The 121,896-nt window shown below is 42.3% G+C and overlaps 3 protein-coding genes across 4 annotated transcripts; 1 reads left to right on the forward strand and 2 right to left on the reverse strand.

Moving 5' to 3' along the window:
• Positions 1 to 21,908: 21,908 nt before the first annotated feature.
• BAMBI (BMP and activin membrane bound inhibitor) lies at positions 21,909 to 26,642 on the reverse strand. The gene is made up of 3 exons (XM_069006565.1): positions 26,311 to 26,642; positions 23,155 to 23,445; positions 21,909 to 22,706 (listed from the first exon to the last, which is right to left on the reverse strand). The coding sequence occupies exons 1-3, from the start codon at positions 26,384 to 26,386 to the stop codon at positions 22,288 to 22,290; spliced, it is 786 nt and encodes a 261-aa protein (XP_068862666.1). The 5' UTR covers positions 26,387 to 26,642; the 3' UTR covers positions 21,909 to 22,287.
• Positions 26,643 to 56,591: 29,949 nt separating this feature from the next.
• Positions 56,592 to 114,934, reverse strand: WAC (WW domain containing adaptor with coiled-coil). Of its 2 annotated transcripts, none has more exons than XM_069006567.1 (14): positions 114,158 to 114,934; positions 113,959 to 113,995; positions 112,379 to 112,574; positions 94,066 to 94,172; positions 93,202 to 93,317; positions 92,560 to 92,672; positions 90,825 to 91,133; positions 74,855 to 75,100; positions 72,758 to 72,880; positions 71,632 to 71,780; positions 68,094 to 68,212; positions 63,196 to 63,382; positions 59,991 to 60,118; positions 56,592 to 57,660 (listed from the first exon to the last, which is right to left on the reverse strand). In XM_069006567.1, the coding sequence occupies exons 3-14, from the start codon at positions 112,515 to 112,517 to the stop codon at positions 57,591 to 57,593; spliced, it is 1,806 nt and encodes a 601-aa protein (XP_068862668.1). In that variant the 5' UTR covers positions 112,518 to 112,574; positions 113,959 to 113,995; positions 114,158 to 114,934; the 3' UTR covers positions 56,592 to 57,590. The 2 variants fall into 2 exon arrangements, with proteins under 2 accessions (XP_068862668.1, XP_068862667.1); XM_069006566.1 differs by having other exon boundaries at positions 114,120 to 114,934.
• Positions 114,935 to 115,976: 1,042 nt separating this feature from the next.
• On the forward strand, positions 115,977 to 116,321 carry LOC138106077 (microtubule nucleation factor SSNA1-like). Its single transcript, XM_069006086.1, has one exon. The coding sequence runs from the start codon at positions 115,977 to 115,979 to the stop codon at positions 116,319 to 116,321; it is 345 nt and encodes a 114-aa protein (XP_068862187.1).
• The last annotated feature ends 5,575 nt before the right edge of the window (positions 116,322 to 121,896 follow it).

Below are 121,896 nucleotides of genomic sequence, written 5' to 3' on the forward strand. Positions count from 1 at the left end.
AAAAGGTGCTCATAGAAGTTAGCTCGGTGCAATGAGGGCTATGGTGACTGAGATATTTCTTCAGAATCATGATAAGCTCTGAGATGTGATATGAGCAAGTTTCCTTTCCTTTTATTGCTTACCAAGGAAAGAACAGCCTCAACAGCAGAGCCATGGAAAGGCACCTCCAGCAGCCCTGGCAAGAAGGACCAGGGCTGCAGCCCTGTCCCACCAGGAAGCCATCAGACCCACCCCATCAGCAGCATTTCTGCACAATGACTTTTGGCATGTTGCCCTCCAAAAGCCTCTGATAAAAGGAATAAAAAGGCTCTTCTGTCCAATGTTCCCCGACAGCTCCAACTGCAGTTCAAGGGAAGGACCAAAACCTCACTAGCTATAAGGTCCTAAACCTGACCTAATCCTGCAAGATCTCACCAAACCTTATAAGAGAAGAATAAAAAAGGCAGCTGTCCTGACCGGCACTGGACTGCCAGCTTTTCCAGAAGCCTAAGATGGAAAAAACCCTTTCCTTTCTACAATGATTGCCCTGGGATCCACTAGCCAACAAGTCCAAATCATCACAATTGCTCCAGCTTTTGAAAACAAACGGTTGTTCAAACACAGGTATTTGTTAGGACTTGCTTCCTGATCCCACAGTTAGAGCAAGGGAATGAGCCATTTACCAGGCAAAAGCTCAAGTAAGCCTCTTAACACTGTGAGACCCCTGATGTTTTGGTACCAGCTGCTGGTCTGGCTCCAGGTGGCCAGGGTTTGCAGAGGGCTTTGCTGAAAATATAGGCAACCACCTCAGATCCAGAAAGTGCCTTTTCTTTGGGCCAGAGATGGGAAATTCAAGTGAGAATCCTGAAAGAGGCTCTGAGAACACATGAGGCTGTAAATCCTTCCTGCTTCCCCAGGCCTGCAGTGGGAGGAGCACAGACAGGCATCCTCTGAACTCCCGACTGGTCACCATGCTGCTTCTGTCAGAAACATTTATTGCTTCACATTTGACTTCTGTTTCTTGTTGTTTAAGGAACAATGTTTTTAAAATTCAAATGGTCCCTAACAAAAGGGCTCCTTGGCAGAGCACATGCCCTGTAGTCACAGGGCAGTTTGGCCCAGGGAGAGCGGGAAATGGCAGAAGTCACCAATGTTCCCAAGACAAAAAATCTCCAAATAGGCTTCAAAAACACCATGCCCACATCCAGACAAACTGTTCATGTGTCTCCAGTTTGATGGTATTCAATCTTTCCTCCCTACTACTCATTTTCCAGTTGTCTCTCTAAGCTTAAACAAAAAAGTGAAACTGATTCATTTCACTGTTTCTTTCAGAATATGATTGGTAAAATATATCTGCCAGTTCTTGTAAAAGTACCCTTTTGTGGTTTCTGTGCAGATATACCAAACATGCTCAGGTTAATCAGTGCACACAAGCAGACTGAAATGGGAGGTAGAGGCCAAGGCATGTGTTCTTTCAGAGTTCCCTAAGCAAGTGCTATTGAATTGCACACATACCAGCACCCAGCACTGCAGCAAGGTTTGAAAAAGTTGTGGTGTGGCTTGTATCTCTACATTTGGAGTGTTCTGAGTTCAAATCCCAACATGCAATGCAATAACTCATAGGTGCTTCTTCCTTTCCTTTTCACCCACTCCACAGCTCCACTGAAGCCAAAGGAAGGAGAAAGTACCTCTGTGCCTGGGAGGGATTCTTGGTCCTGCTGTCAGCAACAGAGGTGAAGGGCTGGGAAAGTCACAACAAGTGGATGTGACTGAGAACAGGAGCAGAGTGATGCAGCAGTTTGTTGTGAAATCCCTCTGGAGATACATGGCTGACCCAGCAGCCTAGGAACCTGGGACCACCCTCCGGACCCTCATCCCACAGGGTAGGAAAGATAGAACTGGACAAAACCCTGCAGAGGAGTAAGAGCTTCTCATGCACCCATTCAGACTGCAGAAGCACTGACAGGCCTTAAAGTATGTGGATTTTGTTCTGGATTTACTGACGACAAGCAACTGCCCAGAAAGCATTGCTCAGAACATGTCACTTGGCTCCTCAGCCAGGTTCTTCAAACAGAGGGTGGTCAAATGCTGGAACAGGCTCCCCAGGAAAATGGTCAGCACCAAGCCTGACAGCATTCAAGAAGCCTTTGGACAGTGCTCTCAGGCACATGGGGTGATTCTTGGGGTTGTACTGTGACGTGCCAGGAGCTGGACTTGGTGATCCTTGTGGGTCCCTTCCAACTCAGGATATTCATGGCTGATGGAGAAAGAAAAGTTGGGGGGTTTGAGGGGGTTTTGGGTTTTTTAGTACACTGCTATTGGATATTACATATCTTAGTCCTGAATTCCTTACCTCAGGCTTTCACTTTAAGTGGCTCTTTCAGGCACCCTCCCAGAAAAAGAAAGCTCATTTCTCAGATAAAATGCATGACACAATCCCACCAGCCTATACCATTTCATACCATAACCCCCTTAGTGCGAGACATTAAGGCAGGGACAGGCAATCCAGTCCAAGATTTATTCCGCTCTAATCAGCTCAGGCTTTGAGAATCTCCTTGTGGATTTGAGCCTTGTTCAGTTCAGTAGCTCTTGACTGCTGTTTTAATACTGAAGCCTTTCCAACCCAGCTGCAGTAATTACCCCCACGGAGAATGAGGAATCTCAGTTATAAACTAGCTGGCAATCTTGCAAGAATATGTCTCCTAGAGGACTTCAGGATATTTCTCTCTAAAGTTAACCCTGTTAAATCATTCCTAAGCTGTCTCCAAATAAAGAATGAACCTTCAGAATAACCCTTGCTTTGGTTTTAAATACTCTCTTTTCCTTTTGTAAGTCTTCGGAGCCTTCAAATCTATCAAAGCTATTTCAGTTAAATAATCCCTATTTCTCCTGAAATGGTGCAAACATTCAACAGGAAAGCTTAGGAGAGACATTAAGAGCTGTTAGACTCCAAGTCAAAGCTTAATACAGCTTGTCCACAGAATATGTCCAGTTATACTCACCAAGACAGGATACTTTCACTCCGTTTATATCAGAGGAGCTTTTTTGCAGAGCAAACATTACATCAAAGCCTTGGCCAGCAGATCCAAATTCAGGTCTTGGCAATCATGTTCAGCTAAGCTTGGTGCAGGTCTGACCAGAAATGACACTGAGCTGTGGAGTTTCTCTGCTTCACCTGCATAAGTCCAGTCTGGCTCAGAAGTGACTGTGACCCATTTGGTGGCACCCTCAAAGTTGCTACGGAAAAGTGTGATGCCTAAAGAGCAAGCAGCCAAGTGACTAAAGCCATGATAATGCTGAAGCTAATACCCTTCTTGTCCCTCAGAGGGAAAGAGAGATGGATAAGGAACACAAACCTGTGATAATCCAAGTCCTGCAGTCCTAGGGGCAACTCTGTTCAGGTAAGCACTGAAACCTTCCTGGCTAGCAGGAGGTGATGCCACCCAAGCCCATGTTGTGCTTTCTCTGCAGAAGCGGAGCTCCTGGAGGCAAACACTAGTCAGAAATGTTCACCTGGCCAACTTGCTGAGGAGATGCAGGTTGTAAAAGGCAGCTAGTGCAGGACTTCCTTCTGCAGTGCTATGTACTAATGACTTTTTAGAGCCTTTTTTGCTTTGAACAAGTAACTGAAAGTTAGTGTGTCACATAATCCCATTGCTGGGTCCTTTAGTGTATGAACTTGACTAGGCTGGGAAAGACCCCTAAGCATTCTGGCCAGCCTTCACCTGGAGACAGTGGGGGCTTCAGAGATACCTAAGGAGAGGGAGGCTACACAGCAGAGGGTTTCACTTCCACAGACCCCCACTAAGAAAAAGCAGGAGATAAAATGGCTTCTTACTACTCAGGCTGCTTTTAAATCCAGTCATGGTGAGTTTGGTCATTGATGTTTTCAGATTGCCATACAAAGAAATAGAAGCAATTTAAAATTGGACTTTTCATATTTCTCCAAGTGAAAAAAAAATCTGTATATTTCTAAACATACCATTTAGTACTACTAGGGCAGATTCACTATATCAAGGCCAGGTAATTTTACTTTGTAATGAGGAGGTAATGTTACTGTCTTTCCCAATACAGTTTCCCAAGCTCAGTCCCACAGCATCCTCCACAGCTGCCCTCTCTGCATTCAGGATGACTCTTGTATAAAGCTGTTTGTTTTTCCCACTTGTGGACTCCACAGGGAGCCAAGGATGGGATGAGCAAGCAACTGGGGCATTAGCACCATTTGTGGGGCAGCTGAGGGGTGAGGGGCCTCAGGGCCACCCATGCTTCTTATAGACCTGTCAGGAAGTCTGAAGACTTTTCCAAAGCAACAGAACTTATCAAACTGCAGAGAAGTGGTTGATAGAAAAACTTCCTGAAAGACAATTGAGCTCTAGCCTTGTGGGGTGTCCAGCAGCAGGTTATCAAAGCTCTGTAGCAGGCAGCGCTGCTGAGACTGAACTAGGGAGATAAGTCGTCAAATCAGCCTCTGTTAATTATCTTGGCCCTGCAGTCACTCCTTGCCAAAGTCAGGAAGATTTAATTCAACATGCCAAAAAAACATTTTTATGTCAAACAACATCTATCCTGACCCGAAGGGATGGTGGGAAGGGAAAGATATTTTTCAATTAAAAAATAATAATAATAAAGATTCATATACACAAAGCAAAATACTTTCTGTATTAATTGAGCAGTTCCTAAGAGACATCTTGGAGCAGCAAAGGAGCTGGGCAAACTTTAATAAGGGAATTCTTCAGAGACTAGAGCTTTGCTTTGGTTGCTGCCTGCCTCCTGGGGAGAGAAAACACTACGGAAATGAAATATGACCTTGCACTGTTGTGGCAGAGCATTTCCAGTTCTTTCCCTTGCCCATGTGAGTAACCCTTCCTTGTGTAAGGAGTTCAATTTAATGGTTACCTGCATGGCTTCACCACAGGTGACATTGCTGCACTCCTTTACCTGGCACACACCACCTGGAAGCTCTAACCAAGCTACTAATTTTTCCCTACAATTTGAAGGATGTAACTAACTTTCATCATTTGCTCATAGCATTAGAAATTTCATGTAAGTCTGAGTTTTGAGACAAGGCTCTGCACCCTCTCCCTGCTCACACGTGTACTTTGCAGGCTCTCCTGCATGGCATGTCCTTCCAGAGCCAGCATGCACCAGAAGGGTGTCACCCCAGCCAGCCCACGCCCATGCAGAGTTCACCCCATCACTGCAGCCTGTTCCTGCCCATCCCCTGCCAGGGCAACACTGGGACCAAAGTACCTGGCCGCAAGGAACAGCTTGGTGTGGATAGAAACCCCCACCACCCCACCTTCCTTCCTCCTGGTACAGCAATTTGGGTTTCCTATTCTCCAGCAATTTGCTTTTCTTTTTTAATCATCTTGTCTAAAATAATTAAAGGGGAAAAGCATTCCCAAATAAAAATATAAACATCCGAGTTTCCCTGCTTTAATCTGTACCCCTCTGACAGCTCAGACCCTCCTATTAGCACAGTGCCAGTGTATGATTTCATTACATGAGTAGCTGATTATAGAGTAATTACAACCTTCCCTGGGCTGATAATTTTTTCTGTTCGTTTCAATTTCAACTTCCACAAATGGTGGGAAGTCCCTTCTTTGTTCCTGCCTTACTCTACTGTGGTCTGTATGTTCCCAGTCCCAGATTTTTCCCCCCAGTGAAGGGAGGGCTGGATAACACTTAGGTGTAATTCCTGCCTCCATCACGTGTAATTCCGTACTGAATGAGGAAATGTTCCTGTAATTTCAGTGAGCAGCTGCCTCCCGTCTGGATGGCAGCACTGTGATACCGTTACCTGTTTATCTCCTGGAGGTAGAAGCACTGCTGGCAAGCCCCTGCCCATCGCTGTTTATGTGCAAGGAGTTAATACCCCAGCATTACAGTGCCCCTTGGTGAAACTATAATTAGGCAACGGTTTTATTTTACTGCCTGTGAACACTCCCTGACAGTACAGCCACTGGGTGCTTTCCAAACTGCTACAGTTTCAGGTCCCAACCTGAAATTCTCATTTAGAGGAGGACTTTTACCGCTGCTAATCCCTCAAGTACCTCTCAGAGGCTCTAAATTGCATGAGGGTGCTGGGGCATGAGGCTGGACAGGGCAGGGTTGGCAAACAGCACGGTGAGCCTCTCTGCTCTGCCCTGTGTGATGGCAGGACAAAGCACTGGAGGGACACGGTGATGCTGGTGGGTTGAACAGGCAGGGCAGGAGCTGCAGTGCCCCAGCAGCAGAGGGCTGAGCAGGCTGCTGGTCCTGGGAGCCAGGCTGCTCATGAGTGTTGGTATGGGCACAGCAGCTGGCGTCCAGCAGCACCAGTGCCCACAGGAGGAAAGGAGGAGCAGCTGAACAGCAATGCTCTTTTTGTCAGGGGAGCTATTTTAAACCATCTGCTTTGTGGGTAGCCCTTTTGGCTCCCAAGTCTGTCTGAGGCAGAGGTGTAGAACATATTGGAGGGCAGAACATCAGAGCAGCACTACAGGAGGACAAAGACAGTCTGTCTGCTGAAGCACAGGCTCACACAGGACCAAGAGGCACACACACGCTCATCTGGGACTAAGGGAACAAACATACCCAAGGCTTCCACAGTTACCTCAGAGCTACTGTTATTAAGGCATTTATTTGGGGTTTTTCTTCTCCTTCCAACACCAAACACCCCTCTTCTTCTACAATCTCCATGCAAACCATGGAAACATGCATTGCCCAGGAGGACACCAGCTCACAAAGACCTAATAAAACAACAACTTCTTCAAACCACTGCTTTTAGGACTACTCAGATGATAGGCAAAGGACCAGAGTATAAGCAGCTAGGGAGAAGATTTATTGGCAAGAAGAGTCACTAAATCTTTTGTCTACAGTGATAGAGAAGAGGAAAGGCAAGAACAAGGTGGGGACAGACCCTAGAACTGCAGGCAGCCCAGTAGTCGCAAGGGTTGCCTAGCCTTGTTGAAGCATCTCTGCCTCCTTAGTGGGACACATGTCACCAGCTGGGCACCTACCAGCCCCTGGCCAGGGCCAGGAAGTCTCTCGTGGCAGGGAACAAGGGCTGGGAAGCTTGAGGCGAAGAGCAGAAGTGCCCTTGAGCCCTTGAGTGCTGGATGGCTGCCATGCCACAGCACTGCCTGAGAAGCCCAGCACCCCTCTCCCAGGGGATGCCCACGCTGTGGGACATCTCTGCTTTCTCATGGCACACTGGGCACCGTAAGCCCTGGCACATATGGCAGGGGGTTTGGAACTAGATGATCCTTAAAGTCCCTCCAAACCATTGTACAATTCTGTGTTACAGTCCAGCTTCAGAAACATTAAGGAATTCGAGAGTGTCCAAAGGAGGGTGACAAGGACAGTGCAGGGCCTTGAGAGGAAGCTGTGTGAGGAGTGGCTGAAGTCACTTGGTTTGTTCAGTCTGGAGGAGACCGATGACTGATGACTGAGGGAGACCTCATTGCAGTTACAACTTCCTTGTAAGGGGAAGAGGAGGGGCAGGCACTGATCTCTGCTCTGTGGTGACCAGTGACAGGACCCAAGGGAATGGCCTGAAGTTTTGTCCAGGGAGGTTTAGGCTGGATATTAGAAAAAGGTCCTTTACTAATTAGAGGATGATTGGGCACTGGAACAGGCTCTCCAGGGAAATGGTCACAGCACCAAGCCTGACAGAGTTCAAGAAGATTTTGACAATGCTTTCAGGCACAGGTTGTGACTCATGGGCCTGTCCTGTGCAGGGCCAGGAGTTGGACTCGATGATCATTGTGAGTCCCTTCCAACTCAGTTTATTCTGTGACTCTGTGATTCTGTGACCTCACAGCAAGCCAATTCCTAGCTTTCAAAAGCCTGTCAGATTGTATTTCCTTCACACATTCACTCATAGCAGTGACTTACATTTCTGACATATGGGCAACATGCTTGGCTGTCCCAATAAAGTATGTCTATGCCTTCCCATCTTCAGCAGGGACTGCAGGCATTTCCAGTGCAAGGCAGAGCTGCAGCAACTTCTGCCTAAACTAACATTTCATTTCCTTGCTACAGCTCACTTCTATTGTCATCACTTTCATGCCTCTAATTAACTTGCATCTGTTTCGTGTTTGAAGTTTGTAACACTTGCCCACTTTGGCTACAGTAGTTTATAACCCAACACTAAACATATGTTTATGTTTATGGCACACTAACTCTGAATCCTTTGACTTAGCATTGTATCAGTTCATTATACCACTAATGGAGAACCTCGGAGACAGGGCTGAAGCTTAAGTGGCAATAAATTGGGGAATCATTTGGAGATGGTTGAAGAGAGATGGCCAGTGAGGACATGCCTGGCCTGACATCCAGAAATGTTGAGTACTTGCCACCCACCCTGTAACCACTGGGATTTTTAGCACCTCCAAACACGAAACCACAACAGCTTTCAGCAAAACTGTCATCTGGATCTTAAAGAAAATACTAAAATCCTTTGTCATCTTTGCTCCAGAGGCCTTCAGCACATCCCACCTATCTACAAACTAAGTACCCACTGACTTTGCAATAGGGCTAATGAGATCTTCAAAAATACTTTAGAAGGCCAGGAGGGAGAGGGGGCTGTATAATGTACCATATTACACATATAACATATAGCATATTGTTAGGTGATACTTAACACCTGCCCTAGCTGTCAGGTGACAGGCTGGTGTTCTGGCACCAGCTGAGGTGAATATTAAGGTCCAGTTGGCCATTCAGACCAGTTTTACATCCATTAGCATCAGTGAAGCTTCTTCTGTTTTCCACCAGACATGGTAATGATGCCAGCATCTGGGTGAAGTAAGCACACCACCTCTTCGTAGCCAGAGCCATTAAGGTGATGCCTAGATAAATGTGTTTATTTTTCATTCAGATAACAGGATGCTCCTTAGAGCTAATAAGTATTTACTTTCCCTTGCACTGCTATTATCTCTCTCATTGAGAACTGTAATTAACATCATTGATCATTTGTGTAGTTTGCCTTCTAATCTTTTGTGCTATGGTGGATTGAAACTGCAATGTGCATTATGTCAGCACAGGAAAAGTTATGTTTGATCTCTGCCTTTTCATTGGTCTGATCTACATGGGAGCTGTGCATAAGCCATTCCTGTTACACTCCACAATATTTTACACTGTCCCTTCAATTTAAAAGGGACAACCATATATTTTCCATGCAGCAAAAGTGCCCTTGCTCATAACACTATCACCAAACACTTGAATTAGCTGCTTCCACTTCACTCATTGTTTCTTGACGGAGATAGAGAGCCAAACCCTAAGGTTCTTGTTGGAGCAAGCTTCTATCACCAAACTATAGGGCAAGTGGCATGCAAATATTGCTGGGGACCCAGAGGTGAAAGGACCTTCCCCTCACTCTCTCTCTGCACAGGCATCGCTCTCAAGAGATATTTCAGACAGGACATTTTCTGCAAGAATGTGATCCCCACCTGACAACTGAAAATGTCAAGAGTCTTCCTGTTATTGACTGCATACAGTGGGGATTAAATAAAGCCACAGCCATGACGTATAAGGACATGCTCTCTCATGGAGCCTGAGATGCAGAAATCAGTGCTGTCTTGCTGGTCAATGCCACAAAGCTGGTTTGCAGCAACAGATATCTGACCAAGCATCTCCAGGGCTGCTGTTCTTCCTGTTCAGGAGAAAGCATCAGTTTACAGCCATCTACGGTCATTTGTTTTTTTCAGACAACAAGAGCTACACAAATAATAGATTTACAATAATAAAATTTGTCCAGTAAATTGGCCTGGAAAGTAAAAAAAAACCAAAACAAAAAAAAAAACAAAAAAAAAAAAAAAAACCAAACCAAACCAAAAAAAACCCCAACCCTCTGCACAGCTTTTATTTTTTTCCATCTTTCATATACCCACATAAGTGTGAGCACACACTGAGAGGAACCCTGTAAAGAGCCTCTGCTTTCCAAAGAGTCTCTGAGGAGAAAAGTCATCCCTGGCACGAGAGCCCATGCAGGACCTCAGCACCCTGGACGTGTGGCTGGAAGGGCCATCAGCTCCTTCAACACCCCCCTGCAGAAAGGGCCTTCATTAGAGTTCAGCCAAGCCTGTCAGAGCATCACCTTATCAAGGACAATCCATCCCAAAGCAACCAAGATTTGCTTCCCCTCTGTACCTGGCTGTATGTGCCTTACACCTGGGCTGCTTTCCAGTAAGAAGCAAGCTGGGAGAGAGTCACCCCAGTTTCTGTTATATCCACCTGCATTGTTTCCTAGCCTATTAGAAATCTGGAATGGGAACAACTTCTTATTGCTTTTGTTTTGATTTTCTCTCATCTTGTTGGATAGGAAATGCCCAGACTCCTCCCTAATTTGGCAAGAATTCAATGAACAAATACTCAAACCTTCAGAGCAGAGAAGAATCCATTAAGCTCATTTCCATTTGTTCTAGCAACAAATCAGTATATGGAGACATGAAGAAAATAATTTTGAGTTACTTTTTCCATTATCTGGTTCTCACTTCCTGCCATTTCCCGTTTGCCTGGCCTGGCTTCTTTATTCTCCTTGCATCTAGCCCATAGCAATTATCTCGATATCTAGGAAAAAGCATTAGGTTTTAAGATCTCAAGCTCCCTTTTGACAAAGGCTTTGCAATCCAGAGACACTAAGTGGAGAGGATTAAATTTCCATCTGTTTGCCTTGAGGGGGTAAAGCAGAGAAATCAGAGAGAGGTTTCACGAGATGCTTGTGTGATAACACTGCACACTCACTAGGCAGGAAAGTCTCAGGTAAGATGCATTTGCTTGGGAGTCATCCCAGTTGCCAACTGGAACAGGTTCATAAAAAACTTGCTTTATGCACAGCAGACTAGAAAGATTCGTTCAGGTCCCTTTCTCCAGTGTCTGCCTCTCTACGCCTGTGCCATCTGCAGCTGCAATTTTTCAGACAGCAATGAGGAAGTGGCTCGATCCTGCACTCTGCTGAAGCTGGAACAGAAACACCAGTGTGGCTACAACCAGAGGGAGCAGAGAGATCCCACAGAGCAGAAATCCTGTTCCTTTGTAGGGATGATCATCCCATGGCACACACAGGGCAGTAGGTGGTAGGAACAACACTTGGCACCTGCAGCACCCCAATCCTGGCGTCACTGTCCCTACGGAGAGGGGGTGAAGGAGCTGTTGCAGCCTGGCCCCTGCACCCTATGCTGGCACTGACCTTTCTGGGGACAGAGCTGAATGTGGCTGTGACTCAGCAGGCTCCTCTCCCTCACCAGTGGCTGGTGACTAATTGTATTTAGTCCCATTCTTCATGTTTTGGGGAGAACAAACATAAACAGACTTAGCAGTAATTGTTGCTATGTCTCTACTGTTTCCTCCTCTGTCCAAGTAGGGGTTTTCCCACTCACTCATAATTTTAGAGCAGCATTTTAAGTACTTTTTTTTCATTTTTAAGAAACAGTGTGAACATTTCTTGACTGGTGGGAAAAGAAGGAAGGAAACTTCAAAGAATTTCTGATTTGGTGCAGACTCTGGGGAAAAAGTTTCTCTAACCTGTCTACAGAAGAGGGCTGGTCTGCTCTGGGCAGGGAGCTTTGCCACAACACAAAGCAGATTGCTTACCAGCACCCTGGAGAAGTCCATATCAGCCCTGGAAATATCAGTTGTAAGGATGACTTCTCTAAGGGCATGGCCCAGGAACATGATGCCCCTGGAAACAGGTCTCCTGGGAGGAACATCGATGATCTCAAAGGCTGATCTGGAGAACTGGCTGCTGTCACACATCCTTGCCTGGGAAGTACATACCTATAGACATATGGCTCCTTGCACACACTTGTGCATATACAGGTATCACTGCACGTAGTGATCCCGTATTTGGGATCCCATTTCCACATCCCATATTTGGTGGGAATCTGTAGCTCATATCTGGAATGGACCTGAAAAGTTCTTGAGAGCTGAAGTCTTCCTCCTAGCTAGAGAACACATAGATTGGGCAGATGAAGCACGGAGAAGAGCAAAGAATGAGTGTGTGGTCAGCTGGACAGGGCACTCAATTCAGGTTCTATTGGATATGTTGTTAATTATACAAAAACATTTAAAAATTATAAAATTATTTATTTACTACTGATATAAAAATCAATTACATAATCCTCATCCTCAGCCAGAAGACTAAGATGAATTTATCTCTAAATTTTATAAACATGTATTTTAATGTATTTTAGAATATGTTTAACCCAAAGCTCACCAACTCAGATGCATATCCTGAGAGATAGGAGACCTTTGGTCTAGCTTTCACTTGTGCAATATCTAGAGGACTGTTTAGTGATAGCAATGGCAGTGACAGTGACTGCCCCTGCAAGGCAGCCTGACTCAGGCTGGCCCCAAGCAGTCTGCCAGCCTTTACAGCCTGCAGTTAGGTGTTAAATTCAAGGTATGAGCTTATCTCCGTGCTTTCTCTGCAAGCTGGCCTGAAAGCCAGAAGTCAAAATCTTGCTGCTGGACACCTGTCTGTGCTGTGCACCCAGCGGCTCCCACTGCTGTGCAGCCAACTCTGGTGAAGGATTTGCCCCTCTGTGGGAGTTGTGTGCTTCAGGGGTGATGTCTGGTGCAGTGCCCATGAAACACAGTGCCACAGGGCCCAAACTCACCTGTATTGCTGTGTAATACAGCATCAGCAAAGAGCTGTATGCAATTGAGTTCAACCCCATAAGCTTCCTCATGCTGGCTGCAGCCATCCCATCAGATCCCTGCCCAGTGCAGTCATCCACAGGCTGCAACAAAAGCCTTCACATGCCATGGGAGCACTGATGGCAAAAAGCCAACTTGTCCATGTTGTATTACAGTGCTAGGATAAGTTCATCTGTTTCTACTTCTGTTAATTTTGTATCGCATACATGGATATTTTCAGGGAAGAAAACAAGTTTTTGCATGCTCTGATCTTCCCTTTGAGCCAAATTCTTCCACCTTGGTCTGGGCAAAAACTCTCAGTGACATTCTTTGGCTGTACTCCACTGTCCTGTCCTGAAACCCCATGTTTCACTGCTGCCACTGCTGTTCAACTGTACCAGACTTTTAGAAAGCTGCTGGTCAAACACTAGTAAAAATCAAGGAAAAACAGATTTAGTATCTGTAAGTCCACGTGAGCAACTGAGGGAAATGTCTGGCTGTGGAAGAAACCAGTGAGATAAGATACTCAAGTGAAGACTGGAAAGTATCCCTGTACATTGTATTTCTGTTTCATTTTCACTCAGTAATATACATAGCAGATCCCTGTAATCTTGCTGTTGGATGTTTCTATCCACTGCGACAAAAAACCCCTGACAGCACCCCCAGCTGTGATTAAGTAGACACCAGGCCATCTGTCCTCAAGAGCAGACAACTCAGGAACCCCACTACTGGCAACTACATACTTACAAACTTGTCATAGGTAATGAAATACTCTGGAAACTATTTGTGAGCAAAGAGTTCCCAGGATATATCATTACTCATTATAAAGTTGCAAATTGCTCATGAATGATCAAATATTAATATGTAGATAGGGTGCAGTCCCAGAAGGGTTCCATGGCTTTGATAAGAGATTAGCCGTGTTCAGCCGCTGGGTACTCCTGCAGGCTCATCAATTGCCATTGTACAAAACAGGGAATGCCACTGAATGTTTGGCCATGTATTGAAGATCACTGGGGCACTATAAGCTGCTTGCTCAGACACTCGTAGGATAAAGTCGAGAGCTTCCCACGTGTGGAGACGCTCCGTACAAAGGGCTGCTGGAGCCCTCGGGGCGGCAGGGCGCTGGCTGCAGCACGTGTGCAGCCCCGAGGTGCAGCAGACTGTTTTCCTGATACCATGTACATAGCACTCCACCCAAGCCTCCCTGTGTAAATAAAAAATAAAGTCAAATTATGCCAGTAAAGAGTGGATTACACTGGTCACTGGGAGTGCTTGTGTATGTTCAGCCATAACCTATGATAAGGTGCTTGCCATAAAATTCCTCCTGGAGCCTGCAGCTCTCCTGAAAGCTGCAAGATGCCAGCAGAACCACCAGCGTTTTGCTTCACCCAGTGGGGGCAGCAAGGGGGGCACTGAGGAATGGGTCAGAGACACAGAAGGCTGCACAAGTCCCTGGGGCCATGGGGATCCCTCTCCCTTTCAGGAGAAAGACAGGAGTGCAGATTGCCACCAGATATAAGGAGACAAAGTTCAGTTCAAAGAGGTAAAGGGTGACAACCTTTCTACAGACAAAATTATCCCGCAGTCAGTAAAGCACAGCAGCAATCAGGACAGATAACAGAGTGAGTAATGAAGGCAGAGACTACAAAACTGCACAACCAATCCATCCCATAGCAAAAAGCTGCTGTAAAGCAATTTTAACCCAGCCTATACACAATTAGAATTGTTATGCTTTGGTACAGGAAGTTTTTTAAAACAAAAACACATGGCAAGTTTCATTTGCATTATGATAAATGTCTGAGCAGGTCCCACATTTGGTGCATTTTTTACAAACAACAACAAAAAAATTTTATTTCTGTCATCTGTTGATGCAGGGAAAAAAAGTGTTTCTAGCTTCCGATATTAAAGCTTCACCAAAAAATCACTTTCAAGAGAGTGTGTTTTATACTTTTCATTTATGAAGAGGAAGACCCCCACATTTGGACCTGTCCCATCCTGAGAGGAGACTGCTAGTCAGTGAAGGCTGGCAGAGGCTGACTCTGCTCACCCACCTGCAAGTCCATCATGAGGGAACCACTATCCTATCTGTTCTGCCACTACCAAACAGTCAGATGGAATTGGGTAGGAAGAAATGTAATTGTGGCTCTCCTCTACAGTCTCATGGGGGAAAAAAAATCAAATAAGGGAAAGGTTATTGTGGATTGATAACAGCTGGGGAGGCTGGGAACGGTACCTGTTACCAGGGAGAGTTTGCTCTAGTGCAGGCAGGGCACCCTGCACGTCCAGCCCTGGGAGAAGAGGTTGAAGAAAGGCATCCAGGCGAGGGAGAGCCAGAGCAAGGACGTGAGATGAAGAGCTGCAGAGAGATTGCAGCCAGCCAGACTGGGACACAGATGGCTGGAGGGGAGATTCAGTAAGGAGGTGTTGTGAAAAAAGCTTTGCATGTGTTCATGTAATTAAACCCCTGACCATCATGCACTCTGTGTGACAGAGGGGGATCATGGCTGAGAGCACAGCTTTGGGCACTGGGTAGACTTAGACAGCTGATCTTCTGCAGGCTTAGCAGTCATGTGATTTCTTGTGTGCAAAAGCATAAAAGGTTTTAGGTGATGGAAATCTTCTGCAGAGAGATGTGGAAAAGAACAATCCTGTCAGCAGCCAAACTGCTGCACAAGCATTTTTGTTTCTGCACTTGCTGCTTTGTGCTGCCCTTGCATGCACCATGAAGACAGTCCAGAGTGAGCCCAGGAGCAAGCCCAGGGTTCCTGCATGGAGGGATGGGAGGATGGAAATGCACCATCTCTTGGCTCTGGAAAACAGTCACGTAAAGCTGTGGCTTTGCCTGGGGCTCATGTGCCAGTGAGGTGCCTGTAAGCAAAGGGCTGGTGTGGATTTACCTGGGGGCATTGCTTTGGAAAGTTAAACTAGGCATAACTTCAGAACCTATAAACCATGCCTCCTTGATGCCTTTTCCTGGTCTTAAAATCAAGAGTCAAACACGGTTGGAAGGGGAAAAGGGATTTTACCTTGGTATTTATTTTAAGGATCCTTAGGTGCACACGTCCAGGTCGAATGCACCTCAATGCACACCACAATGTACACCCCCAAAAGATCTGGTATCACATTATAGGTTTTACTAATTAGCATATCTATCAAAGATTCCCCAGTGAGAGGCTCGAGTGAGCCCCCCTCCCCAAGGAACCTTCCCCTGGATGGTTCTATCTTAGTTTACAAAATCTGTTCTGGAGAGGACCTTGGGGTCTGGGGCACACTGATCCCTAACTACAAAGCTTCTAAAATGTTTAGTCTCCTAGCCTGACAAACAAGTCCAAGAATGTAGGGAAAAAGCACTAAGAATACAGAAATTGCAAAAAGGTATAAAAGAGGTATAAAAGAAAAGGCAAAAATCACCATGGCATCACCCTCCTGAGCACAGTCTCACCATGCAGCAGAGCCAGCACCCTGTGCAGGTGGAGCAGTCCTTCCCTTTGCACTGTCAGGGTGCTCCTCCCTATGCCGCCTGCAGAAAGGGCCAGCTGCGGCCTAGGATAGGGCTCTTGAGCCAGGTGAGATGCTGCCCTGACAAAAACATATCCACACTAATTTGGCCCCTGAGTTGTGTCCTGCATGGACTTTTGCTCCCCCATCACCAGCCACAGCCAGGGCAGCCGGGTCACTGCTCAAGGAAAAACACTGCCTCGGTGGCCACCAGTGCTGTGACTGTGACTGAAGGCTGGTGTTAACTCTCAGTTCCCCTCCACGATTTAGCAAAGCTCCCCCAGAGCCTGCTGCAGCTCCTCAACAATAGGCCCACTGCCGAGAGCAGGTATCCAGCATAGAGCTCAGCAAAGCCCTGCCAGCAGCAGGGACAAAACAGCCCCTGGGACCGGAATGAATTATGCACAACTTTAAGTATTTGCAGGATAGAGGCCTTAGTTCACTGGGTTAAAATACCAGAACAATATAAAACACCTCTACCTCTGGAACCCACTGCACTTCATAAAAATGCTTGGGACCCTGCTGGAGCTAAGCCATTGTCGATAGCCATAAAAAATTGGTTAATAAATCTTCTTCCGCTGATGAAATAGCTACTTCACAGCCAGAACTCAACAAATTGAGCATTTCAAAGCAACCTGCTTGAGACAAGCCCTTATTTGCACACCAATACAAGCATCCCCAGCCTGGGCAGGACCCTGAGCCTGCACTGTTCCTCCCTCCCCATTGTCACAGCCAAGTGCCAGGAGGAGATTTAGTGCACCGATATTTTCCTCCCAAGTGACAAGAAGGGGGTTTACATTTGCAGCCCGCAGGCCTTTGGAGTGAAATGATCCCAAAAGCAGAGATTAGCCTGGCACTCAGCCGCCACGCTGGCTACACCACTGGCAATGCCAGGGTGACAGCCCCCTGCCCCCCAGAGCCTCTCCCAGACAGATGCTAGAAGATCATTATAGTGCCGCTTCTAACTTTTTTTTTACTGGAACACATGTAAAAATTAATGTTAAGAGAAAGGCAAGTGCTCATCGCCTTGCTGCTCCACAGACACTATCCTGAAAGTTTAATCTAATAGGTAAAAAAGCAATTACGGGAGAGACTCCATTCTTAACAAGCTGTCACAAGTCAGTCTTTTTTAAATGCAGCCGATAGCCAAAGGGAGTGAAACAATACATTTCACTCACTCTTCCCAACTGCACGGCCGTTGATATATTTAAGTAGTGTGATAACTAGAAAGAGAAAAATACTCTTACATTTAAGTTTTAATAAAAAACTTCTTAAAAAATTGAGTCACCCTACTTTCATGCCAGTGTGGATTTTTATGAAGTCAGGGCTGACTTGGTCTCTTCCTTTCTGCCTACAGGGAAAAGAGCAGGGCTCGGCTGGGAGGCAGGACCTGCTTCCAGGCAGAAATATTTATTCAGCGAAAAGCTGCATTTAAATATTGATGTTTCAACAGAACTTACTATTTGCTTAACCAAATGTTATAGATTTGCCTAAAGAATCACAATGGGGAATAAAAAGGACATTTTTAGACCCTTTTAGCAACACTGAATGACTTAGAAACAGTGATGAGCAAATCCTAAATTTTTCAAATCCATGTGATTTGTGGCTCAGATTTCCTGATAAGTTGTTAGGATTTGGGTTTGGAAGACAGGTGTTTGGCATTTCTAACTCCCTGCTCCCTGTAGGAGACATCAAACCGAGCATTAAACTCCTGCGGTCTTGAAAGTTCAAGTCAAGGTGGCTTTTGTTTTGCTTTTCCCCCTGAAGGTCAGTTCAGGATTGAATCCTTTTGTCAAGGTTAGCTGGAGAGCAGAAGGCTCTGTTAATCTGCAGGCGCTGCAGCTCCCTCCTGGCTTCCTTCCCTTGCAGTTTGTTTTACTTCAGGATTCACCCCCTGGGATTGTAAAGACTGCAGATGAGGGTTAGAGGTGAAACAAAGAAAATGAGGTTGGGTGTTTGTTCAGAGGGAGCCAGAATTCATAATGTTGGAGACACTGGGCCCCTCCCAAGAGATAACCGTAATTTACCAGCACCTCTCCACCACTTGTTTTTCCCCAGAAATAAAACACAGTGACAGATCCAAAATACTACTTCCCCAAGTAACACCTAGAACCAAAACAAGGAGAGTTTCTTTCTGCAAAGTGACCAGACACTGGAACAATACAAATATGCTTCCAGTGATCTCCATGTGGGAAAGTATGTGAAAAAAGAAATAAAGCCAACTTTGCCTTCTTCAGAGACTTTCTTTTTTTATTCACTCAACCTGTGCCTTATGGTGTGGGGTTTTTTGACCGTAGATGTTTTTTCCTTGGTAGATAATCTTCTTATCCCATCCCTTTTCAATGAGAAGGCCAAATTTTGCTTTCAGTTATTCACTGTGGAACACCACTGACTGGTAGCTAACAGGCACACCCATCTCAGGCACCCTGGTGATATATTTTCTTCTTCATACCTTGTTTTAATAATCACAACAGCAGCAAGAGAAGGAGCAGATGCATCCATTACACCTAAGAAAAAACCTTGCTCTTTTCCCAGGCTTTTTTGGGTGTTTGGCCTCTAGGGCATCATCCATTTGCAATGAGATCCCTGGATTTACAACAGAGCAAGTGGTTGTACAACAAAAACTGGATTCCGGGGTCCTGATAAGAGAAGACAAGCGTCCTGCGACCAGAGCCTGACCAGTCACCCCACCGCTAATCTGGTTGAATCAGCTGACGTCAGTGGTTTTATGTTAAACACACACAGGGGTGAAAAATGAGAGTCGCGCTCAGCTCCGGCAGCCCAGCTCCAGCGCTCTGCTACCAGAAGTGGCTGCTTACTTTCAAGCTCTCCGCACAGCCTGTAATCACTCAATATTGAAACCAGATTTACAAGCTCTTTAGAGGAGAAGTTTGTGATTTCCAAAGCAGACGCATTTGGTATTTCAGAAAAAGGTCAAGCCCCCTGTGGAGTAAGGGGTTTTTAATAGAATCAGTTCAGCAGGAGTTAAGAGGAGGCATACCAACCCAGCGGCTCGCAAAGCCAAGAGAGGCAGAGACATAAGAAAAGCCTCAACCATTATTGTTTTGAGGCAAGAATCAGAGAAAGAGAGGGACACGGGGTATGCTAAATTAAATCTTGGACATTTGATTTCATTTATTCCAATCCGAGAGACTTTCTCAGTTGGAAATAGAGAGGGCTGCCCTTCTTACGCTCCCAGGCTTGCAGGGGTTTCAAAGAAAGGAGTGTTTGTTATTGTCTGCAGGGGAAACCTGAGAGTGCTTAGCACAATGGCAAATCCAGGCTCTTAACTCAAATGCATTTAAAAGGATAGCCTTCGATTACTGTCTCACCTCTTCAGCCTCCAGCCAGGCTCTTCAGCTATTAATATTTGTTGCCTGCCTCACTCGGCTGGGTGAGGTGGTTGTCTAGGACTGCCTTATTTCATGCTGGTACAGCACCCAGCAGCCGGGAAGCCCAGGGAACATCATTAATGACACTCCTTGTCACAGGAATACAAGTTTTCTAAATAGTGCTGAGGCCTGCAGGCTATATAAGCAGCCACTACAGAAATACTAGCAACGAAGCTGGCTACTGCTTACTCCAATGCCCTTTGGACTCTGCAGCCAGTAATTTCCGTGAAAAGAATTGGAGCTCATTCCGTAACTCACATAGCTGCTGCCAGACAGACACCAGAGCTCGTAACACAATTTCCTGAATATAAAGGCTTTAAAATAATTGGAAATCCAGATTTCATACTGTTTCGGTTTTGGCTGGCATAGAGTTAATTTTCTTCTTAGAAGAAAGCTTAGAAGACTCATAGCCCAGAAACTCCTAGGCCGTATCAGCTACCACACCTAAACTGTAAGTACCACACCAGGTAACAGAACAACCCCAGGAGATGGCAGCTGCTAACCCAAGTCCCAGCAGTCTGTGGCCCTGCTGCCATGACTGCAGGGGATGGCAAACAAGCTCTTTACTTCTTTAAAACATCTGCACAGCAAGGGGCCCATTAGAGCATCCTGGTCTTACTAGCCTTTTAATGGCAAGCGTAAATAGGCCCTTATGTATTCAAATCAGCGGCAAATGAGTGGTGAAGGTCACAGGATGCTTAAATGTGCAACGTGCTCCCTCTGATTGCTGGAGAATCAGATCTTTTAACTTGTCTAGTCATAGTAACTACTGCTGCAGCTACAGACGGTACTTCAGGTTTGTCTCTTCCAGCATCAAGTTCCCAGTCAGCCATTCCCAAAAATAATACACTTGGCAGAGTAGACAACTGCCCTAGATTTTCAGATCAGTGCAAAGGAAGGGCAGAGCTCTTATAGGAAAGCAGCACTTTGAAAGGTCAGCCAGGAGACCACAGGCCAGATTCCAAGAGAACTTGTGGCCACGTAATTTCTTAAACTTCAGCAGCAGAAAGAGGTAGAACTCAGAGGATATAATTTTCTGCATTAAAAGCAATTCTCCAGGCACTTTGAAGAAGTAAGAAGGGCCAGCAGCTTGAGGTATACAGATGAAACTAATCCTTCTAAACTGCACTTTAATATTGCAAACATGGGCACAGTGGGACCTTGGCATTCCCAAGGGTCTCACTGCACTTGGCTCATATGAGTATTTAACTGTAGGGGTAAGTTTCCAGTGTCAGTACCTCTGTTTGCCCAGCCAAGTGACCAACTTATCTCCAACAACAACCCTACCACATCGTTTAAGTGTACTTTCAGGAACACAAGCCTGTGACTGAGAGGGGCAGGTTTTCCTCTGCATTTCAGGCTTAACAACCCAAAGCAAACTACCACAGCAAACAGCAGACAGGACCAGAGCATTGCTGCAAGATTGTTGTAACCCTGTGTGCGCCATCCCCTTCTCACTGCTGGCACCTCACAGCCAGAACAGGAAGCAGACGCATTTGTAAAGCTTCTTAAAACATAGATGAAGTTTTATCTTCTGAAGCAGCATTTTGGATGCTTCTTTCACCATGATGTGGCATCAGCCTTTTAAGCAAGTATACTTTAATTACTGCACAGTCTAATAAAGCCAGAAAAATAAATACTATAAATTCCTTGAATAATCCAGACGTTGGTTGTTTTTAGCAACTAAGCATTGCATAAATGAAATTATCAAGTGAAGCCAACTAGCAGAAGGAGTAAGAAACAACTAAGTGCACAAATATTGGCCAGGAAGAAAAGCCACCTATGCAAGAATAGTATAAAGGAGGAGCCAGAGATTAAAGTATACTGCTGCTTCTTCAGTCCCACACAAAACTAGGAGCATATGATACTTAGTTACATGATAGAGCAAGGCAGATGCTTTCCACTGTGCCCAGAGGGGCTATAAACAGAAAAAAAACCCCAACCAAACCACAGCTGAATAGGCAGTGCGGTTTTGGGGTTTCCCTCTCCTCCCCCAAAAAATTTTGGGTGTAAAAGGTACAAAAGGAAAACAGATCATAGAAACAAGAATTGTGAGACAAGGGAGGAAAACCAACTCTAAAGAATTAGGAGTCACTTTCTGATACATTTTGCACAGAGGAAGTCTTTCTTCATTACGTGAGAGGAAGAAATAGTTATCTCAAAGAGCTTTGGAAGAATTCACTGAGGTTATGAACAAAATGCAACAGCCAAGAATTGAGGATGTGGGTTCACTGCTACTTGAAGTATAAAACAATAAAGCTGTCACCTTCATTCTCAAATAACCACCTAAATTCCTTTACAGAGTAGGAAAAGTCTTTCAGAATCTAATTGTTATGCATGGCATTACCATGCACACCTTGATTTGTTTTCCACTATCACCCACTAGAAAACACATTTTCCAAAACAAAAGTCACAAGCAAGTTTCAGACAAAATATATATATATTTTAAAAAATCTTTACAATAAGTCAGGAAACATAGGAGCTTGCATACAGTTTATTATAATAACTCAATTCTCAGCTCCCTACAGTTCAGATAACCCTGGTGACAGTGTTTACAACTTCTAATTTTTGCTTTCACAACTCTGAAGCAAACAATACATTTGAGTGTATTTTACTCTGTGCAAATAAGACAACTTTTGGAATCCTTCAGAAGAAATATCCAAGATTCTGTTTGCAGAGGTCCTTTGTTTCTCAAAGATGATTTATGAGAGTTTTTAAGATAAAGTGCTCCTGTCCAGCAGAACCCAAAGGCCTTCTAGAGTTCAGAGAGTAAGTTTAGCTCAGATTAAAAAATAATTGGTCATACAAATTCCAGCTTCCCATGTCCGCTGTACATTCCCCAGTGGACTAGTGAAAGAATTTTATCATTGCTGAGGTCTGAATGTCTCATTTTATCACAGGTCATGCAGCAGTTCTCGTGACCAGTCACAGGCACCATGCATTCCAAGTCCAATTTTGCCACCTGCCCTTTTTTCGAATGATGTCCATGAAAACTATAGTGCAAACGAGAGAGCATTTGCTGTCGCTGATCTTGCAGTCTCTTGTTTTCACTCCTGAGCATCCTCAAGGCCAGCATGATAAGGAGCACCAAGATTAGCCCACCAGCTATAGGAACAGCAATTACAGCTGCCCTGAACCATAACTCTTTCGAAGAAGTCAATTCCTGCACCTTGGTGATGAGATTCCTGCTGCTGTCATGTTGATATCTGCTCCCTTGTCCTGCAAAGGGGAAAGATGTGGAGCTTGTTTCAGGATTTACATATACACTGTTTCACAGGTAAGCAACTCCCTTAAATCCCACACTGACAAGTTTATGGAGCAACTGCTACACTCTGCAGTATATACAGAAAATACCCCCATAAAGAAAAAGAGTTTCTAAATCTGCTTGTAACACAGAATTTCTTACCCCACTAGCCAGTTTAACTAGGAACACCACTGCCACTGATTCTTAGAAGCCATGTCAAGATGGCAAGAGAGACTTCCAATACTAATGCACATAAAAAAAGCTAATTGGCTGAGATGTTCCCCTGCCTCCAGCCACCCTTTTCCCCCTCTGGTGTCTCTACTTACATTAACAAGTAAATCAGTAACAGCAGATGCACAAGGCTTTGACTGTTACTGGCCTGATGGCCAGAAGAGAGGTTTCACTGAAGCTTTATTGCCCTACCTGAAGTATCGCCTCTGGAAGGAGACAAAACATCATGTAGTCCTCTGTAATTGCACATATCTTCATGACAGCATTCCAGCGTGGACATGGTGGTGGTGCCAGAGTGGTTTTGTGCTTGTTTGGCTTGGCAGATCTCAGCTGTGCTTGCAATAGAGTCCAAGCAGCCATGAGTAAGTGGGGAATGTGTATTCTGAGGATCAAGCAATCTGGAGAAGCAGGCGCTAAGCTCAGATTTGCACATATAGCCCGTTGCAACACAGTGTGCAGCATCACAGTAGCATCTGATTTCACCTAAAAAACAAAAATTGCACAAGAAAGGTAAGAATTTGGTCTTCTAAGGACACGCCATCATACATCCTTATTAGCCACAAGCATCACACAACCAAACTCTGTGCCAGTTTTGTGGTACTTCTCTAGACTGTAGATCCACAAGAGCTGGGGTTGTTTCCTCCCCATCACTGTACAGTGCCTACCTCACTGTAGCCTTAATCTCTGTAAATGCCTTGGGGCACTTGCTTTAATGACTAGTACTGTAGTCCTTTGAATTAAAGCAAGAGCATTTCACTAAAACAGGGACTGAGGGAGGGAAGGTCACAGTGGCTTTTTTTCCCCCCAAGGTAAATAACTGGCTTTTTTTTTTCCCCAAGGTAAATAACTAACAAGACCATTTTATAGCTACTTCCACTCGAGGTCAGCAGTTGCATTTAGCCACATTTAAAGTGAAATACCAGTTCTAAAAGCAACACACACTTTCAGTCCTAGAAGAAAGTCACATCTATGTTTCAACCATTACTCCAGGAACAGCATTCTACTTTTATAAAAGTAACATTTCTTTTAACTGGGTATAAGCACACAACAAAAATATGTTTAAGTATTTATGTGACAAATGAAAAGAAAAAAAATCAGAACTGCTGAATTGTTTATTACCTCTCAGTACTGCACCAAAATTTAAAAGGTTTAACTAACACCTTATAAAGCTATTAGCTAGAACCATTACCATTTAAGTCTCTCAGTCAAGAAAGTTTTACTGTGTGAAACTGAGCAACTATTTGTAATTTCTCCAGAAAATCTTTAACTAGTTATTCATGAAAAAAGGCTTTTAAATCAGAATTATTAAACAAAAAAAATTCCAGTTTATAATTATTCTGTTCACCAGAGACAATGACTCTCAACTCAAATGTAAAGTTTTTTAATGGAGTGAAACTGCAAGGCTAAAGGCTCCCCCTTGCCTCTCCCCAGTTTCACATTCAATCCAACATGCAGCAGAAAAGAGGAAACACTTAGATTGAAAATCCTCTACCAGCTCTATGAAAAATCTCAGGAAACCTCAAAAATTTCTGAAGGAAGCGATAAAATAAGTTCCCTTCATAAAATTCTTCATTCTGGGCTCTCCAAACTGCCCTGGTATGAATTAAACATGTCCTGTGCTGTAGCGAAAACTTACTCTTTCTAGGCAAGTTGCAACTCAAACATAATTCAATCTGCCATGGAGCCAAGGTTTAAAAGGAAGCCAGATTTTGGAGAAAACCTTGGAAGAATGGACTTAAAACTACTTCTGGTGTGCCTACTGTACTTGCCACCATAGTAGCACCAAGGCTTTCAAAGTCGACCGAATAATCAGATGTCTTTTTTCTACAGTCTGCACTTCAAAAAAATCAATCTACAGGCTTCCCTGCTGCCACCCCTTATGATGTTAGCTACCACCTATACCTAAAAAAACCTGTTCTGTAAGATGTTAAAAATAATCCCAACCAAGTTAGCTTCCCCTCGTCAGGCTACCTTAATACTTTCCCCAAAATGCTACTGCAGGCTCCAGGCCTTGAAGTTCCCGCTGCTCTTTAATAACTCTGCTTAATAGAAGCCAAATGATGGAGTGTCTCACTGTCTCCAGTCCAATTCCCTTGGGCTTTCAGACCAAGTAACCTAATTTTTCATGAATTCACACTCACTATCATCCAGCACGTTACAGAAAAAAAGCCTCAATTGTTTTCTAAGCATTCTATATAAGGTCTCCCCTCACCCCCCTGAAAAAAATAGTTTTCATAATTCTTGCACTGTATGAGGGTTAAAAGTAAGATGCAAACATGGCACAGTACCAGAACTGACAGTTCTTTCATGAGTTTCAGCACAGTGCAGGAATAAAGTGAAACAACACACATACTTTCATTTTAACTGCTTATATAATCGCGTTCAAAAATCTACTTTTTATTGCCCTAAGACAATCTTATAAACAAAATCTGACAGGCTCGTCATCAGGTTAATTCAACTGCTTTTTAATTAAAGCCACGTTTCCAGCGAAACAGAATGGACTTTGTATTACTGTATTAAAACTGTATTTCTGTCAATTCATAAAGTTTCTTCCTGTGCTATGCAAAAGGCCAGAAAGGGTATTTAGTATTTTGAAACATTGAACAATGCCCTTCTGTTCCGTCCTCTTTCTTGTTACTGTATGTAGCTATTAAAGAAAAATGTCTGCTTTTAGTCAAGATGGCTACAGGAGAGACTGCAGGCTTCTCTTAAAGCTTTTGAAGTCAACAGCAGCCAGAAGTCTGTGATCCCCTAATTATATCATTATCAGGCACATAGTTTCAGTATCTGCGACTTCACATCACTCAGTCACTCCCTGTTCTGCCCGCTTTGATGGGGCCAGCAGGCTCTCCCCTGCACGCTGTAAGGCTGTTATTTAGGGTTAATTACAGCCTTCCTTCCAAAATAAATAAATACCGTCGCACATCACCACCACGCTAACTTATCCTTTATCCTCCTCCGCGGAGCACGACGATTACCGGCAGCCAGCGGGTCGCCTCTACCCCGGGAGGGCGCTCCCCGGGCGGCCACACCACAGACCACAGCCCCAGAGCCCCCAGCCCACTGCCCCCCGCGGGCGGGGACGGGGCCGGGCGCGGCCGCCCCGCCGGGACACCCGCGGGGCCGTGACTGCCCGGCACCGGCGGCCAGGTGGGAGGGGAGGGACGGGGGGCGGGAGGCACAGACCCGGCGGCTCCGCCGCCAACACCGCTCGGCGCGGGGTCCCGAGACAGCGCCGGGCCCGGCTGCCCTCGGGCGGCAGCCCCCGGGCACCCCGCTCCCTCCGGCGCGGCCCCCGCAGAACACGAACCCCGCAGGCGCCGCCGGTGCCCCGCCGCGGCCCCTCACCTCTGGTGAGCAGGACGGCCATGGCGCACAGCTCCAGTTGTAGCCAGATGAAGATGTAGCTGGAATGGCGATCCATTTACCCGGCGCCGCTCGCCACAGCCCGCAGCGCAGGCACGGCCGAGCCGCCGTCGCCCGCCCGCTCCCGCCCCGCCGGAGCGCCGCTCGCCTGCGCGCAGAGCCGTGGTGCGGCCACCGCTGCGGCGGCGGGCCGGAAAGACGGCCGCGGTTCTCCGCCTTTCCCTCGGTGCTCCGCCGCGGCCGCAGGAGCAGCACCAGGAGCGGCAGTGGCACGGCCCCGGTGCCCAGCAGAGACGGCCTCACTGACACGGCGGCGCCGCCGCCCGCCCCGTAAATACGGCCGGCGCCGGGCGCGGGCTGAGCCGCCCCGCCCCGCCCCCGCCCCGCCCCCGCCTCCCCATTGGCTGCGCCTGCGGCGGTGGGCGGAGACTCGGCCCCCCCGCCCGGCAGCGCGGCGCGGCCTCAGCTCCGCCCGCGGCGCCCCCGGGCGGCGGCGGCGGCGCCGGGCGGGCCCGGAACGCGCTGGGTGCAGCGGTGCGCTCCGAGCGCCGGGCCCCGGCCCAGGGAGCCCCGGAGTGCAGCTGGGAGAGAGGCCGGCACCGAGCGCCCTCGCTCGCCTCCTCAGGTCCGGGGCTCTGTGGAGGCGGGGGAACGGGCTCTGCCGGGTCCCCGAGATAATTCCCTGCGGAGGCAGCAGCGCGGGGTTCCCGAGATAATTCCCTGCGGAGGCAGCAGCGCGGGGTTCCACTAAAAAACATCGTGCTCTGACTGCGAGTTCGGCGGAGCCGGGATGGATGGATGGATGGATGGATGGATGGATGGATGGATGGATGGATGGATGGATGGATGGGCGGATGGGCAGCCCTCAGCCCCGGGTCGCGGTGCCGGGCAGCGCCGGAGCGGAACGAGGCGGCGGCCGAGCCCTCCCGCCCGCGCCCGCTGTCCCGGCGCTGCCGCCAGCGCGGCCCCCGCCTGGACGCTCCCGACCCGCAGGGCTGCCCGAGGCTGCATAAATGTTGCCCGAGCGAGAACAGCGGCGGTGTCAGTGCAGCCGGGGCTTTTTTCCCAAGGTTTTAGAAATTCTGCGCTTGGGCTTGGCGCAGCGCAGAGCCGACAGCCATCGGCTGGAACCACGGTGCAGCTGGCGTGTCCATCCCCGGCCCCACGCCACTGTCCCGGCCTGGGGTTCACCCTGCGGCTCGGGGGCTCCTGCACCTCGCACTCAGCCCCTCAGGGTCTTATCCGCTGCTGTCGCATCCACGCAGCAAGGGCAGGCCCGTGGGACAGAGCTATTAGCGAATATACCCTGCAGTAGTTATCCTCCTTCCAGTATTTCCTTTCCAAGAAGAGCTGTTGGGGATGGAAGCACGAGGTGGTGTTCTACCACTGAGCTCCGACACAGCTCCTGTGGGTCGTGCTTAGCTTGGACAGTTTTCCTTCACGTTGGTCCTGAAAAAAATGTGCCCCTTATTTAAAATTTCTTTGCTAACTTAGTTTTCTTCTTTCTTTGCTCATTACGTTTTATAAGACTTGATTTCTACAGCACAGACTGCTTCCCATTTATGGGCAAAGTGCTTTACATATTTGGGTCCACTACTACTATTAAATCTGTTGGATGATGTGTAGATAATAATAAAAAAATTACTTGAGAATTTTAATTAGAATTTTTTTGGTGAGTCTTTAAAGACATTTTCAATAGGGGACATAATACCTCGTGTTGGAGACATTCCTCCCTGAAAGAGAAAAGAGGAAATATGAAATCTGAGATTGAGATAACTCCAGTTTACTTTGGCAGAGAGGAACAGACTGGATCTCCGGCTAATTAGTGCTGATGCCATCACATGTTATAATGGTTTTACTGTGAGTCTTGCAATTTGCATATGTATAAGATAGATACACACGTGCTGCATCACAGTCTTTACACTTATGTTAGACATATTTGCACTCCACCACAAAGTAATTTTCTAATTCTTGTTTCTGTTTAGAAATTACAGAAACAGCAAAAACAGCCAAGCCATATGTCCCAGTCTGGCACCGGCTATCAGACACTCATTTGCAAACATACGAAAATATCGTTCATTATAACTTAGAATCATTACAGCAACATGTGCAATTCTGCTTCTCCTGTTCCTATCACCGGTGACAAGCGCATTTAACAGATCTCATTTGTTACAGGCAGCACCGACAGACTGGAAATGGCTTTTATTCATGGAGCCACATTACTGCACTAAGTAACATGAGAGACTCCCTGAGTATTATAAACATCCTGGCCAAGGGAGCACAGACAGACTAACCAGAGGGCAATATGCTTGAGATCAGTTTTGAGCAGCAAATTTCATTGACAGCTGTCAAGTTTGAATTGTGAGGTACAATTTACTGTAAAAAATGTGCTAATTCTGTATGCTACAAGTGTGCACGAAGTACCAAAGTGAGGGAGGAACAGCAGGGATCACTGCCCAGCCTTAGTGCCCCCCAAAGCAACTAAACACCTTTCAGAAACCTGTAGATCGAGTCAGAGTGTCAGGAGGGTTTGACCGACTTACTGTGTCTCTTCACTCTCTGATACACTGCTCAGAGAGACGTGCAAGGATTGTGTGGGGTCCTCTGACAGACTATAACATAAACAAGATAATTCAGCTTCTGCAGTGCTAATTTGCTTTTGTTTTAGAGACAAGAGCTAACAGGGCCAGATTGGCCTGTAAAAAAGGGACAGGAGACAGACCCAGCACAAAGCAATAATAACAACATGTTCTGCAACCAGAAGGAATGTGGGATAATGACTACAAGGAACCATCAAGGAAAGCGTCAGGAGCCTGAGGCCGCATTACGTGTCTCCAGCAGCCATGGGAGAGCAGCCTAAAGCCTCCATTTGAACGGACTGCACAGCCTGTAGTCAGAGCCTGCAGAGCACAGGGCTGCTCCCTCCCACCAGATACGGTGAAGGCCCTTGAAGCAAACATGAACAGAAGGACCTGGTTGCAAAATCATCCTCTGGGCACCTCAAAGAAAGGGACTGCTTTGGGCAGCATCTCACAGGAGCACGTTTCCCTCTGCATCAGCTCAAAGCTCTGTCACAGATGCAAAATTTTGTCTTTAAGAAGAAGAAATTGCCAACTAAAACAAAAGATCCATCCAACAAGTCTTTGCAGGCCACACAAATGCTGGTTTGATTCTTTTACTTTGTTTCAGAAGCCAATAGTTGCAGCACCAAGTTTCTGGCAGGAGGACTTTAGAAGTGATGAGTCCTTCTAAAAGACCAATTCAGACGAGCACCCAGTGTCCTGAACTATTACAGACCAGGATTTCTCCTATCAGTCAAGTAACTGCTCAGGACAGTAGCTGCTTTCCTCTACAATCACATTCCAGAAAGGGCTCACTATTTTCCACCAGGAGCATGTGAGCAGTGCAGCCATGCAAGAGTCTCCTTCCAAATGTCACGGTGAAATCCCTCCAGTGAAGTGCCAAATCACATCAAACACCTTCTCCAGAATCTCCATGTGCCTGAGAGTCCCAGCACAGGCATGAGAGGATGGCTGCCATGAGGGGTTTGGGCCTTCCGTATGTCAAGGAGGAAAATAAAACAAGCCAAGACAGAAGTCAACCTGGCAGCATTTTCTGAGTACAGAACTTTGAACAAGAGAAAAGCTCTTCTCTGGCTCTGGAAACCCAGCTTTAGAAAATTCAACTTCCTCCCATTGTTCTGCTTCTTTCATATATTCCCTTTCTCTTTATCACATGCCTTGGCATTAATGCTTGTCCCAGCTGCTACTGCCTACTGTTTATGTGCCACCACAGCAGTCTGTGTGCAAAACTAAGCTACAACTTCAGCCTGCAGGTGCCCCTGATTTAGGTAACTCACCCCAGAAAAACAGTTTTGAGTCACAAATAATTCTTTCTTCTGGCAGCTTTGAACACTACCATGAGTTCCTCATCCCTCTATAAGCTTGCATGGCATGCTGGCAGCTCACCACCATTTCCCCCAAAAGATTGGATGTAACTCTTCCGTGGATCTCATGCAAACAAAATAGTGTTTTCACAGTATTATTCACTTGTTTGAACCTTTCATCAATGAACCCCCCGCCCCCAAAAAAAAATTTTGGCAAAAATAAAAATGGATTAGAGCTGCAATTTGGAAATCCTTTCTACAATCACCTCTGTAGTCAAGGCATCACTGCAGCCCTGTCCTGGGGAGACCCACATTCCTCAGGGAGATGAGGATTTGCATACTGCTGGATCTGCATGTGCACACTGGCATTTGTCAGGACTGCTGCTTCAGATGCTCATTTCACTAGCAAGGAAAGGTTAGTACTGCTGCATTGGAGTCATTTCAAATTGGTGTCAAAGGCAATATTCGCACACCATATCCATTCCTTTTTGCACCTTTCAATTATGATTCAGATGGGAATTTCTCATTTGGAAATGATGTGAATTTAAAAGCATGGGGACTGTTTAAAGCATCTTTGGAGCAACATTAATCAGAGTAGTTTGGGGTTTTTTTGTTAACTGCTTAACACTAGCCAACAAACAACCAGCTTTTTTGGAGTTACTTTGCTAGCATTTGGGATATGATACACACAAGCTAACTCTACTGAATTGTATTTATTTATGCCTTTAAGAAAAAATTAAGGCTTAAGCTAGCATAGCTTGGCATAAAGCCCAGGGGGCAGGGAACATAATGTGACTCCGCAATTCTTCTGGCTTCCCACTTCTGGGTCTGTCCATGGACTTACTGAAGCAAGTAGCCATTTCAGGATCTAAGCCTATGTAGAGCCCAAAGGCTGGCTTCTCCAGCCGCTCCCCTGTGACAGACATGCTACTGAGCCGGTTCCCTCAATAACTCCCAAGGAGCTTTCCCCCTGTAACTGGGGCAGTTCAGGGAGGTGGATAGAGGCCTGCACATTATTCCCCGTTCATTTTCAGCAGCAATTAGCGTGTCCCCAGTGAAACTCGGTTACCTGCAAACCGGAGGAGGGGAGCTGCGTTCCAGAGATGATCGGTGATACATGTTCACCTAAAGTAAGTAGGAAACCAGACTAGTGTCTGTGTCGCAGGATCCACCTCTCCATGCACATGATATATTATCCAGATGGCACCAATCTGCATCCGCTTCAGACACAGGACATGATAAAGAGACAATACTTAAGAGGCCCAGAAAGTGAAGCATTTCCTGCCATGCTCATCACTTTACTTTTTTTTTTTTTTTCATTTAAAACTAATCCTCCCTCCCTCAAACGAGCTACACTCTTACTCCTCCCAATCAATAGGACGATTTGCATTTATCCTCCTGGAGGCATCGCTCCTAGAATCGGGGCCAGAGCGATCCAATCGATAGGAGAAAGCTGGAGCAAGGCTGGAAAAGAAGCAGCAGAGAGATTTCCCCCAGGGAGAAATGCAAAACACTGGAGAGAGGCAACAATTATTGTAATTGAAGGTAATGAGGCCGAGGCGCCAGCTCCAGCTCTGCTTAACATCATTCAATACAAAGTGAGACACACATGAAGGAGACGGCCCGAGCCCGGCCGGCCCCGCGGCGACCCAGCCCGGCTCCCGCAGCCCCGCGCCCAGCCCCGCAGCCGCCGCCCGGCCGGCAGCGCCACGGATGCTCCTGGGACGGGCCTGTCTCCTGTGCTGCTGCCTCTGGGAGAGTCACTCTGGATCTGACTGCTCCCAGGGTCTCAGAGTCCTCCTTTCCCTTTCCCTAGGAGACTCCCGTGTCTATAAAATTCTCGGGTGTGTTTATCGTCACTGTGCGCTGAAAGTCACGCGCTGAGCACCAAATCCCTCGGCCAGGGCCAGACGTCGTCCTGTCCCGTGGCAGGACAAACTCAGCCCCAACCCCTTAACCTTCAGCCCTTCCCTGCAGACACCCTCTCTGCCGCCGCAGCCTCTTCCTCGCAACTCCCCGGTGTCGGGGTGCGACTCCCCGGGAGGACAGAGCGGATGCTGGCGAGGAGCTCCACCTGCCCTGCGGCTCTGCCAGGGCACGGCGCAGGTAGTTCGGTATCTTTAACCCTGTGCCCGGCCGGCACGTTCGCCGGTCCCGGAGCAGAGCTCACGCGGGCTTGAGGCGAGGGATCTGCACTGGACACAGCTGCGCCTTCGCCTTGGATTCCTCAGGCACAGAGCCCCCTCGCAGCCCCGGCCGCCGGGGGATCAGGGAGCCACCAGCACCGGGGCGGACTTACTGAACTCTCCTTGAGATTAAGGCAGCCGGGGCCGGCACGGGGCGAGAGCCGCAGGGCCGGCAGGAGCCCCGGCGGGGCGAGCCAGCGGGCGGGCGGCGCTCCCGGCCGCGCTCCCCGGGCCGGCGGCGGCTCAGCGCGGGCACCTCTTGCCCTCTGCCGGCAGAGCCGGCCCTAGCAGGGACAGCCGAGGCCCCTCCCGCAGCGAGGAACCTGTCCCCTGCTAGGTCAGGGCGAAAGGGCGTTGGGTGGAAGTAGAAGAGGACGCGTCTGCTGCAGGCGTAGCGGCGAGTAATCCCATCGCCAGAAGAGTAAGAACAGTGTGCGTACACCGGGGCTCACATCAGCATCTACCCCCAGCCATATCCCGCACACAGGAGTTAACATCCAGTATTCAGCCATCACCTTCTGAAACATCCATGTAAAGGTGTTACATGTCAGAATTTATAAACGGTACCTAAAAAGTCAAGCACCACCCATCAGATCTGAGTTATCAGGTGTCTAGAGATAAGGTATGGCAAATATTAGGAATTTGCTTTGGATCCCAAGCATGAGAAACCATTAGTTACATCCTGTCAGAGCACAGTGTGCACATGGGGGAGGAGAGCAGACACTGGACATGGCCAAAAAACCCTGAAAATTGAGTATCATTTTAGCAGGATGGAACATACAGTTCAAGTAAAATTTCTAAAGAAAGCTGTAGTTTGGATATAGGACATGTAGCAAAACAGTCATGTCTGCTAGTGAAACAAGAGCCTCTTTCGAATGAGCCTGTTGCCTAAGCAAGAGTCTCGGGCTCATATGTGCACATGCAAGACAGAATGTCCACGAGTGTGAACACAAACACCAGTTCCTTGGAGGACTTATCCTAACCCTTGGAGGACTTACACCCAGCAGTCAAACCCTGGGTGCTCTGCAGGGCCTGAGTGCTGTGTGAGGCTGTTCTCCACTCTTGCAAATCTATTGTCAGCAGCCCCTTCACAACAGCAGCTCTAAAAGCTTTTGATGCAGATAAATAAACTCTCCAGAGATACATTACTTCATATTAGTCAATATTTATTGCTCAAACTCTATTTTCTGAGTCACATATTTCAGAGCCAAATGCCAGAGACGAGGCAGACAATGCAAGTCAGGAAAGCCTATACACATTGTAACAGACTGGAATCTCAGCTACTTAAATAGGCATCACTCTGCCAGATTACACCAAGCTCCAGTTCTGACAGACATTTGCAAATACAGTAGAAAAAACTGAAGGCGGAGCTAGATCTCAGAGCAAGGACCAGCAGTTTCAAGAAGATGGATATGTATCTTAATAAGATTTTAATAGTTCAGCCCAGAAAGGTGCCATTTGAAATAGAAGGCAGCAGGACACCTAAGCACAGATGTGCAATAAGAATAAAACCTTATTTCTCACTTTACCATGAAAAGGAGAAGGGACAAAAGTATTTGTGAGAGGGGACATGAAGAGCTAAGCCAATAAAGGCTGTAGACTTGCTTAAATTCTAGCAGCATGGGATGGTGTGCTTCAAAGGGAGAGTGTGGAGACTTCCCTGCCCTGGCTTTAGGGCAGGATCAGTAAGTACGTCAGAGACAGCTTGTAACTGTGATAACTGTGAGTCAGAATAATTGTAAAAAGGACAAATAACAGGAGGCAAGGGGAGCTGCAGTGAGCTTTTGCAAATATGTAAGAAGCTGGAGGCATTCAATATCTGGGATGCCAGGCAGAGCAGCATCTGAAGACAAAAAGTCCACCACCTCTGGTGGATTTAACCAGGGAGGGTGAAGGTAGTGATACCCTCAGCTTTCTACCAGCCCTCCTTGAGGGACTCCCACCCTTGTGACAGGGACTGCAGATGGGATCACACATCCCTATCATCTGCAGCCTAGCACTGAAGCACCGAAGGAACAGGTTTGAGCACCCTCTGACTGAGAGGATAATCTCAGACAGAGGAGGAGGATACACAGCTTGTTGCCAGTAACACCTCAAGAAGCCACAAGGGTTCATCTGTAGGAGCACTGTGAGATCAAAGGTAGATCAGGCAGAGGAAAGGATGGGTGGAGAGAACAGTGTTGGCAGAAAATGAGAGCAAGTGCAACATGAATTCAGATTCCTCACTGTCTAGCCCTCAGAGGCAGCGAGGGGGCAGAGGGGCTGAGTCCAGAGAGCTGAGAGTCCTGAAACAGGGAAGAAGTGCAGCCCTTATGTTTTCATAACCACGAGTGCAAGACATTAGAGTTACACAGGACTAAAACAAAATTGGGACACCTCAGACTGAGAAAGCAGTCCTGATTATTCTCAAAGCACCTTTTGTAACAAAGAGTATTATATAGCAGAGTGCGATATTAAACCGAGGTCTTCCCCACAGGTTGCAAGGCAGTAGTGAAACATGAGAGTTAAACAGACTGGAGGTGGGGAGCAGGAGGGTGCTGCCCAGAGCCCCAGAGCCAGAGTGGCTGGGCAGCCACCCCCAAGCCTTGCCCCCAGCCCCCAGATTCACATCTCTGCACTGCAGAACAAAACTGGTGCTGCCTCTGCCAGGCTGCCATCTTCTTCTTCTGCCATACCTCCAACATGCTACTCTTCTACATTTTTGTGTTCAATGCTGTTACATGTTTAGGGAGGAGTATTTTTTCTTCACTTTGGGAGAAAGAAGTTAAAAAAGGAGGTAGTGAGTGTTGCCATCTGAGACTCAAAGGGAGCTTCAGAGATGAAGTTCCAATATACCAACAGCAATGAAGAGACTAAATCATGGCCTTCAGCAAATATATCAGTCTGCCATAGACTGTGAACCGTCTGGCCAACTGCTTTGTCTTTGTTGCCTTTGATGCTCATGGCAGTGCAGTGCTGCCTGTGGGTGCTGCAGCCCTGTCTGGCACACGCCCCTCTCCCTGCAGCACATCTATGACCACCTCCTTTTTTAATAAATTAAATCATAACCTAGTTTTCACTTTTATCTTCACTAACAAGTCCTAATGAAGCAAAACTCTATCAATCTCTCTAAAGACACTTTCAGACTGATATTAAGTGGGTCTCTTTAAGTCTGCATGGAGAGCCTGGCAGGAAGATTGATAAAGCATAGGATGTCCCTTTCCCTCCTAAAGGCAGGTTTTAAACACATCTCGTTCTAACCATGGGGATAACACAAGAGCTGATATTAGGAGCCCAGTTAAGGGAAACTACTGCTGAACACTTAGCAACTGAATGGCTATTAGCATGATAGAAATCAGACACAGCAATCTACATTAACTAGTATCCCTGTTGTTAACCATAGATACATGCATTTCCAAATAAATACAGGTAATATTCGTCTGAATTGCATTCCCATGATAAAACTAGATTCGAGCTCTGTGCAAAAGGTAGGTACCTGCCCTTTGAGATGCTGTTTTCAGAGCAGGGCTGGCAGAGGGGGACATTGGCAGCACCTCTGCCCCTGTGCTACATCCAGCCAGGACCATTTCATTTAACCCAATCTCTTTGCCTTTCCCGAAACCCTCAAGTTAAAACAACATTGGCTAATTCATGACACAAATGCCAACTGAAACACTTTCATTTCCAGTAGCAGGAGGTAACACTTAATTCAGGTCTGAGGAGCCTGGTGCAGGATTTCTCTGCCTGTCCACTGGCAGCTCTGCCTGTCCAAATGGCGAGGAGCTGAGAGTAACTACCCACCAGTTTCATTGGGCTGCTGGGCACCTGTGTACACCTCTGCTCTTCATATATGGTCAGAACTAAAGTTGGTCAAGATCATCCCTACTAACATGCTCTTCAAGCCTCTCCCCAGAAACTGAACTTCCCTTTACCCCTGTCACTCACACATTTTTTTGCTGTATTTATGCATGAAGCTAGAAATCAGCAACAGCGAGAAGAACTGAGCTGTTGAACAAAGTGAAGTGGAGTGAAAGCTGGCCAAAATGGAGAGGAGTCCAAAAAGCTAGCAGGGAAGAAGGATGAGAAATGAGCCACCCGAGTGAAGAGCAGTGAGCGGATCTGAGCACAAACCCCACAGTGAGAAAAGTTGGTCCTGGCACTCTGCTGAGGGAACAAGGGGTGATGTGCCAGGAAAAAGAGATGTGGTAATGAAGGCCAAGGACATGCTGACTGACAGGCACTGGCACTGCCAAACACCCACGTGTGAAAAACTGTCCTCACTGTCCTCTCTACTGGTTTGCAGCTTGACAAGCCTAGAAGCCCAGCTGGTACTGAGGAGGTGCTTGGGAAAACTGGGGACAAGGAGTAGGTACAGGGAGAGCACAAAGATGAGGGGCACCTGAAATTCGAGGAGCAGATATTTGGCAGGAGGACAGAAGCCTTCAGGGACACTGTGTAGGCCAGCGCTGTCAGGATCCCTCTCTCAGCTGAGAGGGCCCCTCTACATCCATCTTGGCAAATCTGCAACAGCACTCATACTTTCATTCCTAAAATCTAGTACCTTGCTCCAGAAACAGATCATTATTTCCAGCATGCCAAGCTCAGATTTTTTCACTGTGCCCAGAAAACAGTTCTCCCCATAGCCTACTCCATCCCTGACTGTCCTGCAGGAACATTTGGGTGAGGAATATCTCACCATGGCTGACTGAGTTTTTCCTTTCTGATTTCAATGGCGTAATTAGGAAAGCACAAATGACGTGGTTTTTTGAGAAGGCATGCTCCTTCCCTCTTTGCTGGCACATCTGGAGCAGTCTTTCTCACTACATTTGTGTCAGAGATTTACTTCATTTGTGTTGATAGAAGGGGTTGTCAGAAATCTGAAAATGGAAACTGATCCAGAGTCCTACCTTAATCCTTAAAACTACACAGCTGCCTCAGACTCCCTCATACAGATTGCTTAAAAATGTGGTGGTATGCAATGACTTATCACCGTGAACCAGCAGGGACTGGCAGATAGTGTGTCAGGAGATACCTTCAGCTAATAAAACATGCTTCTTCCAGAAGATCCCTAAAGCCCAGTATTAAAAACACTCAGCAAAAATGATTAATTCTCATGATGTTTGATTAAAAGACCTGCATTCTCTCAACTGTGGTACAGGTGACGATCCTGAATAGAAATGCACATGCCAATTCTGAAGCAAGAGAAATAAATGTTAATTGATTCTCTATAAATTGGGAAACACACAATTCTGTCACCAGCCCCCATGGCTCTTATCACAACATTAAACTTCACTGGACCATTACCAAAAACAATCCTACAGCTGATTCAGAAAGCAGAATAACTCATTCACAAGCTTCTTATTTCCCCCAAACTCAATAATTAAGACTGGGATCCTTTAAGGGAATTTAATGGTACTAAGCTCTCATTTGCCAGAGGAACACTCGTATATTACCATAGAGTGATGGTTACAAACCAGGACTGAAAGTGGGGGACACCAGATGCAGAGCAAGTTGTCAGTAAAAGCTGTGCAGCACCTACAGCCAGAATGAGTCTGTGAATTTGCACACCCAGCAGTCAACACTCATTCAAAAAAATCACACTTACTTCGACACATGGTTTTCCCTCAGCAGAAGGCAGTGTCCTGTGGACAGTGCTCCACTGCAGGGGTCCAGTCGACCTCCACACAAAAGACCTTCTCTTTCCTGGCTTTCCCTTGAACAGTGCCCTACAGAAAAGTCTTTAGGAAATACTAGGCCTATCCCTGTAGAAATAATCAGAGACCATCCTGTTTGACCCTTTAAGAATAGATGAAAGGAATAGAACTTAACCGTATTTCTCAGTCAATCTTCAGAAGTATTCAATTATGCAAAGTGTTGCCCTACCCCATGGTAGACTCTTGCTCCAGTACATAAAATAACATGTGAGGCTTGTTCAGCATACAAAATTGAAGTTATCAACTTCTACAGATGTTGAAAGTTCATGTATAATTGTCCAGAAATGACAAGGAAAGAGCTGCAGGCAGCTATAAATTATCATGGCATACATAATCACTTCAGAACCAAAAAAAATTAAAAGAAACAGTTGACTAAAAAAACCCAACGTCGTGCAGTCAGAGTTGCTTGTTCCTTGTCCTACCTGCCAAGGACACAGAAAAACTTATGCTTCTAGCAACAGCCCTCTATGTATTTGAAGATATTGCATATCCCCTCTTTCACCCTTAGGCTCCCCCAGGCTAAGCTAACCCTGTTTTTTTCAGCCCTTTCTGTCACATCATGTTTTGGAGATCATTGTCCTCGTTCTCCTCCAGATTCTTTCCAAAGTGCAGTCTACAAATACAGACTCCACACTACACCTCAGACCCTCCTTGCCTGATTTTTCAGACTGGAACATAGCATATACCTCTGAAATTGCTGTTTTTCTGCAACAGCAACACACTGAGACATATCCTGAACTGATCTCCAAAAGGAAGACGTTAATCTCCCTGTTGCAAAATTTGAGGCTACTCCAGAGGACTAGCTAAGGCAGTCCAAATTTCAATGCAGGAGGTAACTGCTGGCTAGGAAGGGACTTTGGGAAAGCTGTAACTGGACAAGGTGTGTCTGACAGATACACTGCCAGTACCACTTTCAGCTTGTGAGACTCAGATGGACTCTCAGACACCTTCCAAAGGGTTGCTCCCCAGCAGCTGCTCCCCAGCCGTGTTCCCGCAGTGGGCTCTCCTCTGTGCACAGTTGTTCTTTTCGCCAAGGAGTTTCATCCCATGTTTTTTCAGAAAATATGCTTTTCACTTTCTGTACACTCCTACCTTGTGAAAGAAGCTATCACATTGTAGCCAGTGTCACCTCTTACTGCCTTGTCTTTTCTTGGTCCATGGTTGCTGGAACAACTTTTTTTTGCATTCTTGGGACTTGTATTTAAATTATTAAAGGACTTACCAGTTCTGCTTAACTCCCTTTTCCTTCAGGCTTCCTCCTTGAAATTACCTTCTAATTCTGATTTTACTCAAGACTTTTGTCTATAGTTTGCTCTTCTCTCGCTTTGTATTCCTGAACAGTAAATACATTACCTTTTATCTTCATAGTCAACCTGTTTCGTTTTACTGGTTAGACTCAAACCTAGAATTTACCTTTTTAAATTACTTTTTATATATATAAAGAAGGTGAAAAAAAAAATTTCCATCTTACTCATATAGGTAGGAATAGACACATACATTTAGGAAACTCCTTATGGCAACAAGTGCTGGAATTTCTCGCCAGTCTGCATCCCACTCATCCTTTCCCAGCAGATGTGCAGATGATTATAGCCCTGACCGCCTGTCATGCTCTGTGCTTTGGATGACATTGCTGGATGCTGAAAGGCTGCCTGGTCCACCTGATTTTCCTACTACAGAAGCCTGCAGGAGCATGTGCAGCCATAGTGCTCCTTCATTCCCTGTCATCATCACTGACAGAGCCAGTAACTCCTGGGAAAGCCTTCGCCTCTTCTTTAGTGCAACAGCCACAGATCATGCAGCAGCGGAGGCTTGTGGTGTTTCTTTCTGCACTGATGGTGTTCAGTCCCCACTTCGTGTTTGGGCAAGGATCTAGTCAATCTTTCCTACTAAGGAGCAAGTGACCAACTTCCCTTTGCACAACAGCATTCCCTCTCTCATTAGCAATGCTCCTGCAAACCTTCAGCTTCCCAGCTTTTGCATTTTCAGGCCTCTGCATCCACTCTATCTGAGCCTGTGGAATGATGATCCTTTCTCCACCTGACTTTTCCTCACCCAGCTCTTGCAGTCTGCTTCCGCAGAAGTTTCCCCAGAACTATTCTCCCCCCTGGTGGATGTTGTTCTCCTCACCCTCACCAGGAGAAAAATGTGGAGTTCAGTCCTTGGCAACCCAGCCCAGGATGCAGGCTGAAACATGGCATGTTTGTGGTGACCATGTGGGCCTGTCCCTCACAGGTCAAGGTATGTCTGGCTTCCATCAGCACTGTTCCATCGTTCCTGCCTCTCAGGCTGTGTCTCAGCCCAGCTGTTAGCCATGTGAAGTTCTCCCTTGTTACCCCCTATTCACTCACAGATGCTGGGGCTGGGGTTTCACAAGCTCTCTCCCAGCCCAGCTGCCTCCTGCTCTCTTATTAGGTTGCAAAAAGAGGGCAGAGATGCTGCTTCTCATTAAACAGATGTAGCTGGGGAAGCAGCAGCAGATGGCTCTGGCTGGAGGGATTATGTGGCTGTGCTGGGATTCCCTATAAATTCATCTCAGTCAGACCAGTTGTCTCATGATCTGGAAAGACTAAATGAGAAAGACTCGTAAAGCAGGTGAGGAGGAGGAGCGGCGTTAGAGTCACAACAAATCCCCTTCATTACCTTCTGAGCAAGGGCATTGCTTCTGGCTGCCAGTGCAGCTTGTCCCACTACAGAAATGGGGCTGGCTGCACCAATTCTAGACTCCAGCTCTTTTCACTACAAGACTGCCTTGTCAGAAGGAGAGCCAAGATTCACCTAGGTGAGCTGGTGTCTCCTCTAAGTAGGCACCTGCATTATGTAAGAGAAGCCCAACATCTGAGAGACCTGTTTTTTCCTCAGTGTGCATAGATACCATTGGCTTTGGTAGCTGTTAGTATGTGTGTTAGGCATCAAAAACCCTAATATTCAAAAGAAGTCAGGTAAAAGTTTTCAGCTGTGTTATTTAAGCTATTTTTCTTACCATTTATCTTCAATATCTCTGAAAACATAATGAGGTTGGTTCTCACTGTGTTGAATGCTATGAAAGAGATGGTAACAATGTCCCCCTATTTTTTACAATCTATGCTCCAGACAGCTTATGTTTTAACATACTACAGGCCACCAAGTTTCTCCAGTCTCAGAAGGGCTGGGTGAAGATCAAGGTTATACTTCCCTAGCCCAAATGTGGACAGGTGGCTACCAAAACAGGGCCATTTCCAAAGTTTATCAGTTGATGTCTTAAATTCTTTTCCAAAGAATCAGGAATAAATAACTCAAGTTTGTGTCTCTTCTCAACATTGAAAGAAGTGTTCCTATGTATGTAAGTCAAGAGATTTCTTCAAGCTTACATATTTTTTGACATCTCCGGATCTCCGGAAACACTTTGGTGTTTGCTTTTCTTTTTTTTTTTTTTTTTTTTTTTTTTGGTAACTTCTAACATTTTGCAGTGGGCATCTGCACCATGGTACCTCAACAGCAGGACCTGGGAAAGGCTGAGCCCTCAGAGGCAGGGATTGCTGGGGAGTGGGGGTGTGATAGGAAAGGGAAGCATTTGTAGAGTTGTCACTGATGGGTGACTTAGATAAAGCAGTGTAGGCGTGGGGGGATCAGCATGCCTAGGTCAGAAAATCTATCCCAAAATTCATGACTTAGATGCATGCAAATGACAGAGGGAATTTTAGACAAGCTAATTCACCTAATATAATAAATTGTTGCAGATAGAGATTCAAACTGATTAATAATCAAGCTAAGATACCTAGTTTCCTCTTTCTTTTCTCAGTACTTCTAGTGGCTGTCAGTGCATCTTGTTTTATAACATACTGGCTGTGAAGTGTGAGAGTTATTTCCTAGTTTCTGAAATGCTTCAAATACTTTTTGGAACTCAGAAACAATTATTTCCTATTCTCAACTAAGATTATGAGGGCCATTCCCGTAATTTCTCCCAAATCTAGGCAAGTTTTCCCTCAGCCTGAGCACGGATCAACTGTTGGCACAACCTAAACCCACAGAAGACATTGTGACCCTTTCAGCTGCAGGGCTACATTTGACCCATGAATGAGTAAGTAAGGAACAGGATCTCCACCCAGGTCACGCCCAGGGAAATGTATTCTTAATGTGAGATACGGGTTTGTGGTACAGAGGAGGTATTTTGGCAGAGAAACCAGCCTGTGTCCAAGCATATTTGGGAAGTCAAATATACAGGAGCCAAGTCTCAGTTCTCACATTAAAATCAATCAATTAGGTTCTTAATCATCTCATTGCAACGTTCTGTTTATGCTGCCAAGCTGGGCTGGTCAAGAGAATTTGTTTTCTCTCCAGTATACCCCAGGACTAGCATAACAGGCTAGAAAATCCCACATCTTGTGGGAGCTGCCAGGGCCTCTTCCTCTGTGAAGACAGAAAGATGACAAATCAGGGCAGAGAGCAGAGCAAAGAGAATGGGCAGTCACAGCATTCCCATTCTCTTGTCCAAATTGTCTGCCTCCCAAACTGCAAAGGCCAGAAATAAAATGAATTTATGCAACCCTATAAGAAGCAAGGGACACTTAGGCAGAAATGCAGAGGAGAGCTGGTGTCATGGAGCAACAAGCTGTGCTAAATGAGAAGATGCATCCAGGGAAACAAAGCTGACTGGCAAGGTCCAAGGGGACTATCTTGCTTTATACCCAGTATTTACCAAAAACACTTTCAAAAGCACATATTAACCTTCCTTCAAGAAACAAGGAATCCCCACATAACTGCTCTCCCCCATGAATAGAAGCACCTTGTGAAAATGTCTCTGGGATTCACAGCCTGCAGTCCCCCTCTCTCACCAGCTTTGCAGTGGGAATGCACCTCCAGCAAGTGCCAGCAGGAGCCAGGGCCTCCCCAGCAGAGGCTGAGCACTGCCACACTCTGCTTCCAAGTTCTAAGTTCTAAGCACCCAAGAATTCAAGTTCTCAATGCACAGAATGTTTTTGGCACAGGCCTTTTGCCACTGTGAAATGCATTATTGTGTGAATCATCACTGTAAGAATCAATTTTAAAAAAATTAAATGAACCTGATTGCAAAATTATGCCAAAGGAAAGAGAGATTTTCTTTCTTAGGTGGTGTTGCTACGAGTAGAGCTCTTACTGAAAAAAAACCACTTGGAAGAAAGTAACTTTGGAGCCTGACCCTGGAAGGTCCAAACTAGCATCACCTCTCCTCAAAGCTGAGCAATAAGCCATAGCCTTAGTAAATGGCACTTTGATCAAAAGCTATTGCTGTGTCTCTAGATACCCTCAACCCCACGGTATATTCTCTCATGGTCAGAAATGATTAGCTTCATATCACTCTTTTTTGGCATGGCACCTCTGTAAAGGAACAGGTTGCAGCTGTACCCAAACATTTGGCTTAGCTCAGCACAGCAGGAGATGCTGGAAGCAGGGGGTTAACATGTCGGAGTAACCACAGCCCTTCGACTTCCCCTTGCAGCCAAACTCAGAACCTGCCAAGTGCTTCGTTCCAATAAAACGCAACTCACACAATCTGTAAGTGCAATAAAATAGCTGTTAACAATTCTGTAACTCTCTCTCTTTTAGCTTGTAAAAGCCTGAAGGTCAGCTGGAAGTCAAGCTGCATTTCTTTGGAAAGAGGGCAGGCCAATCCCGGGTGACCGGTTCCTGTCCTTTTGCCTCCTCCTCTGGCGTTTCTGAAGGGCAAACACTGTGCCTGGAGGGGGTCTTCTGCCTTATTCCCTCTACAGGGGAGCAAGCTGAGCAGAAGGGTGTGGCCAAAGGGGAGCAAGTACCCAAGGACCTTGCCATTCCAGGGCAGCTCAGCTCTGCCTTTCATCAGCAGTGACGCTGAGTGAACATCTCCGTTTGGTCGATTGGGGGAAACAAGCTGATGTTTCCCCTTCTCTGGACTTGACACTACAGACTCAGGGCCATGGAGTAAAAAGAGAAGCAATTTCAAATCCTGTCTGTCTAGGAAGGAGCAAGTCTTAAAATCACCTGGTGACCTCCAGGCTGCTGAGGTTTGGGGCTAGGTATGCAAACCCAAACACAGTGCTCCTGCACTCATATATGTTGAAATTTAGGGTCACCGATCAAGGGACTGAAGCAGCTCTGCCACGTATGAGAGTGGGGAAGTGGGATGGGTGCAGAGGAAGAACAATGGTAAGGGAGGCAGAAAAAATCATCATCACTCCCTCATCACAAGACACTTCATTTCTAGTTTGGCAAATCAAGTGAATTCACTTGTCATCTCCAGGGTCAAAAGCCTTCTCATTTAATCACTGAGATTTGGAGGGACAGAATGTGCCAACACTTAGAGTAAAAACAACCAATAAAAAAACAGTGTTTTCCCCAGTAATTTTCCAGTTGTGTCCCCAAGTCTATAAAACTCTTTAAAGAAAGAACATCAGACAGGCCAGGCAGAGGGCTGAGCCACACCGCCAGAGCAGCACTGGTGAAAGCTGCAGTCATTGCAAAATGGCATAATCCACTTCAGTTAATTACCAGTTGTGAGAGCAAAGCCTTCATGGCTGGATCCTTTTGTTGTTTTAGCAAATACTATGTTATATTTATATCATATTTTACATTAAAACTCTGATTATTTCAGCTAAGAAAGGAGGGACTCAAAGGGGAAAAACAAAGAAGTGCACTAACCTGTGAAACCAGTTCAAACACAGGCTTTAAGATCAAGCATTTTTTCCAGGATGACATAGGAATACTCAAATCCCTGCTCTTCCTAACAGGCTTTTGCTTGCCATTACTTTGTAGTAGCTGAGGCCAGGGTCTTCAGGGGCAGATTTGATTGAGCACTGTGAGGGAGGAGGAAAGGTGAGGCTGAACACCATCAGCAGGTTGAGTATTGCCCTCCCCTCCAAGTGCTGCGAGCCCGTGTGCACAGAGGAGATCCTGAGGTACAGACATATCTGCAACACTCACACAGACCGAGTGCCGACCTTTAAATTTTTTTTTTAATTCCTGTAGAAATTCTATTCACGAAAGTACCTTTGGCAACAGGATACAACAGCAGCTTAGGTAACAGTAAGATGCACCAAAATAATGATGAAACACATTCAGTTTTTCACACAGCCTGGTGTCTCGTGTCCAGATTTAATCGGGGAAAAATCTGGGTCCCTTGGGGATTTGATTATAGGAAACCAGCTGTAGCGCTGGAAGAAGACAGAGCTTTTCCAGAGGGAGCTGGTGGGGTTTGTGCCTGGTGAGGAACTACAAAAGTTCAAATTGGCCTCGAAACGATCTCTGTTCTGCACTCTAGTCTGGGAGACAGCATGGAGACACGGTTAAGGTGTGGGTGGTCAAGAGCTGGGGAAACAGCACATGAATCCAGAAAACAGCCCCCGGGATGTGCCACGCAAGGCTGGCATCCCATCACCTTCACCCGCCAGTGTGTGCCTCTCCCCGCGCTGCTGCTGCCTCCTCTGTGGGGAAAAGCGCCGGATGAGGTGAATTTTGTCCCGAGCCCGGCGGGATCCCCGCAGCCCGGTCTCGCCGTGCTGGGGCAATGGGGGGCGGAGGGAGGCGGGGGCGGCGGGGGCGAGGGAGGCGGAGGGAAGCAATGGGAACGATGGAAGCGGCGGAGGCGATGGAGGCGGTGGCGATGGGGGCGATGGACGCGATGGAGGCGGTGGCGATGGGGGCGGTGGGGGCGGTGGCGATGGAGGCAGTGGCGATGGAGGCGGTGGCGATGGAGGCAGTGGCGATGGAGGCGGTGGCGATGGGGGCGACGGAGGCGATGGGGGCGATGGAGGCGGTGGGGGCGGTGGCGATGGGGGCGATGGGGGCGGTGGGGGCGGTGGCGATGGGGGCGATGGGGGCGGTGGAGGCGGTGGAGGCCATGGGGGCCATGGGGGCGATGGGGGCGGTGGGGGCCATGGGGGCCATGGGGGCCATGGGGGCGGTGGGGGCCATGGGGGCGGTGGGGGCGGTGGAGGCCATGGGGGCCATGGGGGCGGTGGGGGCGGTGGAGGCCATGGGGGCGATGGGGGCGGTGGGGGCCATGGGGGCCATGGGGGCCATGGGGGCGATGGGGGCGGTGGGGGCCATGGGGGCCATGGGGGCCATGGGGGCCGTGGGGGCGATGGGGGCGGTGGGGGCGGTGGAGGCCATGGGGGCCGTGGGGGCGGTGGGGGCCGTGGGGGCGATGGGGGCGGTGGGGGCCGTGGGGGCGGTGGGGGCCATGGGGGCCATGGGGGCGGTGGGGGCCATGGGGGCGGTGGGGGCCATGGGGGCGATGGGGGCCATGGGGGCCATGGGGGCGGTGGGGGCGGTGGAGGCCATGGGGGCGGTGGGGGCCGTGGGGGCGGTGGGGGCCATGGGGGCCATGGGGGCGGTGGGGGCCATGGGGGCCATGGGGGCCGTGGGGGCCATGGGGGCCATGGGGGCCATGGGGGCCGTGGGGGCCATGGGGGCCATGGGGGCGGTGGGGGCCATGGGGGCCATGGGGGCCATGGGGGCCATGGGGGCCATGGGGGCCGTGGGGGCCATGGGGGCCGTGGGGGCCATGGGGGCCATGGGGGCCATGGGGGCGGTGGAGCCGCCGCTGTCCCGGGCGGGCGCGGACAGAGCCCGTGCCCGCAGCGCCGCCAAGCGGCGCCCGGCGGCTCCCGCAGAACGAGGCGGTCCCAGCGGGAGCGCAGCCGCTAAGGTGGAAGATAAGGGTGGGGAGCAGAATGAAGCTCTCATAATCCGAGAGGAAATGGCCAGCGACCTGTTGCACTGTTTGGCCATGAAGGCCAGTGGCAGTCTGGCTTGTATCAGCAACACTGTGGCCAGCAGGACCAGGGCAGTGATTGTCCCCCTGCACTCGGCACTGCCGAGGCTGCACCTCAAGTACTGGGCTCAGTTTTGGGCTCATCAGCAAAAAAAGGGCGGTGCTGGAGCATGTCAGGAGAAGGGCAATGAAGCTGAGGAAGGGTCCAGAGCGTAAGTCTGATGAGAAATGGCTGAAGGAGCTGGGGGTGTTTAGCCTGGAGAAACAGAGGCTCAGGGGAGACCTTAGCACTCTCGACAACTGCCTGACAGGAGGCTGTAGCAAGGTGGGGGTCAGTCTCTTCGCACACATAGTAAGTGGCAGGATGAGAGAAAATCATCTCAGGTTGCACCAGGAGAGGTTTAGATTGGATATTTCTTCATGAAAAGGGTGGTCAAGCACTGGAACAGTCTGCCCAGTGAAATCACCATCCTGGAAGTGTTCAAAAGATGTGTAGATGGGGCACTTGGGGACATGGCTTAACAGTGAACATGGCAGTGCTGAGTTAACAGTTGGATGCGGTGATCTTGGAGGTCTTTTCCCTTATGATTCTGTATTTCTACATGTGCTGTCCACTGAGAATTCCGTGGGAGTGATAAGGGAATTGCCCTTTAACAGCAGCAGGAGACTGACGAAAGAAGGTGAAGAACAGCAGGAAAACAAAAGTAGGCAGAGGAAGATGAGGCCATGATAGTCAAAACTTCAGCATCAAGACCATAAAAATGCAATGGAGGATAAAATCCTACCTGGAAAAAGAGAAATTGCATGGCTGAAATATCCCAGCAAGACACTTTGGTGCAGGCATGAAGAGGGGACAGTCCCTGACCAAAGATTAAGATCACTATGACAGGATGTAGCAAGGAATTTAGGAGACATAAAAGTGTGCTGAGAAGGGAAAATAGCCTCAAATAATTAAAAGGAAGAGTAACATTTCAAATAAAATGGCTCCAATGGCTCAAAATGGAAAAAATAATCGGGATGATTTCTCAGTTCAGGGAAGTCTCTAAAGTCACTATAGCCTACTTCTGCATTGATTAAAATGCATTAGTAATCTCTGAGTTTTAGATTAATACTGAAAAGTAGATTCAGTTAAAAGTATTTCCCATAGTTCACTAATGCCCTGTCACTCATCCCAGGAAATTCCGCAAAATGTAAAAGCACATAGAAAAGACTGCATTTATTGATATTGAATACAACTTCACTGAAAATTTCAAATCTGTGCAGAACTCAAGTGTATAACAAAATGAACAAGCAAATCTTATTATTTAACTTTCTCCTCCCCACAGCAAACTATTAGATTCTCACGGCTTTTTTTGAATTCAGGGGTTTTAAGGTACCCTGTTTATGACAATACTTCTCATTTATGTACACTTTGCTTGAAAAAACAGAAGATTAAAGCATTAAAAAAGCACATCAAAAGCATCACAACTATGCTAGATTCCCAGGTAGAAATTCTGTCACTTGAATAACTCTGTATAAGTGAATTAATCACTCCAGCTCTAAAGAGAAAATCCTATAAACTCTACTATTAAGAGGTACAATTATGAGGTTATTTCAATATTTGTACTTGTCAGTCTGGGATGCCATTGCTGAAAAAATGTGATTAACAAAATTTCCCTTGTGAAAACCCTTGTAATAATCCAAATGCCACCAGAGTTGAACAAGGCAGTAAAAAGAATAGAACATCCTTAGAAATGAGATTTTTTTTCTAAACAACTGTGTAAGAAGTTAATGGCAGGTTTCTTTTAGGTGGTCCCCATCTAAAACTCTATATCACCATAAAAGCCTGAGGCATCTCAATGTTTTCAGACTAGATCTTCCGAAATCTAGTGCCCATGGGTGGGCACACTGGATATGAGCAGAAGTTAATGTTGTGATATGAGTAGCTTACCTAAAAATAGTAGCAGCTATTTGGGTCAATGCATGATAATGAAAACTTGTTTTCAGACTACTAAATGCTGAACAGTCAATCTATAACATACTTGAAGTGTCTTACTAAGTACTCTCCAGGGATGATGTGTATCAATCCCACTCCCGACTGCAAAAGGAAGATTCTTGTGAAGCTCAGACCACGATTAAGAGCAGTCATGTGAAACTGCAAAAGCATGGAACAAACTCCCATGAACCACCTACCAAAATGTTGCCTTCTGATCAATAAACTTCTAAATTGAACCTCTAATCTTGAGTAGCTTGAAACAATTGCTGACATTTCAGATTAAAATACGTCAGTCACAAAACTACATGTAACATATAAACTCCACTTAATCTTACATTGATCAAAAACAATCAGTACTGATTCTGGGTACTAGGGAATTAAACAAGGTCAAATATACTAACAATTAAGAGAGAAAGCCACAAATTATATCTAGGAGAAAAATACAGAGATTTAGGGGCTTATACCAATGATTATTCTAGGTGGGGTATCAGAGCCCCAAACATGGTAGCATTGATTTTTAAGCAAAAGGAAGCCAGTTTCCAGAGGAGCAGGGGTCTGGCCTAGAATGACCAAAATTAGTTCTGAGTTGGCCATAATAGCAGTGCTCGATGCAGTTCAGGTGAGCACTGACACCTTGATGTAGTTTTCTGAACCCTCATTTTGGTGGTTCTCTTCCTCTGACGCTCCAGAGCTGGATGCTTTGCGTGTGCCAGAGAGATTCCCACAGTTTGGAGTTTCCTCAGCTACTACTGCACTAAAAACTCCAATTAGGTAAAGAAGTGCCAGCTGAAGCAGACGTTTTTATCAGGCCATGCACTAGTTTGTCTCTGCTGAGCCAGGGGCAGCACTGGACCACCTCAGATACATATTCTGCACACCCCCTCACACACCAACCAGGCACCAAACAGTTTCAGCTGCCACAGAAGTGAGGCAGATTGTCTGGAGAGTGAGAGAACACGCATGCAGAGACAGAGCCTGTGTCTCTCCATGTACCAGCACAAGGGCAGAGGTGTGCCAAGCACCCGAGCCAGCCCAGGAACCGTGGCAGATCGCCAGCCTGGCTGGCTGCTCAGCACCCGCAGTCAGGGCACGTGCTTGCTCACAAGGCTCCCGCAGGGGAGTCTGCAAGATCCTCACACAACTAAGGAGTTCAGGAAATGCTCCAAACCCATCAGATGGCAGATGAGGACAGCCAAGCAGATCTCTCTCTTGAGAAGAATAGAAGTTCAGTGTTAGTTTAACAGGGAGTAGTAGTTGAAGAGGAATAGCATTTCCTTGGAGATACTGCTTCCTTTATATACCAAACCTATTAAAGATGCACTGTTTACTTTGGGATGGGTGCTTTGTTTAAAATATATTAAGAACATGTGTGGTAGTTAGACCTCGATTTATGCTTACCTGAAAGCTCATGTTGTAGTTGATAGGGCAGTTTGATTTTTAGAGTTGTGTTCAGACACCCAGCAGGTACAAATTCACAGAGTTGAAATTTTGAAATGAAAGCATACATGCATCTAAACCCCAGAAAAACATGCCTAACTTGGCATAGTCTCCATGTTCCAAGTCCCTATTCTCTGCACATGTAGCTCAGAGTTTTAAGAGCATTTGCCATCTGAGCTTACAGCTGACCCAAGAGTTACTCTGACCTGCCCTTCAATGCCAGAAGGTGCCAGCCCTGCCCTTGAACGGCTCCTTGGTGTGAGCCCTGTCAGCCTCTGAGGTCAGTGACACATTTACCAGGCAGGTTTATGCTGGGGCTTTACTCCCTAGACCACTTCAGGGCTGGCAAAAAGGTCTCAGCAGGAGGTGAGGGAAGCAGTAAGCAAGGGTCAGCTCTTTCTGCGGGGAGCTGGGTGTCAGATAAGCTGTGTGAAGCCCCACCCTCACTGAGCAATTCTTCCAGTGAAATGACCTGTGAGGCAAACAAGAGTCCTGGAAGATCTTGTCCTATCAAGATGACACATATATTCCACTCTACACACACCCACACCCCTGTCTCTAATTGTTCAGGTGAAGAGGTGCCAGGGGACATAAGAATACACAACAAACTAATTCTCTTTTTTTTTAATTACGTGAAATTCAGACACCACCCTAGGTCAAAGGGAACTCTGGGAATTTTTACCCTAAAACCAGGGCAGTACTGAGAGGTTCAGTTATCCATGTTTCCACTGGCAATGTTACTGCAAGCAGAAAGGGGGTTTTATTTAGCAAATGAAGACAGGGACATGCTGTCAGTGGTTTGATAGCTTTTCCATTTAAAAAAATATAGAAGACTTACTGTGAAATTGAATGTCCAACATGAAGTTTAATAAACCTTTCAAAATGCGGAAGAAAGGAAAAGTCTTTACTCCGAGGATGCAGAGCAGCAGCTCGAGAAACCTGGGTGGAACTGATGAACATCAGAGCTCCTTGGCACCATCACATAGTCCAGACTTGCTGATAACACATTTACCTTCTGTAGCACCATCTGCCATTGGCTTTGGTCATTTTACCAAGTAACTCTTCCCAGGACAAGTTTTTTGCTGCTAACGAGGATGCATCCAGCAGAACAGGAACCTCCAACAAATTCTGACAGCATCCCAATTACACTGAAAAAAGATCCAATCACGGATTTTTGCCCAGAGAGGTATGTAAGACATTGTCAGCAAATCTGCCTGGCCAGGCAGGAGAAGAAAGCTGTCCAGGCTGTTCAGAACTCTGAGGCAGCACACTAAGTGATGTCCATGTACCAACTTTAGAAATATGGGAGAATGATAAGGATTTATTTTAGTGACACAATTCTACAATTACACAATTCTAGCTGCTGATACAGATGACTATGATGGCATTTCTCATGAATCATTTTCTTGTAATATAGAGTGAAAGGGAGATGAGCCTAATTACACATTTTGAGCATCACTATATAGATAGATTATAGATAGATATATATAGATATAGATATAGATATAGATAGATATGTCTATAGATATATAGATTTCAAACTGGAGCACAGGGATTAGTCTTTGAGCATGGCACTGCATGCAGGAGTAGATGGCATCCCTTTGCAAATGCTCTCTGGCATGTGTGACTAACAGAAGGTGACAAAATACTGTCACACATACTGAGTAACTGCTGGAAAGATCAGGTTGTTCAAGCCGTGTTTGCAAACCTGCTGTGCTAAGTCTGGTATATGGAGCTGTGTAGTACAGCTGCATATGGCCCATCAGATCCAGGTAGGGCCCATCCAGGATGCAACAAGATTTCCCAGGATGTTCCTAGTTCCCATGGGAGCCAAACTTGACAGTTCATTCTATAGAAAGTCCTAGATCAGGTGGGTTAGTGTCTTTATTAGGGAGGAGAAAGTGCTTTTTGACTTCCAGATTCTCAGTTAGCTGGAGCCCTGAGTGGTAGAGAGTCTGCATCAGTCCTTTCCTTCAGACAGGCTTCCCAAACAAAGAGCCATAGTTAGAAAATACAGAAATCTGTATTAAGGAGCATCTAGGAAACAATTCCAGATGGGGTAGTACAGCAGCAGCAACACAGGCATCCATGAAGGTTAGAAGGATAAAGCTGATGCCTACAGCTACGAAAGACTGAATCTTTTTGAGCATCTGTTGTAGACCAGAGATAGAAGATAGAGAAACTTAACAGACACCTAAAATGACTGATGTGTAACTGGAATCCAAAATTTTAATATTACTGAAAAATTATTTTGCAGAATTCAACATCTACATGGATCTCAGTTGCAAATAAAAGCTTTTGCTCGACTGACTACAGGAAAACAACAAATAAAGTAAAAATGGGAAATCCTCGGATCAGTCATGTCGTTTTATAATCATATTAAGCTGCTTCTGCTGTAGTCCTTGAGCATGCCATGACATCTGATAAAATACTACCCCAGTGGCACTGCTTGCAATATGACTGTAGTAGCTCAGACAATCTCCTCAGGAGTTCTGAAGGCTTTTTCTCTATTATACTGAATAGTTGCTTAGCAAACACGTAACAAGGACATCAAGAGCAACATATGCAACAACAGTTCTTTCCCCAGTTTCTCATCACTTTTCCTTGACCACCTCTATTAAGTAATTAATACAGAAAACACATCCCACAGCTCCAATCAACACCTTGTGAACACCTGCCTAGGAAGAATACAAGGCTTGATCCAGGGGAATTTCACTTGCTTTGACTTACAGGGGCAGAGCAATTCAATAAAGCCCCTTTAATTATCCAGTGTGAAAGATAGCATTAATTTCAGGATGGATAATTAATGAAAAGCTGGTAATCTTGTAACAGGACTCAGTGCCCCTGGCTCAGTTCTTTATTGTCCTGCTTTAGATAGAAGTATTTGATAGGGAGGATAAAAATTGTTTTATCCCCCCGCTCAAGGAATCTAGAGAGTGACAGCTTCTGTACACCACTACAGAAAGCAAAGAGGGCTGCCAGAACACAGAGTAAGGCCAGGATTGCATTTGCATGTTAGTGAAGCCGTTTTCAAGGACCTTAACCCAGAGCCTTCTCCTTGGTTAGTGTAAAGCAGTACCTGCAATCCTCTTCTCCAACTTGTCTAATACTAGTCACTTTGGCAGACTGTCCCTCCTCAGCTAACAACAGCTCCAGAGCTTGGAGGGGTGTGGAGGATGGGGAGGAAAGCTATTGCATGGTGAGCAAATACAGAACCCAATAAGGTGTGGACATGTCATCAGATACTGACAAAGCAGCCGCCTTTACTGCATGAGTTGGGGAGGGCAGCACCTGAAGAGAGTCCATGTCCCTCTGTGATGGGCATTTATGCAGGCGGTTTTAGGGGGTTCAAGTGGCACATTAATCCTTGTGACTCCCAAATTATCTGTGACCATTCCTACTTTATGGAAGTTTTCAAGTGATAAACACACTAGCACTTTTTAAGCTGGAAAGGATACTCTTCTGTAAAACTGCAAGGTCAACAGGCAGCAGTTAAGAAAATTAATTCAAAACAGAGATTTAAAAAAAACAATCCAAAGTAATTTTCTACAAATAAAACTAACTTGTGAAGCTCATTGATACAGGATGTTATAGAGGGCAATGTAACAATCAAAAGGAAACAAAGTAAGCTTGTAGAAAAAAGACCCAGCATATCTATTAAGATAGAAGCCACCTTTGTCTCAGCAAATAACTAAACAGCAAAATGTCTGAACTGCTGAGAGATCCTGATGCAGGTACATACTGGTATTGGTTGACATCTTCAGTGAATGGCCTCAAGCTTACCCATTGCACTAACACAGCCAAAGAGGTGGTGAAAGTTTTGCTTAATCCTATAACACCAAGGTTTAGGGTTCCTTTGGGTGTGTCCTCAGACAGGGGACCACATTTTGTTGCAAATGTGATTCAGAAGTTAGCCGGATTTTGGGAATTGCTTGGGATCTGCACAGACCTTGCAGACCCCAAGCAAGTGGAATGCATGAATGGGACCTTAAGGCACAAATTAGCAAAATTTGTCAAGAGACATCCATGACCTGGGTCCAGGCCTTGCCTACAGCTTTACTGAGGATCCACATACAACCAAGGCAGAGGGATAACATCAGTTATTGCATGGCAGGCCATATCAAATTCCACATGTTCCAGGTGAAATTCTCATGAGGGGAAAACTTGATTTACAGAGATACCTAATGGCTTTAGGTTCTACTTTGCAGAAGCTCTAGAATTACATCATGTTATCCAGACCCATAGGACTGGGCACTCCTGCACATCCCTTCCAGCCTGGAGACTGGGTCTATGTCAAGTGGTAGGACAGTGATCCTCTACAGGACAAGTGGAGAGGACCATTCCAGATTTTGCTGACCACCCTCACCGCAGTCAAAGTCGCTGGCAAAAGACCCTGGATTCACTACTCCAGTTGAGAAGGCTTCTGCTCCTGAAACAGTAACTGAGAAAACAGAGACTGATACAAACAAAGATGATGTAGATAAATGATTTTTTCCTGTGCTTATCTACACGGCTGGTAACCCTGACTCAGGTTTGGAACCACATTTTGCACATGATTCTAGTCCAAAGTGTATCCAAAGAGATTCATCTGGATACAAAACTAATAATTGACATGTAAACTGAAAAGATCTACAAAATTTGTTTACAATTTGAGAACTAACTTAGATCTTACACTGGATAACATTAAAAGTTGATTGTATCTTCCACACCCTGGTTTCATGGTTACCAAACTGACCCTGGATTAAAGATTATTTATAATGATTGCAATTGTAATTCTTGTTTATAGATATATACTGCTGTTAGACACATTATTAGTAGATATTTAGAATATTTAGAATAGAGTCTCGACAAGGTAGAGACCTTGTCAAGCCTCTGAAGGGGGGAAATGATGCCTTAGGTTTTAACTTTTATGTTTTTAAAATCCTGTAGTGCTTAGAGTGTAACTGAAGTTTCTTGCAGACTGTTAACTTCTGCTTTCCCATGCTAGGTAGACATAACAAAGCCTCTCCAGGCTCTTCACGGACACCTAGACTGTCCTAGGCCCAAAAAGTATAAACCAAAAAGCCTCTAAGTGGGGGGTAAGCTGAGGGGAATTATATCATTAAACTGAAGCTTTAATTGGAGAATTAACCCTGATATGCAAATGAGCCAAACCTATAAAAGAGTGAAGAACTCCTGACCTGTTGTCCATCTTGGGAATAGCCTCTGGCTCCCAGGGTGTACCTTTGAAGGCCTTTCAAATAAATACCTACTTTTATTGCCTTACTCCTGTCTAGTCTCTTGTTTCTAGAAGGCCTCTTAAGGCATCAATCCCTTGTACATCCATGCATTTCACATGCTATTTCCCCTACACTTGGCAACTTCCAAACACAGGATGCAAGGTAAATATTAAAGTCTCAGGAAGAATTTTGTCACTCAGCCTTGGGTTTCTAAAAATGCAGAAACAATGTGTTCCAATTAATTAATTTAAGATTACTCTCATTTTCTGAGAAAAATCAAACATTTGCATGATATGAAACACACCAGAACACACTGGGTTAAAAAGTGAGGAAAATTACAAGTTCATCCATCCAAATTTCCCATTGTTGTTGTTTGTTAGGTATTTCAACTTGCTCCATTTGCAATGGTTTGTTAGGTCAGAGCATTCATTCAGCTTCCACCGATGAAAACTTGCTTTTAAAAATCAGTCCAAGCTCACGCAACACAAAAACCAAGTACTGTTTCTGGTGCTGAAAGTATTTTTTAGGAACAAAACACAAAGCATCACATGTTCACATGTCAACACCTTTATCCTTCTTTTGTTTTTTCTCAATCCATCCCCTACAATCTTCCCTATTTAACAGACTGCTGTGACATATACACCTCTACAAATATTAAACTAGTACTGCCATCACGATTTCTGTAATTTTTAAGCAAAGAAGAAGTCACGTTTATTTTGTAGTAGCAATAGTTTCTTTTTTATTTTTAATATACTTTAGGAAACAATATACAAAGCTGAGCTTTTCCACCATTTTCAAACGGTGAGTTGCTCCAATTACACAAATTCAGCGTTTTGTGATGGTTAAGAACAGCAGTCAGCACCAGACTTAAACAGTTAGCTACAACACAAACATCCTTCGAAATGAAATGTCATAATATCAAGACAGGTAAACCAGGAGTTAACATATGACAACTGTTGGGGAAGGTGTCTTAAATCATTCCTGTTGAATTTTATATTTCCTTAAATATTTTATACATATTTTCCTGTTTACAAGTTTTAAACAAAACCTCCCTTGAGGAATTATTTAAGTACAAAAATGTTCAACAAGAACAGTTCTAATAAAGAATCCCCAAAAAGACCAAATTTTAATGTGTTGACCAAAGGAAATGAAAACCAGTGTTTCTTTGCTTTAACATGTTTATTACAACAGATACAATTCACATCTGACTAGCTTTTTTTTCCTCTTTCCCCTCCCACAACCATGTTAACATGTTCATTGGGCTATTTCCTTATATTTGAGCAAGTAATGTACTTTCAGCACACATGCCCAGCAGTACTATAAGTCCATTCTTACAGGGTGCAAATGGAAATACGTTTCAATAATTTATACAAACAAGTGGGTTATGCTCAATCACTGCAATTTTAAGCTACTGTACACAGGAATGAAAAGATTATAGAAAAAGTGCCATAGCAACAGTGCCTTAAGAAAAGAGAAAATTAGAAGCATTAAAAAGCTGATAAAATCAGATTTAGGATTTCATGGGGAAATGGAACACAGAAGATGAAAAACATTTCTCTGTAAAACAGAAATGGAGAAGCACTGCTCTCGACTCGGTGCAAGTGTGGAAACAGTTGTTTCATGGTATTTTGTACATTGCCCAAACTGTTGCAGCCTTAGACACAGATCGCCTGGCGCTTGCATTGAATTTTAGGAAATGAAAAATTTCTGACTGATAAATTAACTAAAAAAAACCAACCAAAAAAAAAACCAAAAAAACAACCAAAAACAAAATAAAAAGAAAGAAAAAAAAAAAAAAGAAAGCTAATTTTGCAGACAGGTTTACATGTAAGAGGCTAGGTATTTAGCCACCTCAGCATTGATTAGTTTTGGATGTCTAAGCTCTGATACACATGGCTTCCCATGGCTTCACTCTACAAAATATATTTACAACGTGAAGAATACATCTACAAGAAATCTACATTTCAAGGGTTTTACAAATCATTCTTGTATCTTTCCCCTGAATTTGACTCCCTCCTGTCCCCTTCCCCATGTCAACTTTTTTTTTCTGCCCAGCTCAACGGTCCAAAGTCTACTCAAATGCAGCTCAAAAGTGTTAAGACTGGGCATCAGTTTAATAGTTCCTGTACTCAAAACCATGTGCAATTGTTTACAACTTTTCACACCATGAAGGAATTCTGATTCTTTAGCTTTTCAAGTTCTTTAATTTGTTGCCTCAAAAATAGTATCCTGCAAGAGAAAATAAATAAATTAGTATAATAATTTTCATTATACAGATGTATTAAATAAGCCTCTACACAAGTACTTCTACAATTTCAGTGAAAGATACCAAGTTCCTTAGCTCCATTAAAAAATTCAGATATTAAGTTAATTCCCAATCTGTTCAACAACCTACAACCATATGCAGATACACAAAGGCTTGGTGTGTTTGACACTTTAGTTCAAAAAACTAAGTTGCTCTATTTCTATTATGACTGTTACGCAGTTATATTTAGGTCTGCTCTTCACTTGAATGTAGCTCCCAGAAAAAGCAGGACACTGGCAAGTAAGCCAAGTAACTGAATAATCTGGAGAACAGCATTATGCCTGTGTCATGCAGTTTTCCAGACTGTAAAACAACCTGAAGTGCTCAATTGTTTTTAAATGAGTGAGTTTCCTTCTAGGCAACGCTGTTTTTAGTATTTGGTTCTGTGGCTAGTGGTAGTCTCTAGTTATGGAAAGCTCCAATATCAAAAATATTTGAGGCACCATTAAAGGGCATCTAAGAAAAAAAAGTTGTAACTACACCTTGCTTAGAAATAAATGATAATGCTTACAACTTTTTATACATTTTTTCTTCTTCTACTGAACTGACATAAGCAATTACTGCAACTAACAAACATTTGGTTTACAGGCCCGTTTCCCAAAATTTTTAATGAACACTTCTCAACGACTTTTCATGATGCTGAACGTAATGCAAATATGTCAGAGAAGTAAGAAAATACTCAGGGAGAGTTTAGGTTTTATATAAATATTCTGTGAAATCTGAAGGAACTTTAATCAATGCAGAGAAAGCATCAATTCAGCAGACTTCTGTGGAACACTTAAAAAATATGTGCCCAGTTCATTAAAAATGAATTTTTTACTGAAAAGTAGGTGAAAAATTATTAAGATACACTGAAAAGATAACATTTAACTTCAAGGCATGGGCATATAAAATGTATCAGTCAGTGAAAAGTGCCTTTTCACATGCTGTCAGTTATGATTCAAACAATGTATGTGCTTTGTCTAGAGATGAAGTTCCTTCTTAGAAGAAATTTAAGTAGTACTCTTCTGTGCAAAAGTACAGAAATAGCATAATCATTTAAATGTATTGATTTTGATAATCCCATCCTTTGCGAAAGCCTCCCCCATCAACTTGGTTACTTATGCCTTGTATTCCACATCTTTGGGATTGCAGCAGAAATAAAAGATACATGTTACTATAGGCTCAAAATCATAATAATAATTATCCATTGACAGTTTAAGGATACAAAGTGTACAAGAAACAAGGTGCTATTTAATGAGCTGAACAATGATATTTCACATTTTATTTCAGATCAAATGTGAACTCAGAGACAAAAGACACCTTAGGAAATAAAAACTGTATGAAACCAAGTAGTTCATTAAATATACTACAGAAATCATTCATGTAGTGAAGTTACAAAATAAAGCTTCAGAAAAAATGTGTATTTTCAATTCTTGATCAGGAAAGGTTTACAAATATATTATAGCCTACTTCTAAAGGATTGTTTCACGAACTGCCAAAATGCAAAAGCTTCTAGAATAAATGCAGCTATTTTAACAGCATGCAACGCCATTAAGGTGGCTTCAAACAGTAAATCAGAAGCACTGTACTCAAACTGTAGTGTGACTTATAGTTGGGATAACATCATGGAAAACAGAAACTGAGTATGAAAGTAGATTCAGGACCATGACTACTGGTGAAAATTTTGAGCATGTATTTTAAGATTACAGTTTCCAATCTTGCACAAAAGTATTCAGAAGTGTGGCTGTGTATTGCTTCAGGGATACACAAGACACCGGCTATCACTGACTTAAGAAGCAAAGTCTACTTTGCTATTAGCAAACATTAATTTTTCCTTAGCTTGTGATGTTAATTACACCTGTTCATACTTGCTCTGGCTTTAGACCTATTGAATCTCTCATACAAACTGTAGTGTTTCAGATCAGGAAAAACTCTGCAGATGTGTACCTAACGTGATCCATGCACTATGTATGCACAGATTCTCTAGAAGCATGCTGAAATCCTGTGAGTTTATAAGTTTCTTGTAATGCACTAATGTATTTGCAAGTGTATTTCTTTTCTATCCAATTAAAAATACAGAAATTGCTATCTGGCTCTATTTAGTGGAGGGAAACAGGTAGAATGTACACAGGGAAGAAAGGCAGCTTGCAAACATGGCAAGTACTGGTGTACTTACAAAGTCATCACTGAACAGAACTCATGCAAAATAATGCCAGAATGAAGTTCTAGTAACACCTTGAAAACTCAAGATATGCACAGAGCACACACTTACCTTTGCTCACGCAAAGTTGCTTGAATTTCACATACTCGAACTAAAGACCTTAAATTCTTTAATTCAGTACAAATTTCTGACATATGCACACTTCCCATGTTATGGGCTTCTTCACGTAATCTTGATGCCTGCAGTGGTTACACATAAAGGTTAGGTTTTTGAATGCATTGGAAACAACTCGCAGTAGCCAGAGAATTGCTGGAGGTATCTTGAAATAGCAAAGCACTCTAATTTCAGAAGGGAGTATTCAATCAGAAACACATTAAGTTCTCTACAAAGCCCATTTCACATCAGAAATAACACTGCTGCCCAGAAGCTGCCCAACTGAGGTCTAAGCTAAGGCAGGGATAGTTTAGACTTTCTTGATCCTAACAAATGTCTACCCGACCATCTTGAAAGACAGTAGATGACAGGGCTCCGAGTTTCCAAGTAATTTGTTCAAGTAGTTCAAAGTCTCCATCATATTTCAATGGCAGACTTAAATTTCCCAACTAATCAGGCCTTAGTGAGAAAAATTACTGAATGCCATCTTCTTTCCAGCTACCTTGTACATGACAAAAAAACCTTTGCAACCCTCTTCAGGTGTTCTCTTCCAGACAAACTCCATTACTTTAATGCCCCCACTTAGTCAGCCAGAGACAAGCAGAAGCGTAAATTTAACGGGCATGACCTATCCAATTCCCAATCTGTGCATTTCTCAAAGTCTCATCACTGAACTGGATATGACTCCAGAGAACTCCTCAACAGCACCAAGGAGAACAGTATAATTACTGAGGCCCTGTGCATTACACTGCAATAAGGAACAGGACTTCTTGCAAATGGCACATGGAAAAATTGTTTCAAATACAGCCTTCCCTGCAGCATTACTGTTTAGCAATGTTATCCTCTGCTACACTGGGTCTGGCTGGGGTGGAATAAATTCTCTTCATAGCAGTCCACATGGTGCCATGTTCTGAATCTATGACCAAGCCAGTGCTTGACAACACAATAGTGTTTTAGCTATTCCTAAGCAGAGCCTACACAGCATCAAGGGTTTCTCCCTTTCTCTCTCTAAACCCCCTCTCCACCGCGCAAACACGCTATGGGTGGACAACAGGTGGGGAGGGAACAAAAATGGGACAGCTGACCCAAACTGACCTCAGGGATATTCCAGTCCACACAATGTGTCATGCGCAGCAGTAAACCTGGGGGGCACTTTTCCAGTGGTTGCCATGGCTTGGCTTGGCATTGGCTGGCTGGTAGTGACTGGTTTTGCATCACTTTCCCCCACCCTCTTTTACTCTTTAACCTGCCTACACCTCAACTCATGAGTTTTCTCACTTTTTCCTAATTGCTTCCCCTATCCTGCTGGGGCAGAGCAAGCAAGTGGCTGTGTGGTGCTTAGCTGCCTACTGGGATTCATCCACATCTGCTTAGGTACTCGTATGCTTAATTTTTCATTCCCAAAAATAATGTTATTTAGCACAAATCTTCATCAACCTCTGGCATTTCTCCAGTTCAAAGCAACATTTTGTGTTCTAATTTCCTATATTAGAAGAGTTTTTCTCTGGAGTTTGTGAACATCCAGGAGTACCCTGGTCTCCAGTAGGATATAATTTCCCATGTCTTCCCTGCACAACTCCAGTTACTGAATTGTTTTTCAGTTTCCCATGTTAAGTGCTTTTTATGAGTTCTGTGATGTAACTGCTGTAGTTCAAGAATGTTTTAGCTATACTACTGCACAGAATATTTCTTCAAGTCTGACTGCTTTAGCACATACCTGTCCTGGCTCTTCTAATTTATTTACTTATTTATTTTTCAGTTTACTCTGGCATGTGCTCTTCTGCCCTAATTTCAAGTTACACTGACAGCTATCTGAAGAAACCAAGACACTGCATTTTTAGTCTCTCCACTTTGATCTATCTTATCTTCTTCACTATGTACTGCACCCGTACTTTCATTCACTTTTTCTTTTATATCAAATATCTCACTTAAGTGCCTCAAGTGCTAGTATTCAAAATTGGTCTATAAACAACACTATCACGTGAAATCATCTGAAATAGCAGACAGGACGACACAGCATGTAGCACAAAGTACCCAACTGAGTAAATGACTGCCTAGCATTAGCTGAGTTTTTTGATCTCTTTATTATCAACAAAGGAAAAAATCCCCAAAACCTATGCACTGCATAAATCTGTTTTCTATATTAAGATGACTTGTGATCACTTGTCAATTCAGTACACAGTGAAAATAATACTTTCAAAACTATGGGCCAGTGCCATAGATAACTGCCTGTACTGCATCATTTTCTTAAAGACACTCCACAACAACGGCTCAGTGTTTGGCTCAGTACAGGTTGGTAATGTCTTAAACCTGATTTTAAAAATTTAATGAAAAGAAGCAAGAATCCTAACAGAGTCTCAGTCTTGCAAGTTACTACCCAGAAGTCTCCAGTGTAGGTTTGTGCCAGCATACAACCACTCTTCAAAAGACCAAAGTAAATAGGCTAGGTAAGATTACTATCCCAAACAGACTGCAACAGATAGGGCTGCCTGTGAAAAGAACTGAACTAGATTCAATAACCAATACAGTTCCTTTGAGTAATACATTCCAAGCAGCTGACATGCATCCAGTTTCCTTGTATTACTACAACACAACAGGTTTCATGCAACTAGCTATAATTTATGGATGGCAGTTCTACTGGATGTCCCATTATGTAAAAATAGCCCAGATTCAGTCCGAGTACTCTAAATCAATTTACAAACAAGGTAGAGTCTCTTTTTCACTTTTTTTAGAACTAACAAGTCAGTAACTAAAACTGTGGAGTAATCTCAGTTGAACTCTGTACCGAATTTATAACATTTTACACATTAACAAAAATATCATTATTTAAAAATATGTTGAAATCTATGTTCTTTGCAAATTTCAACAGAACTTCGGCAGTAAGAAAATAGTTATGAGGATAGCCACTCATCTGAGGGAATTTCAAAAACACTGAGACTTCCAAATGAGACTGAAAATCCCCAGCTGCTGAAAGGCAAACACACGTAAAACCTGCAGGTCTGGCCTAATCTCTCTTTCCTCTCTTCTGGCTAAGGACAAGCATCAGGGTTTGGGGCTTTTAAAAATACTTCTGATTCCTAGAAAAAGCAACCTGAGTAAGAAACCCAAATTTTAAGCTACACGTTATGCATTCTCACAGGGAACAGAGCAAAGGAGTACTCACCTGCTTTTCTGCGTGATCTGCAGGCCAGCCTTGAACGTGCTTTATAAGGTTTTCATTGAAGTGTGCTGCTAGCGTAGGTGTTAATGAACATGTGGGTCGTACAGATGTATTCTGTGGTGCAGGTGTTGAGTTTGATGCACTGCTGCTAGAGGTATGATTTGGACCTGGTGACGGACTTCTTTGACTACTAGAAGAAAGAATTAAAAAAAGCAAGTCAGCATTTAAAAACGTATCTGAACCTATAGAAAAATGAACACTAAAAATCCATTGCTTCCAGGCACAAAAATAACATAAAGTGTTCAAACCACAAGTAAATACTTCTGGTAGACCAAACCTCTGCCACTTTTCTACAAGCTTCTAACTTTTATTGCAATGTTTGTGTGCTACAATGTAACAGGGGTTTTTTTTGTTGTTTAATTGGGTTTTGTGTTTGTCTGGTTTTTAATTCTGAGAGCTGTTCAAGAGATGTACACAGTACCTAGATGGTGTTGGATAGAGAATATACATGTATGTTCTTCCTTCAAACAGCTGCAAACCGAAGATTTTCAGTAATGAGGTATCAGATGGGAGTCAAACAGGTTTATTCAACAGAGGTTTGCCACAATAATCATTAAAAACAATGCCTGATGTCCTGATCTGAAACTAGAGCCATATGGGATTTGAGGAGTTTACTACTCATGTCAAAACACAACCTAGGAGGTTTTGTCATATTGTATGTCTTCACTTAATGTACTCAGAAGAACAGAAATATCAGAGGAGAAGTGTGTTTCCACTTGGTGTGTAGCCACCAAACTTGACTGCTTTACTGGGACATACTCAGCATAACAGTGATGGTACATCACATTTATGATTTTCTTTGGCACTACACATACTGAGAAATAGTAGCACTAATTGTGTAAATACCTAACAACTCTCCCACTGGCAGAAGCTTTTCAACATAGGCCATAATTTCAGTCTATTTCTTAAAACTTTGTATCACTTGCAGGCAAGAAGAAAGTATTAGGAAGGAGAATCAAATTTTAAAAGACTCTTGATTCATCACCTAACCTAATCTGTTGGTCCCCTTGAAGACTGAAAACATCCTTACAAGATGCTACTATCTCTCTAGTCCAATGCCCAAACATTTATCCTAATCAACTCACACTTGCAAAGAATTACAGTAGTAAGAATCACAGCCAACAAACTGGATGTTTGACATGGACCTGCTGAAACGAAGCCAGATGAGAGCCACCAAGTCGAGGAGAGGGCTGAAGCACTTCCCCTATAAAAAAAGCAATTCCTGCCCTCTCTTCAGAGCTTGAGAGAGTCACAGTATCTGGAGCACTGCATAGTGGGAAGCCTAAAACTGGACAAGAATTAAACTGCTATAGCAAAGGAATGTGGCAGAGGACTACAAAGATGACTAAGAGGCTGAAGCACATGCTGTATCAGGAGAAGCTAAAAGTTTATTCAGTCTGGAAAAGAGAAGGCTGAGGGGAAAGGGATTGAGGGATCTTTTTACAGATTTTTACTACTTTTGGGGAGAACAGACAGACTCTTTTCAGAGATGCACAGCAATTGCACAAGGTGCAAAGACCAGTTGCAACAAGGAAAATTCTAATTAGACATGGAAAAAAAATCACCATAAAGGTAATCAAACATTAGAAGAAGATATTCTGAGATATTAAAAAGAACCACCTATATAATGCCCTTAGCAATTCAAACTTGCCAGTCGTACTCTAAGTTGGGACCTAAGTAGATCATAACTACAATTCCCTTCCAAACTACATTATTCTAAGTTTCAATGTATTCATTTAGCATCAGCATAGTGATGGTGTAGAGAAAGCCTACTTTTATTAACTAAGTAGAATTCAGGCATAACCTTATTTACTCATTAGTTCTACTAGAATTAAGGCTCCCCCTATGATTTGCTTCCTCTTCATTTATCAGCCTGTCTTCTACTCCTACTTCATCAGTAAAAATCACTCTAACACATCAGAAATGTTTCAAGAAAATAAATAAATAAAATCTGTGGGCTTCTCAAAAATAAAAGTTGTATCTTAATTATGACTAAAACATACCGTCACAAAATATCCTAGGCACTGCTGTGTTAGCAGCAGGGGGAGCTACGAATGCAGCAATGACGGTTCCAAACTACCACAGTATTTTTAAATGCTTCACTAAAGGCAAATACCTGCCTCAGCTGAGTTAAAGACTGACTATGCCACAAGTAACAGAATGCCCCCAGAGAGGCAAAAATATCTGTAACAAGGGTATGAGAACAGGATGGTTCTGAAATACACTACTACAAACAAAAAAAACCTTACAACCTATAAAAAATTGAATGAAATACCTCTCTTCCCAGCTCTTCTCCAAGGTAAAGGAAAAATGTTCCTAGTCCTTTCTGAAAACAAAAAGAAACTACCAACCCGATGAAACTAATAACTATGGAAGCACTCATTAAGTTTCATTTTTAAAGCAGCCATAATTGGAATAATCTCTAACAGACAGACTCACTGTATGTCCACATTGTGTTAATTTCCCAACTTAAATGGCTAAAATGTTCACTCCTTTAAAGCCAGCAATAGCTACTCAGTTTTTCGTACACAGCGTTTCCACCTCAACAAGTCAAAAATAATTTTACCTCCATTTACTTAAAACTTCTAATGAGCCAAGGAAATGTAGATGTGACTAACTTCTGCTCAATTAATCTGTATTTAAGCTGGAGAAAAATGAAACCTTAATTCACAGAGTCCAAAAGATTTTGGACCATCTGTCCATAGTTCAGGTTGCTAAGTTGTTTTTCACTCCTATAAAAGTAAAGGACATTAGCTCCCAAGAGCAATTCCCAATCCAACCAACTGCTTTCACCTACAAAGGAATAATCTGTTCCACATCAATTCAGACATACTGCCTGGACACAGCAAATCTTTTGCAGGTAAGTAAATCAATATCTGAGCTGGCCCACTTTCATTCAACCCCACTGCACTCAGGAGAAGAGAATAACAGTCACACAGGTTTTACAAGTCACCTATTCCTTAATCTTCCACTTTTTGCGCGTAAGACACTTCCAAAGCAAACTGAATCACATGAACTCATGATGCACAATACACCAGAGCTGCAAACATATATTAATTTGAGAGATACAGGATACTGAACAATACTAACATTGTCTCAGGATCTTTCATCCTGGCCTGCACACTGCCACCTGCACTGCCTCCCCCTCAGCCACGGGACTGTGCTGACTGCACAACACACCTGCTTCAGTAGTGCTGGGGCAAACTCAGCTTCCTCCACCAAAACACTAATGCCAAATGGAGCAATAGTTTGCAGAGGGACAGCAGATCTCTAAATTTGCTGTAGGTAAGGGTCATGCCAGAGAAAAAAAGTAATGTAACACAAGGGAGGGTGAGGTATGAACTAGTAGGCCAAATGCCCACCAGTATCGACTCACACAGACTCCAAGCCATGGTAAATGTTTCCAAGAATGACTATCTTTCTCAGAAAGATTTCCTGTGGGGAAAGGGTGATGAGCAAAGATCAAAAGGGCATGTGACTGAGAGCGGTCCCCCAAAACCTCACCACTCCTCATAAAAAGCCTGGCTTGGTGCAGAGTGTAATTTTATCTCTGGTACAGTAATTCAGAAAGATTTAAATAGCACCATCCATAATTACTAGAGAGGAGAGCTGGACACTTTGCCTTTATTCTCCTCAGAGATAAATGAGTTATAGGTTTGTAATCTGACAAAGATAACAAATGTTTGTAGAAATCAAGTGTCTGTAAAATAGCCTACATTAAAAACTCAAAACTCCTGACTTGCTTCTCTTTGTACCCTCAAACTGGTCAATACTGCAGGGTCTCCAGTAAAGCCAGCTTCTCGGACAGGACTAACAAGCACACAACAGATAACCCAGTCCCCGCAAAAAACTCAGAACACAAAGTATCTCCTTTCTCCCCATAAAAACAGCCAAAACCAACAAAGAAAACAAAGGTCCCCTTTGTTATTAGTCCCAGAAGGACAGATAAAAGGACCTCATTATTTTATGATCTGGAAGGCACTACCATGTAGCTTCAGGTATGCTGACAATGAAAGAGTACTGGGGTTTGGTTTTTTGGTTGCTTTTTTAATACCATACCACACACCTTATTCAACCACTCTAAAAATCCAGCTATTAAGAATTGTAGATTTACAGAACTTCTAAAAAAGTCAACCTGCAACCTCTTCCTGCCACAGTTCTATACCAGGACTCCATCACAAAAGGATCTCACGACACATACTTGGTTACAGCCCCTGGAACCAGTATGACAAAATGCAGAGCATCCGACACTATGAAGAGTCCACCTTCCTGAAAGAAAAATTTCAAACAAGATACAGATTCTAAACCCACCTTGTAAATCAATGGTTAAATGTTCGCATCATGCAACATCTGAATAAGTTGCAATGTTGACAAAAAAGTCTGACCAAGGGAAGGTATTTGTGAAGCTTACTTAATTTTTTATGTTTTTCTTTAGAGCAGCAAAATCACCTGACAGACCAAAAAAATCACACTAATTTAGAAATCAAATTACACAACAGCAAGACACTACAAATATCTAACTTAGCAAATCACAGATTCCATAACTGCACAGAGACAGCAACTCCAAACTCTGAAATCAGAATACAAGGAATCACTTGTAAAATTGTCACCAGGGTGACAGAGCACAACTATGAGTTCCATTTTGCTTCTGTGAGAATGAAGTCTAATGGTTATCCCAAAAACGGGGAATCTACCACATTAGCTGCATCATCTCAGTAGCAGCAGTTAAATCGTATGTTCAAAAAACAGGCCGAAGAAGAGTCCACTAACTGCAGCATATACAACACACACTGAATCCAGATAAAAAGCTAAGGACAGAACAGAGAAGCATTTCAATATACCTTGAACGCTGAAGACTTCGTGGAGAGGCAGGTTCATGACCCGCCTGCTTGTCAGCTATTACTGGCTGCTGAGGTGCTGCCTGGGAAGCTGGTCCTTGTTTAACACCTGGAGTAGCAACCTGGAAAGTTCAAAATTTCATTAGATTTCCTCCACAGTAAAGAATAAGTGTAAGAACCAGTGAAAACCAAGGAAATTACAATTTCAACACCTGTGGGGTTTTTTTTGATACAAGGTATTTTGTTGACACAAGTTTTATTCTTTTCACAAGGTGTTTAAAAAAAAACCAAAAACTCTAGTTCCACAGCTGTGACAGAAAGGATTTTTTTACTAAAATGGAGTACTTAACAGACATAACAGAAGCAAATTTAGATCCATGTGACTTGTCAAAATATTGCAAGCTTAGTAGGCAAAACAGTTCAACTCAATATTATTTGACTGTATCTTCCATCTGAGCACTGAGCTCATTTTCAACCTCAGAAGAGTTGTTCACTACCCAAACAAAATCTTCACGTACAAATTTAAGAGTTCCCTACTTGAAAATACACTACACAGTGTTAAGAACATAATTATATCACAAGCATATTAAAACATCTCTATCAGAAATGGAAAATAAAATCTAAAGCATATTTATCAGTTTGCTGCTCCCTTTTCTCTAAGTTCTAAACTCACAAGTGACTAAAAAAATAGTCCCCAGTAGCTTCTTGCTTTTCCTTTGTAGTATACATTCAACACAAGGTATTAAGACACCAGCAGTAAGATACAGTCTTTTCTGTGAATTTCTGAGGTATGACAGGATGAGAAGTTTGGGAACACAGCAATGTCTAAGTTACAGAAAATACTGCATATACTTCGTCTTGCCCAATACATTGTGTACCTCAGTTAATTTAAAGTATGTACAAGAGAGGTTCAGCTTCAAAATTTATCTCCCACTCTACAAAATCAAATTAATAATTTTAAGAGAAAAGGGAGGGAGCGAAGAAAAAATGGCTTCTAGGGATCCATAAAGACAAAAAACCCAAATCATCCAGCCTGCCTGCATTTGCTGACTTCAAATTAGTGTAGATTACTAACTGTCACCTGAACATCCAGAAATTCTCTATTTCAGAAACAGACTTCTGTGAAACAAGCCATAAATGGCAAGTCAGACACTATCTGCTAATGTAAACCCAATACATAACTTGATTCATTTAAATACACAGGGTATCTTAATGCAAATTCAAACTCTTATATGTCTAAGAGGAAAACTCACCTTTTAAAATTACCATCAAAATGAAAATGTGTTCTGGTTTTTAGATTAATAGACATATACTAAGAAAGTCTGAGTAGCACATGAAAAGCCCATGGTACAAAAAAGATAAAGCAAGATCACTCTAAGATCCCTCTGCTGTTGAAATAAACAGAATTATATAGTTGAGGGGGGTGAAACAGTAGCAGTTCATAAAACTGATTTATGAGAACACACTACATGAGTACCTTTATGATATGTATGACATGAAGAACTTTGCTATTAATGCCTGCATTTTGCTCAGCCTGTGAGCAGACATTAACCATCAAGGCTGTTCAAACAGAAGGAACAATTTCAAAAGCAAAGTCCATCAGCAATAATGGAATCACGCTGCAGAGTCAAACTGGAAAAGTAACCAGCTCCTTGGCTGGTAAAAAAAAAAAAAAGAACCATGAAGAAAAAGTGGGATTTGTGAGATAAATGAATCACAAAGCCTCTCAACTACTCCATGTTTTCCAAGTGTTTCAAAGACTGTAAATACATATATCAGAAACAGAAAAATAATAAGGGCTAAATAAATTAAAAGAACAAACCAACCAACCAACAGCAACATTCTCACTGCGCTTGACAGGTCTGTGTGAAGTGCTTTACACAGCAATTTTGCAGAAATTCAGAAGAGTTTCTGATCACACAATACAGGCACAGCTAAAAGGCAAAACGTGACACCCAGGCTCCTGGAGTCTGGGACCCCCAAGCTGCTACATGCACACAGCACACCTGCAGGCAGACACATCAGTTCAAGTCTGAAAGCAGTACTGACATACTCAAGTGGTCCTAACCAACAGCACTGTGCCAATGGCACTACACTAGTCCCACAGCCAGCCCAAATATCTGTGCATCTGGCACTGAGCTCTGCTTGCACAGGGCTAGTTCAGCTTTGTCTTCCCTAAGCCCATGGGCCTGTGCTCTAAAACCAAGTGCGTCCTGGCACAGCACCACATCTTGATTAGGCATCATTTCCCTCAAACTCTACAACTGGACAGGCTTGCCTGAGTGACATATCTGATGGGCTACTAAACAGACATGCTCACACTGGAGCTATTACCACCTAAGTTCCCATCTCACGGAACTGAGTTACACAAATATGAGAACTATCAAGACAGTTCTTTCCCTACTGAACTGGCAAAGTATCTGCTGCTGGACCAAAATTTGTTACTCTGGAACTAACTAACAATCTCTGGGTTGTAGAGACCATAACAGATCGACTTCCAGTTACTGACAGTAAACAACTTAAGAAGAGTCTTTTTCATATCTCAGGATTTGGAAGTGCCAAATATCTGAACACTGCTGTTTGATAATTTCATTACTTATCACCTAGCTATGGGATGTGAACACACAGATTCAGGATGTAATCCAGGGGCAGAAACCAAGGTACCAACCAGTACTGGTACACACATGAAGCTTTTGCAATTCATTGTATCGTTGTCCATCACAAGTAACTGGGAGAATCACTTGGTTTTCTTTGTACCCATGGAAACAGATGAAAACAAATGAGGCATTTTGACTATGATGACAAATGCAATATGTTCTCCTGAAGATAAAAGTATTCCTCAAAGAACTTCAAGGCATAAGAGGTTCACTTGTGAGCAGAAAATTGAGAAAAAGACATTTTAGCTAAGCAGGGGTAGTGACAGAGAACACAGATTTGAGAAAGGTGGGGGTGTCTCACCCCGAAGTCTAGAGTCATGCTTCTTAGGAAGAACCTTAGGAGTTTATAGGTTAGCTTCAATTTACATTTCCTAGTCACTGATCCAGTGAAGGAATTCTGAATCAACAGAGGTCGGGGGGCAGGAAGGGAAAGGGACATTATGGTATTGATCTGTAAACACCTAGCACACTTCCAAACCAAATCTGAAACTACATCCAGTTAATTGCCCCAAGAAGTTCTCTCCTATTCTAAACATCTTTTACTGGGTAAGCCTAGAGAATTGTATCAGCTGTTGCCTTTGAAGTATGTTTTTGTTTCTATTTCAATACGCTAAAATACTGATGCCTTGGTAATATCTCCAGACAGCATCTGAAGCCAGCATAAGAATTTCTTCAAGAAAAGTAAACTAGATTTCATGCTGGAGCTGCACTGCCAAAATACAGTCAAGTAGCTGTTTCCAGTTGTTTGTTTCTATTGGGAAAGATAACATATATATTTTATCATCCTATATATAACTGCTAGCACATGGATATATAGGAGCAATACTTAATTTTATGTATAATGGTTTCTTACTACAATATGGCACAAATCAAAAGGAGCTTACCTTCTGCTGGGATGATACTGGTGGCGTAGTCATCAAAGGTTTAAGTGGAACAGTGTTAGTCTGCGGCGTGCTTATCCTTGGAGACACATATGATCTTGGCGATGAGGCATCAGATGTTAAAGACATTGGAGACTGATTAGATGGCTGAGCTGTAAAGGAAAAAAAATTGCTTTTAATAAAACAATGTCCTATCTTAAATGTGAATTACTTTCTTTTGGTACTTTGGAGTATGCTATGTTAGATGATATACAAACATGTTCACTGTGAACAACTAGAACAATCAAAAGTTCAACAACAATGCTAGTTAAGGAATTGTATCTTCCCCAAACTCCCCAGTTCTAAAACTTCAGGGGAGGGAGAAAGAGAAGAAGCTATTAGGAAATGCTTTTAACACACGAAGAGACTGAATCATTTCTGACTCCTATTTTAGAGCACTCAACTTGATTTAACCAAAAGAATATCTGAATAGTTTATTTAGAAAGCTATTCACCCATTCTAGGTGTATACCAACAGTTCCCTACCCATGGTTAAAAATTAGAATTAGTACTGCTTACCTACTCAGTAAGATGACTGCATTTACTGTTTTGGTTTAAGTTTCTAAACTTAAGTTTCAAAGTTTTTTTATTAAGTTATAAGCCAGAACATACTGAAAACACCTGAAAGAATATCTTGCCTGGAAGATGAAAAAAAAAAATCCCCCACCAGACAGAGCAAACTTTCTTTTAAGAATTTAAAGCCTCCCCCAAGAGCCACAGTAACACAGTACTACAAGATGGGTGTTAAAGCAAGGAAGAGCTGTGTTTTATACTGAACATTAAGTAACACCTATTCAGGTCCAGAATAAATTGAGAGGGTCTCACAGAAGTTTCACGTTACTCATAGAGAATTAGCTAACATACAAAGAAAATCCCAAAAGGTGAGACAGAGAAGCATATTTACTTAGTTGTGTGTCAGGTGCCTGCTCCTCAGTAACAATTTTTTATCCTATGTTCAGAAAAAAGTCATTCAACACTCCACACTGCGTGGCCAAAGACACGACAAGAGAGATTCTACAACTTTCAACTGTATCAGCCTTTTTAAAACACTGCTAACAAATTGATGTAAGTGAAAAAAAGACTCTGAATACCTTGCGTAGACAGTTGTGCAGCTTGAGAAATTAGGGAGGTGATATTGAAAGCAGATGGTCCAGCAGTAAGAATTTTATGGAGTATAGACTGCAGAGAGGCTTGTGTCACAGCTGCTGTTAGAACTGAAAACAAACATTCCATTTTACTGACAATTCTAGAACACCACTTTAAACTGTTCCAACTGGATGATTACATTTAAGCTACATTTTCTCTCAGATTTATTTCCCATATCTACCGTGACCGATGATTCACCTGAACTGTTTTTCAGTTACTTGATTTCAAGATGACTTGGAATGTCTAGCAAGTCCTTTATTTAGTAGTTTTAACTTTGCGACATACACTTAGAAAAAATTATTTTAAAAAATAACTTTAACTCTTCAGCTTGACCTTATGAATCAGAAATAATTCTTCTAAACATCAACAGAAAATTTGTTCAATTTGCTACTGTACTAAGTAGAATGTGTGTGAAGTTTTTTTACACTACAATATTTTTTAAAAAAAGCAAAAAGCAGAATCACTTTAACTCACTAAAAGAGATGGGAGGCAGACTTCCTGATCAAGACAAAAAAAAATATCTTTCAAGTTAAAAATCTGCATTTCTTCTTCCTAATAAAAAAACTCATATCTGTTCTGGGCTTAACTGTCCCATGTCATCCCCCCCAGTAAAAAAAAGAAAATCAATCACTTTTAACCATTTTAAAACTGCACAATACAGGAAGAGTATCTTTTAAGTATGAGATGATGAGACCCTGAACTATGAGCTTCTGAACCAACCTTTCCAAAAAGGTCTGCAGGCTCTGTGGGATACTTCCTGAACATACATGCCACCCATGCACACTCCTGAAAAAAGTGACTCACCAGCACAAGCACAGAGTAACTCTGAATCACATGCACAGTAAGGGCAGCCCTGCTGTGCAAGGTGAAGTCACTCTGCCCATGGGGACACAGCCAGGGAGGCCCTCATGCCATCAGACAATTCTGAACACTCTTGCTCCAAGACATACACATCTGCTGCTCAGATATGGCAACAGAAAACTACTAGAAATTTCACTGGGTAGCTTTTTAATAAAATACAATTGGAGTTGACTGGACCTTTCATATTTCAACACAACCAACCATTACACTCCTTTCTTCAGCCCAGCCTAGTGCACTACAGTGTTAAAGGCTTCTCCCTGCACAGGAAAAAGAAACCAGTGACCTACTCACCTATTAGTACTGAATGAAGATAGAATATTTGCTGATTAAAAGGAAGCAATTGACAGCTTTTTCTGATAAATAATTGCAAGGTACAGAGTACAGAGTATTTTGTACATATTTTCACTTACTTGATTAGCACTTTCAAAAAGTTGAAGATAATTAAGTCTCAGCACTACATGTAAATGTTTTACTTCCTATTGAAGTCAGTGATCTGTGCACAAGAAGCAAACAAAAACTCCTACACCACTTCATCGATAACCTGCCACGTGCAGACACATTAGATAAAACTGCATTCAAAATGCATCAACTCTACCCGTTCTTGCAGCAAAAGGCACTATAGGTAAGTGATAAACTCACTTCTAACAAACTAAGCCTATGTGACAAAAACAAAAAAAGGGACACACTGATTACATGTACAAAATTTAACTGGCTAGCAAAGTTACTGACATGCCACCTTTATTCAGAGAGGATAACTTGTTACGCTAAAGAAAAAAGTTGTTAGGCAACAAGATTTAAGAATCCCTAGAAGTTTCAGTATTTGCAACACACGTTAATAGAACAGCAGCACAAACTACAGAAAACAAAGAACAGTGCACGAAACAAAAGAACAAAGAGCTCTAACAAAATTTTGTGCAACAGACAAATGCTGATACAGCGATTAAGTCACCAGTCTCAAACAGATTGCTCGTGTACATCAACATTTATTAATTTTAAAACTTTAAATGTTGAGAAGGTTTAACAGAAAAAAAAAAAAAACAACACAAAAATCCCCACATTACCTAGGGATTCATTTATTCACTTCTCATTTAAAATAAGGCTTTCATTTAGTACAGCCTGGTATCCAATAATATACTAACGTATGTAAACGCCAGATTACATGAACTTGAAAGAATCCTTACCTTCATTGATTTTGGATATATCTACGCTAGAATTATTAAGCTGCAAGGTGGCTTGCAGAGCAGGCAGCAGCTGTCGAAGGAGATTTGGGTCCTGAAGTAATGGAGGAATTGGTGATTGTGGGACAGGTGAAACAGGAACTGTAGGAGCAGATGAAGCAGGCGCAGAAGTTGGATTCAGTCCAGAAGCAGAAGATGTAGAAGGAGTTGTGCAAGAATGGGATACAGACTTGTCCACAGATGCAGACTCTGAACAGAAGACAGAAAGTGTTTTTCATTTCCCCCAATATAACCTGACAACTCACTACTACAATACTCATATTAAATTCAGAAGATCAAATGCCTAACTATCATTTTTAAGAAAAAAACACACATTAATAGAACAAAAATTGAAGATAGCTGATTTCTAATGCAATTTACGCTATTGAACCTAATATTTATTAGGACCACACACACGCAACTATTCCACTTCAAGATACTGGATTAAAAGCAGCCAGTATTAAAAATGGGACATTTTTTTCCTTAGCTTTTACAACAAATGTGGGCCAAAAATTCCTTACTGATCTTTTCTTTTACTGTGCCTGTACTCATATTCTGTATTTTTACTTATGATTCCAATCTTTCTTTGGAAAATATACTAGGAACAAAGACCTTATATCCCATGGATTTCACATATCGGCTACTGTATCAAATTTGAGGGGAGGGTAAAAGCCATGCTTCATTTATGAAGAGACCAATACAAGAAGCCACAAAATTTAAGTCTATCATACAAAATCCAGCTACATTGCTGAGGATTTAGAAAGGATAATGAGCTGTACTAGAAATGTAAAAACAGTCCTATTAACATCCCCACAGCAGAGTGGAAAAACATCTAAAAATTTATCTGCCCATAAATGATTTTTAACTTGTCAACTTCTCCTGAAGCATTAAGACCCATATCCTTTATTTTATTAATACCATTTTAGGAAATATTACCATTTCTTATCCACAGAAATACACAGTACTTAAATTCAGTTACACTGTATGGCAATTTGTTCTGATTAATATAAGTTATTTAATTAATTTTAAATTTGACTTTCACTTAACAGAAAGTTGCTCCTCCATTCCAATACTGTGAGAAATCTCTGAAATGAAAGTATTCCAACTTACTACACGTGTACCATCAGTCACTTAAAATATCCTTCCTTTAAGAAACCTGGACCATTACATTTCAATCGTAGCTCCCCCTTCTCTCATCCTCATTAAACCCTCAAGAGACCCCTGCCCCCAAATTCAGTCAAGATTAACACCTCTATAGCACCAAAGAAGTTGGATGCAGAGCATAAAGCTATGGATCCAAGATCTCATGCAGGATGTTTGCCCATAGTAATGAAGACCTGGATTTTAAACCCACCTCAAACCAGGCAGAGGTCAACCTGAGTATTCTACATTTCAGGCAAAAATCTAAATGAATTGGGAAAACAGGCTGGGAAGGTCTTTTACTTTAAGGGTGTGCTTTGTTTTTTTCTTTGGAGAGATGGTCAGTAAGATGATGCTGACTTTATTAGTAAAGAAGTGAAAAGGTCTTATTTTGTTTTACTACGTAAGAATAAAATGTTACAGAATTTCTAACAGCTTTTGTATTCCAATAACCTTAATTGCAATTTCCAAGACTAATTTGGAGAAGAACCCTAAAAAATAAAAATAAAAAATTATGGAAGTGAGTAACGATGTGTAAATCTTTTCACTGAGGTTTCTAATCTTACTGGGAAAAGGATTTCTGCTTCCCTGCTGCTACAGTATAAATAGCTTATAAAGGTCACAAGCACTCCAGAAAACTTTTTCCAGACAAGTAGCAGAGAAATCTGAACCAGAAAAAAAGTGCTGAAGAATCCAAATTTGAAAGTTTGCCAGAATGCAAAGACATATTTCGGTGTTTCAGGTGAACTTCTGAAAAAGATGTGGCCTTATCTAGTTACAGTCTCCTCAGGGTTGGTTGCAATGTATCTGTGAAGGGACATGGTCATTTGGCTAGGAGTTTTCCTAAGAACAACTTAAAAAGGGACAAACAGGGTTACAAAGATTGAAGATAGAGAAAAAAAGAAAAACCAGTTACAAAATTTCTGCATGGTTTTCAGTAACATGTGAACTAGGACAGCTGATTAGGTATTAGCTCCTATTAAAACAGTAAGTCATTAGTAGAAGTTTTTATTATAAAATACTGCATAAAAAATCATATGTTATTGTGTTCAAAGTAAACATTAAGACAACGGTAGGTCAAGACACATCTAACAAACAAGAATCTTAACCATACTAAACAAAAAACATGTGAAGTTTAAATTGAATTTGGATCTGTCATAGTCCAAATAAGATCAAGATACACTGGCAGACAAAAGCAAGAGAAATAAGCACAATGGGACACGTTAGTGCTCATGTGTACAAGCCTGCTACCCCCTACAGTTTTGAGAACCTTACCAGAAAAACAACCATTAAAAAACCCCCAAACAACAAAACACCCTTATTTCAAAAAAAAAAAAAAAAAAAAATACTGAGCAACTGCCAGCACTAATTTCAAAACATATTTAATGTATCCAGACTTGGATACAGTTAAATATGAAGTTATTTTAAGTAAAGAAGCAACTCACTAGTGTATTATTTATTCATGTAAGCAAATACGTGACCCTCAAACCACACCACTATACCAAACAGCTGGAAGTGCTTTTCACCCATGCTGCAGTTCTGAACAGAAAACACTGAATCAAAGGCAAACTCAAGCTAACAATGCAGTTAAAATAAACCTTATACCCACCCAGTCCTGGGTATTCACTTATTTCTTTTATAACAGAACTCAAAACATGGCACTCAAAACCACTGAATTCCATGAGGTCTGTAAAACTACTTTAGTTTGAGTTTTTATGCTACAAAAATGTACGCTGAATTACACTGACACAATACAGTTTAGTTACTTCTTTCAGACAGTATGGAGACACTATTTCATAGCTGTATTATTGCAGGTATTTAAGTGTGTGTTAAAATGTATCTGTGAAAGGTATGTTTGTACAATCACCCAATTAAACCTAGAGAAAGGATACAAAGCAAGGATAGTGCCTAATGCTAACACTCCAATCTTCTGAGATGTGTAACTCAAAAACAAAACACTCAATGTTACAAAAGAATACATCTCTATGACCATGACTACCTACAGGTACCTCACATTAGAACTCTTACTTAACATCATAGAGGATGCAGAGTAAAATGACTGTTCAGAGCATCACTGCATTACACAAATTATCTAATTTATTATTACTGAAATACAAACTATAAACCTGTTTCTGCCCCAAAAACCGCCTGTAAAAATATTGGTAGAAATTCCAGTATTTCTTGTTCATATTAAGTAGCTGTGCTGGTTCTGACCAGGATAGGGTTGATTTTTGGAGTAGCCAGAAGGGTTGGTTATTCTATACCACTGCACTTCACTGCCAGGGGCACAGGGAAGGGAGCTGTTTTTCAGTCAGAGTAGCATGGTACTGGTTCACATACTGCAGGTTCCCACATGGTGAGCTTTTTTTGTGTGTGTGAATTGTCTGTCTAGTACACCCTTTTATTAATATTGTTGCTGCTACTGTTGATTTCTCATTTCATTGCTGTTTCCAGTAAATTTTTCTTATCTCTACCTATAATCTTTTCCTTTTGTGCCTCCAATTCTCCTCTCCAGCCTGTCACAGGGGAGAGGGAGGGAGCAGTGAATGAACAGTGCGTGGTTTGGAGTGTTTCAGCAGGAACACTAAACTGGGGAACACCGATCATAAACCTCAAAAGCCTTATATGGCGCCCAATGAGGTACAAAGGGTTGAGATAACCAGATCTGACCAGAGCGGTCTGAAACCAATTTAAGCATTTGCCGTACTAGGCAGGGAGTTGCTTGGTCTGTTCACAGGGTTGTGGCACCTAACCCTGTATATATATTCCTGTGTATGCCCTGTGTGCCCACCACGGTGTTCTTTTTCAGAGCAGGGAAAGAGGGATCAGGATTGCTGCGTTGATGTACTGTGGGAGACCAGTTTATGACATGATAACACGAAGGGCAATGAGGGTAATTTGGAATGTGTGTTCAGTAATGCTCTTTTACCCTTCCCTTGGGGTCTACCTTTGGGAGCCCATTAAATCGTACCTAGTCTGTGGGGCAACAGGGACAGATGATTTTCCCCAGCTCTTTATGCCCTTTGCCTCTTTCAGGCCTGTTAAAATAGCTTTTGAGAATTTCGGATTTCCTTTGGTTGTTAAGAAAAGCATGGTCTCGTTGCTCGGTCTCCTCAGTACAGTCTATACCATGTTTACAGTCAGCGTGGCCCACACCACATTTAGAGTCAGGAGAGAGATTTCTAGGAAGGTCTGTCCTGTGGGTCAATTGTCATGAGTTGCATGAAATGTGGGAGAAAATGGGCAAGTTTGGGAGGAAATTTTCTGCTTCAATGGTTTGGAAGTTCACCCCTGAACAACTACAGGATTTTGATAAAGAACAGAGTATTTTCCAAGGAGAATGCTGTTGCAACTCCAGAGAGGAGCAGATTATTGCAGTGTTGGGCTCTGGCTACTGTTTACCAGGCATAGTTCAATAGTAGACAGTCCCTCAGGGAGAAGAGGAAGAATACAGACCAACAGGCACTGAGACCACTCAAACAGCAGCTGAACCAGTGGAAGAACCCAAGCCAGTAGCAGTCACCCCTATACAGAAGAAGAAATCCAAGATCAAATCAGTTCACTTAGCGAGGGGTGAAGAGGAAGTAGAACCCTCACAACAGCAGGGAGAGGAAGGGCCAAAGATAATCACCCAGTCCCTATCCCTGAGTGAGCTGTGAGATACGCAGAAAGATTTCAGCTGCCAGTGGAATGAGACTCTGGTGACCTAGCTACTCCAGTGCTGGAGTATCATGGCCCATGATATGAAACCAGATGGTAGTGAAGCCAAGCAACTGGGATCCCTGTCCTGGGACATGGGCATTGACAAGGGGTTTGGGAAGAAGACAAACTGTCAGCCTCTGGAGATGACTCCTGTCATGCAGGAGGGAAGATACTCTCTCAAGGACAATCTAGTAGTGCACCCCAGTAAGTAGAATGCCATGGAAAAAAGGTATCCAGTACCTGAATCAGATGTGCTGGAAGCAATCTACAGAGATTCAAATAACAAGCAGTCTCCTGTAGATTCAGATCAGGCCCAGTGTACACAATCCACGTAGCAGAAATTTGTACAGAGCATGCCACTGTCATATGCCAACTCACTGGCATTGATGTTAATGAAAGGAAGAGAACAAACAGTGCTTCGTGTGACTACCCAGCTCCAGCACTATGAAGACCATCTTGACCCACACCTCGGCTGTAGAGGTTGTCCAAGACTGTGGACAGACTTGAAAAAGTCAGTGAGGAAATGTCCCACACCCCACCAGTGTGGACCAGTCTCTGCTACTGGGAGCAAGCAACCCCCTGCTCAAGAGAGAAGATACACACAACAAAGTAACCTGTGTTTTTCCTGTGAGCAAAAGAGAGAACATGAGGAAGTGGGGCGAAAACTCCACCTCTGCCCTAGCAGTACAGGTATGTGAGCTGAACAGAACAACTGTCACAGGAACTTCTTCAAGGACAAATGCCACTCCAGTTTTCAGTGGGCAAGTCCTCAGATAGAAGAGCTGATGTTACTTCTAATCCTCTAGAAGGGACCTCCAGTTCATATTTACAAGGAGTGAGCAATGAGACCAGCACTAAAGGGGCCCTGCCCCCAACCAGACGGGGGAAAGGGACAATCAGATCTATTGGACTCTGTGGATCCAATGGTCTGGCACATCAGACCCACAAGAGTATAAGGCTTTAGCTGACACCAGCACACAAGGTACCCTGATGCCATCAAGGTATGTAGGGGCAGAATCCATCTGTATTTCTGGGGTGACAGGAGGATCCCAAAAGCTGACTGTACTGGAAGCTGAAGTGAATGAGCTGGAATCTGGAATAAATGGCAAAACTACCCCACTGTCACTGACCCAGAAGCACCATGCATCCTTGGCACAGATGACTTCTGCAGAGGGTATTTCAAGGACGCAAAAGGACATTGTTGGGCGTTTGGGATAGGTGCTTTAGAGACAGAGGAAATTAGACAGCTGAATACCTTGCCTGGTCTGTCAGAGGACTGTTCTGTTCTGGGATTGCTGAGAGCTGAAGAACAACAGGTACCAATTGCTACCACAACAGTCACTGTTGACAATACCACACCAGCTGGGACTCTGTGACCCCCATCCATGATGTGATCTGTGAACTGGAGAGCCAGGGAATGTCAGCAAGACAACACTTTAATAGCCCATACAGCCAGTGTTTAAGTCCAGTGCAGAGTGGAGATTGAGAGGGGACTGTTGTGGCCTGAATGAAGTCACGCCATCACTGAGTGCTGCTGTGCCAGACATACTTGAACTTCAGTGTGAACTGGAGTCCAAGGCAGGGAAGTGGTGCCACCACTGACACTGCCAATACATTTTCTTCCATTCCTTTGGCAGGAGAATGCAGACCACAGTCTGCTTTTACCTGAGGAGTGTGCAGTATACTTGGAACCGACTGTCCCAAGGGAGCAAACACAGCTCCACTGTTTGCCATGGACTGATCCAGAATGCACCGGAAAAGGGTGAGGCTCCAGAACTCCTGCAGTATATTGTTGACATCATTGTATGGGGGAACACAGCAGAGGAAGTTTTTGAGAAAAGGGAGAAGATAATCCAAATCATCCAGAAAGCAAATTTTGCCATAAAGCAAAGTAAGGTCAAGGGACCTGTCCAGGAAATTCAGTTTTTAGGAGTAAAATGGCAAGACGGACATGATCAAAGTCCAATGGTTGTGGTCAACAAAATAGCAACTATGTCCCCACCAGTGAGCAAAGAGGAAGCACAAGCTTTTCCAGGTGTTGTGGGTTTTTGGAGAATGCATATTCCAGATTACAGTCAGACTGTCAGGCCACTCTATCATGTAACATGGAAGAACAACTTGAAGCAGGATTCCGAACAACAAGCTTTTGAACAAAATAAAACAGGATCATGCAGTAGCCCTTGGGCCAGTCAACATAGAACAAGATGTGAAAAACATGCTCCACACTGCAGTCAGGGAGAATGGTCCTTCCTGAAGTCTCTGGTAAGAAGTACCTGGGGAGACTCAAGGACAACCCCTGGAGTTCTGGAGTAGGGATACAAAAGATCCAAGGCCTGCTACATCCCAACCAAAAAAAAAAGATACTGGCAACTTATGAAGGGCTTCAAGCTGCTTCAGAAGTGACTGGCACCAAAGTACAGCTACTCCTGGCATCCTGACTGCCACTGCTGGGCTGGATGTGCAAGGGGGAAGCCCCTTCCACACATGATGCCAGTGATGGTATGTGGAGCAAGTGGGTCATGTTGGTAACACAGCAAATTAAAACAGGAAACCCCAATCGCCCTTGGATCTTGAAATTCATCACAAACTGGCCCAAAGGTGAAAATTTTGAACTATCATCATCAGAAGAGCAAGAAATGGTGACATGTATTGAGAAGACCACACCATATAATCAGCTACAAGAAAATGAAAAGTGATAGTCTCTTCACTGATGGTTCCTGCTGTATTGAAGGGACACATCAAATATGGAAAGCTGTTGTATTGAGTCCCATGAGGCAAGCCACAAAAGCTATTGAGGGATAAGGTGGATCAAGTCAGGTTGTACAGATGAAAGCCTGGCTGATTGATTATAGCACACTTCCAGCTGGCTTTAGATATCACTGAATGAGACAAAATGGCCAACACTTTACTTCTACAATGAGTCATGGATGGTAGCAAATGCTCTGTGGCGGTGGCTGGACAGATGGAAAAAGACCAATTGGCAGTGCAGAGGGAAAACCATCTGGGCTGCTGTATTATGGCAAGATATCACTACCAGTGTAGAGAAGTTGACTGCTAAAGTCTGTCATGCAGATGCTCTCTGTACCCAAGAGTTGGGCTACCGAAGCATGAATTATTTCTGGCTCAGTGGGCTCACGATGCCTCACATCATCAGGAAAGAGATGCAACATACTGAGGGGCTCACGACTGAGGGGTGGATTTAACCCCAGACAGCATCTTACAGGTTACTCACAACTGTGAAACATGCACTGCAACCACATAGACCAAGCAGGTAAAGCCCCTGTTGTACAGTGGATGATGGTCAAAAGTAAGTATGGGAAAGCCTTGCTGATTCATTATAGCACACTTCCACAAACCTGCCATGGGCAAGCTCTACATGCTTACAATGACGGGAACAACCACTGGATGCCTGGAGACAGCCTGTGCCTCACGCCACTGCCCAGAACACCACCTTGGGACGTGGCACTCCGAAAGAATTGAATCAGACAATAGGACTTATTTCAAAAACAGCCTCATAGACACCTGGGCCACAGTACTGAGTGGGTGTATCATACTCCCTTGTCATGCACCAGCCGCTGGGAAAACTGAACTGTAACAACAGACTGCTAAAAACCACACTGAAAGCAATGAGTGGTAGGACCATCAAACATTGGGAAATGCATTTAGCAAAGGCCACTTAGTTAGCTAACACCAGAGGCTCTACCAAGTGAGCTGGTCCTGTCCAAACAGAACCTCCATATACCACAGAAGGGGATTAATTCCCCGTGGTACATATGAAGAATGTGTTAGGGAAGACAGTTTGGATTAGTCCTTCCTCAAGCAAAGGCAAAAGCCATCCACAGGGTAGGCAAACCCATCCATGTTTTCGCTCAAGGACCTGGGCGCACTTGGTCAGTAATGCAGAGGGATGGGGAAACACTGTGTGTGTCTCAATGGGATTTGATTTTTATGTGAGAGCAGTCTGTAATACCGAATTTTAAAACACTGGCTGTTGAATGACACTGTCACTGTATGCTGTAACTACCATGGACAATGAGTATGGACTGCTTCAGACACACCAATCATGAGCTCCTGATACAGCTTGCAATTAGGCGGGAGCACACCAGTTGGAAGGTGTAGGATCTGGGCATGATGTAAGATGGTACAGAATAAAGGGTGGGTAACATCCTGGTTCTGCTCAGACAGGGTTAATTTCTGCAGCAGCCAGGAGAAGCAGTTATTTTGTACCACCTCACTTCACTGCCAGGGTTGGGGAAGGGAGTCTTTTCTCCAGTGGGGGAAGATGGCAGTAGTTCCCATAATGTGGTCCCCCCATGTCGTGAGCTTTTGTTTGCATGTGAATTGTTCCTCTCTCCTTCACACCCTTCTAATAATATTGTTGCTTTTACTGTTCAATTTCTTATTTCACTGCTGTTTCCAATAAATTGTTCTTATCTCAGCCTATAATCTTTACCTCTTCTCCACAGAGGGAAACTCCTTTGTGATGGAAACACACATGCTAAAAATACAAATTAGTTGTATATAATCACAACCTTCTTTACCTTAATTTAAACCCATCTATCTTACTTCATGGCTCACAGACAGGATATTAAATCCTAGAAATACTGCCAATAAAACAAAGCCTCCAAACATCTCTTTTTGTATAATGTAATTACAAAGGTTAAAACCTGGTTTACTTTATGATGCTATACAGAGCCTGCAAGTTTTGCCTTTTGAAGTTAATATAACCAGTCAGAACTCCTCATGATGAAATATTTGTCTGACAAAAACCCTCAGATATCCCTCACTGGGATGTGTGCATTTCCCCTGCTTTTTCCACAAATAGAAGCAGAAACTCCTCACTCCCTTCTTTTCCTCCCTAATTCCCTTTCTCTGATCTGCTTTGGGAGACTGTTACACTGTTTATGTTGCCACAGAATTAAGTTTACTTTCCAACATCTAAACACGATTTTCTAGTTTACTAGAGTTTTAAAAAATGCTTATTAATAATACAATCCTGTAGTTCTTAAGTGCACTTGAAGCCCTCAAACATCATGAAACACAGTCAAGATGAACACAGCATGCTGAGAAAAGTTAAATCTCAACAAATTTAAATTCTGTAGTTTTACAGCTCTGATCCACTGGTCAACATGTGTCAACATCAATTCATGTTCCTTAACAAGCAACCTACACTATTATTGCAAAAGAAGGATTTGGATTACATGGCAGTCATTCATAAACCTAATCTGAATCATTAAGCATCAGACTAATTTTGATATGACAACTGGAATTTTACCAACAGAAAATAAAATTAGTTCATGTCTTATAAAATAATTTTTGTAACAGCTTAAGACTTTTCCAGGCCTTGCAGCATAGACTGTGGCTGAAGAAGTGCAACATGACAAGTCTGCAGCCTCTTCACTGTCAACATCAATGTCGAAACAAATACTATGCAAATGACTCTAACCTCACCTAAAACTTCAGCTTTTATCATGAAAGTCCCAAGGAAAGCTTTTTAAATTAAAAAAAATTAAATAAAAAACAAAGCTAGAACACAGCATGCTGCAATCTCTCCAAGTTTTAAGAACTTCATTAAATAAAATTTGTTTTATCTCTTCCTCCAAATAACTAAAAAAAGAAGAAAATAATTCTTAAAATTACTTTTTGTGATTTTAAAAATATGACCTTGCACCAATTTTTCCATTATAAGCTATGCACAATAAAGTCTTAATATATGGAGCTTCTAAAATGCTTCTAAAAAGATCCATTCACTTTGTTGCAATAACGTGAAAATACAGTATGCTTTCTGATAATTATGCAAACTAGTTTATTAGATGCAACCTACATATAAAACCATATTATAGAACAACTACAAAACAACTTTCTGGACCATCAACTTTAATCACGTGGAAAAAAAAAGACCAAGAAACAAAGCCATCCAAAACAAAAAAAAAGGAGGAAAACAAAGTAATCTGATGGCAAAAAGAAACACCATTAGATGTGGAGATTAACTTAATGGGAAGAACTATTAATTGGTTTAACATTAAAATGGAGCAGGAAAAAACCTTTTTATAATGAAAATAATTTTTGAAGACCATAATGATTAGGGAAGAGCTTTCTATTCATAACCTTCTCTGCTGGAGTGTGACCCACAAGCACATTTTTTGGACAAAAAGGAAAGAAATCCAAGTTGTCAGTCAGGATTTCACATTACAAGGTGCACATTTGTTCTAAGTTTTGCTAAGAGGTTTGTTAAGTTTTTGCAGAAGTAGAAACGCCAGGTCAAGTCAAAATGGAAACCTTCTGGTGTGATGCCTCCAAGCAGTGGGAATTTTTTAATAACATGGCCAAATAATCCTTCCAGAAAAAAAATAACAGATCATTTTCAGCAGTCATGCCATCATGTTCTTCAGTTTTTTCTAAGCACCCTTAGCTTCTCAGTTTGAGTCAGTACATAAACATGGTACCGAACCTTGCCATCACCAATCTCTGCCCCTCATGACAAGAACCCTTGCTCCTAAGCAAACAGCTGATGGACATTCTAAAAGGCAACCCTGAGCCTACAAGCTTGAAGGCAAGGGGGTGGAAATCAAAGCCTTCTGACTGTTCTTCTCTTCTGACTGTTCTGACTCTGCTTCAATGAAGAGGTTTGATACTGACAGTCCCACACCTCTGCTGTGCCTCTGCCACCCCACTCTGCCTGCTGGAATCCTGCAAGCACCTGTAACTTGCTTACTCTCCTCCTAACCAGGGTGAGCTGAGCTCATCAGGCATACCAGTGTGACAGAGAACTGGGTGGGAAAAAAGAACAGAACTGGGAAACTGAACTGCTTTCTTTGTGAAGGAAGGTCTTTCCTCCACAGTCCTCTTTTTGACAGCTAACATACAAGTTAGTCCCTGCATGACTAGCTTTAAATTAATGCTACATATAAGCTTGCTCTTATTCTGATTTATTTTAACACAGATTTATTTTTAATGACATGCAAATTACCCACTACTGCTGACTTGATGATTCCTAAATTATTAAAATGACCCTTTGAGTGTTCCAATAGCTTTTACTACTGATGTAATTTTTATTCCATTTAAAACAAAACAAATGCATTCAAAGTCCTTTGGATCCAAAACTACAATATTACCCTACCACTCTATTGTGAGCTTGAGCTGTTATCTTTGCACTGCTAGCAACTATTAGGCACGTGTGCTCTCACACTGTGCTCTCTGTGGAAGGAAAACTGCATTACAAAATTTTCTGAAATTCGTATCCTACTGCCCTATAAACCTCATCTCTGCTTCACTGATTAAAAAACTACTACCCAGAACAGCTAAGAGAATTGCTTTATTTTCTGCTGATGATTAAAATCATAACACATTTTCTGTCCTGAAGCACCTGGAGTGTACAGTTCACCAACTAAGTTCTCTGAGCACTGGTAGTCACATTTATCTGTTTTACATAGTTCAGTTCTAATCTACTAAGGACCTTAAGCCACAACAAAAATACATAAATATTTAAAAGCAATGCATCTGTAAAGACATTTGACCAAATGAAACTATAGTAACAATAGCAACTAGGTTCTCAAAAACACTCAAATTATCTAAAATACAAAAAATTCCGTATTTCTCACATTTGGATTATTCCAATCTTACAACTGAATTTTTTGGTTTTTACCTCTGCTGTCAAAATAAATGTAACAGCAACATTCACCAAACAAGTACAAAGTATTGGAAGAAACTTCTAACATTCTCACATTGTAACTTTTTCTAACCAACATATGAATTGAGTAATATACTTGAAACTGCAAAACTCAGCCAAAGAAGATGCAACAACACCAGAAGCAATGTTAATAACTGACCACTAAAGACTAGTGAGTGTTACAAGAAAACCACAGGGGTGAGAAAAGGAAAAGAAGCACCAGAGTCACAACCCACCCAGCATTGCACTGGCCAGCTTGCTGTGTTCTCATAAAAATTTTAGAGTACTGCTGCACTAGAAACAGAAGTGCTGCCTGATGGGACTTGGAGGAAAGGTGTGAGAAGCAGTATCCTACAGACAGACACACTGTTAAGATATGGACAACACAACATTTCATTCTGAATTAGAAATAGGAAAATGTGATGTGCCCTACAGATAAAGCAGCCAGAAAGTAGGAAAAGCAACCCCACACTTTACCTGCATAAAGCACTCACAGTGAGCACAAACAGAAGCAGCAGATTCTGACTGGAACATTCAAACCAAAGGGTAGAGGTCAAATAGTTCCCCAGGAACTCTCCACTACTGCCAGCCATTGAGGGCAGAGGACTACTGCTAACAGCTGAGCTATAGTTCAGCCAGGGATTTTATTCAATCTCCTTGTGGGACTACAACATACCCCTGCAGCAAAAGAGATTGAGCTGAAAAAAGCATTTTTGTTGGGTTTTGTGGTTTTTTTTGTTGTTCTGCTGTTCAAAACTACTACTGCATTAAAAAATACACACTGAAATCACAACTATTAAAACAGTGGTACATATATGCTGGCATAAGGCAACCAGCAACACATTCACAAGAAGCAAGAATTCATTTAAGGAAGGACTACTGCACATAATATTCAGTCATTTGGACCAACCTATTTTTATAAGCAAAAAAATACAGCTTTACCTCTTTTTAGAAAGAGAGAGGGATGGCATAGTCACTGAACAGAAAAAAAAAGATCAAAGGCTATTTACTTTACTAGTATAAACATAAACCTCTCAAACTATTTTTCAGTTTTGCAAAGACACTTTTAGAAGATTGTCTGAACCGAGTGTCTCAGGATTATTATTGTATTTTCAATTCATAGAACAGCTACAAAAAATACTTTATGATTTTATAAACAGCATACCTCTAGTACTGCAGGTTCACAGTCACCTCTGAGAGAATGAGTAACAGTAAATCATCCAAAACACTGCTTCTTCCCTTCTTTTAAATTTAAATATGCAAAATGCTACAAAAAATTTACTGGTTCAATTTCCTTAAAAAGACAGTCTGACATTCCCCAAAAAAAGAAAAAGGAAAGTCAACTGAATGTACTCTTTGATGATCTTTTATCATGACAGAACCTGCACTGAATTCTTCTGTTTCTGTACAAGAGGTAAAGCAACATCTAAGAAGTCACATTTTCTAGAGTAAGAATTTCAAGCCTAACATTCATCTGTTCTTATTCTTCAGTTATTTACTAACCTTCTGTAATCCACCCTTTTCTGAAGCTCAGTAAGTACAATATCTGCTCACAATCAAGCACCATGAAACAGACCAGTGAGGCATGATTATTACAGAGATTCTATCCATTTAACCCACATAAAATTAAAAAAAATACCTATCTAAGAATACAGAAATTCAGTGAATTAATTAATATGAAACCATCCATGGTAATATGGATTCTGAAGTAAGATTTACAGTGTCAAGACTGCCCTGTGTGCTTGTTTTCATCATTATACCCAGCTGTATGTTCTCAAATTAATGTTGTATGCAAGAAATATTAGAACTCTGCCAACATTTGTAGCAGTTGTCAGAATGGGAAGTTCCTTCAATTGCTGTTAAGAGTCAGTTGCTCAATTGAAAAAGATGTGCAATAAAGCAGTGAAAGAATATCCAGTATGAAATCTGATCACACACCAAACAGGAATCAAGAACATGCCAGAATTGAATAATACTAAGAGGGTTTTCAAGTGTATTTTAAATATAGAAATAGAAATAGAGTAGATACTCTAAAGGAAAGAACACTTGACATGGATGTTTTCCACTGTAATGTGTACAAGTGGGTCAAACTGCAATCAGAAAATAGAGGCTTAACTGAAGCAGGTAACTACTGCACTCAGAACAAGAACCATGCATGAACTAGTACACCTTACTTCATGTTTAACTGTGTTGAAAGGAAGAGGCTTGCTGAAAGTAACCTGTTCCTCTGTAGTTTACAGTCAGTATCCATGACCCAGGTTATGTAAAAATCGCACAAAGTGTCAAGAAAAAACATAGAATTTCTTTACATGCCCAATTATCTTGCACTGCAGTTTTTATCAACATATGACATTGTTTGAATATTTTGAGTGGCCAGGTGTACTTAAATCTGTGTAAAAGCTGGACCTCTTTAATACACGGAAATGGAAGACTTGAAAACAAACACAGAGTACGAGACCAGTGTCAAACCAGAGTCTGTTAGGTCTTCTTTTTAAAACACTATTTAACTAGACCAACTTGCAAGTATGAACAGGGCAGCAAGCCATCTTCCAAAAAATAATTCAATTACATACTAATTATGCAATATTTTAAATTAAACCCAACATGATTATCAAAAATTACTTTTCCCCCTCCCAAAGCCCCCAAAATAGTATTTTCTTACACAATACCATACCACTCTCTAAAACTTGACTAAACCAAAGTAACACACTATCACTAATGACACACATCTCATTCTCTCAATCTTCTTGAACTCTTCTTCCCTAAAACAATGAAGTAAACCTAACTAAAAGACTTTTGAAAGGTCACAAACAATGCACAGTGAAGTCCTGATCTTCACTTGACTCAAACTGTATCTAACAGGTATTATCAGATAACAGAAACACAAACTATCAGCAGATTTAGAACTGAAGATCCAGCATTTCTCAAGATCAAAACAGATTAGTTCTTACAAACATGTAGAAAACTCTCACTTTCTGTAAGAATTGTGCTTGTGTTGATTGAAAGGTTTGACACTGACACTCCAAACAGTAACAGCAGTTCATACACATAATGGTCCAAAATGACTTTCAAATTGTGTAACTGCATAACAACTCAAATAAATGGCAAAGATCCAGAACAACAAGAGAGAACACAAAAATTAAAATATGTTCTACTAAAATACACATTTCAAATTATCATTTGAAATGTTAATTTGCAGAATAAGCCAGTAAATAGCAAGTATCACAGTGTCAATTTGAAGTTGTATAAGATATAGCAAATGTGGTTTAGGGGAAAATAAACACATCAAAACAGTAATCGGGTTCTAAGCACATACAACCAAACAGGAAAAATATCCTTGAACTCTAGTACTAACGTACTTTGAACAAGCCATGTAATGCAATGCATAATCTTTAATACTAGAGGGAATTTCAGTAGACATACCTTTTCTCTCTGTTTTCTGTGCAGGGATGGAAGATGTGGATGTAGACAGTTTTGATAAAGTAGATGCTCCATTAGCATCAAAGGATTTCTTTGGCTGGTGATCAGATTGTAGAGAAAATGGACTAGGAGGAACAGTGCTTGGGGCAGCAGTTGGATGAACCACTGGTTTGATGGGATGCTGTACTGGAGTAGAACTACTGTGAGTCTCTGCTCTTGGCAGTCTGTAGTCTCTGTCATTGTGCCTGCTTGTTTGAGATAAAATATTCTGTGGGAGCATACTGCTGGTGTCACTGGAATGCTTGTCTTCCACTTTTTTTCAGGATTCCCCAAGGAACGTTGCAATAAGAAAAAAAAGATTAAATTAGAAACAAGTCTAAGATTGCAGTCACTGATTAATACAGCTGCACACCAACAACTAGAGCTGATTGAACTTCTTATGATTAAAAAAAGCCTCAAGTAGATCAGCATCAAAAAAGGCAAAATTTAATTCTACTCACTGACAAAATGCATTTTCTCTGACCTTTGCTTGATTTAGAGTTCCGGTTAAACACTGTGTTTTGATGAAAGGCTGCTTTATAACGAGTGTTACAGTCAAGTTAATTTTTGAAGTCTCCTAAAAAAATCTAAATCAAGATCTATTATTTCCATCTTGTATTTAGTGTGAAGAGATAATTTGTGCCATTTTTCTTTTGTTCATCAAAAACCCCAAACATCAAGTATAATTTAATAGTTTCACATTCTAGCCTTCAAAGAATTCCTTTTCATGTCACTTGAGTACTACTACAACAAATTTACTTACTGTTAATTCAAGACATTTATATGTATTTAATGAGCGACTAATCTGCATTGGTCACACAATCATAGACTTTAAAATATGCTAAGTGAACATACCAAGCAAATACAGAGTAGTTCTTTTCATAGATTCTTACATTTTCACCTGTCATATATCAAATACTCACTGCATTATGCATGTCTGCTATCTTTTTGTAGCATCCAGTATATTTTAGCATATGCAGTAAGTTTCAGTGTACACAGAAAAACAGCCCTTTATACATCTTTACCTTGCCAAATCCCAAGAGCGTGGGTGAAGAATAATACTTTGGCTTCTACTTTTAAACTACTATGAGAACTATGCTACAAATTTACCCAAACTACATGAGCATACAGACAGAATCTTACAGTACAACTATTTTCCAGAAAAAAAATTGAAAAGATTAAAGCTAGGTATCAAGACAAAAATCTCCAAGTTACAGAAATTTCTAGTCCAGGGAATATTTCACTCAGAGTAATGATGAGGTAAAAATACGCTCTCAGTAACACATCCAAGCCTCTGAAAACCCTGATATTAAAATCCATTAAATGAGGTTATTATTTATAGATGTGAAATCTTTACTTTTAAGCTCAGAATATGACATTAGCAGTGATCATGACAGTCCAACTAAACTACAGATTATGCAAGTTGTTTAAGTAACTACGCATGAAGATAATTAAATTCGGCAGTAAAAGCCACAAAAAGGAGAAGCACCATGAAAAGCATTAAGCAAGTATTGCACTAGTAAAATTATTGAAAGAAACAACATTTGGGAGAGTTAACTGTGCTTTCCACTTTGGCTTTTATATATAAAAAGGTGAGGAAAAACAGCTAGGAAAGGGATTTTTAACTTTTTTCAAGTTTGGAAAAGAAAACAGTAATGCAAACAAGGCAAGAATATATTGCTGTAAAAAAACCACATACTTCCACTGGCAAACCCACTGGCAGCTGTCGCCTGCATCACCTCTCTTCTGTAATCCCTATCTTTTGGAAAACTGTTAACTGACATTTTGCTTGCTTCTTTTTGCCTCTGCTCTCTGAAGAAAAGAAAACAAAAGTTAGCTAAGAACTTACATTATCTAATAATATAAGAATTTCTGTAAGTTACATGAGATGAATTAAACTGTTGAGAGCTTGCTGCTACAGGTAGGGTTTGCAAACTCTAGCCACTGCTTCCTTACATCTGGGCTGATTGAAGCCCACAATTATACCAGTTTAGCTCACCAATCTTGTCAAAAAAAAAAAACCAAACAAAAAACCTCACCCCAAAACAAAACAAGAAACAAAAAAAACCCCAACAACAACAAAAAAATGAACAAACAAACAACAACAAAAACCCCCAATCAATCAAAAAGCCATCCCCACACAAACCAACCATACTCCCCTCTCAAGGCTCTGGACTGTCGAATGATAAAAGAGGTGCCAGAGGTCATGGTAAGGGTAGGAACACAGCAGACTTAGACCACAGTCTTTTATAGCAGTAATCTATTAGATAAGCTCAACTGCTCTGAAATGTGCTTAAGAATATTTGTTCTTTATACAATTAAAATAAACACAAACATATACCTTTCCAGCCACTCTTTTGGTTTTTCCCATTGTGAAACTTCTGTTCGGCAGTTGTAGTAGTACTTTTTGCCTGAAGAGCTGATGTGTTCAGACCAATCATCCGCAGAATCATAAGCCTTTAAAATACAAACAGCATTGGATGAAAGACAATTTTTTCTAATATACAAATTTAACAGCTTTCACTGTTTTCACAACTACATTACATCCTTATATGTACCCATATCACTGCATTCCACCATTTCTAAATGCCCGTTTCACTGATAGCTTGAAGACATGACCACTACACTCCTGTTGCATTCTGCAGTAGTTTCCCATCAGTCCCCTTAACAAAATTTAATAGTACGTTTAGTGGGATACAGTAATGTCAATACTGATAATATTAGTCTCCTTCGCCTTACAACATCCTCAAAATTATTATCTTTCCAAAATTTTTCTACAGATCACAAATTGACCAATTTTGTTTTATAGCAATTTTTAACAAATACCACTCGAACTACTAAAACTTTGATACTGAAGTGACTAAAATTCACAATATGTAATGTATTGCAAATAAGTAAAATCATACTGTCTGCTCTAGATTTACTACAAAGTTCATGAAAAATATTTCTGTATCTATATCATTTAAATAATCTAGTATTTTAAAATTAATGACAGGTAACTCAAAGCTCTAATGATTACCAGTTAGAATAGTTTTACAACATACTACAACTGCAGGTTGGGTTTACAGAGTGGTTACAAAACAAAGACTGATGTTGGAAAACTCAAGCACATAATGTACATGCTGCCTGTCATAGACAAAATTATGAAAATATGGTGTGTATAAACGGGACAACACATGGATGAAAATCAATCACAAATACTCACTGCATCAGAAGTTTTGCTTGGATTATTGCTGGGATTAGAAGAATGTGAATTTGAACTATGAAGAGCACTGTGGTTGTGTGAATTTTCTTGTGGAGAGTAACTGGTCCCTGAAAGAAAAGGGAAAGACTTCACCATGTATGCTTTCAGAGAAATCAACCACCTGCATTCTAAAGAGGAGGAAGGGGAAAGAAGAGGCAAGGAGAGAAGGCAAGTTGTCCATAGCCTGGACCACAGCATAGTTCAGATGCAGTAGTACTTCAAGAGACCACATGCACATTTCTTTTTCACATAGCATAAAACATACTTTGATTTTCTAACTACAGTAACACAGTATGCCCCTTCACTGGTCTCACTCTCAAACTTTATTCCATTACTAGCAAACAAATAGCCTTTATCATTTTGATGCTTTGAAGAGTCCTAACATGCCACTTCAGAAATTAAAAGGCATTTTCTCCTCAACATTAGATCAGAAAATTTAAATAGGCTTATCAATAGCCTGCATGGTTAGATGCATAAAATCAGGTTTTAAGTTTACTGAAGCAATGCTGTTTCCTTAAAACTGCTGTTTTGAGACTACTTGTATTTAGCTCTAGGTAACTACTTCTGTTTATGCATACAGACCAGACTAAATTTTCCAGCACCTCACTCTCTGCAATAAAAGTACTGACATCTAGAATACCAAAAGTAACATTTCCCAAACTGCCACCTGCTTCTGGCCTCCCTACCAACTACTCTTCAAGGCAACCTGGTTTTCTTTAATGTGAAAACACCTGAACAGCTGAAATGAGAAAGGAGATAATTCTCAACACCTTTTAGATCTGTATTCGTGCCTAAGCTCAAGCCACCTGAACAGTTCCATTTACAGTTAAACAAGGACATCCATTCAACTCTGCAAACTTCTTTTAAATTTCCTGATCTCTAAAATTTCTAAGCAAGTAAAAACTCGTTCATTGTTCTTTATGCAATTTTTTCCCTAAGTTTTAAATGTTCACATAAATCACACCAAACTAAGAAACATCATTTCTTACACATTTCAGGGAAACCCTAGATATTCTAAATGTAACACTCTCCCAGCCTTTGTTTTCCCTCTCCCTACTGAGAAATTTCTAAATACCCAGGGGTACTACATCAAGTACCATTTGCTTCACAAGTTGTATACCAATCTAAATATGAAGCCAAAGTGATTTGAAAATAGCAAAGACTTTGTCTTATGGGAAATTACAGTAAAGAACAGTAAAGGACTGATAGGTAGGAGTGAATGGAGTCATTAAAAAAAAAATTGTTCTAAAGTCTTCTGAGAGCTACACACAGAGAACATTACTAAATGACACAGTATGGTGCAGAATGAGTCGTTCTAACACAAATTCTGTCTTCTGAGCCTTCTAACTATACAAGCACTGACAAAATTACTATTTTAAACTTCTTTCTCCCCACCTTTAACCATGCAGGTGAGAAAAACAGTCCATCACAAAAGCAAAGAGGTATACCATCACCAAACTGTTCAGTGCCCTACAAAGGTTAAAGATCAATTTGCACACACATGAGTTACTGCAACCTGAACCAGCACTATCTCAAAACTTTTCCCTGTACCATTTTGGCTAAAATTGTATGTTATTCTCATAATATTGTCATAACGATATGAGGGGGAAAAACAAACAAAAAAAAAAAGGAAAACAGAGTAAGTCTCATACTCAAACACAGTCTTTCAAAAGCTAGACCATAGTCCTACACCAAAAGTACCTTGCATGCTCAGAGCCAGGCAGAATGACAGCACGGGGCAAGTTAGGCTTGTCAAAGCAGTATTTACAACCATCACACACTTGTGATGCACATGCCTAACAACAAAAATACATTTACAGAACCATTTGATTTCCTAGATATAAGTAGTATATCATAATTACAAGGCTGTACTCCTCAGTTACACTAACAGTCTCAATTTTTTTTTAGACACTGACCACAGAGTGAAATAGCTGTTTAATATTTTTGTATTAGCTGTTCTTTTAGTCTTTTTTTATTTACTATAGCCTTCTACTGAGATAAAAATCATTAAAATTTCTTAATGTATTTTTGTAGGTTGTTCAATACAGACGTATTTTAATTAATTTCTGCTATGAGGTAAAATCATCTCCCTTCTTCAAGGAAAAAATGAGATGAAATTTTACCAGATGGCTTTGTTTGAACAGTCCCTTCAAAACATCAGAAAGGACCAATGCGTTTAATTTACTGTAATCCTGTACTATGGATGCAGTAACACTGTATTTTGTTCAGCATGCTCAACATGTACACAGTGATTTTTAAATACTGTAGTGGCCTAAATACACCGCCACAGTGAATGTAATCTAACTGGCACTTTCCAAACATGAGAAAGAGCCAACAACATACCTATTACATCAATAAAATACTGTAAAGCCAATTCTACCCAACCCATAAACAAACCCCTCAAATTCACTGTGCAGGCTTTCAAATCCCACATGGTCTATCAGCTCAGCAGCATGCCCCTAATTTCACACTGTGCCCAGCCCCAGTAATGAATCACCAAGCGCAGTGCAGGAGTATCTGAGCAGCTGCAGCAAGTCACACATACCTCCAGCTGGTCCCGATAGAGAAACACCTACTATGCAGCAGTTTCTTCAGAGGGGGCCCCGGGGGCCTCCCAGACTGCCCACCCACAGGCTCCATCCCTCAGGAATCCTGTCCTAACTGAGCTAGCCTCAGCTGCATAAAATCTGATCATGGCTGCTCCAGCAATGCAGACTGCCTCGGGCCACCAGGACAAGCGATGTGGGCATTTACAGGGCCAGCCATAAACACGTTCCAACCGTGCCTGGGACAGTTACACGGGGTAATCACAGGTGCGGGTTCACCACCCAGACCTCAATTCTATTTTACACATAATACCACTTTATGTTTGGATCTCTACCCAAGCTTCAGGAATGAGCATACAACAGGACTGCTAAACTGCTATTTGCTGTTGGAAAGCTTCCAAGACCAAAGCAGATTATACTCAGGAGAACGAGAATTTTAGGCACTTCATCCAAGTTAAGGGCTTAAAGACTGTATGTAAACATGACAACCATATTACCAAATTACCTTTTCACACTGAGGCAGCAAGGTTTCAGTATGTGGTTAAATCCATTCACAGCCATCATCTAGGAATCTGACAACCCAGCCAAGCAAGCGGTGCCAGCTCAGGTTGACTGAGAAAGTTGCTGAAGATGTTTAACAGGCCAGAAAGCAACCCACAAGCAGAAGTCTACCTCTAAAAACAATGGGGGTTCCCCTCACCTGAATGCTAGGCTTCACCATTAGCAAAGCCTAACTCCAAGCCATTTTAAGGTGGCTGTGACTTTGCAAACAGCTCTGCATCTCCCAGCTGCACGTCTGGCAAAGCAGATCATGAGAACAGGATCACTAAGACTAGTCCATACCCCAGAAACAGGCCTGGTAAGGTAGATAGCATACTACTGTCCCTTGAGACAGTTCCCCATGGCACTTCTTACATTTTCCTTTTACAGTTAGACCTTCTTTACTAGTTCCACTTTCTTCAGGAAAGAGGAACAAAGACTTGTTTTTACACTCCTTAATTAGAGTATTTTCAGATTTAGCAATTGCTAATATATCTTTGACATGCCATAGGAAAATTCATATTGTGTTATAAATACTCCAGTTTCAGAACTCCCCATGGAAATGTTTAGTGCACAATCACGGTGAGTTTCCTCAGTTTAATCATTATTTTGAAAGCAGTTAAAGCTGGAAAGAGCTACTCCTAACTGGAAGATGGCCAACAAGGGCATCAGCACTACAGTTATATAAAACTGTAGTAGTGCAACCATGTGAGCAAGTCTTCCCTAGTGATGAACAAGTCATAGGGCAGGTCAGAGTCAAGGTTAAAATATCACAGCTATCTCTGAGTCTTTCCAACAAAAATCACATCCTCCTTACTAATGCATGAAGATCACCAGAAAGCACAAAGAGCAAAGGTCTGGGAACCAATGCAAAACTGACTTAATGCCTACTACAGATCTGAGATTCTGTCACACTAAGACTCATTTTAATGTTTTTGTAAGTTGTTTCCATATCCCAACTGCTGAATCCAAGACACTTTGAACTGCAACACGGGCTCAAAACTATGCCAGACTTGAAAAACAGATTTAACATAGGATAAAATAAGAATACTCCATTTTGCAGTACAGTCAACTTTCTCTAGCAATTATCACATTTAATTAACATTTCCATTAACCACACTTAATTAGCCATCTCCATTAACACCACTTCACTTCTGAAATTATAAAAAGTTCAAATTCTGAGTTAACTAAGGATCAGACTGCTCTAATGAAGCACCTGGTTTCCCTTCTCCCCTGCCATTCTTCAAGACCAAGCCGAAACTCTTTCCTTTCCAAAACCTATACATCTATACTGGCAATTACATCTACCTGCAACCACCTAAAATAAATTTTCTTGCCACTTGATTAGAATAATCAAATACATAACTGTGCATTCCCCTCCATCCTCTGGCATCCAAGTATCTTAGCCTAATTTACTCTTTTTGGTTCATGGCATTGTACAGTATCATAATCATAAGATCTCCAACTGAAATGCACAACTTGGAACAGAGAGACATTCGAGTTGCAGTATATATACTGTTGTACCACATGACAGTTAACTTGATACAGTTCACAACTGATAGAGCATTTATGTTTTCTTTTCAGCCAGAAAAATACCTTGTTAATATCCTCTCATTTTTTCTATAATAAAAAAGTCAGTGTAGATATAAAATAAAGGAAGTTCCCAAGTGCTAACCAGCTGGAACTCAAAGACAGTCTGCTCCTTAAGTTCCTCCAGAGGGAACTGGGATTCAGGAAGGGCTCTACGAGAGTCACCGTTTCTGTGCCCACCTATTAGGCATGTGGAAAGAAACACTGGGCAGCAGAAAAGCAAGGAAGGTCATTACATTTGTGACAACTCCATACATACTGTTCCATGACTCCACGTTCCACCTCTCAGCTAACATGCAATCAAATTCATTAAACTAGAGAGTATCAATATGAACCTCAACTTCCTCAAAAGAACAAATACTACCCAAATGACAGATACTAATTGGTTGTTAACAGAGAAAACAGGAAGATAGTTTATGGTGGTGATATTTTATGGGGATAACTAATTGAGAAGACTTCTTCAAACAGTGAAAATTATAGACATTTATCTAGGATAAGCCTAAATTAAAACGTTTAAAGTGTATTTCAACTGGCTTTGTTACTTCAGTGCAAATCTTTGTGCAGAACACTTTCTAAAGTACTGCATATGGGAGGAAATAAAGCAACACAATAGGAACACAATACCCAACATGCCAGCAGTAACAGAACAGCCTAGCATGGCCATTTTGATTTGCCAAATGTAAAAGTAATAAGACAAAACAATTTTTCTTCACTGCTTTTTTATGTGACCTGCTGTATTGAAATAAACATGGCTGCCTTCCATATGCAACCAAAAGCATAAAAACTTGCTATTTTCCTAGCAGAGCAGCAGCCTCAGAGAATACACCAACTGTGAAGTAACATTTTCCAGAAATCCATAACCTACAAAGTTGAATGCACAATGCTCTGCCAAAAGAAAGGAAATCTAGCCTGATCACTGTACTGCCCAACTACATACTCATTATGCCCCCCAAATAAATGTTTTATAGCAGTCAACAAGTAGCTCTATTGAGCAAAAAAACTTACAAAGTCTTATTTCATTCCCTATCCTTCTGTCCTGCCACACTGCCAATCCAGGACAGCAAAGCCTGTATTGTTTTGCACTATCCAAGTCACAGGGTAATCATCCCAATGTAAAGAAGTTCTCTTTTCCTGCAAGTTACCATTCACACAGAATTTGATGGTCGTCAGCCATAAACATTATTATAAACAGACCAGGAGTCATACATACATGGAGTGGCACAAACGACCAATAACAGATGAAAATGATACTGTAAACATGTAGTTTTATTCATAATAGAATTTTTCTTCTAAAATGGTAGTAAGACAATGACACCTTGAGAAGGAAAAGTCATGAGCAGTAAATTAATGAAAGTCAAGGACTCGTATTGTTTTACTAATGCAATACTGAGCAAAATCCAAGGCAATACTGATTATTAAAATGAAAAAGATAAAGTTAAATCTTACACATTGCATAATGTACAGTACATTTAATTTGCTCTTTTCTGCTTACATTTTTATTTTTAATTAGTTCTACTCAATTTTTTTCAGAAACCAAAGCTTAATTTTAGGGCAAACAGATCAAACTGCTCTAGAAAGAACACCAAGTTATTCCTGCCCATCAGAAAGGACAGCAGAAGGTAATAAAATGCCTCAAGCTGAATTCAAACTTTGAGTTTTCAAGTAACAATTCAGGGAATTACTACTCCAGCAGCTAACAGTTTTCCTAGGATTGTACTTCAGCCTAAATGAATAATACAGCTTGGGCTGTCCTCAGTGATAGACCAGATGAACTTTTGTCCAACCATCCTCTCATTTGCTCCTTTCCTTGCTACAGCTACAACTTAATAATTAAATAATTTTGGGGTTGTTTTCTTTCTCCCCTCAGTCTACCTCCCAGTAGCAATGAGAAATCACTTTTCAACTTAAGACACAACTTTGAAAACTATCAGGTTCACTAGCAAGGTACACTGAATGCAGCGAGCTACTATATGATCCAGTACTCAAATGTCACAAATCATACAGCTGAAAAAAGCCTAAGGGATGAAAACTGGATTTTCAGCACACTCTATACAGAATTTCCACCAACTTTCTTCATCAAAAAGAAACAGTATATTGTCAGTTTCCTTGATACCTCAACTATTGAAATAATAATAAACAAAGACTAGACAAATAATTTTACAATCACCCATAAAGATGTTTATTCTTTACTTTGAAGTGGGGTAAACAGTATCATTTGAAAGAATTTGCCTGTTTGTCAATAATTAAGGCAAATTCCAACCACCTTCTAAACATTTCTGGTAAGACTCAGAGGTTACCAAAGTAGATTGAACTAATTATAATCTACAAAATGGATTTATGTGAAATTAAAAACTATGGGGAGCCAAATTCTTCAGATTGACACTAGTGACTTCCTCCCTTTAGGAAACCTTAGGTTCAGGTCACCTAATAAAATAAAAAAATCCTCAACACTGCTGAACATTTACTAAGACATCCACTTCACTTGAGATCAATTGACTTGAAAAAAGTAGCTTAAGCAGTTTTACCCATGGAAAATGTGAGAATTTCAGCAACACAGAGTCATATTCCTAACTCTGGCTCACAATACCAAAAGATTTCAGTGTGTTTAATAAAAAACCAAACTCCTTGTTAAGCATCACTAATGACAGTTTAAAGTATTTTTAAGCTTGCAACACTAATTAACATTACCATATTTGTACTAAGGAGCGGGACATTGCTCTAAAAAGAAAGGAGGTAGATTGAGAATAAAGCCGAACTCTGCCTTCGTTCTGGACTGTAGCTCATAAAACATTTACATCTCTAATACAGTGTCAGAGACTGCTCAAGAGAGGTTCTTCTGACCTCAAGTAGCAGCTTCATATGGAGACTTTTTAATTATTATGACCTGCAAAAACAGATGTGTTAAACTGACAGCTAGAATCCTTACCACAAACTAAAAACCTCGTTATCTGAACTCCACATGGATCAGCACAGCAAATGGGCAATAGACTGAATTTTCCCCTTCTAAGCCCCCCTCAGCAACACACCATGAAACCCAAATGACCCTCCCATGAACACACTGTAATACAGCACTAAGAGAGTGGAGCTCAGTGATGGCAGCCTAACAGCACCACAACACACTTTCCTACCTCCAGCAACAACACTTCCACAAAACTCATCAACTAGGAGTAAGCAGAAGACTGAATCTATATTTCTGTAATTACGGATTCACATTAATTGACAGTAGATAATTCCAAATTTATAGGTTTTTTTTCCTCTCGAAAGCCAATAAATCTAGAGAACTCAAGACATTTCTAAAAATATATCAGTCATCTGGGGCAACAGGCACACACTCATGCTTCATAAAAATTAGGCTCAAGGGATACTAAAATGATAAACAATTCCTTTAACATTGCAGGAGGGGGAGGGGGCAAACATCACAAATTTTACTTCTCATTCAGGGAGCTTCTCAAAGAACATAAAACATTGGAAGAACCACTGATGTTTATCAACGCACACCTCAGATGGGAGTTACTCGGATGCAGACACTTTATGACAACTGTGTATTTCAGTATTTTAAGATTACAAACAGCAGAGTAATACTGTGAAAGACTGACACACCATAACCCAGTCATCACAAACTGCAGTTTGATTAAAATCAGGGGTCACGCAAAACAATTTCTGCTTACAAAGGAAAAAAAAAGCAGTTGCCCAAACGCAGCTCTGAGACTCTTTTCCCCTTTTCTATGTATCCACAGAACCAAATTAGTACTCCCACTCAGAAGCTCCAAACAAATAAGTAAGATATGACAACTTAATCTCCCTAACAGAATCCACTGAGCAAAAATAAGGCTAATTAAGAACAAGGCCAGGTTGTTTAGCAACTCTCAAATTTCTTTTGATGTTTTGAGGATAGCTACTTGAGGACAGAGAAGTTTAAACAGAAGACCCTGTGAATGTAATATTACTTACAGAGGAACTTGCATTGAATGTTTCCATTACTAGGCTTATTTAATTTCTATCTGGGAATTTCAGAAAAGAAGTGATGCTATTTACACTCCAAAAAAAATTTAAAAAGGCAAGTCAAATTAATTTCTGTCACACAGAAATTCTTCATTAATAAAGGAATGCTGGCCCACAGCTCAGGGTGGAAGCAAATATAGCAAGCAAGGACTGACCTAAGAATTAATATATATAGTGTTGTGATTTAAAAAAAAACAGATTCACAGCTTTATTTCAGGCTGGCCCAGCTCAGCTTAACAAAGCTTAGTTCATCTTAACAAAGGTATTGAGCAACAGGGCTTTCAAGCATCTAAAGTACAATAGGTGACAAGACAATTCATCCCTCTTCCCATTAAGTAATTCTTAAATATATACATAAAATTCAACTGGTCTTTCCTGGAACTACCTTACTATAGGAAAATAAGCCTCTTAACAAAAGCTGCTTATTACGTTAACAAATTCAAAATCTATTTTACAATTGTTTGATTGCCTAAGTGTCTCATTTTATTTCCCTAGTTAAGTAAACACTCTCAAAAGGATTATACAAAAACTGCAACCATTACTATAGACAGTGTTCAGCCAATAAGAGGTGAACTTTACACTACTTGAGGAGGATCATATTATTTCTTGTATTAAAACAAGCATAAATAGCATTCTTTCAAATGAACAGTTTTTAAAATTAAGTCTTTGTTAATCTGTCAGCAGCAGGTGTCTGAATGAGGAATCTACTTGAACGACTTAACTAGATGAGATCTGAACTCCCCCCTATGTTATTCAAGGGGCACAGCTGGTATGAAGACACCAGCATCCAGAAGATCATAATTATGTAAAATAAATACAGCAGAAAAAAAAAAAATAGGTAGAGCACATTACCTAACTTGTATTGCAGAGTTTATGAACCGATGTGCATTACCTATTATATACCTAATTAAAAAATTCTTTGTGGTTTTTCCACATTTGGGAGTGAATAGGTATGTTTGAAACATACAAATGAGACGAGCAGGACAGACCATAATTTCCTTTCCCCGTTTTCGGCCCTGATGGACATGGATAATTGGTAACTCTGCTGCTTGAACAAACTCAGCAACAAACCTAGAAAAACACTGAGGAAGACTGTTGCTTTGGAAGGACATAAAAAAGTGCAATATTTAAGAAATGTGGGAAACCAACGCAGAGGAACTAATCTGTGTAACTGGGATGGAACTGTAAATCTTCGTGGAAGTATTTTCAGAAAGACTGACATGCCTAAATACATACAGCAGGTCAGAGAAATTAGTTGACAGGTATCAGAAAAGTAATGATAAATGTTTAGACCAAAAAAAAAATCCTTTTGAAGATTTCTGCTGCCCCTCAGACACAGGGAATTTAGCTCATTTAGCTCTGGACACTAATTGTTCATATTTCTGGCTGCCTTTTTCTTGTTCTGAAGCACTTGAATACTGTTTTACATCTCTTTTTTTTTTGACTGATGACAAAAGAAAGGTATTAGCATTTTTTATCATACCGCTGTTGTAGAAACAAAACAAGTAATGTTTTAACATTGCGACAGAAAAAATTACATTTAATGTTGACAGACCATTCCTTTGCAACTCTCCTCTGTAACAACAGTCGCAGTCAGGCACAGATGATTATTCCAAAGTCCCACAGGGCCTAATCACACATCTCTAGGCCTAGGTTTCCATTAATTTCCAACATAATGTAACATTGCTGCATGCATGGAAATGTAAGTCAAAGCCATAAAAGCTTAACAGACATCTCTTAATCCATCTGGTAAAAAGAGCGAAGTCTCTTACCAGTCTTCTGCTCAGAAATGTATCTCCCTTTCCAGTCACCTGGAGGACCAACTTTCCAACTGGACATACCAAGGGGGACCCTTATCACTGTCTGTAAGTATCTGAATGGAGGGTGTCAGATGATGGATCCAAGCTCTTCTTAGTGCCAAACAGGTCAAGAAGCAATGAGCAGAAACTGAGGCACAGAAGTTCCACCTGATTATGAGGAAGAACTTCTTTACTGCGTGGGTGACAGAGCACTGGAACAGGTTGCTCAGGGAGGTTACAGCATCTCCGTCACTGGAGAGATTGAAGAACCATCTGGACATAATCCTCTGTCATGTGCTCTGGGATGACCCTGCTTGAGCAGAGAGTTTGGACCAGACCCACTGTGGCCCCTTCCAACCTGACCCATTCTGTGATTATTCTTGAATGGTATTCCCTGAGTCTACTTCCAGTCAACAGGCAAGTACAATTTGTGCCTTAGAACATGCATCTCACTTCACAAGCATGAAAGCAGTAAGAAAAAGGGAAACACTGCCCAAGAGGAAAAGAAGGGGTGCAAAAGTTTATGTAAGAGAATTCCAGGCTATTTCAGTTTCTGTTTAAAATTTCCACAGTAGGAAGATAGGTGAATATCACATTCAAGAGATGTCTTTGAATAATTTAGAAAGTGTTTAAGTTTATAGGATGAGCAATTTGTTTTAGAAGCTTACACTTCAGATATTGACCCAATTTTGTTCCCTAAATATTCATTGCCATAGACCTTCCACTTACTACAGATTAATGAATTTCAAAATACAATTTCACAAAACAACACTTCTGACAAAAATGTCAATAAATACAAATTTTAACCCACGGTATAATTCTGAGATTACTCCCTGTACATACAGATGCAGGCAGAAAGCTCTGATTTCAGAAAAGCGGTAAAATGTTCAGGAAAAGTTTGGTAACCCACAAGCGCCATGGAAGTATTTCTCTAACAGACTGAAGTACTAAAGGGATACAGGTTCATGACAAAATCCAGACATGAACTCCCTGTATGATAAGGCTAATGCTAAGGCTAATGCTATCAAATGGAAACCCACACTAGTTTAGTAGGAAAGCAAACCTGCAGAACAGAGTAGAACAGTAAAAACACAGATATTAAAAGCATTCTTATACTACTAGCAAATATCACTGGGATAAAGGAACAGGTAATGGACTTAGATACTCTTTAGGGTAGCTTTATTTTTGTAAGTTAGGAAGTCTGTTAAAGGTCTTCAGGGAAACAGAATCTTCTAATACTGAAGTTACAGCAGGGAACACCTGCAGTGAAGTACAATAAAGTCTGGTGACCCTTTTATAATACAAGGGAAAACAGAAACACTGTTGTTATCTTACGATGAATATAAAGAAACGCTTCTTCTTCTTAAGTGCTACATTTACTTCCAGAAAGGATTCATTTTTACACTACAACAAACTACTGACAAAATGTAAGCCTTAGTGTTAAGAACTGCCTTTTGTTGCCAGTACCATTTTTTTTCTTAGTGAAGAGTAACATAGGGAATGATCTCTGTACAGCAAGAGGTTTTTCCCTGAAAATGCCTATGAAATTGCATAAAAGCCTGACTTTGTAAACAAATGCAGTTACCACTGCAAGTTGGGTGCCATTAAATTACTATTATTCACAGTAACATTATTACAGCATCACCTCCCCTCTCAGCCAAAACAAAGGCAGAGCATTCTCTTCCAAGTTCTGCACAGTTTCAGTGATACTTGGCTTACTGGATACTTTACAGTGAATAGGTAGAAATGGTCAGGAAAACAAATGTAAACTGTCAATAAACAGGTTTTTTTCTTAGAAAGCAGCCATGTCCCAAAACATGGTTAAGGAATAATTCTAATCAGGGGCCATTTGGGAATGCAGAGCAATCCCAGTAAAAAACTACTACGTAATTTACAAATTGCTATCTTGACTACAGCCTAGTAGCAGGCAGCTCATCAGAAACTAATAGTTTTCATTACTTCATCTTCAGAAAAGCAACCCAAAAGTACAAGGTTAGTAAACTGTATATTCATTTTCTGTAAAGTCAGAGGCAAATAGCATACATTAAAGCATGATGCTAAGCAAAAATCATTCCCTTATGATTAGCTTATGTACCAAAGACAAGCAAATTCACCAAATTTTGTATACAGTTAGTTATTTTCTCTTTCCCAAAACATAAAATATGCTTACATACAAAACCCTACCAGGTCTAGCGGGCAGACTGACTTGAACATATTACAATTACAATCCAATGAATTCTTAAAACTAAGATATACATTTGCTTAAACACAACAACTATAAATGGAAACCTTCAGAGGACCTATTTACAGAACAGAATTCTACACTCTCACAAATAAAAGAATGTAAAAACAGTAAGAAAAAATTCCCAATGTCAAAGTCCTTATAGCAATAGAGTTTGGAAAGCAGCTGCATCAACAGGTTACAAACAAACAGCAATGCTTATTAACATTTGATGCAGCCTCCATTTCAGATCAAGTCTCCCACTAATACATCTTTACCCTAGCAACCTCCACCAGATACTTGAACTTCATTAAGAGAAACAGACGACTCCATCCACCTACATGAATAAAGACTTAGCATTTAATACCATCATATTAATATCACAATTCTTACCTAACATCAATAATATAAAAGTAGGGGTTTGTATCATCCATTCTGTGCTACTTAAAAGCAAGCTTTGCAGGTACTTTTCAAAAGCAATTTTCAGTATTAATATTCTAAACCTCTAAATTTAAAGAGTACAAACACAATTCATATCTGTTACTGTGATTCTATGAGCACATACTTTTCAATTTCTTTTCTACTAGAGATCCTCACAACAGAGTAATACAAAAAAATGGTTATACAACTGATCCAGCAAAAACTCACCTCAAAAATATTGCCAAATCCACTGAGTAAATGGAAAGCTACTTTCTATCTAGAAGTGCTAAACTTGAAAGCAAGCTTAAAATTAAAACCCTGTCTGAAGGCAGTAGAACTAGTAACACTTAAAAAAAAAAGCTTATATAAATATCAGAAAACAGAAACTTTTCCTGATTTTTTGTTTTAAATCCAGAGAAAAGCTTCTAAAAGGTGAATGATCCTGGAAGCAATTCTATTTTTCTTAAAACACAAACCAGCCACCAACTCCTACCTCCTTTAAAGCCACCCAAAAAGCTAACATTCAAGGAATAGTGAAGTAAATCACTAAATCTACACTTGGCTGTTGGAGGGTATTCAAAGCATGTTTCATGGAGAGCTCACTCTCCTTTGTGATCAGACTTCTCTCATCCCAGCTTTGACCGTACAATTACAGCGAGGAAATGGTTTTCATGGTAATGAATAATTGCTTTAACATTAACAGCAGTCAATACTACCTGCACAGATAGAATCTACTCCAGCTTCTTCCTGAACCCTTCGCTATGTCCATTACTCTCAGACACGCCTCCTTCCACCTATCCTGCAATTTCCTCTTTGCAAGGCCCATTGCCCGAGCATCTCCAATTCTCTTGCAGCTGCCCCAACACCCCTCCCCACTCACTGTTTATTTCATTGGTCAATGATTCACTGATTCACACTAATTTAATCAGCAGTTCCCCTCCACTTCCAGGGCTGCTAGAACAGGAACCTAACACAGTTCTCTGTTTAGGACTGTTTGCTGTCCTTTTGCTATGAGGACTCTGAACTCCTTCAGGAACCAGTGAAAATAAAGAAAGCCAACACAGAATCACAGAAGCTCCCACCACCACTTTGGTAAAAATAGGAACTCATTATTTAAATTATTTCATTCAGCCTCTAATAGCAGTAGGATTTTTAATTCCAGAACTGTATTAGTCAGTAACAGTGGTCACTGACAAGTGTTCTTAATTGCCAATTAAAAAAAAAAAACAAACCACGTGCAAAAGAAACAGTCACAAAGCTTCAGTTATACTTTGGAATTTAAATATCACAAGTTATAATCAAATTTCATTAAAACAGTCTACACTGCACAATAGCACACAAATAGCACACAATTCAGCAAAAGATTTCATGCTATGTACATTTACACTCTCCAGTTATTTTAAGCAATTCAGTAAGCTCATGGCATGAAGCACACAAAGTCTCAAAGTCTCTTAAATGTAAATGTAGTGAAACATGCAGTATTTTCTTCAGAGTAAGAAACAACTGAGTACAGGTGCCTTAACTGAACTAACCTTTTCTGTATAAAGTTCTACTGTGTATCTTAGTGGGTCATTCTGCTCCATACAGTTAAGTAAGTATCCCTTCACCATTTTTTTACCAGGGGTTGCATCTCGCATTTTTGCTCTTAAATTATATATATCTATATATCTCCCTTTCATTATTCCCAAAGCTACCCTACTTATCTGTCCTCTTTGTTTTCTTTCTTGTACACCAGTATCATGTCATTCATGCATTTAAAAAGACCTACAACAGCCTTCCATCCTCAAGCATGAGAGCGCTCAAATCTTTGTATTTCCCTTTTTCTTTAATGGAAACATTTTTCCAAATCTACAAGGCCCTTCATAGTTCTATTCCCCATAAACAATGCTGGCTTTAAGTCCCTATTTGTTACTGTTAAGAAACTTCACACTCGAGTTGGTCTCATAAGACCCCCTAATCTCTTCAAACCCCACACTTGCCTATAGCAGCTGACCTAAAAACAAGAGATGCACTGAGGGGGGGAAGCTGTTCATTATGTTTTAAACACTTGCACACAGAGAATTCCCCCATGCACAGGGATCTGAAAGCAAGAACAAAGTTAAGGCAGTTTTTTTATATGCTGAATGTACAAGTACTCTTAGGAAACCAGGGATGTGACAAAAACTTGCAATTACTCCATCATGTTTAGTCCAAGGTAAATTTGGAAGTCTCTCTCCAGAGAACGACTGTCTCTGTACACAGTCTCTTTCCACAGAAACCATGCAGTAAGCAACTTTGAAAAATGCTTTGTTTGCACTGTATCAGTACGGAGGGCTTACCCGTAACACATTTTAAAACCTTAATTGAATTTCTTACCATGGATTACAATTCTACAAAAGATTCTGCCATGAATATTACAAAAATAAGCTGTTACAAAAAATACCTTTATACACATACTAAAGATATTAACAGGAGGTGGTTCTACCATTTTTGAGTAATTAATTTTCAGTCAATTCCTGCCCTTGTATTTTAAATATGTACACTTACATCTTGAAATGACATTTAAATGACATTCTGCATTTACCACAAAGACATGAACCAGTCATGACTAAATCAGCGTGCTACACCACTGAAACTTCCTGTTTCACTTCAGAGCTAAAATTACTAAGAGATGTATAGGAGTTCTTTCTATACATTGAGAGATCAGGTTAAATTGGATATGTTCAGCAGTAATACTCCAGATTTACGTCCTATTTTGTTTTCTGAGGTATGAGAGAAGAGATTGTTTGTTTGGGACTTTAATTCAGTTTTGGAAAATAAATACTAGAGATTTTTTAATGAGATTGGCTTTGTTAAGTTCAGGTAGATCACAGGAAGGCTGTAACACCTGTAGCAGTTTCAAATCGAGCAGCACCAATTTTAAAATAATGCACAGCAATTAAAAAAAAAAACCCACCCAACTTCTTTCCTCCTCTCTGAAGAATGTAAAAAGAAAACAAGACAGACAATTACAGTAGTATCAAAGCCAATTAATACTCTTCAGTCATATTAAGGCTTAGATGAAAAATGTTAGCACTTTAGCAATTTCTTTTTTCCCCTGTATGTCTCTAATTGCAAAACTAAGGGAATACTATGGCAATAGCAGCCCTCCAGTGTAATTCAATAGACAGAGAACATGGTAAATTATTTTGTCTTTTGCATATTAGCAATATGCAAATGTCCATTATACTACAGCATTTCACCCATATTCTAACACCTACCTTCAATTCATACTGACAGAAATATTCAGTACATCAAAGACAAATTGATATCCTTCTGCCCACATCTGCTTAGCTTTGGTTTACTATGTACAGTACACAGGATCTAACATAACTTTGGTTGTTCTGAATGTATTTAACTAAGGTGAAACTGTGGCCAAACTAACCTTACTTAGGACACACACACAGGAAAAAAAATGACTTATTTACATTAACAATACAAATGTTCTACTTTTAAAATTAGTAATTTCCCTCAGACTGTTGAAGACTGCTTCCTTCTTCCAGTCTGTTAACACATGATGTGCAAACACCTGCTTTCAGATCAGAATAAATGAAACTTTCCACTGTCTTAACCAGGAGAAGGTACAGTGGGATGGTGTTCCTTCCATTTACAAGACTACAAATAATTCATTTTCCTTCATCCTTACTGTATGCATACATGCTTCAGACCATTCCCCAACTATTAAATCCAGCTGGATTCTGTAAGAACTTTAGAATGTCTTTCCTATATTACAACACTTCCAACACAAAAATAAGTAAATGTACTCCCCACATAGAGCCTCATTCTCCAGATGTTTTCATATATGCATAATTCCACTAAATGCAGCTCAGTTGAAGCAGAAAAAAATCACCGACTGCAGCAAAAGCAAGTAGAATTGCAAGAGTATGTAGGACTAGTATCTTTGGACAGGTGAACAGGAAATAAAAGAGGACATCTCTGTATCCTGAGAAGTAGCACAGAATAGCAGCATATGGGCATTGCACATGCATTTAATTCTGAGATTACTACACTTTCAATTGTGATCAGATACAATCAAAATCAGTGTACTAACAAAGAGGCCTGTTCTTTAATCCATCTACACACTTGTATGACATTACCAGTGGTCTACAGAGCCTTTGCATTAAGTCAAAGAAGGAAAAACAAATAGGATTTATAAGAACAACTGGGTACCATGAACACATTTGTGGGGTGGAACTAGTATTTCCTAAAAACGCACTTGAAAGATACTTCCTTTATTTTACTATACCTATTATATCTAGTAAAACTAGTGCAGCAATAAATGTATATGTACATCAGAATTTGTTAGCTTTATACAGAACAAAGAAGCACTGAGTTAAAGCTCCAAATTCTCTACTTGAATACTTCACTTTGTAACTTGACACAAAGACCAATTAAGAAAACAAAAAAACACCTTTCCAAATTCAGACAGTAACTGCCATTTTCTAAACTCTGGCTGTTTGTTATCTTAACACTGTTTATTACCTGGAAAATCCTATTCTTTTCCTAGGAAGCAGGGATACAAAGATCAGTTAAAAAATACTGGAGATATTACTACTGTCTATAAACGGGTAAAAACGCAGTAGGCTGACTTGACTGTGAACACACTTCTTAAAGCTCCTGTCAAGAAAGGCTCTAGTATGTGCTACCTTTCATTATCATTTTCTAATTATTAAGAGTTCTACATAGCAGCTAAATACAAAGAAGCTTTTATCATTTCTGATGGGGTTTAGTCTACAGAGAATGTACCTACACAGTACAGCACCACAATACACGAAGTTATTAAAATGGATCCAAAACAGCCAATATTTATTGGTAATGAAAAATCCAGAAAACTATTTCATGTTATCAAATGTTGCAGTATGTCTTAAAATAAATGAGACATACTACTTAAAAAAAAAAAAGGTTTATTTAATCTTTAAGACTACAAGGAAAACTAGCATACCTGTAAAATCAGAAAATTAATAGGTTTTACAGTGCCTAAATGATTGCTTCCAATTAAATTCCCATTTTGGGTTCATTGCAGTCTCCCTAGCAGAGTACAAGGCACATTTAGTGCAAGACATCACCTGAGTGATAACGCCTAACTTTAATGAGAAATTAGTGATTGCTTAAGTAAAAGTTTGTTAAAGATAACTCACCACCATCCCTCTCTCTAACTCTGTGAGTATGCACACTTTTTGCTTTACTGTGCCCTGTGTTGTCACCGTATTTGTTTTCAGGGCTGTCAGAGCGCCGCAGCATTTTATTTGGCGGTGAAGGATCTGTGGTGTCTCGCATCTTGTCATGACGGTGATCACCACCACTGGGGTGACTCTTGGATGAGTACTTAAGAGCCTGCAAAAGATCACAAGAAAACAGGCATTCCCATTAGAAATAAAATTTGGGGATTTTTTTCTTTTTTCGAAAGTACTTTTAAAAGTTAATTAATTTTAATTCCCTATTAAAAAAAAAAATCAGCATTAATCTTTCCAGTTTTAATTAACTACATTAAAGCAACAAGTTCTGTAATTAGAACTCAAACCACTTTCTCCCACTATTATATCCAATGTAACACTTGCTGTTAAGAAGAACCTAATTTCTCTATCTTTTCACTGATGGACTACACACTTTCTGCAGTAAATGGGCCACAGTTCTTCCACACCTCTGGGAGAAGAGTAAGTCTCCATTTGTTATTAGGAATACAAACTTAAAGTTACACTGATTCAGTGTAAACCTTGAATATGTCCTCCATACTCTAGTAAAAACCATTCCATTTCACCATTACCTTGCACCTCGGTGATGTTTTTTTCAGTACTAACATCCTTGTCACAGATGTAATTAAAAAAAAAAGAATTCTAGGGGGCCAAAATGTGTAATGTGACAATTCATTTTGAAGTCGTTACCAGAAATTACATGTTCTGCCTCACTCTGACCTGCTTGGTTTTGCAGTGTGAACTCCTGAAGGCAAGTGTTTACATTTACGTGAACTGTCAGTGACAGGTGCCTTGGACTGCTGTACTGCACTTCAGTGATTCAAATACACGGAAATGCAGTAGAACAGTTCAATTCAGGGCCTATGGAGAGCAGTATCACAACATACAGCTTTCCACAGACTCAAACCTCGACAATAGGGTTTTTTCAGTAGACACAGCAAAGAAGCACACTATCCACCTTACAGAAACTGAGGCTGTTGTCAGTAGCTCAAGGATTTGATTGTTTCTGAACATGCCTAGCAGCTGGCAACTGCAGAAATTAAGCTTCAATCACAACTCTAAGTTGGTCAGGGTCTAAACCCGTGCCCCGCTCAGGTTACAGCCCACAGCAGCAGTTTTGGGGAGAATAAAGGACTTTGGGGAGGGGGTGGGGGCGTGGAAGAACAAGACTCCTTTTGTTTTTAGAAAAAAAACATTCACCGTCCCTGGCTCTCCACTCCACCGTGGCTGACCCCGGCTCCCTCTCCCGCCCCTCGCACCCTCCCCGACTCCCAGGCCTGAGCCCCGCACGGGTCGCACTAGGCCGCTCCTGCTCGCCCCGGCTCCGTAGGCCTCGGCCGAGCATCGGGGCCCCGTTCCCCGCGCCAGTGCCGCCGCCGCCTCCCCGCCCCGCGGCCCCGGGTCCAGAGCGCCGCCAGGGGCCGGACCGGGGCGGCCGCGGCACCGCGGCCTGCGGCGGCCGCCGGAGCCTCCGCTGGAGTAGCTCCCCCCCGCCTCCCCTGCTCCTCCTCCCGGCCCGGCGGTACCTGGTAGGGCTGCGAGTCCCCCCTGCGGTCGTGACAGCTGAGGAGAGAGCGAAAGAAAGAGAGAGAGGCGTTAGCGAGCGCCCGTTACCGGCCCCGCGGCCGGGCCGAACATGGCGGAGGGGGGGGGGGGCGGCCCCACAGGGCCAGGGGGGTGAATTTACCCATCACTGAGTCTCTGCTGTTTCCTCGCATACATTACCATCAATGCCCGGCCTGTGTGTGTGAGGGTGAGGGGACGAGGAGGGCACGGCCGCGGCCGGGCCACAGGCGCCGAGGGGGGAGGCGGGGGCGGCAGCGCTCCGGGGGCAGGGGCGGGGGAAGGGGGCGGCTCGGGCAGCTCGGCTGGAGCGGCGCTCACGGGCCCATCGCCTCGAGAGGGGAGACGCCGGCAGCTCGGCCCCGCGCGCGCTGAGACACACCGGGAGCACCGACTCGGCCACCGCCTCCCCCCGCCGCGCCCGCCGCCGCCGCTCCAACTACATCCGGGGAACTCAGGCGACGCCGCGCTCGGTCAACGTCGGCTCTTTCCGGCTCTTTCCGACGCGCTCCGTCCCCTCTGTCCCCTTTGCTCTCGGGCGACTCTGCCTTCGGTAAACATCGGCTGCCTCCGCCGAGCCCGACGCCCCTCAGTCCCTCCCTTCGGCAAACATCGGCTACCTCCGCCGAGCCCGACGCCCTTCAGTCCCTCTCTTCGGCAAACATCGGCTGCTTCCGTAACGCTCAGCCCTCCCTGCTCCTCCCGCCTCGGCCCACTCTCCCGACCGCTACCTGTCTTCGGAAAACATCGCGGTTTTCCGGAGAGACGTTTCCGCACGGCCGTCAGGGCGGTGCCGCGTTCGGAAGAGCTCGGGTGTTTCCGTGACCCCTCACGGGCCGGCGCGGCCGTTGGCGGGCGCACGGGGCCGGTTGGCCGAGGGCAGCGTGGCCTCGGTGGCAGAGCTGCTCCCTCGGTGCGATCCCGAGCTGCGATCCTGCCAGGCAGGTGGGGGCAACAGAGGGAATTGCGGGGCGGGTGGGAGATACGAATGGGAAGGTCTCCTCTTACCTACCCCCTCCTCCCCTTCCGCCCGGGCACTCGATGTACAGGCAGGAGCCATTTTGTGCGCGGCGCGTGTTCCGCAGGGCCGCGCTCGGCGGCGAGGAGGGTGTTAAAATGTCCCTGGGGCGGCGGCCGCGCGGGTCAGGCCTTGGCCCCGGTGTGTCCCCGGGGGGTGGTGTGAGCGGCGGGCGAGGGGCTCGTCGTGGCTCCAGCACAGGCGTTCCAGGTCACCCCAGTGTTTGGGGAGCTCCGGGTGCTCGGTATGTCGGGAAGGTTCTCCGCTGTTGTCAGTGCCTGCTGAGTCCCTCAGGGTGGTGCCCGGTGACAGGACGAGGAGCGATGGCTATAAACTAAAACACAAGAAGTTTCACCTCAGCATGAGGAAGAACTTCCTCGTGTTGAGGGTGGAGAAGCACTGGAATAGGCTGCCCGGGAAGGGCGTGAAGTGTGCTTCTGTGGAGACATTCAGAGCCCACTTAGATGCGTTCCTGTATCACCTGCTCTAGGTGACCCTGCTTTGCCAGGGGGTTGGACTGGGTGATCTCTAGACGTCCCTTCCAACCCTAAGAATTCTGTGATAATGTAATTCTTGCTCTTTTCTGACCAGGCCCTTGAAGTTTGAGGTACAAAGCATCCTATATTCAGGATTGTATAAAAGTATTGTAAAACATATCATGAATACTTTGATACCATTGCCATGACCGTGTCATAGGAGCCAGCAGTTTTCAGTAAAGGTTTAAGAGCAGATGCCAAATTTTGCCTTGTCCCCCTCCTGAAAAGGGAAGAGATGTGACACATCTCGGGGTGGGCATGTTAACCTTAAATAGAGAACCTTGCCCCGTGGCTCCATCTGTGCTAGTGAAGCATTATTCATGTTAACACTCTTACAATTTTTTTTTGTTTCTTTGTTTGTTTGTTCTCCTTTAATTGGAGTGCAGAAGGCCGTTGCTGAAAGGGGACTTCAGGGAGTGAGTGCAGGATGACTCAGCAGGGAGCTGTTCTTCAGGGTTACAATAATGAACTAGTGAAATGCATTGAAGATTTATGTATGCAAAAAGAAGAACTGAACAAACAAATCCGGCAAGCAGAAGAGGAAAAGAATAAACTCCAGCATGAAATTCAAGTTCTCAGTGAACAGTTGGAATGTGTATGTGAAAACCTGGCCCAAAAGGTGGCTTCACGGAATGAGCTTGATAAAATACTCGCTGAAACTGAAGCTGCTTACATGAAGATTTTGGATAGCTCTAGAACTTTACTTAATGTCCTGAAGAAGGAAGTGGGAAGCTTAAAGCATTCACCAGATCTGAAAACCAATGTAACGTGAAACAGTCAAATGTTTGGACTCTCCAGTGCTAAAATTCCACTAGGTGAGAAACGTGGTCAGCCACGGAACCTTACAGCCACAGTATAAGTAGAGAGGGATTTTCTTCGAGTCTTTCTGTATGTTACATTCTTTTCAAATGCACTAGAAAATAGATTAAATAAAGTTGCTGTTTTGCTTAAAAAAATGTACTTAATTGAACACTATAAAACTTAGCAAAATAGGTAGTTGAGTCAAATGTAACACTGTCAGTTTTGACATTATGATGCTTCAAGACTTAAAAAAAAGACGTTTTATTGGTTGACTTCAGATGTCTACTGGTAAATTATTCTTTGAAAACGAGTGGATACAAGTCAATCAGATGCTACTTCTTTTCACTCTCTGAATGCTTAGGCTTTATTGTTGGGACCAAGTAGAAATGAGCTATTTAGCTTCCTGTAGGAGCTTGGAGTTCTGTCTGCTGCATGCACAAAGACAACCCCTGTTTACAATAATTGTCTATTTGAATAATAGAGGGATAAGGTGAGAAATCAGGACTAATGCAGGGCATGGAAGCTTAAAATTTAACACTGTATGTGGTTTCTGCATCTTTTGAAGCTATTCTCCAAAGCCTTGTTCAGAAAGGAGATGTGCTGCAGTGAAAGCTTTGGTGCAAGTGCACAGACAGCTACACCATGAATGCTTGGACCAGTAATTCATTTGGGGCTGTGAAAATTTGTCAGTAGTGACTAGAAGTCCTGAAAAAACCACTGGGGTCCTGTTAAAAATAGTGAGGTAAATACAAGACCAAAGAAGATAGTCCTGGCTAAAAGCCAGTAATACAATTTTTGGAAACCTTTTTAGTGCCTTTTAGCTCAATACTGATCTTTTAAATAATTGTAATAAGATTGTAGAGAATAGTGAACATCCTGGAATGATGTGAAATAAATACAAATGAAAGGTGAAAGAAGGAAAGTGGTTTGCAGCTATCAGACATTCTTACAGAGGACATTAAAACAGAACTTAGAGATCAGGGATGACATAACAGCATGGCATAAATTTCAATTTAATGCTGTTTTTTATTTTTACTGAACCTCTCTGTTTGTGCATGTGTACATGCATGTGCATTTTGTCATGCTCCTTCACATGTTACAGCAGTAACTTTTTAAGCTGTGTCTTGTTGTCAAATCTTCATTCAATACCAATTAATTAAATCAAAAGAAGTCTAGTTGTAATCTCCGTACTTGATAATGGTGTGTCTCTCAGGTGCATGCATAGAGGGTATGGAGATGTGAATAGTTTTGGTAATAGCTCTTCATCAGTAATAGGATGCAAATTTTATGTTCTTCTGGTTGCCATGCTACATCAGGGATGAGTGTGACTGAGGTAATCACAGTTTACTTGTATGGCACTTGCAGGGGCTTCCCTCTGGGGAATTTCTAGTGGGTAATGCTGAGGTGATAAAATAACATCATCTCAGGGGTGCTGCTGTAGTAGTACTGCAGCACTCAGGACCACCTTGTTTATGTTGAAGTGAAACACAAAAATTTTGCTATTTTTAGTAGCAAAAGAGTGGTTTATTTGACATTTTATGACATTCTGTCTTCCCTTAGACTGGTAGTAGTAACTGATATACAGCAAAATAGGAAGACTCAGGAAAAGTGTTAACTGAAGAGCAAGAACTTGGAGTTGCAAATGTAAACTGCTTCTTATTAGCTGCAATGGAACTCGAAACTGTCTGAAAAAAAATTTGTATCATAGCTCATTTATAGAGAACAGTACAGTTAATTTCTAGTATTGGTCTAACACAATAATTACAGGTTTGTTTGCCTTAGAATAATCATAAATAATGCCTCTTGTTCTACTGAAGCTGATAAAACTAAAGAAGTTTTAAGAGAAGCCTTATGAGACTTTGAAGAAATCTACTTCCAGACATTATTATGTAACTATTACAGTGTCAAAACTAAATAACTGGAGATGCTTTAATTTCTTTTTTTACAAAACTAAGGGAAAAATGTAACTTTTGGCTAGTATTTACACACACACTGGAGCCTCCCAGTTCTCCAAAAAAAGTTGAAATGTTGCTAGAATTCCACTCAGTGATCCCAATCTAAAATTTCCATTTAAAGTCACACTTAAAGGTGGAGAGAAATAATATATTTCTAGGGGTTGCCTATTTTTAGAATAACTCCGAAGTGTGGCAGTCATTGTGCGCCTGTAGAGTTGCTACTCAGTAATGCTTACCATTATATTCTACATTGACCCAAATGAACCCTTTTATTGAAGTGATAAACCTTTTTCACTGCTTTTTCAGACACTATAAATCTTGACATAAATAGCTTTTGTTAAACAACTTCACTTTGTTCAGAAGATAGGCAAACTAAGTTGGTGCACAGTATTGCTGGAAGAGAAATTATAATTTGCAGATGGCAGGGGTGGCCTGAAACAGAAAGTTTACCTTAAATAAGGCAAGTCATAAGTTTAAAGTATCATACTTATTCCTAACTTAATTTTTAGAGTAAATTTGCATGACTCTTGAGTTTCAACCTGATGCTTTACTGCAGTGCATTAATGACAAAAGTTGGGTTCCTAATCTAAACTGCTGTGTTGGGTGTTTTGTATCTTATTTCATATGTGGGGAGACAACAGTTTTCGAACCTCCCACCTGTGCCTGATTCAAAGATTTAGTGAAATGCATCTAGAGCATTGGTCTAAAGTCCTGAATTTATGTAAAGGCACCTCTATCTGGTTTCCAAGTAACAGGACGTAACTGCAAGGTATCTGGTGATTCCCTGCTTTTATAGCAATGCTTCTTGAATATGTACCCAGCACTTAAAACACTAGTGATCAACAGTTTTTTCAAAACATTTGACTGTTGACTCCTTGCAAGTAAACTGTAGAGAGTTTGGCAGTTACTAAAGAAACTGCTTGTGGGTGGTATGTTGAAGTAATTTTCCGTGTGGAAGTGATTATAGGAACCAGTGAGTGAAGTCACTTATGCCAGCAGCCATTCACATCCCATTACTGTCTCTTTTCAGTGGTGCTTACCCTGCAGCTCAGGTACCTCGTCCCCACATGCAGTTTCTGTTAATCACCTTACAGAAATGGAGGTGAGTGGATTGGGGGTTGGCTTTAATTTCAAGGGTAGGGAATAAAGAGAAGGTGTGGATGTGAAGTCCTGGTTTGGGAAGACTGGAGCATGAGGGGGTATGATAGAGAGGTGGAGTTTCTCCTAATTTCTGTCTGCTTTAAGTGTACTTGTACTGAGCTACTGAGTTCTTGCTACCCAATAAATCAAATTTTAGAAACCATCTGAACTTCATCTGAAGCCTGAACTTTCTCCCCCTTCCTTTAAGTCCACTGACAGTCAGCAAATGAGGCAACCTATGTTTTGTTTTCTCTTTCTGTCTTTTATTTCTGTTCCAGCAGGAGGCTGTGGATTCTAAGCCTCCTGTTTGCTGGGTAAGTGTGCTGCTAGGCTCACACAGGATGCAGTGGTGTTGTTTCCTGTCCTGGATGCTCTCCTATGAACAGTCCTCAGTGAACTGCTTGGGTTTTATAAAGAACCCCAAGTTCTGTGTGTACTTGATGTACTCTGTATGTCAGATTGACCTTGGACAATTTAGGCAGAGGATTGGCAGGTTTTTGGCTCTTGGTGAATGCAAGAGATTGGTTTCCTTGGACTAGGAATTCTTCAGACCAGGAAGACTAGGCATCTTCAAATACCTAAAGAATTGTCCATTCAAACAATGAAGCAAGCTGTAGTCTGAACCCAGGTGACTGGATCTTGGATTCCTGTTTAAGAATTGAGTGCAACTCCATCTAGCTCTTGGGGTACAAGTGTGTCCCACTCCAAATCGATAAAATGGATTAAGCTAAACTGGAACAAGGTACTGGTGATTCTGTAACAAGAACATTCAGAAGATTGTTAGCCAGAGGATCAGATGTCTACAGTTAATTCATCATACAGATGAGTCTTGTGCAGAGTATCTATTACTCCTTAGATGATTTTGCTTGTTAGGAGAGATTTGAGTGATAAGGTGTAGCTTGTGGCAGTTGCCTTGAGTAGATCCTAGATTCTTGGAGTTTTATGCAAGAAGTAGACAAAACAGTTATTTTTTAATAATTTATTTTTTTAATTTCCTTCTTTTCAGGAATGAGCGAAGAAGTATTAATAAATGCTTTAATGTTGATTGGTTTGTGTGTGTGGTGGTGGTTTTCTTAACAGATGAATAGGCAAGTTTTCCTAAAATCACAGTGTTCTTTTACACAATGTATGTGTGTGTTTTTAAGTATGGATGTATCTATTTTCTTTTTTCTCCTTTGGGTGAAGGATGGACTACTGTTTGGTTTAATTTGTGCACCAGTTGCTCTGTCAGTGTCTGTTGTTTTACTGGGGAGGAGTCAGGCACCGTGGCCACTTCTTGGGTGTCTGTTCTATGCCTTTTTTAAACTTGGGATGGGTTTTTTGTTCTTTGCCCCTTAACTACTTATAAATCTGTCAGGGATTTTATTAAATGCCCCAGAGTAATCCTTGATGGTTGTCTACCTTAGTTGGTTTCAGATGAAGTTTGGTTCACATCTAGCTGTAAAACCCAGCTAATTGCATATTAGGTGTTCATAAAACATGGAGAGGTTCAAGCTTGCACAACAGGGAGCTATGTGGTCATTCATAGCTCTAGCTTGTGGGATTTGTGTGAAAAGCAGTTCGGTGTTGTAGTCTGTATTTACAAAAATAAGATTTTAGTAGAATTTGGGCTAGTAGAACACTTTGATTTTATAGTTGTTTCAAAAGTAGCTTCACAAGATCTTGTGGGGTGGAACAATTTGCAGGTTTTTTTGTCTGTGCAAGACTATGGATATGCTTCAGTAACTACTACAGAAAATTTGTAAATTTTAATACTTGAATATCTTACTTAGCAGCAGGATGGAAATAACTGTAAAATCTTTGCATTTTGATTATAGCACACCCATTGTTTGTGACACGATGCAAAGCTGATAATATTTGTAAGTATGCTTAATTTGAATGTCGCAAATGGCAAAATGTTACTTTTAGAACAGGATTCATGTATATTAGAAGAAAACAAGCACCTGTAGACAGAGATCATGTTCAAGAAGAGGCATTTGAAAAAAGTCCTGTCAGTCTTGCTCTGGAGGTGGGATTGATCGTGATTCCACTGACTGTGGTGGGAGCTTGTTTCTCTCACATCTCACTTAGGGCCTGTGAAGTTTCATGGGGTGGCTTCTCCTCTCAGCCTTACCAGCACTCCTGTATAGAGTGCGTGTACTTGGTCCTGAAGGATTTAGAACAGTGTTGAGTGTTCTTGTTTACTATCGTGTGTGAAGTAGACACACAGCTTTCTGGCCAGCCTAAATCAAGACTACAGGAGTGTTAGAGACTATAAAAGTAAGAGGCTGAACAATTTTTAACACTTACTTTGAAAAATGTTTGAAATTACGATACCTAACAGACTGATCACAGAGCATTTTAAAGTTAAATCTCCATAGGTGTTATTTTTTGAGCTTCATATGCATAGGTTCTCTTGCTTCAGTCAGAGCTCCCATAATTGGCTTGAGGTTTTCCATTAATAGGGGATAT

The sequence above is a fragment of the Aphelocoma coerulescens genome, chromosome 2 (assembly GCF_041296385.1).
Source record: "Aphelocoma coerulescens isolate FSJ_1873_10779 chromosome 2, UR_Acoe_1.0, whole genome shotgun sequence".
Taxonomy (NCBI): Eukaryota; Metazoa; Chordata; class Aves; order Passeriformes; family Corvidae; genus Aphelocoma; species Aphelocoma coerulescens.

What these genes read in the sequence shown, in the direction of transcription:
- BAMBI (XM_069006565.1), bottom strand. Translation starts at nt 26,386, where the DNA reads ATGGATCGCCATTCCAGCTACATCTTCATCTGGCTACAACTGGAGCTG. An exon ending in GGCCGTCCTGCTCACCAGAG is followed by an intron (nt 23,446 to 26,310) that starts GTGAGGGGCCGC and finishes TTTGTTTTTTAG; the next exon opens with GTGAAATCAGATGCTACTGT. An exon ending in TTCCAGAGGCGATACTTCAG is followed by an intron (nt 22,707 to 23,154) that starts GTAGGGCAATAA and finishes TCCCCTTTGCAG; the next exon opens with GACAAGGGAGCAGATATCAA.
- WAC (XM_069006566.1), bottom strand. Translation starts at nt 114,160, where the DNA reads ATGGTAATGTATGCGAGGAAACAGCAGAGACTCAGTGATGG. An exon ending in TGCACAACTGTCTACGCAAG is followed by an intron (nt 71,781 to 72,757) that starts GTATTCAGAGTC and finishes TTTCCTTTACAG; the next exon opens with CTCAGCCATCTAATCAGTCT. An exon ending in CGAAGTCTTCAGCGTTCAAG is followed by an intron (nt 63,383 to 68,093) that starts GTATATTGAAAT and finishes TCTTTCTTCTAG; the next exon opens with TAGTCAAAGAAGTCCGTCAC.
- LOC138106077 (XM_069006086.1), top strand. Translation starts at nt 115,977, where the DNA reads ATGACTCAGCAGGGAGCTGTTCTTCAGGGTTACAATAATGAACTAGTG.